Source organism: Neophocaena asiaeorientalis, unplaced genomic scaffold (assembly GCF_003031525.2).
Source record: "Neophocaena asiaeorientalis asiaeorientalis breed wild unplaced genomic scaffold, Neophocaena_asiaeorientalis_V1.1 scaffold698, whole genome shotgun sequence".
Classification (NCBI taxonomy): domain Eukaryota; kingdom Metazoa; phylum Chordata; class Mammalia; order Artiodactyla; family Phocoenidae; genus Neophocaena; species Neophocaena asiaeorientalis.
In genome coordinates, this window is record NW_020171993.1 from 1155271 (window position 1) to 1299449 (window position 144179).

At 39.2% G+C, this 144179-nt stretch overlaps 1 protein-coding gene across 1 annotated transcript; it reads right to left on the reverse strand.

The window, feature by feature from the left end:
• Positions 1 to 8885: 8885 nt before the first annotated feature.
• On the reverse strand, positions 8886 to 118960 carry SYT16 (synaptotagmin 16). The gene is made up of 6 exons (XM_024748413.1): positions 118441 to 118960; positions 42438 to 42650; positions 36949 to 37205; positions 30940 to 31380; positions 27855 to 28044; positions 8886 to 9199 (listed from the first exon to the last, which is right to left on the reverse strand). Exons 1-6 carry the CDS (start codon positions 118958 to 118960, stop codon positions 8886 to 8888), a joined length of 1935 nt encoding a protein of 644 aa, XP_024604181.1.
• Between the last annotated feature and the right edge of the window lie 25219 nt (positions 118961 to 144179).

The following is a 144179-nucleotide window of genomic DNA, read 5'->3' on the forward strand; positions in this document are numbered from 1 at the left end:
GCACGATCACAAAGCTTCCTTTCTCTTGGCAGCAGTGATAAATGTAAAGTCCTATAAACTAGTAACAGAGGTGGTTTTCGGTCATGAGCCAGTAATAATTAGTACTTTTTATCAATGTATATTTAAATCACCGCTCAACAACAAAAACGCCACAGAGTATCTAAATTTGGGGATCACGTCCTCAGAGCCTTCAAAACTTTCCCTGCCTAGATTCTAAAGGAAGGGGAAAGGGCTTAGATATGTTAACATAAATGATAAAATTATGTGATTATTTTCATGAATCTTCTCCTCAAATGTAAAATAAGCTCAATATCACATAGGTAAAATTGATTCCAGATTGGCGGTTGCTACGTTTTATTTGATGAACCATATGAATTAATCCATCTACTTCCCTTGAGATCAGGCACATTAACAAAATGTAACATAGTAATTAAAACTGCAAATAAAATTAAACAGAATAAACAAACCAGTACATCCAGACTGGTATATTATTACTCAGAGTTAAAAAGCAATGAGCTATCAAGACTTGAAAAGACACAGAGGAACCTATAATGCATGTTACTAATGAAAGAAGCCAGTCTGAAAAGACCACACACTGTATGATTCCAACCATATGACATTCTGGAAAAGGCAAAACTATGGAGACAGTAAAAAGATCACCAGTTGCCAAGAGTCAGCAGAGAGGGACGACTAAGCAAAACACAAAAGATTTTTAGGGTAGTGAAACACCTAGGAGTGAACCCTAATGTAAACTACGGACTTTGGATGGCAAGAATGTGTCATTGTAGGTTCATCAATAGTACCGAATGTACCTACCCTGGTGCGGGATGTTGATAGTGGGGCGGGATGGGGGCGGGGGGAGGTGTAAGTGTAGGGGAAGGGAGTTACTCGCACTTTCTGCTCAATTCAGCTGTGAACTTAAAATCGCTAAAAAAATTGTTTATAAATTTTTTTAAAAGTAAATAGATCACAAGGACCATCATGTTTTATTTCCCAAAAATAGAGGTCAAATCTTATTCCAACAGATATTTTTACAGAAATTTCTCAGTCACAATAAAATATGCAAATACTAACTTCTCATTCATAAACTTAAAATAATAGAATCTTCAATAAAATTAAATTAAAAATTCTGGGAAAGACTTTGCGTTTCATAACACTAAAGTTTAACTTGCGGCTGCATTAGTATGGTGGCATAATAAAAGACTGCATTATATTTGGGGATAGTTGTAAATTAATAAACATTATCATGGTCCACAAGGAAATGTGGCAAAATTAGTAAGCCTTGCTGAAGGTGCCAACTATAAAGAACTTGACAGACGCTTGAGAGACACACAGCCCTAGAAAGTGAATGTAGTATACGGAATAACTTACATGGAAATGTTCTTTTAGTGTACATGTTCTTCACCAATCAGAGTTTTCATTGGCAGCCTTCTGATATCTTTTCCCAAACACCAAGGTCTTTAGCAAATTAGAGATGTGAACTTTTTGTTATGGATTTTATTATGGACCATCAATTGGGCAACACTAAAAAACTGTCTTCAGTAAGAATTTTTAGGCCACCAAACTTTTTTTTTTTTTTAACATCTTTATAGGGGTATAATTGCTTTACAATGGTGTGTTAGTTTCTGCTGTATAACAAAGTGAATCAGCTATACATATACATACATCCTCATATCTCCTCCCTCTTGCATCAAGGCCACCAAACATTCTGACTTAACTTACGTGGATTGCGACATGTTTAGTATATATTTGAGATAAATTTTTATGACATTAAGAATTACAAGCAATAAATCCACTGGAAAAATTCCTAGTTTTGCCTTCTGTTATAAAATTGAAAGCATTAAGAGTTAGATTCACACTGATTTTAAATTCTTTGAGACTAGAAAATAATTATTGGTCCATCTGCCAAGATAGGGACACCCTCAATGTTGACATTTACCCATTTCATAGGATGCCCCAAATGTGCTTAGTATATAACGTCTAAGACAATTTTAATCAAAAGAAGCAGAGGAGCAAGCAGGTATCTTTGTTCACAGTGTCACCCCTTTATCTGGCAGCCTCTGTCCAGTTCACTTTTTCAAAAAGTACAAGGTAGCCGTGCCTTTCAACTATTAAATCACTGAGCTCATAAGAACTGTGTCACATTTGTTTGTATAGACCTAGTGTTCCAGGGTCTAACTTACTGCCTTGCAAAGAGCATTCAATATTCAATTCTAAAAATAAATATATTAAATAAATATTTAGAAACAAAAATGATTATTCGGCTCAAGCTGTTTTCCTCACCTGCTATTCTCCAGCCCCTAGCCCAGAGTCTGGGATATAATGTACTTAATATCTTTTGCATGAATAAATTTTATATAAACTAAAACAATAAAATAGAGCAAGTAGATACTTTAAGGGGAAAATGAAGTAAACAAAAATACTGCGTAAGTATGGTGATACCAATGGGAAGACAGTCTTCTCACCGTCTTCAAAGTACAATTGATAACACCGTCGTTTGAAGGCATAAAACCCCCATGGAGACACCCGAAGGCAGCCTTAGTGAGCTGTGGAGAGCAGGTAGCATTGTTTTATTCTATGAGTGTCCCTAGGCCTCCATGCCTGCCTCTGAATTTGTTCTGTTAAGGCTCAAGCTGTTTTACAGGTCTCACAGTGGCTATAAATATAGCTGATTATTGTCTGTGTGTCTAGGATACTGCTTTGTGACCTGAGGGAAACAAAAACATAGTATGGTAGGAAAGGAAACTCACCTGGAGCCTGCAGGCATCCCCAAAGTCACCTAAACAAAGCCTGAGCAGGCACTCCCTGGCAAAAGCCTTCTATGATGCAGAGAAAAATCAATGTGGAAAAATGTCCAAAGGGGAAGAGGGCAGGCCTGGAGTACTGTTATTGTGGATCCTGTTTGGAGGTTACATATAAAAATATTAGGCTCAGAAGGAACTTTAGAAAGGCTGTCTTCCTGGGTGCCCTGCTGTTCCCCTTTAGTCGGAACCCACAGCTCATGCAGATGTTTCTTTTCTTTGCTTTTTTTTTTTTTTTGATGTTTCTATTTTAAAAGACTTCCAAAGGGATGATTCTGTGCTCTCCCTTGGTGATCCCCCTGCAATGTGACCAAGGCCTACTCCAAGTCCTGGGTTTCCTAGAGGATTTTTCCAATACATTGAATTGATACATTTCACCTGTTTCCAATAACTCAAAACAAGAAACTTGACTTTTCATGGTACATGATTAGACTAATTGAACAATTGTAGGTTGGTAAGCATTGCTGTTTTTATTGTGACATTGCCTCAAAGTGTAGTCACGGCATTCCAAAAAGATTTTTAAGTCCCGTGCTATCTCAAAGAGACAAGGAAATCCAAAGAATACATTGTTCATTAGCGCAAAACCCTCTTCATATCATTCTCCTTATATCTCAGTTAAACTCTCTTGACTTGCTTTAGGTGGAAGCTCTGACTCTGTCCACATGTTAAGAAGACAGGGGGTGAGTCATCCTCTTGGTAAGAGCTCTTTACATTCTAGATAACTGTTCCTAGAAATCACTCCTCAGCTTTCTCAATACCTGTCCAACCCCTTTAACTTCCCTACGTGCTAAATTATTCCCAACTAAAATCCCTAAGCGATCCTTCTCCAATTTCTTCATGTTTCTCCTTAACTGAGAATCGTAGGACTTGAGTTAACACTTTGGCAATTTGGCAACTTTGGGAATGTGGCCTCACACTTCCCCATCCCAGAACCCTGCTCAGTTTAAAACCGCCGTATGCGTGACTGGTTCATGGCACCTGGTTATGCCCAACATGAGGAGGTTTGCTGCTGACCACTTCTTCAGATCAAATGTCCACAAAGGCTCTTCTAAGTTCTCAGGAAACTCTCCTCTTTACTTAAGGTTTGAACACCAGAGGACAACTGAACACATTCTCTATTACATCAACAAGCCACTCTTAAAAACCATTCTAAAAAAGAGTATCAACCCTGATAGAATTCCTTTGAATTATGACTTCTGAAGGGAAACAGATAAATAATTGGTCCTATTACTCGCCAGTTGAACAGTTAGGTAAGTTTGAATAGCTGCATTATTAGATCTTTAAAATTTTTTACCTATGCGTATATAATATGGATATGTAACATAAGCCCAAAAAAAGAATGTTGCCCATTTTGAAAAGAGTGTCAGTATAGTGCCACATTATTTATTTTACTTTTCGGATCGAAGTTGAAATAGGTACTCAAGTTGCCATCTTTACCAGCTCTTTTGATGGGAACAAGGTGCTCTGTCCACACATGAACAGTAGAGAAGAGCTGGGTGTGAGGAGACGCCATGAGTGTGATTTACCAAGATGTGCACAAAAGCACCAGGGTGGATAAAAGATTTGGTCATTATACCTCACTGGGGGTTTATTAAGACTCAGTTTCCTCCATACACCAGGCTTATCCCGGTTGAGGTTGCCCCAAATTCAGACTAGCTTCGTGTAGTGTCAGTGGTACAGTGGTGAGAAGAGCTACCTTCCAGACTAGCTTCATGTGTCTACCCTTTTTAAAGTATCTGAAAATTGTTATTAGTTTTTCTCTAGCATTACTATTACTTTCACTAGAAAGAGAAACAAATCTTAAATGCATTTTTTTAAAGCATGATTGTGAGAGGGCAACACTGAATGGTTACCATATGCCCGTCTCTATGCTGTTATTTCATTATTGAAAAAAAAAACCACAAGATCTTATGAGGTAGGAATTATCTCCATTTTCCAGTTGAATAAACAGGGTCACAGGCTGGCTAAGTAATTTTCTTAAGGCCACACAGTAGGCAAAGTTCATCCAAACCCAGGCTAAGACCACAGCCTGTGCCGACTTCTCTGAGTTGCGTTAGACCAATTTCATTCTCCCCATCTTAAAGTATTTTCCAGAATTCCACAAGTTGTGAAAAATGATACTTAATCTAAAATGGCTTTTGGTTTACATTTGTTTACTCTTCTTGCATATATGCAATAGACGCTGGCAGTACCTAGCATATTTATTTATTCTTTAATTCTTCCATACTCATGCTATATAATTTGTTTGTTTTATAGTTTTGCCTAACTTTTCTCTTTGGAACACACAAATGATTTTTAATACAGTAAAAAATACTTCTGCCATTTCAGGATTATCTATCATTTGCTTTCATTGTGGATCAAACAGAATGGAATGCTCTTTAGTCACAGTTTACTCAAAGGTAAGAGGAGGGACCACATGTAATTTCTAGCCCTGTTTCTTCACCATTAAAGGATATGCCTGCATTTGGTTTTAAGTCGTCTACGAATAATCTTTTCCTACTCACTTTTTTGATCTTCATGTACTAAGCCCTCTGCTGCAAAAGGACAGCCAGGCTTTTCAGAAACCCCCAGTTCCATGGTCCACACTGAACCATGAATTTGATCAATTCAGTGGCTATCAGAGAAGGATTTTCACGTAACCTGATGGGAGTTTCAACTTAAACAATGCATTACTTGAAAAGAAAAGAGTTTTGGTTGTCAGCTAAGACCATGTGGTACAGCCAGGATGTAAAACACAGCGACTGACCGAGACTTGTTAACAATTTATAAAATACTGTGGGTGCTACATGTTGCAAAGGCAGAGGCTGTGTTTCAGGCTTGCTGTAGCACCTAGCACTACGGAGAATACCAACATTTGAGGTCAATACGTCACTGTCATGGAAGGAGTTGCAGAGTGAACAGTGCCTAAAGTGAGCGACAATGCAGTACGATGCTCTCTTTTTCTCTTCCCATCATGGCGGGGATTCTTTCTCAAACTTTGCACAGGTGGAATGCCAGGTCTATTACTTCCAAAGGCATTACAAGCTCTTTTTCTGTTAAGAAAGGCAAGACCTCCCCCCTCATAGTTATGCAACAGGAGCAAAAAGAGGTTCCAAAACAACTGTACATCACACTGGGAGCCAGTGAAGGAGAGAAGTGAGAGCAGGTGCTCGGCTGCCTGGTGAATGGCCCATTTAAAAATTCAACAATAGTCAGAGGGGCGCAGAGAACGCAAGAGTCACCACCGTGTTTGGGGAAACGGGCACTTCTCGATTCGGTGTAAACTCATTCCCTGAAAGAAGGCACGCTGTAAACCAGCTTTCCATAAACCTAGTGCATCATTTACCCTCCACAATAGTATTTTAAAAGCATTCTCTTCGGGGAAAACTCATGGAAAGAACTACTCAAGCAACAAATATTAGTGCTTCTTCGATTTTGTATGTCCCTATGATATTAATTATTAGCTAGATGAAATAGGCAAAAGCAGCTTTAACACAGCAGAAGCAACTAATTATCTTTCATAACTCCTTTGAAAAGCAAATGCAGATATAAAAGCTCAAGTGAAAAACATGTTAAGTGCATTGTGTCTAGACTCTGCCAAGAAAATAAGGAAATTTAAGTGCACAAAAAGAAAAGATTTTACTAAACCAGAATTTCAAGTCTATGTAAAAAAATTCACCTCATATTCTGATGTATCTTGTCATTAGCATTTTATATTTATACAATCAGCTTTAGGGTGAACGTTGCTAGATATTCAAGATGTACATGCATCCTACATGGTAAATAGCACCAACATAGTAAAATTATACAAATGAAAAATGCTTTTCAGGCATTCTTCCCTTAAAATTTCTGTAAACTGTATCATAAGCAGACTATTAGAAAGCAGATCAAACACACAAGGATATTTTCACTACACCGGCAGAAAACCTTAGAAATGGTGAGGCAAGGCAGCAGTAAATGAAGTATAGGTGATTATTGGGCTCTATGAGACAAGGGATGCGGCAAAACATTGAGCAGGAAAATATGAGGAGAAAAAATCCAGGCCTGTCTGTACAATAGATGCAGATTTTTTCAAATGTAAATTTTAAAGTGAATGCTGCTTTTATGTCACTGCAGAAAGGAAAGCATAACAAGGCTGCTCTGCTTCCCTTTAAGCACAGGCGCATAAAGAGAGTAAGGGATGTGAAGAGCCAATTCTTTGTGCTGCTACTTAATCAATTGCATTCAGTTCTGCTCGATGACACAGCCGCACTGCAAAGACCACTCAGCAGTTAATGGATATGATGTTGGAAAAGCACTTTGAGGTCTTCCAAAGCAAAGTAGGGGAAAACCCCAAAGGAGCATGGTTTTACTACTTATTCCCAATAACTGAGCAGCATTATATCCGAAACTCCCATGCCCTGAAAAGAAATTAAGATATTCATTTATTTTTCTAATTCCGATTCTTCCATATGAAATCACTTCTTTCAAAAGCTTCAAATCAGAGTCGAGTTATCCTGTGTCTTAGTCTGGGCTTGTCAGGATAACCGTTACATGCTGTAAGGAATAAATATGTGCTTCAAGTGTTACAGCCTACGTTTACAATCTGTCAAAATGTAGAGCTGAGGAGGAGTTATGTGTTTTTAACTGTATACATCCATCACTAGCTATCACTCTTCCCACAGACAGCAAAAAGTCAACAATGAAACATAAAAGCTAAAAATAAGTGACAGCAATTGCTCAGAAGAGCTGCACATGGGGCTCAGTGTTACATGTACACACATTCCTTCCCTTTTCTTATTACTGCCAATTTAAAGTAATTGAAATTAAGGGCTCAGATCTAAGAAAATAAACATGCACCGCATAAAAATGTAAAAGTCAGTTAGAAGTAAAATTTCATGCTCATAACCATACATGATCAATGTTCTAAATGGCACGTGCCCAAAATGCAAGTAGTGACTAATATATGTTGCTGCAAATACCACGAAAAAAATGACAATTATAGGCACTTCAAATGCTCAAAGAATAATTAGGGTCGTTGCTTACAAACTGAAAATATTCTTCATTCACAGGTGTTATAGCATGTTCATTTCTAAGTCAATCAAATCAACATTTATTAAAGATCCATTGTATATAATTTACTATGCTCTGATGATGGAAAACATGGCACTAAAAAAGTATGGTTTACATGCAAACACAGAATCAAAATATATGTATGAGTGAGTATATTGTACTGAATATAGAAAAAGCATAATCTAGAAGGAGAACACTAGATTCAGAAAAATCAATACCTCCATGACTTAATAGGTTTTTCGGTTTTCTTCTCATTCTGTAAGAATTTATTAGGTGAGAAAAACAGCATAAAAACCTAGAAAGTTTTAATTTTGAAATCTTACACACGCAAAAGGAGACAGGTTGTCTTACAACAGTAGTTTTCAAATTCTTTTTTAGTTTCAAAATGGGTCACCTAACCAAATCTCATAGGAAACCACAATATATAAGTGAGATAAACAAAGAGTATTTAATTCATACAAATTTGCTTTATAAGTGTAAGTTTTTAACACTTATTTGTTAGGCAAATAAATGAAGGTTTTTTTAATAAAGAGAAAAACATGAAATAGGGGATTATGGATGACAGCTACATTCTTCTATGAACCTCGGCGTCAGGTTCATTTCTGTATTTTGGAGTATTTTGCCCCATACTAAGAAAATTCTGATTCCTACACACAAGTGGTTACAAACGGTAACTTTTAACATCTCCCTTGCAATCGAAGGGAGCAGAGACGGCCAGAGAAGCTTCATTCCATAGCCTGAACCAAAATTTAATAACCTATTAACAGAAATTAAATCAACATCATTCATCTCAACTACAATAACATTTCCAATAAAGTATACTCGACAGTGCATGTGGGCTTTTTAAAAAAATTACAGTATTTAAATCCAAATCAAACCTTTGAGAAACCCAAAGATCCCTCCACCCCCAGAATGTCCTAGGGTCTTATAGAATCCAATCCCTACTTAAAGCCTGTCTTTAAAAGAAGCCTGCCAGCAAGCACTGAGTTGGTATCAGTACTCAAAACACGGGTCACCAGGGTAGGTATGGCCCACAAACACCTCTTGGCAAACCTAGGATTCAAGTAAAGTGTGCCACCTGCAGACCTGCTGCCCTTTGGTTTCCTTCATTTCCTCCCAATGGTCTTGCTCCTCCCCTCCACTACTGTTTTGACCCAGAGCAATCCAACCAATCATCTCTTTACGCTTCATGGTACGCCTGTTATACACAGAAATCACCAACGTAACGTCAGAGAGCTGAAAGAGGGCCACCTGGAAAACAAAGGTCTCCTTATAGTCAGGATTGGGCTGACCACGTCGGATGGAGGTCTTGCAGCGGGACATCTCTTGACCCACAGAACTGAGAAGAAAGAGCTTTCCATATGTATCTGAGGAAACAATGGAAATGAGAAAACATCAGTGCCTTCCGTTTTGCTAGTTTAATTGCAATATCTACACGGGCTGTACATTTTTCCTTTTTAACATACTGAGCAGCATCTTTAGGCCTGGAACTTGCTGTAGGACTAACACATCTTACATGAGCTCTTCAGGAAAGGGATTATTACCTTTATGCTTAATGTTTCATGCGGCCCACCATGGGGCACCTTGCTGATGTTCATTAGAAGCTCTGTATGTGCAAGGGTATGTACATGCATGGGCACGTGTGCAACGGTATTTGTGGACATGCACAGTTCTTCATCCACATTTTATTTATGTAACTATAAATATACATTTTGCTCTATGTGTCTTTCTTTTCATTGTCAAAGGGCTGTTTATGCCTAAAGAGTCTCTTCTCTTCTCATTCTCTACATATTCTTTGGACCATGTTATCCACTCAGTGACAACTACCAGATCTGTATCTCTGGCCTAGACTTCCCTCCCAAGCTCAAGATCTAACTGAATATCATACTTCTTCTTGTGGAAATCCCATCTCACACTTGTCACGTCTCCAACCCTTAAAAACTTGCTGTTTTAGTATTCTCCAGCCCTGTGAATGGTAGCATCATCTGCTCAAGTACCCAAGTCAGAATTCAGGACGGCATTTTTGACTAGACTGGCTTCCTTACCCCTAGTCCAGTCAATCAACCACCAAGTTCTGTTGATTCTACCTCCTCAATAGCTCCCAAATCCACCCACTTCCTTGCATCTCAATGCCACTGAACTCTCAGTGTACACCATCAGCTCAGGTCACCAGCATTTCCCACTTGCATTACTGCAAGTTTCTTCACTGATCTCCACTCACTGAATTGTCAGAGGGGTCTTTGTAAAATGCAGATCTGGTTGTGTCACTCTCCCTAATAAACAAAGACTAAACCTTCAATACATCCCACTAGTCTCAGGATAAAAGCTAAATTTCTCGGTATAGACCACATACCCTGACACTTTTATCTTCCAGTTTCATTATGCACCACCGTTGCCTTTATACACTGCATCCCCACTACACTGAATACCTTATCCTTCCAACCCACTCTGCTGTCTTTCCCTTTCACTTCTGCATAAGCTATACATGCCCAGATATCCCGAATGATATCTACCTTCACGTGACTTCTATTCATTAGTTTAGTCTGGATGTCATCTTATTCTGGAATCTTTGCTGACCACTTCCCCCCATGCTGACCATCTGTGGGCTCCACCAAAATCTAGTTTAGCCTCTCTCAGCACTTATTACCCAGTATTTCCATTGCCTGCTTACTTGTCTGCAAAACTGTCAGTTCCCAGATGGGAGAAAGAGAGACTGCCCTGTTTACCACTGTACCCCCGTGCCTGGGGTAATGCCTAACATGTGGTAGACACTCAGTAAATATTAAATATTTTGTAATGAATGTCTATGACCAGCCAGGAGGCTCAACTTTCTTTTTTCTTTTGGACTTAAGTTTTCAAACTTGCAAAATGGAGCTAAACCCCTCATTTTATAACCCCTGCACTAGAATGCCATGAGATGATGACTAGTATCATAGGTTTAGTCATTTATAGAAAGTAAGTACTAACATAGTCTATTACTTTTACTAAAATTCCTGAATGGATAATTACAAAGAAAATTATATCCTAAGAAAATTCTATTTTTATTAAAATCATTTATCAATTTCTTGACTTACTCTTAACTACAGATGTTACCACTAATTTATGTGTCCTATCCTTTAAAAAAAAATCTACAAGTTCCGGTGTTTCCCGAATTTTATCATTCTGTACATTCTGTTCAATGCAGGCTAAATGCTGATTAGTGTTTACTGCTCACTTTCCCACCTAACAACCAGTCAAACTTTTTAAAGTGTAAACCCAGAGCTCTGTAATTTACTGTTCTCCACAAGGGCATTGTAAGATAGGAAACAAATTACAACCTGCAGTTTTCTTTCTTTGTTGATCTTTTTCTATTCTCGTTTGATATGTTATTTTATGCAGTTATCTGCTGAGAAACACAAGGTGTGAAATTACACTTCAGGTGTGAAAAACACTCCTCTGTCTCAAAAACAGGGCTCTCCACTCTTCAAACTACTCTATGGAAAAAGCTGTCAGAAAACCAACAATGGGGGAGTGAACTTGTGTTTCTGCAGCTGGACAGCTACACAATTCCTGTAGGAAAAGTTCAATCCAGTCACCAAACTGGTCTGGCAATTCTGCTACCAGTTATGGCAGTGAAAATTGAATCAATCTTTCAGACAAAGACCTGCTCATTTCACAAAGAGAGCAATTTCCAGCTTTATCCTGTCAGAAGATCATTTTCTAATTATGAGAAAGGCTACTTACTCCCAAACCACCATCAATGAAGCTGAATTGTACCTGTATGACAAAAGGGGGAAATAATAATTTTATAAACAATCCAGTCTGAGGACACCTGACCAGAAGAAGAGAAATGTTGCTGATCATTCCAGCTCAAAAGGGAACCTTTTATTGGCTGTAATAATGTGCTTAATTCTTAGTGACCCAGGGCTGTGCCCAGAAAATTCTACTTGTGAGGAATAGTGGGGAGTAAGGCTGGGGTCTTTGGGGGTTCAATGACTTAATCTGATGAGCACCAGTCAGAATGGAAGAGAAAGAGTCAAGTAAATATGCAACTTAAGTGAGCTCTGTTTTAATTCTTTGGAATTGATAATACTTGCTGCAGAGCACCACCGAGTAGTATTTTTTTTATTAAAACAGAAAGTCATAAAAATTATAATCATCCTCATCAGTTCACTCAGTCCCATGTAATTTATTTTTCATCTTGATCTTTTGTTAGCACTTTTATGAATTCATCAGTTTTCCATTAGAGTTCTGAAAATGCTTATTGATTCAGTTCAGCAGTATAGTCAGTTACCAGAAACCTGTACTTGTCAGAGTCTTTTCCATGAATTCGTTGAAGATGAAACCCTTTTATAGGAACATTTTTGCAAAAGCATCACAGTACACCCAGAACTGTCTGTAAACGACAAAAGACTTAAAAACGACCATGGTTAAAGATTTGATGAAAGTTCATAATAATGCAATTGACAAGGAAATATAGTTATTTCTGAATTATACATTTTAAAGTATTAACTAGAATTATGATTTATAACATTATACCAGAACATATAAGATTTTCAGAAATTTCATGTAATATCTGAAACATTTATATTAGCATATTTCCACAAATATCTCAAAGATAGCATTAGTTGTTTTTTGTTTGTTAGTTTTTTTATACTGCAGGTTCTTATTAGTCATCAATTTTATACACATCAGTGTATACATGTCAATCCCAATCGCCCAATTCAGCAAACGACCATCCCCACCCCACAAGTGTTTTCCCCCCTTGGTGTCCATATGTTTGTTCTCTACATCTGTGTCTCAACTTCTGCCCTGCAAACCGGTTCATCTGTACCATTTTTCTAGGTTCCACATATATGCGTTAATATACGATATTTGTTTTTCTCTTTCTGACTTACTTCATTCTGTATGACAGTCTCTACATCCATCCATGTCTCAACAAATGACTCAATTTCGTTCCTTTTTATGGTTAATATTTCATTGTATACATGTACAAATTCTTTATCCATTCATCTGTCGATGGGCATTTAGGTTGCTTCCATGACCTGGCTATTGTAAATAGTGCTGCAATGAACACTGGGGTGCATGTGTCTTTTTGAACTATGGTTTTCTCCGGGTATATGCCCGGTAGTGGGATTGCTGGATCATATGGTAATTCTATTTTTAGTTTTTTAAGGAACCTCCATACTGTTCTCCATAGTGGTTGTATCAATTTACATTCCCACCAACAGTGCAAGAGGGTTCCCTTTTCTCCACACCCTCTCCAGCATTTGTTGTTTATAGATTTTCTGTTGAAGCCCATTCTAACTGGTGTGAGGTGATACCTCATTGTAGTTTTGACTTGCATTTCTCTAGTAATTAGTGATGTTGAACAGCTTTTCATGTGCTTCACGGCTATCTGTATGTCTTCTTGGAGAAATGTCTATTTGGGTCTTCTGCCAGTCTTTGGATTGGGTTCTTTGTTTTTTTAATATTGAGCTGCATGAGCTGTTTATAGTTTCAGATTTTTCATCATTAAAGTATAGGAATGCAGGAGATTTCAGTGCATTAATTTTGTATCCTGCAACTTTACCAAATTCCTTGATTAGCTCTAGTAGTTTTCTGGTGGCATTTTTAGGATTCTCTATGTATAGTATCATGTCATCTGCAAACAGTGACAGTTTTACTTCTTCTTTTCCAATTTGTATTCCTTTCATTGCTTTTATTCTCTGATTGCCATGGCTAGGACTTCCAAAACTATGTTGAATAATAGTGGTGAGAGCAGACGTCCTTGTCTCGTTCCTGACCTTAGAGGAAACGCTATCAGTTTTTCACCATTGAGAATGATGTTTTCTGTGGGTTTGTTATATATGGCCTTTATTATGTTGAGGTAGGTTCCCTCTATGCCCACTTTCTGGAGAGTTTTTATCAAGAATGGGTGTCGAATTTTGTCAAAAGCTTTTTCTGCATCTATTGAGATGATCATATGGTTTTTATTCTTCAATTTGTTAATATGGTGTATCACATTGATTGATTTGCATATATTGAAGAATCCTTGCATCCCTGGGATAAATCCCACTTGATCATGGTGTATGATCCTTTTAATGTGTTGTTGGATTCTGTTTGCTAGTATTTTGTTGAGGATTTTTGCATCTATATTCATCAGTGATATTGGTCTGTAATTTTCTTTTTTTGTAGAATCTTTGTCTGGTCTTGGTATCAGGGTGATGGTGACCTCATAGAATGAGTTTGGGAGTGTTCCTTCCCCCGCAATTTTTTGGAAGAGTTTGAGAAGGATGGGTGTTAGCTCTTCTCTAAAGGTTTGACAGAATTCACCTGTGAGGCCATCTGGTCCCGGACTTTTGTTGTTGGAAGATTTTTATCCACAGTTTCATTACTTGTGATTGGTCTGTTCATATTTTCTGTTTCTTCATGGTTCAGTCTTGGAAGGTTATACCTTTCTAAGAATTTGTCCATTTCTTCCAGGTTGTCCATTTTATTGGCATAGAGTTCTGCGGTGTCTGTTTTAACCTCTCCTTTTGCATTTCTAATTTTATTGATTTGAGTCCTCTCCCTATTTTTCTTGATCAGTCTGGCTAATGGTTTATCAATTTTGTTGATCTTCTCAAAGAACCAGCTTTTAGTTTTATTGATCTTTGCTGTTGTTTACTTTGTTCCTATTTCATTTATTTCTGCTCTGACCTTTATGATTTCTTTCCTTCTGCTAATTTTGGGTTTTGTTTGTTCTTCTTTCTCTAGTTCCTTTAGGTGTAAGGTTAGATTGTTTATTTGAGATTTTTCTTGTTTCTTGAGGTAGGCTTGTATAGTTATAAACTTCCCTCTTAGAACTGCTTTTGCTGCATCCCATAGGTTTTGGATTGTCGTGTTTTCATTGTCATTTGTCTCTAGGTATTGATTTCCTCTTTGATTTCTTCAGTGATCTCTTGGTTATTTAGTAACGTATTGTTTAGCCTCCATGTGTTTACGTTGTTTTCCCTGTAATTCATTTCTAATCTCATAGCGTTGTGGTCAGAAAAGATGCTTGAAATGATTTCAATTTTCTTAAATTTACTGAGGCTTGATTTGTCACCCAAGATGACATCTATCCTGGAGAATGTTCCGTGCGCACTTGAGAAGAAAGTGTAATCTGTTTTTGGATGGAATGTCCTATAAATATTAATTAAATCTATCTGGTCTATTGTGTCATTTAAAGCTTGTTTCCTTATTTATTTTCACTTTGGATGATCTGTCCACTAGTGTAAGTGAGGTGTTAAAGTCCTCCACTATTATTGTATTGCTGTCAATTTCCTCTTTTATAGCCAGTAGCAGTTGCCTTATGTACTGAGATGCTCCTATGTTGGGTGCATATATATTTATAATTGTTATGTCTCCTTCTTGATTGATCCCTTTATCATTATGTAGTGTCCTTCCTTGTCTCTTACTGGGACCCCTATAATGCGGATGTTGTTGCATTTAATGTTGTCTCAGAAGTCTCTTAGGCTGTCTTCAGTTGTTTTCATTCTTTTTTCTTTAGTCTGTTACACAGCAGTGAACTCCACCATTCTGTCTTCCAGGTCACTTTTCTGTTCTTCTGACTCAGTTATTCTGCTATGGATTCCTTCTAGTGTAGTTTTCATTTCAGTTATTGTATTGTTCATTTCTGTTTGTTTGTTCTTTAATTCTTCTAGGGCTTCATTAAACATTTCTTGCATCTTCTCGATCTTTGCCTCCAGTCTTTTTCCGAGGTCCTGGATCATCTCCACTATCATCATTCTGAATTCTTTTTCTGGAAGGTTGCCCATCTCCACTTCATTTAGTTGTTTTTCTGGGGGTTTATCTTGTTCTTTCCTCTGGTACATAGCTGTCTGCCTTTTCATTTTGTCTATCTTTCTGTGAATGTGTTTTTTGTTCCACAGGCTGCAGGATTGTAGTTCTTGCTTCTGCTGTCTGCCCTCTGGTGGATGAGGCTATCTAAGAGGCTTGATGGGAGGGACTGGTGGTGGGTAGAGCTGACTGTTGCTTTGGTGGGCAGAGCTCAGTAAAACTCTAATCCACTTGACTGTTGATGGGCGGGTCTGGGTTCCCTCCCTGTTGCTTGTTTAGCCTGAGGCAACCCAACACTGGAGCCTACCTGGGCTCTTTGGTGGGGTTAATGACAGACTCTAGGAGGGCTCATGCCAAGGAATACTTCCCAGAACTTCTACTGCCAGTGTCCTTGTCCCTACGGTGAGCCACAGCCCACCCCCTGGCCTCTGCAGGAGACCCTCAAACACTAGCAGGTAGGTCTGGTTCAGTCTCCCCTGGGGTCACTGCTCCTTCCCCTGGGTCCCGATACACACACTACTTTGTGTGTGTCCTCGAAGAGTGGAGTCTCTGTTTCTCCCAGTCCTGTCGAAGTCCTGCAATCAATTCCCACTAGGCTTCCAAGTCTGATTCTCTAGGAATTCCTCCTCCCGTTGCCGGACCCCCAGGTTGCGAAGTCTGACATGGAGCTCAGAACTCTCACTCCAGTGGGTGGACTTCCGTGGTATGTGTTCTCCAGTCTGTGAGTCACCCACCCACCAGTTATGGGATTTGATTTTACTGTGATTGCTTCCCTCCTACCATCTCATTGTGGCTTCTCCTTTGTCTTTGGATGTGGGGTATCTTTTCCAGTGAGTTCCAGTGTCTTCCTGTCAATGATTGTCCAGCAGCTAGTTGTGATTCTGGTGTTCTCGCAAGAGGGAGTGAGAGCATGGCCTTCTACTCTGCCATCTTGGTTCCTCCTCCCACCGAGCAGTATTTATCTTCTGCTGATGATTCAGACACCTATTGGTGTCAAAACCATCAACAACAGGCTGAATGGGTCCCGATCCCTAGATCGTCCTGGATGCTGTTCTTCTGACCCAGCCTGCCAACTGCTCTATGGGTCACTTGTCTCTTTCTCCATAAAGGAAGATACCACATGCACCAAAAAAATTATGACAGTAAAATATCTCCAATATATCATGGCACAAAATTACATCATTTGGGACTCAGAAGTCATTTTTCCAAAGGAACAATATAATACCTAACTATTTAACTAACCACAATAGTTAGTTAAATAGCTCATACAAGACACCTGCCAGTGGGCAGCATGACGGTCTACCAATTGTAATAGACTCAGCCTCGGGGAGGGGGTGGGAGTGTGGCACCATGATTCTCTGGGTAAGGGAAAGAATTTGGTCATTTAACCTCCCCTTAGCTTCTAATGTATTCACAATTATAAAATATTTTCAACATACATAAGAGAGAATAATAGTACACATACCCAAGTATGCAGACTTGTGATATTTAGCATTTGTTGTATTTACTATGGACCTTTTTGCTTTTTGTTTGATTTTTAGGAAATAAAGTGTTATAATTGAAGATCCTTGAGTATCCCTCCTAGATCCTGTTTGGTTTGCTCTATCACTAGAGTAATTCCTCTCCTGGATTTGCAGCTCATCATCTTCATGTATGTTTTTAGCCTTTCACTATATAAATAGCTGTAAATAAAGATATCCAAAATACACTTAACAGTATTTTGCACATTTAAGAAGTATTTAATGTTTTACTGTATGTCCTCCCAAAACTTGCCTTTTTTGCATTCAGCATTAAATTTTTTATTACCTATATTATATATACACCTGTGATTCAAGTACTGTATAATGTTCCAGTATATTAATAAACCACAATTTATTCATAATCTTAATTAATGGACATTTTAATTGCTTATAATAACCAAGAAGTGAAAAGATTTCAGTGAACATTTTTCTATATTTTACATTGTACCAATATTTGAGAATTTCTCTAATACATACCTAGAAGTAGATTACTGGCTCTTTACAAATTCTAGAGACAAAATCTTGTTATTTTTATTGCTAATATCTTCTCCCTGCCTGTAACTTATCCTTTTCCTCTGTGTAGTAACTTCTGTAGTATAAATGCTTTAAGTTTTTGTGGAGTCATATTTATCAATGTTTTCTTTTTCAGTTGATATATTTTAAAAAATTGTTTAAGAAATCCTACCCAAACCCAACAGTCTTCCACATTTCTCCTATGAGTCTTAAGAGTGTGTTTTCCACATCTGATCTTTAATCCACCTTAAACTGATCTTTGTGTGTGGTATAAAGTAGGGATCTAATTATTTTTTCCTATATGGGAAGCATTATTCATTTAATAGCCCATTATCTCCCAGCTGATTTGTAATATAATGTCGATCAGATATCGTGTTCAGCTTTAGTGTCCTTCCCCTAACTTGATAATATTTATCATTTTAGAATATATTTTGATCTGCTCAGTAGAATCCTTCTATCATCTTTTTAAAAGCTATTTTAGTTATTTTAAGCTCTTACTTCATTTAATTGGCTCTTGCATATGAATTTGAGAATCAGTCTGTCAAACTCTTTTTTTAAAAAGAAAAAAAAAATACACCAAAAAAAATCTGTGGGGATTTTGATTGGGATCATACTGGGTATATAGATTAATTTGGGGAAAGCTGTTATTTTCACAATATAGATTATACTAAACAATGAACATGGTTTATCTATTTAGTTTTCTTTTGTGTCTTTCAAACAGTGTTGTGATTTTAAAAATAATTTTCTTACTCATCTTTTATTAATGTTATCCTTTGGTACTATAGGTACTGTTACTTTTGTAAATATCCATGTGTTAAAACTCCACTTTCTAACTGTCCTTGACGTATAAGAAAACAAGTTTGTATTTAAAAGAATGTTATTAGTTTAAAATTATAGGTTTTTTTGTATTTTTAATGTAGACAATCATATTTTCTACAAATAATGGCAGTTTTGTTTCCTCCTCTCAAGCTTTAATTTTTATTTCTTTTTCTTATTCTACTGAATTGCCTTGAGTTTCCAGTCTAATGCTGAGTGAGAGTGATGCCAGTGGGAACCCTTACTTCATTCTTGACTTTAAGGGGATTGCAGGATTAAGAATGATGGCTAGTGTCTATTTTCTTAAAACACCCACTGTCAAGGTTAAGCAAGTTCCCTTCCGTTACACAAACTAGTTGTTGATATTTAATACCATTTCTACCTTTCTAAGCTCTTTCCCTTATGAAACATAAAATTACATTCCCCTGAATCTCTTGCAGTACAATCCCAGTTAGAGTCCACTAATGAAAGCAACTTGTATGAGACTGGAAAGTAGAAGGAAAGCGTTGCCACAGCCCTCTAGTCCCAGTTGCAGGCATGTGTACAGGCATTAGCAAGCAGATGACAAATTAGGGTTTTCCCCCATGGTGTTCAAACATCCTTATGAGAATCATCCCTTTCATATGTACACAGCTCAGACTGTACTGGCATCTTTCCTGTGATACCTATACTTCTGGATTTCCTGGAGAGCTTTCTTGACATTTATCACAAGCCTTCCCATGCTTAAAACCTGTAAGAAACAACTTCTGACTCAAAATACCTATTTTGTATTTTCCTGACAAAATGTGACTGATATAGTAACTGGTAATCTGAACTGGAATGCTACCAAAATAAAAACACAAGAATGACCACTGGCCTAGAAGTTGGGTGCCAGGTGATGAAGAAACTAATTATCAGAGGCTAGAACAATGGAGATCCATAATCCATATTATGTGATAGTAAAACCACCATCTACTATAACTTGGAAGGAAGAGCACATGCCTAATGTTTATACAACTAAGGAAACAGACTGAAAAACAGAACGTTAGAAGTGTGTATTTGTACTACTAGCTTTATTTGGGGGGTGAGGGTGAAAAGTAAGCTTGGGAAAGAACTGACCAATGTGCAAGGAAAAAGAGAATCCTGAAATTCAGACCCTTCTGTGGTTGGAAAAGTTCCTTGCTTCCAGACCTCCAAACAGTAAGAGACGGATTTTAAAAGGCTTCAAACAACAAAGGCCCAGTAAACCTTCTTAGGGGAATAATGTGATAGTGACTCAGGTTAAGTATCAAATTAAGGATGTAGGCTTCACACCAGATTTTAGTTGACTGAGCCATGTGACTGAGGTTTGAATAACAGAATATGAGAAGTGGTAAATATCACCTTCAATCACAGCTATAGGCAACCACTCCCCCGTCTCTTCCCCTTCCATGACAACAAAGCAGGTCACATTTTGAATATAATATTATCACCTCATTAAATGGAAAGAACCTGTATGCCTTAGTCACAGCTTAGAGGAGAGGCACCTGCTTTACTTTGGACTGTGATGCAAGGGAGAAAGAAACCTTTGCTGTTAAGCCACGAACTCTGCAGAATTTGTCGTTGCATCATAGCCTAGTCTATATGAATACACCTTCTATTATTCCTCTGCTTTGAGTTATTTTTATCAATAATGGATAGTGCATTTTATCAAGAGCTTCTTTTGCAACTATTGACATGATCAGGTTTTCTCATAAATCAATTGGTATGTGAACTGCAGTAGATTTTCCTAATATTAAGTCATTCTTGCATTCCTGAACTAAACCCAATTTGTTGGTAATTAGTATTTCTTTTTCTTATACATTGTGAGGCTATGTGGGCGCAATATAAATTGCAGTATATGTGAGAGGATGTGAGGAGGGGGACAGGGAAAGATTGGGAGGAAGAGAAATATTAATCTAATGTTATATCTACCTTTTACATAGCAGTCTTAGTCCCTTTACATTTATTATGATCACTGATATATTTTGATTTATTTTTATTGTTTTGGTTTGTGCTATCTATTCTGTATTTTCTAGGCTTTTAAATATCTCTTTCTGCTTTCTATTGGATTAACTGAATTTTCTTTATTCTAATTTAGCCTCCCTACTGGTTTGAAAGTTGGAAATTTTAACATGTACACTTGACTTAATGTCTAAAATGAATCAATATGTCTACCCTCTTTTTAAGCAACATAAGTACCTTAGAATTCTTTGATTTCTATCTCCCCTTCGTATCCTTCATGTTATTCCTGCCCGGAATTTCATTTCCACGTTGTTGTTGTAGTTCCAACATTAGGCATGTTTCCTACTATTGCTGTTTCTGCTTTATGCAGTTTATACATGCTTACCTTTACCTACATGTTGATCTTTTTGTTCTTGTTGTTCATTTTCCTTTCTTGCACTTCACTACTTCCTTCTAAGTTCGATTTCTTTCTCCCTGAAATAACATCAGTTAGTAGCTCTTCCACTGATAAACCCTTTCAAACTTTGTGAAAAAGATCTTTATTCTTCCTTCACTCGAAAAGAATAGTAAGTTGAGAGTACTTTTTTCTCTTTGATGATATTCCCCCCCTTGTCCTCAGCTTTCTATCGTTGCTGTTAATAAGCCTGTCCTTAGTCTGTCATTCTTCTGCAGAAAGCTGTTTTTTTTTTTTTAAAAAGCAGCTTTATTGAGATATAACTCACATACCATGGTAACTGTATTTTCTCCCCTGTTGCTTTTCAGATTTTCTAACTTTGATATTGTTGTGAGAATTAAATGAGATGATGTAAGTATAGGAATATCCCATATGCAATCAATAAGTTATTGCCACATACAAATCTTCATATGAATTGGCCCTAATTCTAAGCACATAATGGCTATTAGTAAGTACTCGCTATACTTAGCTTTAAAAGAAGGTGGTATGTCCTATATCTGTTCATTTCCATGTAGTCCATTTTTCCCCTGCCTTCCATCTGTAGAGTGTACCCCCCTGCATCCCACTTGTTCTTCACACTAAACACGAGCCAGCTTGATTTGCTTTTTTGTTTTTCCTTCCTCTAGTCTCTGCTATTGTGAGTACCTAACAAGGTTAATGAGCTGCTGCTGTAAGTATTATCATTTAGGACGTAATTATCACATGTGGCTAATCATGCACATGCTGAGAGGCTGGGGAACTTGTTGTTTTTAACTGGAGGGGACATCTTAATGATAGTTTTTGACAAGGACCATTATATGGGTGTATATATACACAGTGCAGTAATGCATTGTAGAAGGACGAAGAAAGAGAACCTGCCAACAGAACAGCTAATACTTTTTTAAAAAAACGTAGACTTGTATCAGTAATATTATCTAGTTAACCTTATTTAATAGGGAAAGAAATTAAATTCAGAGACGTTAAATCAAATGTGGAGGCCATGCAGTAACTGGGTGGCAAGTCCAGGAAAAGAACAGAACAGAGCTGCTAAACTGTTAGTGAATTGCTTTCCCATGAAGCCAAATTCAGAAGATAACCAAATATTTCTAATTCTCAATGGTAACTTTTTCAAAAGCTTCTGTAAATGTGTATCAGCAATGGAATATTACTCAGTCATAAAAAGGAACTAAACTGAGTTATTTGTAGTGAGTTGGATGGACATAGAGACTGTCATACAGAGTGAAGTAAGTCAGAAAGAGAAAAACAAATACTGTATGCTAACACATATATATGGAATCTAAAAAAGGAAAAAAAAGAAAAAGAAAGTGGTCAGAAGAAGCTAGGGGCAAGACGGGAATAAAGATGCAGACCTACTAGAGAATGGATTTGAGGATACAGGGAAGGGGAAGGGTAAGCTGGGACAAAGTGAGAGAGTGGCATAGACATATATATACTACCAAATGTAAAACAGATAGCTAGTGGGAAGCAGCCACATAGCACAGGGAGATCAGCTCAGTGCTTTGTGACCACCTAGAGGGGTGAGATAGGGAGGGTGGGAGGGAGGGAGATGCAAGAGGGAAGAGATATGGGGACATATGTATATGTATAACTGATTCACTTTGTTATAAAGGAGAAATTGACACACCATTGTAAAGCAATTATACTCTAATAAAGATGTTAAAAACTAAGAAAATTTAAAAAAATAAAAAATACATCATAAAGATCAGAAATAAATGAAAAAAAGAAAGTCTATTAGGATTTCAGATGTCTAGAAGGCACAATAAGAGGCTTTTTCACCTGGACCATCTGCCATGTACAGATGTGGAAACTATCCCTTGCCATCGGATTTGTAGACTAGCCTGTACCACCTTAACAGCAAAAATGATAACACTGACCACACGTACTAAGTGAGATTTTACCTTGGAAGTGCCTGGAATGGTTCTTGGCACACTGTTACCTGACCTGAGCTAAGATTAGTTCATTTTGTTAACTTGCTTATATATTGTTTCTGAATAGGTTCTATGGAATAGTTTCAGTAATTTTCAAATAGCCTATTTTATCTTCCCTAGCCCACCTAGGATTTGAAATATATATATACATATTTAAAATTTTATAATACGAGCATTTTCACCAGAATGAAAGGAATGAAGGAAGGAAGAAAGGGAGGGAGGGAGGGAGGTATAAAAACCTGCCTACCTTTCTATCTATCTGTCTGATGAATAGAGAAAAGGTTAAAGTTAGAAATAAAGAAATGCCCAACCACATACTTTGTCTTGGGATGGATGTGGTTTATGGAGGATGCTACAGAAGAAGCCTGCAGGTTCATTTGCTTGGTACCCTGTCTATTCCATCCAAAACTGAGTCAAAGGAATAAGGTCGGAACTTGAGATGTCATCATAATTAAAAAAAAAAAATGTAATGCCCACCACAGTAGCCCCTATCAATGGCTAGACTCTTGTTTTATTTTTATCTACCTGGCCCAGCTGAACTATTCCAGACCAGACCAGATTTTCATGCACAATATTTTATAACAAATTTTCAAATATGCTGAAAATTCAAAATAATTATACAGTGGATACCCATATACCCATCACCTAGATTCTTCAATTGTTATATTTTTCTCCATTTATGCTATGGACTGAATGTATGTATCCCAAAATTCATATGTTGAAGTCCTAATCCCCGATGTGATGCTATTTGAATGTGGGATCTTTGGGAGATAATTAGGTCATGAGGGTGGAGCCCTCATGAATGGGATTAGTGCCCTTATAAGAACAGACATGAGAGAGATGTTGTCTCCACCATGTGAAGATACAGCAAGAAGATATCTGTCTACAAACCAGGAAGAGGGTTCTCATCAGGAACCAAATCACCTGATACCTTGATCTTGAACTTCCCAGCCTCCAGAACTGTGAGAAGTAAATTTCTGTTGTCTAAGCCACCCAACCTATGGTATTTCTGTTATGGTAGCCTGAGCTAACAGCATTTGCTTTTTCACATATCTATGCATCTATCTATCCATCAATCCATCACAGCTGTAGCCATCATTGTTCTTTACCCCTAAACATTTCAGCATATGTTTCATTAACTAGAGTTCAATAATTTATGGCTTTTTTCTATTATAAGGTAAAATTTACATGCAGTGAAATGCACAAAGCCTAGTACAATTCAGTAAGTTTTAACAAATGCAAACATCCATTTAACCCACACCCCTGTCAAAATGTAGAATATGTCCATCACCCCAGAATATTCCCTCATGTTCATGCCCAGTCCATCTTGATGCCAATACCAATCCCGAAGCAACCACTCCTCTTCTGCTTTTCTTCACTATATGTAAATAAGTTTTGCCTGTTTTAGAACCTCATATAAATGGAATCATACACTAGGTACTCAGTGTGATTTTGAGATTCCTCCATGTTGTTGAATGCCTCAGTTAATTTCACTCCTTTTATATTGCTGAATAGTATTCCACTATGGAAATATATCTTAATTTGTTTATTCATCCATGAGGACATAAGGGCTCTTTGCAATTTTTCCATACTATGAGTAAAGCTGCTACAAACATTCTTGTTCCTGTTTTTTTTTTTAAACTTATGGGTAAATGCCTAAGAATGGAACTGCTGGATTTTCAGTGCATGTTTACCTATATAAGAAACTACCAAGCCTCTTCACAAAGCTGTTATTCCATTTTACACAATCACTAAGAATGTATTCTCCACAGCCTCACCAATACTTGAGGGAATCTGTCTTTTAAGTTTTAACCATTCTGGGGTGGGGGGCGGGGTGGGGGCGGGGCAAGGTGTGGTAGAGACTCATCTCTAGGAATGCTCCCACCAGCTCCTGCCCATTGGAGCAAAACCTGCCTTTCACTGAGCCTTCTCCCCCAAGGATTTGCCTCAAAAATCTTGAGTGGGGAGCTTACATCTCATTGGTTTATTTCTTCTAAGACCCTAAAAGAGAAGAGGAACTCCATCTATTATTTGTTCACCTCTCCTCTATCTTGCTTAGAAAGAAAAGTTTAAAATACCAGAATAGTCATCTAGCTGGATCAAGTTGGCAAGTTCACAGTTATCTTTTGGTTCATGATATATTTTGATGCAAAAGATTCTCTCTTCTAAATCCTAGCCTTTGTCTCTTTCCATCAAGATTTAGCACCTTCAATATTCTAGAGAGGAGAAGTCCCCACTCCACAGGCTCAACCTCTTTTCCTTTGGGCTTCCCTAAGAACCATTCTTCACATTATAATAGCCAGCCTGCAAGGCAGGATTGATGTCCCCTTTCTGCAGAGGTCACCACCTCTGAGATGAGGGTCTCAAGCACAGGATTTGTGACCCTCACACACGTTTCTACCGGTGACTTTCCCCTGGCAGGCAGCTCCCTTGGGGTGCACTCTGACACAGGGCTCTGAGGCTAAGCCTGCCCTCCTTCCACCTTCACCAGGGAGATGAGTGCACTTCGCCGCCTCCCTCCTCCACTCCCCACTCCAGGCCTATTCATCTTCCAGCTTGCATCCTCTCCCCTTCACACCCTCTTTCTTCCAACGATGCTCAGTTACCTCATAAAACTATTGTTCCCTCATCCTCTCTCTCTCTTATTCTGTTCCATATGGGAACTAAAATTGTATCCTAAGCTTGCGTGATGACTGCCAAAGTCCTGTTAGTGGTGTAAGGAAGTGAGACATAATGAAGGACCAATGTCGTCAACATCTCAAGCCCTTGAAAGTACCAAGAGGTCCCTTTCAGAATCTCCACAAAAGAAACTTCTACTTTCTCAACCCCCCCTAATTAAACTGGCTTTTCCTCAAGTACCAGCATTCTATGTAAACAAAAAACTTTTGTCTTCACTATTGGGTTTCTGCTTTAATTAATAGCATCACAGCAACACTATCTTCTATTACTTTGGTCACAAAGATACAGCATGTCAGTTACATTTGTCAGTTAAACTGTAGCACTATTCTATGAAAAATCATGTAAATGCAAAACTGACTTAAACTTCTGGAATGAAATTAGTTTCAAAATGAGGACTTGCCTTTTTTCCTACTCAGTTTTAAATATTTGTTATAAGAGTTTCCTCTATGGCATATTTTCTTTTATATAGAAATGCATGAAGTTTCACGAGCACCATTCTCAACATCACAGCTTTATATGTAGTATCCCTACCTAGAAAGTATATATTATTATGATCCCATTTTACAGATGAGGAAACTGAGAGTCGAAAAAGTTTAGTAACTCACACCTAGTAAGTGACAAAGACCTTAGATTGGCACACTCCAGTTGATGCTTTCTTAGCCACCATGCTGTCCTTCTCCCCTGTATTGCCTGGGATGACCCAGCATGCAAATTAAAGCTTCCCAGCACGGACTGGAATAGGCCATGATTGTGTGATCCACCTCCACATCATTCTCTGCAGCTGCACCATGTTCTTCCCTGAAAATTTTTCAGATCTCACCAAATCTCAGGAAGACAGGGAAAGAGATCAGAAAAGGCTCTGCAGGGAAAGCAGTAAATCCAGATCTTTAGTAAATCCAGAGCTTTTTTTTTAAAAAAAAGCTGTATCTGGAAAAAAGAGTCTAGCCATGCAATTAATAATCAACACCTACTATGGATTTTAAATAGCTCTTACCTGGTTCTGAGAGTCGATACAGAATATGGCCTATGCCTCTGGTCTCTTCTGTTCTCCAGAGTGCTGGGCTTTCCTTACTAACTTGCTCTAATGCCTTTAACACAGACTGACTAACAAGATACTATTGAACAGAGACATTGTGGGTGGCAGCACAGTTAAAGACTAAAAGGAGTGAGAGCCCAGATTTGGTTGTAGGAGCTGACCTTTTTCTACCAGCTCAGCTGGCTCTTCATGGGATGCTGACATGTGAGGCCAGAGTCCATTGCCTCTTGCAGCCTATCAAGGCTGACTTCGTCCTTATTTCAGCAAGTTTTGGCTGCCTGGGGTGGACACCCTCACTTATGCTCCACTCTACCCAATTCTATTTTACTTTCTCGGACTCAAAAGGCTGGAATTTCAACAGCATTTTCCAGACTCTCTTGCAGCTAGAATTCTAGATATAAATTAGATTCCTCAAATTAGATATGGTTGCATGAGAGCCAGAAGGCAGAAGTGAGGCAGAAACCATCTTCCCACCCTTTCTTAAGCTGTTTTTGCTGATAAGCAAGATCATTAAAGATGAGCTGATTTTTTTAGCAGCAAAGGTTCAATCTCTAGCTTCTTGGGTATTGAGAGACAATTTGGCGGCAGCAGCCACAGCATCTTTATTCTGGCTTCCTGAGCCCTGGACGGCAGCTGCGCGAGTATGTCTTGAGCTGCTCTTTCCAGGTGTGATCTCAGAAGCTGCCCTGGTGAGTCAGGCCTGGATTGCCCCACATCTTCCTGTTCCACCTCCTCCACCATCAACCACATAACCACTCACATTTCTTGAATGCTCACTATGTGTCAGGCACTGAATGTTCTACATAAATCATTTTATTTAAACCCCAAAACCACCCATGAGAAAGGTACTATTAATATTCCTTTGTTCCAGATGAGTCTGCTGAGATTCAGAAAAGAGAGGTAAATTGTATAGGATCAGAGCAAAGCTAGCAGGTGAATGAGTAGAGCTGGAATTAGATCCCCAAACTGCCTGGCTCCAAAGACTGAGCTCTGTCTCTTTAAACGTATTTGAGGACCTGGGACCTAATAGCAGATTTGAATTGTTCATATGTGTTATGTTGCTGAAAAGACATCATTCTTTTTCCCCTTTAATGATCTACACGTAGAAGCCAGCCTATTTTGTATCAAGATGCATCCAGATATCGAAGGAGGCTTCAATCTAATTAAACAGAAAGGCATTTGAAAAATCCACAGGTATCACTTGGTAAAAACGTGTCTAAGTCACACCAAGATCATTTTTATTGTAAAAGTTAGAGAATTGAGATGAAGGCAGACACAGCCTTCTTCCTGCCTCTGGGAAGACCAGAGCTGGGGGTACAGGCATGAACTTACCAGGCACTCTGTTAACCGCGAGGTTTCGGAAATGGCTGCCTTTGATCATCTCCACGGATAATCGCCCCGTTGTGGCATTGTATGATAGCCCCACCAGCAGCTCTGGCGCCCCTCCATGTGACAGCGACTGCGTGGATGAAGCACTGTCACTGTGAGAAACTGCAGATGGGCTGAGCGGAGACTCTCCACTCTGGAGGAGAAGAACAACAAAGGATCCATTGGCCCCACTGCACTCCTCTCCCTTACAGAAAGCCAATATTATGTTTGGTGAAATTGTGGCCCAGTCTCCACTGCTGCCAAAGATTACTAATGGCGCACTCGGTGTGAATGATAATAGGGCCTGGGGAACGCAGCTTTGGATGGGATCCTCTGCATTATTAGCAGACATATTTGTTTCAAGAACTGTCTCCATTCACTCTTTCCTCTCTAAAGACAAAACGGACAAAGATGTTATTACTAGTGTAAATCAAACCCTGGAAGATACATGGAGAGCTAACAGGACACTTAATATAGACCCAAATTTCAATGAGTCTATATTAGACCCATATGGAACCCATCCACTCCAGGCATGAGTTCTATGGAACCTGTCCACTCCAGGCATGAGTTCTGCTTCTGTTCTCTGCAGCCTCTTCAGGAATGTAGCAATACAGGAGGCATTTTGTCTTCACCAGAAAAGAAATGACCACTGGCCATCTACCACCCCATAGAACATTTGGCCCCTGGTTCTGCTTTTTCATGTTGTCAGGAAGATGGCAGATGCTACATTTTTTCTTCCTAAGGAGATGCATTATATTGAATGTGAACACTTTTACAACTGTTTAGTGAGGAAGCTGACACATGGACTGTGCATCTTAGAGACCTTGCAGGTACCAGGGGACTCCACACTTTGTGTCATGTATTCATGCATGTGCTTCTCTAAAGCACCCACCTCTATACACCACACTGGGAGGAGGAAAGCAAAGTAGATCGGACACTGACTCTCACTCAAGGAGCATGAGTGGGAGTGGACCCTGAGGGGCAGGCCAGCCAGCCTCCCGGACCCACAACTGCTCCAACGTTTCTTCTCAACATCTGCAATCATTTCCTAAAACTTCTTATCAGGAACCCCAATAAATACATGCATTGAAAGAAATTAAATATTCTTCACATCCCTGTTTACCAAGCCATGGACATCCCTGTAGAGCCCATGGAGGCTTTCATGGAACACAGTTTGTAAACTACAGGGCTAGGTGGTTTTGATAGATGCCTTATAGCCCCTGCTGTCTGGATGATGATAACCCAACAATGAAATATTTGCCTAGTTTGGGGTGAGGGCCACCCCCTCCCCTGGGCTTGTGCAGATGTGTCCACTGTGGCACCTGTCACTGCACAGCTTGCCTCTCGCATCAAATTCTCAACCTTATAAATCCCCCAGTCCACAGGGCATGGCCCAGTGTGTAGCTTATAATCATGCTCAACAAATAACTGGTGAATGGGGGAATTTTTACCTTCAAGGTTCTTTCACACTGGCTCATTTCCCCACTCAACTCTGTGTCCCCAGCACAGGGCCCAGGGCCCGGCACAGAGAAACAGGGGTGTAATAATACCTATCCTTATGCTTTATGGTGCAGGATTCCTCTGACCTCCTGTGGCTTCTGTTTCCCAGGATTTCAGAAACACTCTACTCAGAGCTTAAGAAAACAGAGGGATTTGAACAGAGATGAGACATGATCTGGCTTATGTTTTAAAAGGCTCTTTCTGGCCCCAGTGTTGGGAATAGTCTATAGAGGGCAAAGGCGGAAGCAGGGAGATGACTAGGAGGCCATTTCAGTAATCCAGCCGAGAGTCAGGCTCTGGTTAGATTTTCAAGATAGAGCCAGTGGGATTTCAGGTGGAAAGGAGAGAAGTCACAAGTGACTTTTAAGATTTTTGACCTGAGCAATTAAATGAACGAGATTGCCTTTAACCAAGATGGAAAGACTGCAGGTAAAATAGATTTAGTGAGGCAAGAATCAGGATTTTGAGTCTGGAGATATGAATTTTGAGACATCTATTAAAAATGTAAGTGGCTGGATCTCCCATCAGCGCACGCTGGCCTTTCTGGCTCCTTTCCCCTTCCTCAGACAAGTCAAGCTCTTTCCCACCTCCTGATGTCTGCATATGCCAGCCCCTCTGTCTGGAATCCCCGTCCTCCACATGGCATCCAGTCTGGCTCCCTCGATTCCTCGAGTTCTCTCGTATCACCACCTGAAAGATACTTTCTCTGACCTTCTAAAGCAGCAGCAGCCTCTGCCTCTCTCTCTTTGCCTACCCCAGTTTGTCTTTTGTCACCTTCCTCCACCAGACTGTACGCTCTGTGAGGGCATCACCTGTTTTGTTCTTTCCTGCATCCCCTCTGCCTATACGGCACCTGACATATAATTGGTACTCAGCAAACATTTTGGAATGGATGACTGATTTGTCCAATAGCCTAAGATAGTTACCCGATCTTTTATGTGATTTTTAAAAGGAGATCCTCACACTGGATGACATATAACCCACGGGAAGAGAAGGTTACCCATCTTGTAGACATAAAAGCTGTGCTGTATTATTTTGCAATCTGAGGGACACAGAGGACGGGGCATGTGGGAGAAGCCCAGTCATATAAATGGAAGGTCTTAGAAGTGGCTGGAGTTCAGGGCTTCCTATGCAGCCTATGTAGGCATACCTGTTAAGGACCTCACCTTGAAAGTCCCATCATCTCTGAGATGCATCATGATGCATGCTGGGGTCAGGGCAGGGGGATGGGTGGTAGGACCACTTATCAACTAACGAGAAGGCCAAAAAACCTCTCGCAGTTTCCCCGTGCCCTCCTTCACAATGCTGCTGTCATTTCCTAAAATGGACAGGGAACACATCCATCAGGTTACAGTGACTATGGGCACACACAAAAAAAGAAAACCCATTGTACCGTGAAGTGCAGATCATGTCTCAGAAGGATGAGGAGAGCCAAATGGAAAATTAAATTAAGGTGTTTGAATTCACGGGCTGAATGTACTAAATCAAGGGCTGACAATTCCAGATCCTCACGTAGCGCATAATTAGCAGCACCATTTAACATACTCACAATGATATTACTTCTTGGCTCCAGAACCAGAGTCACTTTCATTTCCCCTTCTTGGTGCAGGTGGCTGAGATAGAAGAGCCTCTCGCCCATCATTCTCTCCCAGGTCATCTTGCGGGTGGCGTACAGGCGGAAGCGGACAGCACAAGCAGCCACATCTCTGGGCTCCAGCTTGGCGAAGGTGACTTTCTCCTTGAAGATGGGGTTGGGCCCTCTCTGTATGTTCGTCCTGCCCCTCTGTTTCTTACTGGGCAGCAGCACGACATGCACTTGCCAGGAGTTGATGCCACTTCGGTCCTTATCTGGGAGGCCCTGTGCTCTTATGATGGTCACTGTGAGCTTCTGGCTGGCAGCTCTATATTCAAAGATGACATCCAGGCCACCACATTTTGCGATGGGCTCCGGGACCCCAGATGGCACTTGAAAATTGGTTGCATCCTGTTCCTGTTGCAGACAGAGGGAAAGATTAGGAATGGAACAAGGCCTAATACATCGTGGAAAGATGGTGCCCCTCTGTGCTTCTTCAGAACCTCATTCTTTTGGACTGTTACCATATATCCCTAAACATTAGAAAGGTCTGTTTCCTGGTCTCTCTCTCCACTGGACTGTCAATTCTTTGAGGGTACAGCACTGGGCACATGGTAAGCCTTCATGAATGCTTTTGGAATGAATGAACAAAGCTTTTATATTTTGCAAAGTGCTTTCCTCTACACTGCCTCTCAAAAAAAGCACAATTGACCACTATCATTGAAACCAACTGAGATACTAAGTCTAAAACTAGTCAATTATGCAAGTGCCAAAAGGTAACTTCCTCAAGTGCCAGGAGAAATGGTTCAGCCTGGGCCTGTGCTCTCTGAGCCAGGACCTCCTGCCGATAAGGATCCTAACGGGGGTCACAGACAGGTGATCCTTCAGTAGATTTTCAATCTACGTGGCAGAAAATGTTCGGGGCAGAGCTTCTCAAACATCCGAGTGGACTTGAATCATCTGGGAATTCTGATTCAGTAGGACTGGGGTCAGGCCTGAGATTCTGCATTTCTCAGGCCACAAGGATGTCTCAGCTGGACTCAAATCACTCTTGGAGTAGCAAGTGTTTAAACCCTGGAGACAGAACACCTGGGTTGAAATCATAACTCTACTATTGACTAGCTTTTTGGCCATGGCCAAACAGTCCAGTCGCTCTGTACTCCAGCTGAAAAATGAGCATCAAGGTACCTGCTTGATAGAGTGTTGTTGTGAGGTTTTAATAGACGTGGGGAAATACCTGGCTCAGACCAGCCTCCACAGATATCTATTCCCATCGCTGGACTGATACTACTTATTTTCAAACACGGCCCCTCATTATGAAATACACTTTTAGACAGCAGTTCACCTCAGCCAGTCAGATCCGATGACCTCCCTGAGAAAACTGAGCTGAACTACATTTACTTTACTATAATGAACCACCCTCTAACAAACTATTACTAATGTCAACATAATTTGATTTTTTTCCTCTGAAGGCATGCCTCTTACTCATAACTAAACTTTGGTTTGATTCTTATTGTAAATCAGAAGCAGTTCTTCTTTATGCAATTGAACACCAACTTTGCTAATTCAAAGAACTCTTTATTTTTAAAAATATAATGATACACTTCAAAAATGCATGTTCATCAATGAAACTTTCCCATAGATCTAGGTGAAAGTGCATGGTTCTCTGGAATGAGACGTGCTTAGGAATCCCAGGTCCATCACTTACAACCTTTAGGACATTGGACAAATTATTTAATCCTTCTCACTTTCTGTTTTCCTCAACAGCAAAAGGGGGATGATACCTACTTTATAAGCTTGCTGTGAAAATTAAAGGACTTGACACATAGTAGACATCTAATAATTGCCCTCTCTTTTAAGATTCACATTAATCTACCAAGAAAATTTAGGCTTCTTGCAAAATAAGGGAAGCTTTTTACATCCTTTCCTCTGAGCATGCATTCATGTGTGAGTGTTTCTATTCAGAGGTACTTAGTTTCAAGTGATAAAAGTGGTTGCTATAGAGACTTCTGAATACAACTGACTAGTGTAGATATAATATTAGAAGCAAGTCTCCAAGGAGTTAGGCTAACTCAAAAACCAAGTCACAGTCTTCCGTTCAAACTCCCATCTATTTTAGCCTACCTTTGGTCATCTCCATATTGCTTGCTGGACCATAAGTAGCAACAGCTAACATCCACTAAGCCCTCCCTTATGCCAGGTACCACACTAAACCCTTTATGGACTGTAAAAGCCCACTCTTATGCACTTTGGAACTTCTTGGCCTCCCCCTCTGTTCCATTTTCCCCTACAGGCTGTCTGGGCTCTAAGTGGCTTCTCCCTGGCACAATCCAACAAAGTCTTGCCTCCCTCCCATGCAAGGTAACTCTCAGCTCCCACCACAGGCCTCTCCGTTGATGTCAAGGCTTGGAAATGTACAGAATCCTGCTTGGCACTCATGTATATAAAGTCCAGAGTCGGGGGGCGGGGTGGGTGGTGTTAATGCCCCATGCAATAAATTTTTCTCCCCTTGGACAGATGTCCTGAGACTAGTTTATACAGCTTCTTAGGGTATGGTTTCACAAGAGCAAGCCATGAGTCACAATTAGTGGTAGCCAACTCCATTAGACATTCTCATACCGGCTCTCCCTTCCCTGCCTCACTCTCCTCGTCCTTCACTCTTGTCGCCGGGAATTGCATGTCCTAACAAAGTAGGCTCTGCTTTTGGGAAATCCAGCTAAGAAACATCTTTTTTTTTTTTTTTGTGGTACGCAGGCTTCTCACTGCTGTGGCCTCTCCCGTTGTGGAGCACAGGCTCCGGACGCGCAGGCTCAGCAGCCATGGCTCACGGGCCCAGCCGCTCCGTGGCATGTGGGATCTTCCCGGACCGGGGCATGAACCCGTGTCCCCTGCATCGGCAGGCGGACTCTCAACCACTGCCCCACCAGGGAAGCCCCAGAAACATCTTTTTAGACATTCATATTAACCTAATGAGGTAGGTATTTCAATATCTTCATTTTATGGGAGAGGAAACTAAGGCTTAGAATGGCTAAATAACTTAAATCCTTGCCCCCAGTATCATATGCCCAGCCAGAATTATCCAAGATTTGCCAGTATTAATGCGCAAAGTCCCAAGCTTTACGGGGAACCATGATGTCTACCTTCTTCCCCCACAAACCTTTCACCCTAGCTATTTATAAGTATAGTAAGTGTGTGAGATGAAGAGGGGATAAGATGGACACATCTTATTGGAAGTTGGAAACTTCCAACTTATTGGAAGTTGGGAGCTGGAAACACACACTACTTTGAATTTCATATCCTTTTAGGCCCCTGCTCTTGATATTAACTAACAGTTCCTAGTTTTGTCATCAACTTCAATGCCAAGGTTAAAATATCCTAGTTAATGAGCATCTTCCCACTTATCTATCAGGCTCTCTGTTCAGATAAATGCTCACTCCATCTGCAGGTTTGTGGTGAAGTCCTGGGGAAAGGGTCTGAAATAACTGTCCTATGAAACTTGAATCTGACGCCACTCCAGGCAATGGCCAGGCTCTGGATGGGGACAATCCAAGCTGTGGTCCGTGAAAACTGGGCTTTGTGGCCCCTTCCTGGGCTGATCTGAGACCAAGATCTGTGAAGGCTGATATTTTTATAGCAATTAATTATTTCAACACACTCTACCTATCAGCAGGCAACTAAAGGCGCTCCTCTTGTGGGTACTGTTAATACCACTAATCCATCTGACCTTCCTGCGAGGCAAAAATCTCTTCATTTTTATCCCCATTTGGCAGATTTTAATTAACTTCTCAAGGCCAATCAGTTAATCAGTGGAAAGCGGAGATGAAAAGTGGGACAGCTGCCTCTCTGTGCACTCAAAATCACCAGCCACCCTCCCATCGTCTTCCCTGCCAAGCCTTAGGTCTGCAGGAAAAAGTCGACAGCCTTTTCCGGCAGAGAAGAGCAGTGATTGCAAACCCATCAGCCTAACAGGTAGTCACACTGCATGACCAGTTCCCTTCTGAGGCAAAATAAATGATTCCTTTAGCTCTCGTATCCTGGGTTTTTCTTTACGATGGGAATACTTGTGTCACATTGTCAAAATCCATGAAGATATAAAGATTTTCTATCAAACCGAAAGGCTTTCTGTTTTAGCAAGATAGTGTTAATGTCATCTGTGTGGCCCAAAGTAAACAGACCCACAGTGTGTTCCCGATGCCAGATACGCAGGGGAAGACAGGATTCTTAATACAGCTAAGAGGCAAATAAATCAATTCTTAAAAGGCGAGCTAAGCCTGCAACGCAGGCATTTACGGGAACTGCCTCCGAGCTGCATCTGAGGTTCTACTGTAGGAGCACCAAATTACAGTTTTTGCCTCAAAATAGATAGGAGGTTGAATGGAGCACACAGAGATGTCTGGGTATTTTTGAAGTCTGAGAACATTTAGTGCCCTCAACATCAAATCTACTAAAGCTCCATGAGGCAGGTAAATGGGGGGCTATCTGGAGAAAGCAATTCCAAGGCTAATGGTACAGTTATCAAGGGGAGAGACTGTCAATAGGCAGGTAAACAGTTCCGTTTTGTTGTTGTGGCGAGAGAGCCAAAAAGCATAGTATTTTTAAACATTAAATGTTACTGTGTGGGATGTGATATGACTCTTGGCAGTAAACTGGTAGGGAAGCACAATTTATTTTACAAAACGTATAAGGTTGATAGCTTTGAGGGTCTCTGTATGAAGGTTTGCTTTTAACCAGCCACAAGCCACCTATCTGTGTGGCCACTTCTGGTCCTCAGCAGTAACACAACACCCAGGCACACCTGCACCTGTGCCATCTCCTTATGCGCTCTCTACATGCCCCAGTGCCTTAGCAGTCTGGCTTTGAAACATAACTATCTGTGATTATTTTTCTTCTCCTTGATTTGGAGAAGCATTTGAGCATTTGGTGTTTATGACAAGTCCAGGTCCTAATAAGAGATGCGTCCTGTTTCTTTTCTCAGTCAGACTGATACTAACAAAATCCATCCACCCTTCTCCTTCCTCTATTCACACAAATTGAAAGTTTCATATAGTTACGTGACTTATTTCATCAAAATTAATTTCAAAGTAGGTACTAGACACCACTATTTAATATGTCTTAATGTCACAGAATCATAATCAGAGGGGTCTAGCTAATAAAGAATAACCATAAGTGCCTGTAAGGTAAAACAATGTTTGTAAATTCTTATCACGGTGCCTGACACATAGTAATTGCTCAAAAATGGTAGTCTCTATCATCGTCACCTCCAGTCATACTTCTGGGTGTTTAGGCATATTCGAGAGTAAGTTTCAATTGAAAAAGAAATTTAGACGACGCGTCTTTTATCAGAGATTCATCCAAAAAGCAAAGTCAATGGCCAGAGGATCATGATAGACTAATGCCATCGCCTAGATCTTCAATTCAGTTCGGAGCTAACAAATATGCTCATACTGTAAGATCTTCCTCATGATATCTTGTATAATCTCATTTGCAGGGGCATTGTATTTTAGTTTCATTTTCGAATAATTCTCACATGCAAAGAATCATAACTCAAGATTTGGTGTAAATAAAAATAAACTCCATTTAATTGAAACCACGAAGGAAATAATCCAGTCTCCCTAAAGAACTAAAAACCCGTTATAGATAAAAAAAAGAAGCCTGATGGTTGCTGGGTTCATTCTGCCACCATGCTTCTTTTTATTTTTCCGTTTTGCTAGATTCCACTTATATATGATTCTTTTATTGGTACACATCAGGGCTGGGCCTTGGTCATCTGAACAAAAAATATATTTCCATTAAAGGCTCTTAAGGTGTTTGTTCTTCAAAGCAATGTTTCCTTCTTTTGGAGAAATTTTTTCTTGAGGGATGGAGGAGGGGAGAAAGAAGTGGGGGGAAGGAAAAGGGGGAAGGGAGAGGGGAGGGGAAGGAGAACGACCAACCAGAGAGCACACAATACCCGAGCAAGAAAAAAATGGAAAACAAACAACTTGCCTCTGGACTCCACACGGAGGAGCTGTCAGTGGCATAGGAATCTTCAAATCTCCGGTTATTAAAAGCTGTCTCCATCTCCAAGCTGCCCTGTGTGGACTGCCGGCTGAGGCTGCGGACCACGCTGGTCTCTTGGGGAGATGTGCCATGGTGCCTGGTGTCCCCCACCTCACAAGGGGACTGTGTGTGGGCAGAGATGGGGTCATCTTCACCATAAGACAGATTCTCAGAATAAGTCAGTTGGCTGGCTCCATCCAAACCTAAATTTGCAAAAGGGAAACTCTCTCAAATATATTATCATGTTTCACCTTTTTATCTAGAGAAAATAAGCAGTAGCAACTACACCAATCAAGTCTGCAAAAACAAACTCACTAAACAACACCTGCAGAAACATACTTTCATCTATATGGTAGATAAATTTGGTCCATAAAATCGAAACCCATTAGTTCATTATGTAGGGTACAAGAAGGTTTAATGCTTTATAATAATATGAGTATAAAGGATGAGCATTATGTGGATAAAATAAACACATTAGCATTTGGTTGGAGCTAATGACCACAAGACCTTCGGGATGAATCTAGAAAGCAAGAATAGTGATCAGCTATAGAGATCATATGTTTTCCTGGCTTTACCATTCTTCCGTCTCTCTTCCACGTTCGCCATATCACCCTCTGCTCAAAAGGCTTCAGTGGTTCTCTCAAGCAAAAAGTTCTCTACTTAATCCACGGAAAGAACACTGGACCTGGATTCATATGATCTGAGTTTAAATCCTAGCTCTGCATTAAGAACCTGAACAACATTTGAACTGCCTTAACCTTTGTTTTCTTACCTATAAAATGATGATAAAAGCCATCAGAGAGTCATTGTGGACACATGAAATAATATCTGCCTGGCAACCACCAGCCCTCCCATAAATTTTAGCCTTGCTGACCTGTCTGGCCTCAACCAACCCAGCAAATCCCATTTGCTATACTACCTCCCAACTCACAGACACCTGTGGTCTCACAGGTCCATGAAAATGTTAGCTGTGTATTTTGGTTCACAGCGGTCCTCAAGCCCTCCCTCCTGTCCTTTCCTTCCTGTCCATCCAAAGCCCCGACAACTCCTGAATCTTCCCTGACTCCTTCAGGCTCAGTGTCTTTCTCAGGCCTCGTGTCATCCTATTCTCTTTCTCTTCATCCCCTTCCTCTTCCTCAGTGTCCAGGTTACCCTCAGATAATAAGGAAAAACTGACAGGGTCTCCCTAAGCAACAGCTTTCACCCTAACTTGCTTCCACATCCAGAAAGTAGACAACGATGTCGTATCTCTTGGGCCTCTACTCTTCTCCAGTGGGCCCCATCCCAGGATGATAGAAAATTAGAGATATAGACAGGATTAGTGAGGATGACAAAGTATATATGGTAAATTCAGCTCTTATTTACACACTGTATGATAGCAATTGCTCCCACAGTTGGTCTTAAAATCCGAGCTAAAACATAACGTCCTTGAAAGCGCTAAGCCACATCTGTATACTGCATAGTCTTTATCTACCACTGGGTTTTACTAAATCTCAAATAACTTTAAATGCTAGGCAGATAAAAAATATTTGAAACAGTCAGGTGTGTAGCAATATCGAGTGGTGGTGACAGTGGTTTAGCAGACAATATATGACCCACATACAATAAACACCCAAATTTTAAAATACGTTATCACCCTATGCAGACCATATAAAAACATCTTTGGGAAGACTTGGTTTTCAGGGCACAACTTCAGACTCCTGATTTGGGATTTTGCCAAACCATGGCAAGCCATTGAGATGTTCCCCATCTGCCCTGTTATTCTTAATAATTCACTTCAGGCCTCTTGGAAGCTCTGTCATAAGGCACCTAACATCTTTACATTCACATTTTCCGTTATTTGGCAAACGCCCTTAAAAATGGCCACAGAAAATGACAGAACGAGGGATATTCCATATGCAAAGACCCCATAACACAAAGCAGAATTTTCTTCTCAGGCTCTAATTAGCCCATCCATTCCTCACATACACGAACACTAAAATGTCCTATTAAACAGTGGGTCATCCATCAACGTGTGTAGCACCCAGCAGGATCTCAGCACAAAATCTAACTTTGCCAAGAAATTACCCCCATAAAATTGTCTCATGACTTCAACTCCTACGGTGATAATACTTAGATCAGTAATAATGGAATTTTCAAAAGCTACATTAAAGCCTTGAAAAGCTATTCATAACTGAAAAACATAAGAACTATATTAATGTAACAAACCATTTTCCTTGACAGACAAGCAAGGAATGAATTAGAAAGGCAAATCTGGGGGACAAGTCAAGTTGCAAGGAGGGGTAAGGGGAAAGGTGATTCCCTGTTACATAAAGCAGTCTTCCTGTGCTTTAAGTTAAAGAAGGTCATGTCACCTTAAATACATATGGAAAAGTAATTGCCTGTTGTCGAGAAATGTATCCTGGCTTCTTAGAAATTACAGGGCATAAGTATGTCACATCAACCATATTTATTTTAGTAGAGGAACATTTTTAGTTCATATCCCATTTTGATGGAGTGTAAACCTATTATCCAATTACTTTCTTTCTACTCCCAGACCCCTCCCTCCATCACCCATATACCAATACTTTTGCTAACCATCTGTGATGGTCAGTTTTACGTGTCAACTTGGCTATAGGCCTCAATTATTCAATCAAACAGTAATTTAGGAGTTACTGTGAAGGCATGTCGTAGGTGTAATTAAAGCCCTTAAGCAACTGACTTTCAGTAGAGGGGATTATACTACATAATCAGTCCATTGAAAGGCCTTAAGAGGAGAACTGAGGCATCCCTGGAGGAGAAGCAATTTCATCTATGGACTGAAGTTTCATCTCCTTCCTGAGAGTTTCAGCCTATCCTTCCCAGCAGCCTGTCCTGTGGATTTCAGAGCTGCGTATTCCAGTGGCCTACACAGCCCCTACAATCGCATAAGTCACTTCTTTGCAATAAATCTCTTGAAATATAATATATATATATATATATATCTCACCCTGAAATCCCCTTCATATCTGATTGATACAATCTTGCCTGATACACCATAAAATCTTGCTTGATACACCATCCTAAACAAAAGTGAGCACAGATTCTGGGGATGATTGACCTGTTTTAAATGACACCAGGAAGGTAATGACTAGCTTCTATGAAACACCCTAAGAACTAAATATTTCACAAGCAAAAATAAGGCTTTGCTCAAAACAAACAAACAAAAAGCCCAATAAGTGGGCTATCATTCTGCAGCCCACCTTTCGTGCGTAAAGACCTCATGCACAACTTCTGATTCAGATCACTTGGCTCAAACCCTCTTTGACATTATCAGGAATACAGGGACAATTAATGCACAATAACACTAAATCAGATATGTGAGACAGGAGAGAACTTGCCTGGAATATGAAGATTTTTTACGTGGGTTTGGGCCTTGAATTTCACTGGTCCAACATTTTGAATGCATTTTTTAAGTGAAACAATTGTCTACAATTAAATTTGATCTTAGAAAATTGTGTTTAAGGTAGAGGGAAAAATAGCTAAATAGATAGAGAACAGGCACCAAAAAACAGATCCTCTCTGGGGTTCATGCTTAATCTTTTCCTTATTCTTTACTGCGGATGCAAATTCATTGATCTAAAGATGAACCAAAAAAAAAGGAACACAGAAAAAAAAAAATCATGCAATAAAAATTACATTAACATTTCCATGGCATTTGATAACCTAAAATTTAGCACACAGTTAATCATTCCTATGAAAATCCTGATGATTTTCTTCCAAATCTACAGGTAATTCATTTAATGTAGTGGACATTTTCCTCCGTCCGACAGAGAAAAATTTAGCCTTTCTATCACCATCTGTCAAAAACTTCAGAATTGCACCAGTTATGACAAAAGTTGTTGCTAATTCCAGGAAGGGTGAGGGCTAGAGTGTTTGTGAGAACTCTCAGAACAGCAGCCATTTGTATAAATCAAAATCTAGACACTTGGGCTTCTGGGAAATGGGGCCATTAGCTTTAGAATTAAACAAGCTACTGTAGGGGATCAGCTGCTATTAACTTTCATTAGCTAACATTTGCCGTCTCAGTGGAGAGAGAGGAATGCTGTGATGTAACAGCAGAGAAAGAGAAAACAGGAGAGGGGGTGAGGAGATGACAGAGGGCCATTAGCTACTGCTACTATGCTTTGGTTACATCGGGAGTTTATCTCCTGGCTTACCTGGGGCTAAAAAGGAGAGCAGTAAAATGTTACGTAGGCCCATGCCAATAAGTAAAATTACATGATGGTCAGCAAATTATTATATTCCTGATGAAAAATAGGGTTCTTTTTATTAATTTTCCTTTTTTCCCCCTGCCTCATCCACATCACCAAATCAGAAATTTCTTCTCTGTTAACTTCTCTCAATTCTGTGCTCTCCTTTTTGTCTTTCTACTACTAAGTGTTGAAAAACAAGGAAGATCAACTATGCCCCCACTGGTTGGACGGACCACAGGCCCAATGGAAAGAAGAGATTAGAGAACCCAGGTCATTTAGACCAGGTCACTACAGTGGACAGTATGACATTTTCTCTGGCTTTTTACCAAATACACTCCACAGATCCTCCCCTGTTCCAATGTCCTGTGCCTATTCAGGGTTCTGGACATAAAGGAGTTGGAGAGATGCCTGACCTTCGCTGGGGAAAGCACTAAGAAATATCATACTGTTCTTTTCCTAGGTTCTTCTGTGTGCACGGTGGGGAGGGAGAAGGACCCTTGACAAGGCCCACCCGCAGTCACAGGCTGTGCTCACCCTACCTCTGAGTGTCCTCCTCTCCCTTTGTGAAAGGTAAACTTACGATGAAGATGGAGGCTGGCGTAAAACCTGCTCTGACCCATGAATTCTCACACGGGCTGGGGTCCAGAAACTACAGGGAATGAGGGAGGGTGTGCCGGGCATGTGTTGTTTGAAAAAGGTTATTTAATATTATTATAACACATATTTTAATTTGGAAGATAAAACACACCTACTGTTTAAATATTACAAACTATCGAAAGTAAGGCTTCAAAAATCTGAGGTTACATAGATATATGGAAAATAGACTCTACGTTTCCAAATGGGAGGAAAGGCACAGAAGTGCAATGTCAGCAGACAGCTATGTAAAATTTTTGTCCTCGTCAGAAGGCAACAAGATTTTACAAAGCTTGGTAAATACCGTTATAGTCGTTAGTGTTCAAAATGTACAAAGCAGTAACCTACAAGAAAGGAAGGGATCCCACAAGTGGGGGTCAAGACTTTGGCACGTCTGATCCTTTCTCTCTGCAACGAGGCTGCTTGTGAGGTTTGAAGCAGCCCTTTTGCCCTGTCCCAGCCTCTGGGTCCTGCCCTATTTTTCTTTTTCCTCTCTGGACTCTTAGATGCAAGTGCAGTGACTCAAAAACACTCTTACCATTAGACATCCCTGGTCTAGATAAAGGAAAGGTTTGATGCAAAGAATACCTTCGCAGGCAGACACTTCTGTGCTGGCCTCTTCGTGGGTGGAAAGCCAGCGGCTGGGTTTTGGTTTATGCTCCAGTCCTGTCTGCTTTCCTTTCTCAGATGCTCCCGAGCGGAAACCCTGGGACCGGGGCACAGAAATCTCAAATTGTTTGATAACCTCCTCTTCGCTGTCAGAAGATGTGGGCAGCTTCTCATCAACTCCAAAGGTGTTAACTGGAAGCAAACAAGAGCAATGAGTCTCCTGCGGGGCCCATGAGAAAACAGAGATAGATAATCCGGAGAGATAGAAGAACATGGCCAATCAGTCTGGATCAAAGCAGACTGAACCTGGGTAGAAAGAATTCAAAGCACTTTTTCTTTTTTGCGATACGCGGGCCTCTCACTGTTGTGGCCTCTCCCGTTGTGGAGCACAGGCTTTGGACGTGCAGGCTCAGCAGCCATGGCTCACGGGCCCAGCCGCTCCGCGGCATGTGGGATCTTCCCGGACCGGGGCACGAACCCATGTCCCCTGCATCGGCAGGCAGACTCTCAACCACTGCGCCACCAGGGAAGCCCTCAAAGCACTTTTGAAACACAAATTTGAGTCCACAGGAATGAAACAGGAAAAGAAAGCTCAGGAGGGTAATTAGAAGTACACGGCTAGAACCAAGAGAAACCTCTGGGACACCCCTGACTAACATAATGAGCCCTCTTGCTGAGCTGGGTATCCTGCTGATTTGTTATGTTGCTGGCATGTGCTCATGACTGTGAACAGGACAGCAATCTGCACCTGTGCCTTATGTGTAGTTCTCATCAATGATGACGGAAAATACTCTCTTCGCCTCACCTCAGTTATTAAAACATACAGAGCCAAGCCCCACTTCAGAGAAGAGATATCAGCAACTGAGATCTTCCCCAAACTTCCAGTTTTGACAAGTGACACCACATTGTATGGGTTTAAAAAGTTAATAAATAACTAGTTTATACTAGAAATGCCTTTCTCAGCACCAATGACTCAACCCAAACACCCTTTAAATTATTCGTACCACTTTTCCCACCCCAGCACCCTGCTCTGTCCTCTTTGTTTCTCCAGCAGGCCATGATCATGATCAGTTCTGCCCTCGCCTGTGCTGCTCCTTCCACCTGAAACTCCCCCTCCCGCAGGTGTTGACCTGGCTGGCTCCTCTTACCACGGAGGTCTCAGCTTGACTGCCACTTCAACCTAAACACTTCTCTGACCATCCTCCTACCTGAAGCAGCTCTGTTCCCGTACCTACCACCTTTCTTTCTTTCTTTCTTTCTTTCTTTCTTCTCCCCCATAACTTCCATGAAAATAAAGACATCACCTGTTTTGTTAACTGATGTCTCTGTAGTATGTAAAGCAATGCCTGCTGCATAGTAAGTACTTAATAAACACTTGTTAAATGTTGAATAGATTGGTGAATAGCCAGTATTTTCTCCCAAAACCCTGAGTGCTCCTTCCCGCTCCCCAACAACACTCACACATGCTTTCCTGTGCCTGGAATATGCTTTTCCAGCCCCGTCTAGACTCGTCCAGAATCTAGCTCACCATTCAGGTCCCAGCATAGACATCATTTCCTCCAGAGAGTCCTTCCTTGACCCCTTAAATCAAGTTTAGGGATTTAAGGCTCCTTCCACATGCTGTGAAATCACTCCCTGTCCTGTCCTGTCCTGTCAGTGCTCCCTCCAGCGCTGTGGCAGAATTACCTATTTAATTGCCGCCCATTCCACCTAACCTGTACACACCCTGAAGGTAAGGGGCACGTCAGACTGCCCACCTTTGCATCCCTCCAGGCATTATCTCTGTGCCAGGCGCGTGGCAGGCTACTCTGTAAACATTTGCTGAGTGAGATTTGGAAACGATAAATAATAGGGAATTATTTTTTAAAGATTTACTCTTTCCATCCAAAAGTCACACAGTGGCTCCTGGGAAGGATATGGGTGTTAATTCACAGATGGGTCCTGAAGATCACTTCTGAATCAGAGGCTAAGAAGAAATTAAAAAGCAATATTTTAAGTGACAGAAAATACTTTAAACACCAGCCTGGCCAAAACATTTATTCTCTGGCTTAAGAGTTGATTTTCCTGAGGCTCTTTGGAAATTAGTAATTATAACAGACTGAATGCTTTTCACGTGCCAGGGGCTGTCCTAAGTGCCTTACACATATCTCACACAAAACCCCTATTACTGTTCCCATTTTCCAAGTATGAAAATTGAGGCAGAGAAAAGTCTACAACTGGCTGAAGATCGTACTGCCAGGAAGGGGAAGAATCAAGATTTGAATCAAGTCAGCCTGTCTCTAGAGACCACGTTTCTAATCACTCTGCCAGAGAATGGGAGAGAGATGGCAGAAAGAACTCTTATTCTCTGTGCTCACATTAGCTAGCTGAGTCTATGTGGTCAAGTCTCTTAACCTCTAGGGCCCTGTTTCTTCATTTGTGGAAGAAATATCTTCACTTTTAAGGTCTGGATAATTTCCCAGGTCTTTTCTAGATCTAAATTCTCCGACTCCAAACATTCTACCTGACAGGCACCAACATTCAATCTGTTTCTCTCTTTTACGGAGCAGCTAATCCATGAACATAAGAGCATAATATTGTTTTCAGCTCACTCAATTCTACTGTTGGCTGTGACCAGCTCCATGGTAGGACCTGAAAAGCTAAGTGTTAGAAAAGATTCCATTGCTGTCTCAACAGAATGCCATTACAAAGGACAGTCTCCTCACGTCTCAACGTGCTGGGCATAGTGCTCTGGCATGGGATGGACCATCACATATGGAAGATTCCCAGAGACGAACGGGACCAAAACTAAACTCTTTCCACCTTTAGAGTATAGGACCGGCTAAGCACCTGGGAGATAGTCAGGGAGATACATGCATTGGTGAAGTGGCTGAATTAGACCTCCACTGGCACTTTTTCCAACTCTGATATTCCATTCCATTTGTATTACTAGGCCAGTTTTAAAAAATGTAAATAGTCAAAAGTCCTCAATTCTAAATTAAGTGAGTTAGTCCATGGGTATTTCCTCATGTATAAAATCAAGAACTAGGGCTTCCCTGGTGGCGCAGTGGTTGAGAGTCCGCCTGCCGATGCAGGGGACACGGGTTCGTGCCCCGGTCCGGGAAGATCCCACATGCCGTGGAGCGGCTGGGCCCGTGAGCCATGGCCGCTGAGCCTGCACATCCGGAGCCTGTGCTCCGCAGCGGGAGAGGCCACAACAGTGAGAGGCCCACGTACCGCAAAAAAAAAAACAAAAACAAAAATAAAATCAGGAACTCGAATTCATTAATTTACCAGTATGTAGTCCTTGATTTTTTTTCAGTGAGTCACTGATCATCCACAGATTCTCCTCACTCAATATAAGAATCATAACAGTAACTATAATGCTTCCCATTTACTAAATATATACTATATGCCAGGCACCTTCTGGGCGCTTTGCATATATTATCCCATTTAATCATCACAGCAACACCATGAAGTAGGGATGATTATTATTATTATTCCCATTTTAGAGACAGGAAACAGAGGTATAGAGAGGGTAAGTGACTTGCCCTAGGCAACAAAGTTAACAAAGTAACAAAGCTGGGACTTGAACATAGAACCTCTGTTCTTAGTCACTGCACATATCATCAAACATCATTGCATCAGGACACTAGAGCCATATCTAGCTCAGAATGAGGTGAGAGAGGGTTCTACCATTTCCACCCTGAAATCTGCCAGGAGGTTGCTTCCTTTGTGAGAAGAGAAGAGCAGTGGGAAGAAGAGTCAGTCCATGTGAGAGTGAACACACTCAGGCTGCAGTATAACTGGCCCATTGTTCCTCGTGGGATTATAAATGCAACTGCACATGCTATGCTAAGCCTGAGTCCCCAAGGATCTCAGGGAATTCTCTGTTTAAAAAGGAAACCTACCATCTCTCCTAAAAACCACTGAGCAGCAACAGAAATCAATAGTGGTGCTATTATAACAATAAAAGCAATCCCATATAAAGCATTTATCATGTTCCAGGCACTGTCTAGAATCTTACATATGATAACTTATTTACTCCTTACAATAACCCAGTGAAGTCAATACTTTATTGTCCCCACTCTGTGGATGGGGAAACTGAGGCACCATGAGGTTAGTAATTTGCCACAGTCATAACAGTTAATAAATAGTGGAACCAAGATTCAAACCCAGGTGGTCTTGCTCCAAAGTCAATATTATTAATGACTACATTATGCTCCCGCTACCATCTGCTTCTTCAAGGAAAAAAATCCAGGTTAAAATCTATACAACTGTGTTTGGTCACTAAGACGATAAAATCCCATAAGTTGGGCTAGAAAGGATTTTCATGAGCATCTATGTGTTCCCTCATTTTCACGAAAAGAAACCAAAGCCCAAAGAGGCAAACTGATTTGCCCATGGTTATACCAAGCCAGGACCAAACGGAGGTCTCCAGGTTTCCAGGTCAATGGTTTTGCCTCATTATTTTCCCAGCTCTCTCACTGGTCGGTTATTTTCTCAAATTAAAATTTTGACTCCTACCTTTTTGAAAGATCCCAGCTGCTACTTGCCTTGTAAGAGTCTGTGTCAACAACTAAATAGCTGATCTGGATTTCATTCAACATAAATCTTTGAAAATCACAAAGTCTCATCTAAGTTGTAGCACTTATTTCAGACATAAGATAGTACTTTCTGAAACACTGTATAAATACCAAGTTCAAACCCCTTTCAAGATATGCACTTGGGAAAGAGCATGATGGAAATTTGTAATAGAATCTTCACCTCTGGGCTTCCCTGGTGGCGCAGTGGTTGAGAGTCCGCCTGCTGATGCAGGGGACATGGGTTTGTGCCCCGGTCCGGGAAGATCCCACATGCCGCGGAACGGCTGGGCCCGTGAGCCATGGCCGCTGACCCTCCGCGTCCGGAGCCTGTGCTCCGCAACGGGAGAGGCCACAACAGTGAGAGGCCCGCGTACCCGAAAAAACAAAACACTTAATCTCTTTATCTAATTATCTTGCTAAAACAACAGAGAAAAAGTTGCACAAATGTCATGGATGTGAATACATCTTGAAGTTGAGATTGTCCATTTCACTCAATCACGGAATGCAGGAGATCTTAGACACCCCCTCAGTAGCTACCACCAAAGAGAAGTCAGACTCTCCTGCAATCTTTCTGATGCATAGCCATCCAGCTCCATCCCTCTGTTCACACACTGCTGAGTTGCCACTGTGGGCTTCTTGCACTGGCAGGAAGTTCATGACTTTGACAGAAAAAGAGAGTTATCTGTAGACGCAACAATATCAAGTCTCTACAGCAGTGCCATCGGAACATGCCTCCCTCTGATTTTTAGTGATTTTTTTTTTCTGGTAAAGAGGGGCAGAGGAAATGCCATCTTCATCTTCCACAATTAAGAGACAGGAAGGCGGGACCCCAGTGCCACAGAAACTGCCTGTCAGTCTAACATCAGTGAAGGCTAGGGTGGTTAAGAGTGCAGAATCTGGAGTCAAGCTACCTCAGTTTGAATCTGGGATCGTCTATTCGCTAGTCTGAGATCTAAGCAAGTTCCTTAATCTTTCTGAACTTCAGGGTCCTTATTTTGATATTCCTTATTTCTTAAAGTTGTTGAGAGGACTAAATGGGATAAACCATGTAAAGGTACTTAGTATATGCCTGACATATGATATGCTAAATATGTTAACGATTATCATTATGCCTCATCATGGCAGTGCCCTATGTGGAAACCCTTCTAGGAAGCCTCGCATTTACATGCAAAGGGAAGAATGCCTGTTCTCGCAGGGTCTGACTTGCAAACTCATCATTAGAGCTGCTGTAGGGAAAGGATGAAAGAAACAAGGGCTGGAATAGGAGAAAATTAAGCTGAAAATGTGGGTTGTATCACCTTCCTTCCCTCACTATACTTTTTTCCAAGCCTAGAGGTGGAGCACTCTGTGAGAGTTGGCAATGCTGTCTGGATGTGGGCAGTGCTCAACACCTGCTCATTTTGTTGCTTCTTTTAAGGCAACAAAACCACCAACTGGTGATGCAAAGAGAGGATTTCTTAAGCCTGACTGCTGCTATTTTACAGATGGAGAAAGACTTTATACACGATCAGTGAAGATCCAAGCTTATTAATTCCTTCCCACCCACACAGGAGCAATTAGGTGCAGGGAAGTACTGCTCATATCTTATAGATGGGTTGTAGAGACAGGCGGGGGTGGGTTGTGCTCCGTGGTACGGTACCTGGGTGCCACTTTTAGCTACAATTGCAGGAATCCCTAATATACCAGATTTCTCAAATACCCACGGCAAATGTCTGCCTAGGGTGGTTGGATAAGGATAGAAATAAGAACAAGAAGTTGGTTAGGGTGAGATAGGGAGGGTGGGAGGAAGAAGCAAGAGGGAGGAGATATGGGGAGATATGTATATGTATAGCTGATTCACTTTGTTATACAGCAGGAACTAACACACCATTGTAAAGCAATAAAGATGTTAAAAAAAAAAAGTTGGTTAAAAGTGAAAAAGCAGAAGGGAGGGTCAAAGGTTGACAACTGCCCCTGTCAGATCCTAAAAAAAATGGTCACATTTTTAGATGCATAATCCAACCATTCTTGGACTCAGGCAGGATAGGAAAAGATTTTTATAAATCATCAGCCTTGATTTTTTTCAGACTATGCTTTGTGGAGGTCTGGGTTTCCACAAAGGAGCTTCAATGCCACCCACAGTAAAAGTGGAGATGTGGGTAGTTGCACTGAGCAGGTTGAGCTATACACCCTGTACAATCAGGGCTGTTTTGCTTTAAAACAGCTTATATTTTTATAAGATTCTGTTGGGAAAAAAATAAGAGTCCTGACTTTTTTTTTTTAAGTTTGAAAAACATTGATCTAACCCAACTCTCTCATTCTACAGAATAGAAACTAAGGCTGAGACTACTTAAGGCACATAACTATATGCCAAGTAGCTAGTTAGTGGCAGAGGAAGGATTACAATCTGGTTCGCCGATGCACACTTGTTTTGTCATCCTACACCTTGTATGAGATGTTTTGACAACTTTATTTCATATATGAACAAAGAGACAGCACTTGTAATACTTAAATATGAGTTAGTCAGATAGAAAATATTTTACTAAAATTAGTAACATAAAGATCACTACACTAGGGAAAAGTAAGTTACAATATTGAGGATTCCAGTTATGATAACAGCAGAGTAAGAGACTTGAACTAACCTAATAACACTTATGAATTCATGAAAAAAAATTTAAACCAACTATTTGAAGGCATAGGGAGTGAGCAGGAGCAGGCAGAAACTGGAGGGGATCGATTTTTTTTTTTTTGCAGTATGCGGGCCTCTCACTGCCGTGGCCTCTCCGTTGCGGAGCACAGGCTCCAGACACGCAGGCTCAGCGGCCATGGCTCACGGGCTCAGCCGCTCCGCGGCATGTGGGATCTTCCCGGACCGGGCCACGAACCCGCGTCCCCTGCATCGGCAGGCGGACTCTCAACCACTGCGCCACCAGGGAAGCCCCGAGTATTTTTAAAGAAGGAAATTTCACTGGATGAGATCCATGGTTATACTACTTTTCTGCTGAAAGCATTCCTAAGTCTATGAGGCACAGGGCATCAAGGACTCAGGCAGAAATCACAAGCCTTATTGACTCGAGGTGTCAGAGGACAGAATTCAAGGCAATCCAGAGAAGCTGGAAATGGAGAAGGAAACCCCAGAAAAGAGGAAACCACAGAGAGGGAGCCCCAAAATCTGCATATGAACTTAGCTCAAACACTTGGCTAAAACCTGAACTATGAAAGCATGGGGGAAGAGTCCAAGAAACCTAGAAAAAGTAACAGCTAGTGGGCTAAAAATTTGATTAGACATTTTGGTTTAAGCCTACCTCAGTAGGGACTGAGTTACGAGACTGAATCTGGCCAAGGTAGAGGGGCTTGGAAGACACCCCAGGTTTTCCATTAAAACTTTAGAAGGGTCAACATTAGAAATAAGACTAAAACTGAAATAAGCCCAGCATAACAAACTATGAAACCAATATAGTCAAAGGAATCAACTAGTAATTTCACTGTGGGCTAAAACAAAAAGCAATATTCTTTATAGGAAGATGAAAGAATCTATTACCTTTACAACATTTCATCCATAATGTCCAGTGCACAGTCAAAAGTCACTAGACATACAAAGTAACAAGCAAAATGTGAATCATCAAGGAAAAAAAGCATTCAATTGAAACTAGCCCCATGATGACTCAGATGTTGGATGCAAAAGACAACATCTTTAAAGTACCTATTATAAATAAGTTCAAATAATCAAAGGAAAAGGTGATTGTAATGAATATAAATAAGGATAATTTCAGTAGAGAAATGAAAATAATATTTAAAAAACTAAATAAACTTAGAATTGAAAATAAAATCTTCGAAGTTAAAAAATTCAGCTAATTGGTTTTGTAGCAGATTGGAGATGGCCATGAACTTCGAAGGAGCTCAGTAAAAAGTAATCAATCTGAAGAACATAAAACCTTTGGAAAGAAAATAAACAAAACCTCAGTGAACAAGGATAACACATCAAGTTGTCTGAAATATGTGTAACTGGAGTCCAAGGAGGAAAGAACAAAAGGACTTCTCCCCCATGCTTTCATAGTTCAGGTTTTAGCCAAGTGTTTGAGCTAAGTTCATGTGGAAGAAAAATATTTGAAAAATAATGGCTGAGAATCTCCCAAATTTGGTGAAAAATCAGCATACAGATTCAAACAGTTTAGTAATCTAGTTCAAAAGTTCTACAACTAGGCACATCACCATCAGCTAGCTGGAAATCAAAGATTAAACAAAATACCTGAAAGTAAGAAGAGAAGGAAAAATGCATTGCATACAGGAAAATAATAATACAAAGAAAACTGTCTTCTCTCAGAGACATTGGAAGCCAGAACACAATAGAATGACATGTTTAAGTACTGAAAGAAAAAACAAAACTGTCAACGCTGAATTCTATATCCAGAGAAATCATCCTTCAGAAAGGAACATAAAATAACCACAATTTTATATAAATGCAAAGAGAACTCATCAGACCTGCATTTCAAGAAATGTTAAAGGAAGTTCTTCAAATGAAAGGGAACTGGCAACAAACTGAATCTCAGATCTAAGGGAAGGAATGAAAAGCAATAATAGCAAAGGTAAATATGTGAGTAAATACAAAAAATATTTGATGTTTTCTTCTTTTACTTCTTCTGAAAGATAACTGAAGAAAGTATCTATATACTATTGCATGGGGGCAGGAGATGGATAAAGTGTGGAAAAGTAGAACATGAGATATGAATAACACAAAAGAGAGGGGAAGTAAGTGATTTATACTGTTGCAAAGTGGTGTTACTGCTGTGACATAAAGCAAAGAGTAAATCTGAAGTGGTACAATACTAACTCAAAGCGGACTATGATAAACTAAGGATGTATATGTAATTCCTAGAACAGCTATGAAAAAAGAAAATCCAAATATGTATAGCTAAAAATTTAATAGAGGAATTTAAATTGAATAGTAAAATAATAGGTGATTAACACAAAAGTAAAGCAGTAAGAGCAACAGAAGATGAAAATCAGAGGCAACAAATATCAACAGAAAACAGCAAAATGACATACTTAAACCCAATAATTTCCATACATTAAATGCAAATGAAATATCACATTTGAAAGTAAAGACTGTCAAACTGAATAAACAAGCAAGACCCAATTATGTGGTGACCATAAGAGACGCACTTTAAATATAAATACACAGACAGGTTAAAAGTAAAAGGATTAAAAAGATAAGTTATGCAAACTGTAAGCACAAAGAAGCTGATGCAGTTGTATTAATACCAAAGTAGACTTCAAGACAAGAGTTTTACCAGAGATGGAGGATATTTTATAATGATAAAGTGATCAACTCATCAAGACATAAAAATTATAAGTGTGTATGAACCTATCAGCAGGGCTTCAAAATACGTGATGGAAAAACTAGTGGAACTTAAAGGAGAAACAGACAAATTCAAAGTAAAGCTGAAGATTTTAACACCCTCTTCTCTGCAGTTAGTGGATAGAGCAACTAAGAAAAAAATCAGTAAGTATATAGATTTATATTATAACTCAACATATAGTTCACTGTGATAATGTGAACTTGAAAAGAAAGAGCATTCTGCAGTTTTGGGGTACAGAGTTCTATGAATGTCAAATAATACCAATATCTACATAACTCTTACAGAAAGTAGAGGAAGAGAGAACATTTCTCAACTCATTTTATGAGGCCAGCATAATCCTAATAAAAACACCTGACAATGACATCACAAAAATAGAAAATTTTACACCTATATCCCATATATCATAGTTACAAAAAATCCTTAGCAAAACATTAACAAATGAAATCCAGTAATGTATTAAAAGGATCATACATTATGGCCACAAAAGGTTTATCCTAGAAATGCAAAGTCGGTTTAAAATACTAAAATCAACTGATATAATTCATCAAATTAACACAATAAAAAAACCCAATCATTTCAACAGGCACACAAAAAGTAACAATATCCAACATCAATTTCTGATTAAAATAAAACAAAAAAATCTCAGCTTACTAGGGATATTCAACAATCTGAAAAGAGGGGGAATCTACTAAAACTCTATAGCTAACATCAATGATGAGACTACTTAATGAATTTAGTAAAGTCATTATATAAAAATCAATTACACTTCTATATTCTGATGACAAATGGAAATTTTTTAAAATTTTAATTCTGTTCTCAAAAGATGAAAATACATTAATACTTAAGAGTTAGTTTAACAAGAGGCATTCAAACCTACCACACTAAAAGCAGTATTTCTGAGAAAAAATAGAAGTCTCAGTATTGTTAAGATATTAATTTCCCCATATTAGTCTATTGTTTTAATGCAATCTAAATCAATACCCAAGCAGATATTTTGTAAAATTTGACAATCAGACTCCAAAATGTATAAGGAAATAAAGGACTTATAGTATTCAAAACAGGGACTTCCCTGGTGGCGCAGCAGTTGGGAATCTGACTGCCAATGCAGGGGACGTGGGTTCAAGCCCTGTTCTGGGAGGATCCCACGTGCTGTGGAGCAGCTAAGCCTGCACACCAAAACTGCTGGGCCTGCGCTCCGGAGCCTGTGAGCCACAACTACTGAAGCCTGTGCACCTGGAGCCCATGCTCTGCAACAAGAGAAGCCACCACAATGAGAAGCCTGTGCACCGTGGCGAGGAGTGGCCCCCACTCATTGCAACTAGAAGGAGCCCACATGCAGCAATGAAGACCCAATGCAGCCAAAAATAAACAAATAAATAAATAAATTAATAAAAAAGAATGTTCAAAATAATTTTTAAAAAGAACAAAGTGGGAGTACCAACCTACCTGCTCTAAAGACTTATAATACAGGTATGCTAACCAGGACAATTTGCTATTGGCAAAAAGGTAAACTAATAAATCAGTAGAATAGAAGTGAGTCCAGAAATAGCACCACATAAATATGGTCCATTTTTTATACAAAAGTGGCAAAGCAATTCAACGGGGAAATTAAAATCTTTTAAAAAAGGATGCTTGAGCAAAATTGATATTAATATGGAACATCAACCATTACCTTTTGTGTGTGGGTGTAAAAATTAATCATAGATCAAATTGTAAAACTTTATAAAACTCCTGGGGAAAAAACATAGGAGAAATTTTTGCAACCTTAAGATATATAAGAGCATGAACCATAAAAGAAAAAAAGCTGCTGAATTAAACATCAAAATTTAAAACTTTCCTCATCGAAGATATTAAAAATGAAAAGGCAAGACACAGACTGAGGGCAAGTTTTTACACACATGTCAGATAAAAGACTTGTATCCAGGCACCAGGAACTCTGTTCTGAAGTGCCTGGTGCCAGGCCTCTGCACTCAGTACCCTTGAGCAAGTAACACTAGACTAAGCACAAAGGAAGAGAAAAAGGCCTCAGCAGGTGATGAGAAAGGCATGAGAATAGGCTGGAAGGAGAATGAGGCAGCAAGAGGCCCGAGCTGAAAGAAATAAAGACTTCCAGTACATCACCCTGACAGTAAAGAGTGAGGGAAAAGGGAAGTCTGAGAACTGCAATGTGTTCCACTTGAACAAAGGGAAGTTGGGTTGTGATAATATAATTCTGGATTCCACAGAATGTTGTGGCTCAGAGAGGCAAGAGATAAAAGACAGAGAAACAATATAATGCCATGTGGCTGATAAGGTCTTGGTGCTCCGGCCGGGTGTCAGGCCTGTGCCTCTGAGGTGGGAGAGCCAAGTTCAAGACATTGGTCCACCAGAGACCTCCCAGCTCCATGTAATATCAAATGGCAAAAGCTCTCCCAGAGATCTCCATCTCAATGCTAAGACCGAGCTCCCCTCAAAAACCAGCAAGCTACAGTGCTGGACACCCTATGCCAAACAACTAGCAAGACAGGAACACAACCCAACACATCAGCAGAGAGGCTGCCTAAAATCATAATAAGGTCACAGAACCCCAAAACACACCACCGGACATGGTCCTGCCCACCAGAAAGACAAGATCCAGCCTCAACCATCAGAACACAGGTACTAGTTCCCTCCACCAGGAAGCCTACGCAACCCACTGGACCAACCTTAGCCACTGGGAGCAGACACCAAAAACAATGGGAACTACGAACCTGCAGCCTGCAAAAAGGAGACCCAAAACACAGTAAGTTAAGCAAAATGAGAAGATAGAGAAACACACAGCAGATGAAAGAGCAACGTAAAAACCCACCAGACCAAACAAATGAAGAGGAAATAGGTAGTCTACCTGAAAAAGAATTCAGAGTAATAATAGGAAAGATGATCCAAAATCTTAGAAATACAATGGAGAAAATACTAGAAACGTTTAACAAGGACCTAGAAGAACTAAACAGCAAACAAACACTGATGAACAACACAATAAATGAAATAAAAAATTCTCTAGAAGGAATCAATAGCAGAATAACTGAGGCAGAAGAATGGATAAGTGACCTGGAAGATAAAATAGTGGAAATAACTACCGCAGAGCAGAAGAAAGAAAAAAGAATGAAAAGAATTGAGTACAGTCTTAGAGACCTTTGGGACAACATTAAATGTAACAACATTTGAATTATAGGGGTCCCAGAAGAAGAAGAGAAAAAGAAAGGGACTGAGAAGATATCTGAGATAATAGTTGAAAACTTCCCTAATATGGGAAAGGAAACAGTCAATCAAGTCCAGGAACTACAGAGAGTCCCATACAGGATAAGTCCAAGGAGACACATGCCAGGACACATATTAATCAAGCTATCAAAAATTAAATAAAAAGAAAAAATATTAAAAGCAGTAAGGGAAAAACAACAAATAACATACAAGGGAATCCCCATAAGGTTAAGAGCAGATCTTTCAGCAGAAACTCTGCAAGCCAGAAGGGAGTGGCAGGACATATTTAAACTGCTGAAGGGGAAAAACCTACAACCAAGATTACTCTACCCAGCAAGGATCTCATTCAGATTCGACGGAGAAATTAAAACCTTTACAGACAAGCAAAAGCTAAGAGAATTCAGCACCACCAAGCCAGCTTTACAACAAATGCTAAAGGAACTTCTCTAGACAGGAAGCACAAGAGAAGGAAAAGACCTATAATAACAAAACCAAAACAATTATGAAAACGGTAATAGGAACATACCTATCGATAATTACCTTATACATAAATGTATTAAATGCTCCAACCAAAAGACATAGACCGGCTGAATGGATACAAAAACAAGACCCGTATATATGCTGGCTACAAGAGACCCACTTCAGACCTAGGGACACACACACATTGAAAGTGAGGGGAGGGAAAAAGATATTCCATGCAAATGGAAATCAAAAGAAAGCTGGAGTAGCAATTCTCATATCAGACAAAATAGACTTTAAAATAAGGACTATTAAAAGGGACAAAGAAGGACACTACATAATGATCAAGGGATCAATCCAAGAAGAAGATATAACAATTGTAAATATTTATGCACCCAACATAGGAGCACCTCAATACATAAGGCAAATACTAACAGCCATAAAAGGGGAAATCGACAGTAACACATTCATAGTAGGGGACTTTAACACCCCACTTTCACCCATGGACAGATCATCCAAAATGAAAATAAATAAGGAAACACAAGCTTTAAATGATACATTAAACAAGATGGACTTAATTGATATTTATAGGACATTCTATCCAAAAACAAAGGCATACACTTTCTTCTCAAGTGCTCATGGAACATCCTCCATATCTTGGGCTGGTAAATTTAAGAAAACTGAAGTCATACCAAGTATCTTTTCCAACCACAATGCTCTGAGACTAGATATCAATTACAGGAAAAAATCTGTAAAAAATACAAACACATGGAGGCTAAACAATACACTACTTAATAATGAAGTGATCACTGAAGAAATCAAAGAGGAAATAAAAAAATACCTAGAAACAAATGACAATGGAGACACAACGACCCAAAACCTATGGGATGCAGCAAAAGCAGTTCTAAGGGGGAAGTTTATAGCAATACAAGCCCACCTTAAGAAGCAGGAAACATCTCGAATAAACAACCTAACCTTGCACCTCAAGCAATTAGAGAAAGAAGAACAAAAAAACCCCAAAGCTAGCAGAAGGAAAGAAATCATAAAAATCAGATCAGAAATAAATGAAAAAGAAATGAAGGAAAAAATAGTAAAGATAAATAAAACTAAAGCTGGTTCTTTGAGAAGATAAACAAAATTGATAAACCATTAGCCAGGCTCATCAAGAAAAAAAGGGAGAAGACTCATATCAATAGAATTAGAAATCAAAATGGAGAAGTAACAATTGACACTGCAGAAATACAAAGGGTCATGAGAGATTACTACAAGCAACTATATGCCAATAAAATGGACAACCTGGAAGAAATGGACAAATTCTTAGAAATGCACAACCTGCCAAGACTGAATCAGGAAGAAATAGAAAATATGAACAGACCAATCACAAGCACTGAAATTGAAACTGTGATTAAAAATCTTCCAACAAACAAAAGCCCAGGACCAGATGGCTTCACAGGGGAATTCTATCAAACATTTAGAGAAGAGTTAACACCTATTTTTCTCAAACTCTTCCAAATTATAGCAGAGGGAGGAACACTCCCAGACTCATTCTACAAGGCCACCATCACCCTGATACCAAAAACAGACAAAGATGCCACAAAGAAAGAAAATTACAGGCCAATATCACTGATGAACATAGATGCAAAAATCCTCAACAAAATACTAGCAAGCAGAATCCAACAGCACATTAAAAGGATCATAAACCATGATCAAGTGGGGTTTATCCCAGGAATGCAAGGATTCTACAATATGCACAAATCAATCATTGTGATAAACCATACTAACAAACTGAAGTTGAAAAACCATATGATCATCTCAATAGATGCAGAAAAAGCTTTCAACAAAATTCGACACCCATTTATGATAAAAACCCTCCAGAAAGTAGGCACAGAGGGAACTTACCTCAACATAATAAAGGCCATATATGACAAACCCACAACCAACATCATTCTCAATGGTGTAAAATTGAAACCATTTCCTCCAAGATCAGGACAAGACAAGGTTGCCCACTCTCACCACTATTATTCAACATAGTTTTGAAGTTTTAGCCCCAGCAATCAGAGAAGAAAAAGAAATAAAAGGAATCCAAACCATAAAAGAAGAAGTAAAGGTGTCACTGTTTGCAGATGACATGATACTATACATAGAGGATCCTAAAGATGCTACCAGAAAACTACTAGAGCTAATCAATGAATGTGGTAAAGTAGCAGGATACAAAATTAATGCACAGAAATCTCTTGCATTCCTATACACTAACGATGAAAAATGTGAAAGAGAAATTAAGGAAACACTCCCATTTACCACTGCAACAGAAAGAATAAAATACCCAGGAATAAACCCACCTATGGAGACAAAAGACCTGTATGCAGAAAACAATAAGACACTGATGCAAGAAATTAAAGATGATACAAACAGATAGAGAATTGGACCATCAAAAAATCTACAAACAATAAATGCTGGAGAGGGTGTGGAGAAAACAGAGCCCTCTTGCACTGCTGGTGGGAATGTGAATTGATACAGCCACTATGGAGAACAGTATGGAGGTTCCTTAAAAAACTAAAAATAGAACTACCATATGACCCAGCAATCCCACTACTGGGCATATACCCTGAGACAACCATAATTCAAAAAGCGTCATTTACCACAATGTTCACTGCAGCTCTATTTACAATAGCCAGGACATGGAAGCAACCTAAGCGTCCATTGACAGATGAATGGATAAAGAAGATGTGACATATATATACAATGGAATATTACTCAGCCATAAAGGAAATTAAATTGAGTTATTTGTAGTGAGGTGGATGGACCTAGAGTCTGTCATACAGAGTGAAGTAAGTCAGAAAGAGAAAAATAAATACTGTATGCTAACACATATATATGGAATCTAAAAAAGGTTCTGAAGAAGCTAGGGGCAGGTTAGGAATAAAGACACAGATGTAGAAAATGGACTTGAGGACATGGGGAGGGGGAAGGGTAAGCTGGGATGAAGTGGGAGAGTGGCATGGACTTCTATATAGTACCAAATGTAAAATAGATAGCTAGCGGGGAAATAGGTGCATAGCACAGGGAGACCAGCTTGGCGCTTTGTGACTATCTAGAGGGTGGGATAGGGATGGTGGGAGGGAGATGCAAGAGGGAGGAGATATGGGGATATATGTATAGCTGATTCACTTTGTTATAAAGCAATTATACTGCAATAAAGATGTTAAAAAAAAGACTTGCATCCAGAATACAGAAAGATCTTTTACAACTTGATAATAATATAAGTCAATACAAAGAACCCAATAAAAAATTTCAAGCACATGCTTCACAAACTAATATGTACAAACAAATTGCTTATAAGCAAATGAAAAGATACTCAACATCAGTAATCATCAGAGGAATACAAATTAAAACCAAAATATTATACCAATAAAATTTTTCAAAACTGACTGCAAGGAAGTAAAGCATCTGGAGCTCTTGTACACTCCTGGTAGGAATACAATGGTAAAACTGCTTTGCTGGTTTCTTAAAAATTTAAGCAGACATTTGATCATTTAACCCAGCCACTCCACTGCTAGATATTTTTCCCAAGAGGGGGAAAAAAAACACATGTCCACCCAAAGACTTTTACACAAGTGTTCCTATAGGCTTATATTTTAATAGCCAGAATCTGAAACCAAGCCAAAAGTGTGGCAACAGGTAAATGGATAAACAAATAATGGTATATCAATACGATAGAATACTAGTCAGCAGTCAAGAGGACTGAACTATTTATACCTCCAACAACATGGACGAATCTCAAAAGCATTAAGCTGAGTAGGGGGAAAAAGCAGTCAAAAAAGAGTACACATTATATAATTCCATTTATATAATATTCTAGAAAACTTAATATATTGCGACAGAAAATAGATCAGTGGTTGCCTGCAGGGGTGAGGGGAGGTTAGAGAGAAGGACGGATTACAAAGGGTCGTGAGGAAACTTTTAGAATGACGTAGATGTTTGTTTTCTTGCTTGTGATGATGGTTTCACAAGTATAATATGTCAAAGTCGCCAAACTGTATACTGCATGTGTGTGCGGTTTGCTGTATGCCACTCTGCCACAATAACGCTTTTAAAAAGTGGATTGAAGTAAAGCTGGTTCCCACGACAGCCTTCTCTCTCTCCCTCACTGCAACGCACTGAAGTTCTCTCCTCCCCTTATTGATTCAAATATTCCCAGCCTTGAGCCATTTCTGTGCAGTTGAGAAGACTGAAAACCAAGGAAGTCTAGAACTCGTCCTCCTGCTCTAGCCAGAGAAAAGAAGTCTGAGGACCAGAGTGCCCACCAAACGGAGTTGTCCCTCTGATCCCCACTGTGTGCACCTGGGAAGTTTCTCCTGGCTTTCTGATTTATATTCTGAGCTCCTAGATAAACCTTGAATGTCACCCACAATTTAGCTCTGGTCTGACACCTCTGTTCCTCTAGTTACTATACTCGGTTCCCAACAGCCACCAGCCACAAACTGAAGTTAAACCTAAATAGCCCTGAAGACAGACAGTACTGACACAGCCTGGACTCCCCTGCTGCCACACTCAGCCCACCATTTTTATCTCCATGAGCCAAGTGTTTGCTAAATCAGCCCCAAATTTTCCTGGCTTCTCTGGACAGAAATCTGTATAGCTAATCACCTAAGTGAACAGTCCTGTAACAAGGGCTACTTTAGCCACTTTGAAGCTTATTTCTCTTCTCTACCAGGCCAAACTCATCCAGGATACGAAAAGAGGCATCATGAAAGCATTGAGGGGTACAGTGATTAGGTCTGACTATGGAGATCACAAAAAGCCTTCACTACAGGTAGCATTCTGAGCAAGACCTGTATCTGTACTCATCGGGCCTTCATTTCTCACTATTTGGACTCTCTCAAATACAAATGTTTTCTGAACACTTGACTTTGACAATTACTCTAAGCTGTTTGATCACTCCAACAAGGCTTACCTGAACAAGAGCAGTACTAAACCATTTACTTACCTGACTATTTTAAGCTCTGTTCATTTGTATGCCTCCTACAAGGACATCTCCTTTTTTTTTTTTTTTAACATCTTTATTGAAGTATAATTGCTTTACAATGGTGTGTTAGTTTCTGCTTTATAACAAAGTGAATCAGCTATACATATACATATACCCCCATATCTCCTCCCTCTTGCGTCTCCCTCCCACCTTCCCTATCTCACCCCTCTATGTGGTCACAAAGCACCGAGCTGATCTCCCAGTGCTATGCAGTTGCTTCCCACTAGCTATTTTACATTTGGTAGTGTATATATGTCCATGCCACTCTCTCACTTCGTCCCAGCTTACCCTTCCCACTCCGTGTCTTCAAGTCCATTCTCTACATCTGCATCTTTATTCCTGTCCTGCCCCTAGGTTCTTCAGAACCATTTTTTTTTTTTAGATTCCATATATATGTTAGCATACAGTATCTGTTTTTCTCTTTCTGACTTACTTCACTCTGTATGACAGACTCTAGGTCCATCCAACTCACTACAAATAACTCAATTTCATTTCTTTTTATGGCTGACTAATATTCCATTGTACATATGTGCCACACCTTTATCCATTCATCTGTCAATGCACACTTAGGCTGCTTCCATGTCCTGGCTACTGTAAATAGAGCTGCAATGAACATTGTGGTACATGTCTCTTTTTGAATTATGGCTTTCTCAGGGTATATGTCCAGTAGTGGGATTGCTGGGTCATATGGTAGCTCTATTTTTAGTTTTTTAAGGAATCTCCATACTGTTCTCAATAGTGGCTGTATCAATTTACATTCCCACCAACATTGCAAGAGAGTTCCTTCAAGGGCATCTCTTGATAGGACTCAAGTGTTGTGTTGTTTTCCTACAACAGTGGCATTTACATACAAATTAATGACCAAGACTGTAATTTACTCTGCTGAGAATGAGGTGACCTGATAATTAAATTTCTGCACATGTACAGAAAACATAAAACCCGAATGCTTGTTCTTTCTTTCTTTTCTCCAACCTCCAATAGTTCTCTGTCACCCGCAATGAATCCTTACAAGCAAATGTGAATCAACATAATTTACAAATGTTCTGATTAGGCAGACAAAAGAAAAAAAATCCCATTGCCATGGATACTAAAATGAAGGGACTGGGATATGTAACCAAGGCTAAGAAAGACAGTGAACAGATCTTGTGATTTGCAGGTGTTGTGAGTTTCTGGATTTCTAGTTGTTCAGTCCATTCCCTCATCTTCCAACTCCACGCTGTAAATCATCCTCAAGGCAATTTCCAAAGTTGTTTTATCTTGAGATAAAACTCAACTGTAGCCCAGTCAAGCTACACAGATAATTTCCATACAACAGTTTCAAAGTTTCTTCAGCACCAAATTCACAGTAAATATATCCAAATGTATCATGACAACAGAAAAGAAATAGACTGAAAATATTCACTTAGCTAAGTAACAGCTTTTTCAGAAAAAAAATAATAAAAGCATAGAATCCATATTCCAAAAAAACTCACACAATTTGTACATCAGCTATTCAGTGGTGGTATGCATATATCAGAAAAGTAGATCCCAATAATGTCCCTGAAAATCAGGTAATAAATAACTTTTCTCCATTTGCAGAAAAATTAATGGGAAATTTGCTAAATGTTCCATTTTTCCCATACAGTTTCTATGCTTTGGATGCCTGTTATCACTGCAAGCACAAACAGGCAATAACACAAATGAATATTAACAAAGAAATATGGGCATTGCTAATCATGCTTCTTTCCTCAGCCTGTTTTGTCATGGACATGCATACTCATGGCTGTGACTATTATACGGCTTATACAATCTAGCTATATTTTCCACTGGTAAAATGATTCCTGATTCACGATGAAAATAAATACATTAAAATTTCATGGGGTGCCACAAAAAAACACCTCAATTTTAGGCATTGAACCAACTGAACAAGCCTGGCACCACTGAATAAGAAATATTGCCCTGGGTATAATAATGTCCCTTGTTCCATCCATATTCTTAACTGCCATGCAGTTTACCTTTTAATACTTTGCTTACTTACATTTTCTAAATGGGTTTATGCAGCTGTGACTTCTCTAACATCTTCAAAAAATGTGTAGTCTTAACTCATTCTTCTCTAGTCTGTCCCCTTAGTGTCTAACATACTATTAGAAATAAAACAAATGCTTCAATAATTAATAAAAATATAAATTTAAAATTAGTATAATAGTGTGTTAGTCAGAGTTCTCTAGAGTAACAGAACCAATAGGAGAAAAAAAAATAAAAAAAAAAAATATATAATTGGCTCCCATGAGATTAGGGAAGCTGAGAAGTCCAAAACTCTCCAGTTGGCAAGCTTGAGACCCAGGAGAGCCAGTGTGTTGTTCCAGCCTAACTGCAGGCCTGAGAACCAGGAGAGCCAATGGTGTAAGTTCCAGCCCAAGGGCAGGAGAAGATCAATGTTCCAGCTCAAGGAATCAAGCAGGCAGAGTTCCCTCTTGCTCAGCTTTTTTGTTCCTTTCAGGCCTTCAGTTGATTGGGTGAGGCCCACCCACATTAGGGAGGGCAATCTGCTTTACTCTGTTGAACTCAAATGTTAACCTAATCCACAAACATCTGCCCAGACACACCCAGAATATCTGACCAACTTTATCTTGGCACCTCCATGGCCCAGTCAAGTTGACACATAAAATTAACTATCACAAATACCATATAAAAGCCAAATGCAAGGGAGGAAGAACATCAATAAGAAGCAAATCAAGGGCTTCCCTGGTGGCACAGTGGTTAAGAATCTGCCTGCCAATGCAGGGAACATGGGTTTGAGCCCCGATCCACGAAGATCCCACATGCCGCGGAGCAGCTAAGCCTGTGCACCACAACTACTGAGCCTGTGCTCTAGAGCCCACGAGCCACAACTAGTGAGCCCATGAGCCACAACTACTGAAGCCCGCCCACCTAGAGCCCATGCTCCACAAAAAGAGAAGCCACCGCAATGAGAAGCCCGCACACTGCAACGAAGAGTAGCCCCCGCTCGCTGCAACTGGAGAAAGCTCACACGCAGCAACGAAGGCCTAATGCAGCCAAGAATAAATTAATTAATTAAATAAAATTTTTAAAAAAGAATCAAATCATATACAGGTTTTAATCCCAGCTCTTACACTTCCCAAGTGAGTACCCTTGGGTCATCAATAAACTTCAGTTTATTCATCTTTAAATATTAGACCAGCTTTTGGTTCCTGCTATACAGAAGCCTGAGGCCATATAGAACCCCTCCTACTACAAACTCACAAAAATGCTGATAAAATTAGAAAGACGCCTGGTATTAGCCCAGAGTGGTAGTTAACTTGTTTGCAGGTCCCATAGGCTAATATCTCAGATACGAATAGCCTTGGGTTCATACAAGGCTGGATTCAGTACCCTAGCATAAGACTACTACTCTTTTTGAAATCCTGTCCTTTCTTTGAAAAGGGGACTAGTAAAATTCCATCTAGTAGTTTGTACTTAGAGAAGTGGGAAGGAAGCTTGCTATTTTCTTGGGGCTGTGAATGGGAAAAAAATTATCCTGTGAGAAATAAAAACATCAAGTCTTCACAGAAATATAATATCAACACAGGGCAGACATCTGAAGGCAATAAATTAATAAGAAAAATGATCAAGCACCTATGAAATCCAGGAGACCTAACAGAAGTTAAGTACAAAATTGTTCTATAGGGACACTTCTATAACCCAAGGTATACGGGATTATACCCATCACCATGTACAAAAACACCCCTTCTGAAGATGAGCTCACCCACAAACACACAGAAGATAATACACAAGAGGGATTAAACTAGCACAAGGTGGGATGCAAAACAATCTAAGAATACACAGTAATTTTAAGCACATGTGGAAGAGTTATAAAAATCAGCCATGTATCAGGTCACAAAGGAAGCTTCAAAAATACAGTTAGACCACATTTTAATTTCAGTACAGTTAGAAATAAAACAAGACTTTTAACAAATTATAAAAATGCTTTTGGAAACCAGAAACCACAGTTTTAAATAATTGATGGGTCAGAAAAAGAAACCCTAATTGGAATAATAAAATATTAATAACTGAAAAATAATGAACACATTACATATCATACACTTGTAGGATATAAAGTGGTACTTAAAGAAAATTTATGGATTAATTTAGAGTATATATTAGGAATCAAGAAAAAGATGAAAAAATTAATATGATAGATGGTCAATTCAAGATGTTATCAATCAACTGTTTAAACCAAAGCAAAATAAAAGGAAGAAATGGAAAAGATAAAAGCAAATATTAATAAAAAATATCAATATAAAGAAAATATTAAAAATAGAGAAGATAAAAACTATCTTTTAAAGATAAACCATTGACGGGCTTCCCTGGTGGCGCAGTGGTTGGGAGTCTGCCTGCCGATGCGGGGGACGCGGGTTCGTGCCCCGGTCCGGGAAGATCCCACATGCCGCGGAACGGCTGGGCCCGTGAGCCATGGCCGCTGAGCCTGCGCGTCTGGAGCCTGTGCTCCTCAATCGGAGAGGCCACGACAGTGAGAGGCCCGCGTACCGCAAAGTAAATAAATAAATAAATAATTTTAAAAAAAGATAAACCATTGACAAGGTTGATTCATACAAATATAACTACAGAGTGGACATTTAAAACTCACAAGAGAAAAAAAAAGGTTTAAACAATTTTTTTAAAAGAGAAAATAGAAAACATATAGGCCAGTAACCAGTAAAAAAATAAAACGTAGAAAAATTTCAAAAGGGACATATCACATCCAGATGGTTTTATATGACTTTTTCTAACCTTCAAAGAACAGGTAACTTGCTCTTTTACATAAGTTGTTCTAGAAGAAAAAACTTCCCGTATCAGTTTATGAACTCAAAGAAGGTAATTTATAGAGTAGCTCAATCTCTGATGATCCTAGTTACAAATATCCTAAACAGCAGCAAACAAAATTTAAATGTATTAAAAACAAATACATCAAAAATAAAAATTCACAGCATACATGCAAAGATGTTTAAATACTAGGAAAGTATCTTAAGTGTAAATAACCACATTAATAGGTTACAGATGAAAAACATATAATCATCTCAATAGATGTATAAAATCATTAAATAAACTTCAGCACCCATTTATGATAAAATACTCTTAGAAAACTAGGAATAGAAGGAAACTTTCTCAACCTGAAAAAAGATAATCTACCATCCATCACACTTGAAGGTAAACTTTAACATTCCTTAGAGACTCTACAAGACTTGGAAAGCAAGAAATAAAATTCCAAAAGATCAAACTATGTTAAAAAAAAATCCAAGGTCAATTTTAAATTATTAAGAGTGCATTAAGGGGATTTCTGCCTCTGATCAAGGTGACAAAACAAATACTAAATCTGCTCTCACACATGAAACAACTAAAAACCTGGACATAACACATGGCTCTGAAGATATTAAACATTAGGCAACAAAAAACAGCAATTCCTAAGAGATGAGAAACAAGCAAGTCAGTCCTATGATTGTCTAAGCTGACTACCTGGAGAAAGTTTTGAAGCCATTGTACAGGGAAGGGGAACCCAGGCAAGGTTGGTGGTCTCCCTGATTTGAGGTGATAAAGCTAGGAGGCCAGGGAGGCCAAGGCTGTGAGAGCTCACTAAACAGTATTAAAGAGGAGAGCTAAAAACAGAGAGAACTCTATAAGTCTGCTGTATTTGAGTTTTCAGCTGAATACTGATAAGTGCATGCATGTGAGGAAAGTACCTGCAGCCATGGAAAGAACCTCTGAAAATGATGAAGTAACAGTTCCTTGAACTCACACAGAGCCAAGAACATTGTCTGGTCCAGCTACCTAGAGTAGAAAACCTCATAATTGATGTGGCATTGAGTAAACTACTATGAAGGGTTTTGCCTCAGTGGGGAAGAAAAATTAAACCTCGATAAAACATTATTTTGGTCCTACCTAAAAAGGCTTGAAACCAAGACCAGAAAGGATCAAACTGTTTCCGAATTATTTAACCACAACTCAGAGCAGAGCTCAAGAATATTTCTATATCCAACATGCAACAAGGTAAAATTCATGATGTATGACATCCAATCAAAAATGTCTAGGCATGCAGAGAAGCAGGAAAATATCATGCATGAGGGAAAACGTCCATCAATTGAAATGGAGTAAGAAATGACACAGATAACAGAGTTTGTAGACGAGAACATTAAAAATGTAAATATCACTGTATCCTATATATTCAAGAAGCTTGAAGAAACGCAGTAAGTAGAGAAAGAGTCAAAATTTTTAGAGCTGAAAGCTACACTAAGATAAAACAATAACACTGATTGGGATTAATCACACAATTGGACAATGCAAAAGAAAAGAGTAGAGAGCTTGAAAACAGCAGTAGAAACCAATTCAAAATGAAACACAGAGAAATATAATCACTGTAAAAACACGAACAAAGCACCAGTGAGCAGTGGGACCATTTGAGGCAGCACAAAATACATGTAATTGAAGACCCTGACGGAGGGAGGGGAGCAGAAAAGATATGTGAAGAAATCATGGCCAAACTCTTCCATATTTGATGCAAGTTACAAACCCACCAATTCAAGAAGCTCAAAACATCCTAAGTCCAAGAAATATGGTGAAACTACACCAAGGCACATCATAATCGAATTGCTGAAAACCAGTTAGAGACGGTCAGGAACAAAACAACAGAGTGAACCCTAATGTAAACTATGAACTAGTTAACAATAATGTATCAATATTGCTTCATCAATTAGAACAAATATACCACACCAATCTAAGATGAATAACAGAAAAAAGAGGGCAGGGGGAGATTATATGTGAACTCTCCACACTTTTTGCCCAATTTTTCTGTAAACCTAAAACTTCTCTGGCAAAGTAGTCTACTAAATTTTTTTTAAGTAGAGGGAAAAAAGACACTATGAAAAGAGGAATGTAGACAAGGATGGCAGGCGATTTCTCATTGTGAAATCTCACAGTGCAAAAATATTTTTAAAGTGCTGAAAGAAAAAAAAGCTGATATTATTCTATACCTAGAGAAAATATCTTTCAAAATCAAAAGCAAAATAAAGACTTTCAGAAAGAATTCATGACTGACAAAACAAAAAATGTTAAAAGTCCTTCAAACAGAAGAAAAATGATACCAGATATAAATCTGCATCTACACAAAGAAATGAAGAACCCCTGAAATCACTATGTGGGTAAATACATAAAGACTTAGGTCCTTATTAAATTTTTTTAAAAATGTCCCAGGTTTTACACATGTGTTGCAGTACACAGATGTTAATTTTGACCTTCCAGAATCTTTCTCTCTCTTTCGGTAATGACATCTGATTTTCTTTAAGGAAACCATGCCTCTCCAAATCTCAATCCATGAGGTTTGGGTGAAGCTGACTGACTCCACATGCCTTCATTTTAGGGTAGGCAAAAACCTCAGATATGGGCAACAACAGTCAGCCTCAGAACTTTGCTGGAAATACTGAAAAAGCACCCCTACGCCTGCAGCTGGGGCTGATAAGGTAGTAGGATATAAGCCTGTATCTGCTGTCACCTGGAGCCTGCCTGAGAAAAAAGCAGAACCAAGAATTATGGATTCCTGATACTAAGACCCACTGTGAAGTGGAGCCAATCATTGCTGTCTCAAAGCACAACCCACTGGGCTTTTCACTTCTGTGAGCTAAAAAACTCTAGTGTGTGTGTGTGTACATGTAAACACACACTTAAGCCCCTTTTGATTGAATTTCTGTCACTTGCACCCAGGATACTGACTGGTGTAGTAAAGTGCAGAGAGTAGTATAGGTGAGAGTAAAAAGATCTCCATTCTAGATCTGTCTCTGTCAACACATTATTATAAAATCTTGGGCAAGAAGCTTTATTTCGCTCTCTTCTCTAAATTCCTACAATAAATGCTGTCTGCATAATTCATTAATAAGTATGTACTGCGTCGTGATGTCTACTAGCTTGACTAGCTATTTTAATCTTTATTAACATTTTATTTCACTTATGTCTTATTTCCCCAACTGAATTATATCCTTGATTCCTCCCACACAGCTGGTGCATCCCCTGAACCCAAACACGTACACAGCACAACTAATATGAGAAAGCTGATCTCTTAGGGTCCTCTCAGTTTAAAACAAATTTATGATTCTATAAGAATACTGTGGCCCCAAATACCATGTCTGCTCTCTGATTCCACAGCATTTCATTCATATTGATGGAGCTGCCCCATGTCTTGTCCCTGAAATACCATTATTCCCTGGAAGCAGAGTCTGCCCTAGGCCTTTACAGTCCCAAGATGCAGCACAGTGCCCTTGCCACTGTCAGCATACTGAAAGCATTGGCTGAATTGAACTCAATTCTATCCAAATTTCCCTTTATGTTCAGAAATATTGTCCTTCACAGATGAAGAGAAGTAAAAGGCAAATAATTTAGAATCAAAAGACCCGAGTTTTAGCCTTGATTCTGCCCACCTGTTAGCTGTGTGACTTGCCATTTGTTAGTTGACTTTTCTGAGCCTTCAATTCTTCATATACATATGAAAATAATGATCCCTGCCTTCCCTTTTAAAGTTGTCATGAGGGACAAAAGCAATCATTCGTAGGCAAAGGACTCTAGGCAACACTTACTAAACATTACAATGTACCCATTATATTATGTATAATATCCCATTTAAAACTTATCCTCAGGGGTAGCTATCATATTTTCACGTGACAGGTGCAGTTACTGAGGCCCACAAAAATTAAGTAACATGTAGGCTCTGTCTGACTCCAAAGTCCATATTCCTTCCATCACACTATTCTACTAGGTAAACACAAATAACAGGTGTTTCATTCCCCAGGTGCCAGGGAACCATGAAAGACAACAGGCTGGGCCTCAAATGACAAAGGACAGCAAGATCAAAGTGGGACCCAAAGAGTTTCTGCTTCTCCACAGTAGCTGGTATTGCACACGTGCCACTACAACTTTTCCCTCCTATACCCAAAGCAGAGTTTACTAACTGGTAATGGCACTCTTTCCCGATAAGGCTCAGAACCTGTAAATGCACTTAAAAAAGCAAAATCCACTGATCAGAACTGCCTACAGGATGGAGCTGATGGCCAAACTTGTGCCCAGTAAAGACTCTCCTTACATCTTGTTTAGAGACTGCAGAGCAGAGCTATAGCCAAGCCTGGAATCAGGAGAGGAAAAGGGAAGACAATGTTAGGAAATTCACTTACTTAAAAGCCCATCTGCTTAATAAACAGCTTTGACCCTATCAGATGCCAGGTCCAAGGCCCGAAGCCAGGCACAATCGATGAGCAAAAATGGACCCAGCCTGGCAATTATAATGCCACCAACTCTCTCTTGCATTATACCAAAAGCCTGTGAAGGGCCATGAAGCAGGCAGGAAAAGTGGGCTCATTTAAGAAAGCAGAAATAGCCTAGATGGGTCAAGTAACTTCAAAGACTGCCAAGTCTGCTGCTGGAATGCTGGACGCTAGATATGTTTCAGAATTCAGGTTCTCTTGGATTTTAAAAAGGAAAAAATGGTGCACATACCATAATTTATTTAACACCTCAGTGGGGTCTGGGGCAACACGTTGTAATAAGACATACTAATAATTAAAACATGCAAATGTTTACTCTAAGAGAGATAAGTAAAGGCTCTAAATAACCTCATCTCAGTTCAAGTCATCCCTGACCTTTTGAAAAAATTCCAGTTTTCAATGTCTTGGATTTTGGAATTCCTGATAAGGGTCTGTACCTTTGTATCAAGAATGACATTGCAAATATCAATTTAAAAGTTAATTTTATGTGTCTGATTTCTAGAAGAGACATCCCAAACCATATGTTGGTGTTTAACCAAGGCATGCAAACCTTTTCCCCACAAGATTTATTAAGAAATATTTTTTAAGATGTAGGAATCTCGAATATTCTAAAAATTTTTGTTTGAAGATATTAAAGAAGTCCATTTGCAGAATAAAACTTAATTCTAGGGGTTGGAGTAGGTGAAGAAATTATAAAAATACAAGGTAAACACGAGAAAACTAAAAGGACCTTGTAAACAGGGCTCCTGCCATATTTAAGTTGAAGGGGCAAAAAGCCCACGTTCCTGAAAGTCACTTAATATGGGGAGCAGGCTTCTCAGGGCACCTGAGACTACTCTTGCAGCTCAGAGGCAAAGGCGTCTAAATGCAATGACTTGTCCCTTGATGCTGCACTCAGAGGATGCTGCTTTTGAGTGCTACGTACTGATCCGCTCATGAAATATGACACTGAGGACGTTCCTCCCCTGATCTTCCACAGCAAGGCAGCCTCATGTTTCCCTCTGTCCTCCCTGCTCATCTCTTGGCACCAGTGTTCCTTAGGGTTCTACCCTGAGCACTTTGCTCGGTCCATATGCTGCACTTGCTAAAATCTCAAACTACCCACAGCTTCAACTGCCAAGTCCAGAACAGCGACCAGCAAAGCAGCTCCTCCATCCTCTCCTGATCTCTTCACTCATGCATTCAACACCTGCCTCTAGCCTGGATCTCTCTACAGCCCCACCATGCCCATCCTGTGGCCATCTACTCCCAACCTACATGCTGCCACCTTTTTCCTTTACTCCCATCCTCATGTCTCTGTGCCCAGAATGACCTCTGCTCCTCTGAGTCCCATTCTCATACTTTTTTATTGAAGTACAGTTGATTTACAATGTTGTATTAGTTTCAGGTGTACAGCAAAGTGATTCAGTATATATATATATACATATATATATATACATATATATATACACATATATATAACTATATATATAGTTATAATTATAGTTATCTTTTTCATATTCTTTTCTCTTATAGGTTATTACAAAATATTGAGTAGAGTTCCCTGTCCTTGTTGGTTATCTATTTTATATATAGTAGTGTGTATATGTTAATCCCAAACTCCTAAGTTTAACCTCGTTCTTCACCTTTTTCCATCTTCAGCTTTTTCAGGATCTGTTCCCCCCTCCCCTTCCCAAAACACAAACCTGAGCTGGGGTTCCTTCCCCTTATTCTTGCTCCCCCTTCTGTCGGTGCTTACCCCTGTGGGAGCACTTACCAAAACAATTTAAAACTCTCCGTTTACTTGTATGTGCCCCCTCTAGACAGGCAGCTCCTTGAAAGTGGGAGCAGAGTCCCTCTGTCTGCAATCTCAGAGCCAAGCCAGAGAAGTGTCCAGCCCACAGCAGCTGCTCGATAAATATTTATTAAATGAAAGCAGTAATTAATTAGCCGCATCCAACTATAGTGGAAAGAGATGGACCCCTCAAAGCATCAAACACAGAAGAGCACCTATCACCATAATCAGGCACAGAGTGGGTGTTCAACACAAATGTGTTAAATGCATCAGTTAGATATTTCATTAGCATCTATACAACCCGTCATCTTGTATTTCTGATACACACAGATTAAATGGGCTTTTGTGGTCTGGACGTCAGCCCCAACTCTTAATAGGAAAAAGCCTTTCACGTTCCAAATAGCTTACGAAGAAACCCTTGGAAGAGAACCTGCTGGCAAACAGGGGCTGAGTGTACAACAGTGAAACACTGTTTATCAAATTTAGCTTCTGTTAGTCTACTTTAATTTCTTTTTGCTAAACCCGTAAGTGGATATCTACTTGTCTCTTTAATAAAATTACAAATATTTTCCCTCATTATTTTCTTCCTGTATTCTATCCTTCTTTTCTTTATTTTCATTTTTTTCTCTTAACTAAATGGATTCACTGTTTTAAGAGCTATTATAATACAATAAAGAGATGAACAGAATCATTGACCAAATAATTAGGACAACGTAAAAATCAAAACAGTATATAGCATAAATAGAAACAATTCATATTTTTAAAATAAGATCCTAAACAATTGGGCTCTGTGCCCTTGGAACTACTTCATGTTGAGTTCTAGAACATACACTAAAAGTGATCATGATGCAAGTTGGATTTAAGGGGGCTACCATTCCCAGCAACATGTTAAATAACCTGCATGTGAGAATCTGACCCTCACAGCACCCTAAGGGCAGCATTTGACTCTCCATACTCAAAAATTACCCACCTAAAGCACCAGGAATACAGACAGGCATATGCAAACACTTAAGGTCACTTCAGAGACACTGCATCTGTCATAGCCAAAAAAGCCAAAAGACAAACTAAGAAAACTGTGGTCTGCAGGTATAATGTTCAGTCAAGTCCATCCTCAACAGTAAAGCTTTTGGCACTTTCTGGAAGATGACTATGTAGGACAGTTTTTGTTTCAGCGGGGGAGAGTTTTGAGGGTTTTCTTAAACAGCTTTGTAAAGATATAGTTCACATGACATATAATTCACCAATTTTAAGGGTGCAATCCAATGGTTTACAGAGCTATACAGCCATCACCACAATTTTAGATCATCCCCCAATTTCTCCACATCCTCAGTAACACTTGTTATTACCCGTCTTTTTTTTTATTATAGCCATCCTAGTGGATGTGAGGTGCTATCTTATGGTTTTAATTTGCATTTCCCTGATGGCTAATGATGTTGAGCATCTTATCATGTGTTTATTGGCCATTTGTATATCTTCTTTGGAGAAATGTCTATTCGAGTCCTTTGCCAATTTTCTAATTGCCTTTTTATTATTGAGTTGGAAGAGTTCTTTATATATTCTAGATACAAGTCCCTTATTAGATACATTATTTGCAAGTACTGTTTCCTATTCTTTAGGTTGTCTCTTCACTTTGTTGGTGGTACCATTTGGAGCACAAAAGTCTTTTAATTTTTACAAAGGTCTAATTTATGTAGGTTTTTGTGGGGTTTTTAGTCACCTGTTAATAAGGCTTTGGCCAAACCAAGGTCATAAAGATGTACCCCTGGGTTTGTTTCTAAAAGCTTTATAGCTTTGGCTCTCACAGTTAACATCTAGGGCCCATTTTGCGTTAATCTTTGTGTATGCTGTAAGGAGGTTTTGTTTTTTAGTTGGATGTTAGCTATAATTCATAAATCAACATATCTCTACATCTTTCATTTTCCTGCAGGGCACTAACCTTTTCCTCTCCACCCTGCTCATGCTCTCATACCCTCTCCCTTTCTTCATGTTGGCCTGTGAACTTCTTCTTGTCAGATGATTCAGTTTATCTATGATTGTTAAGTTTCTTCCATAATATGTGTCCCTGTTTTGAAAATAAAAACTACTAGTTTCTATGCTTTATGCCTTCGGGTAGGAGAGGAGAGATATCCCTGGTTTGATAACCAGAGTTTATACTTAGTACGTTGATTTGTCATAAGGTGCATCGTTTTATTTCCACATTTGAGCTACAGGGGGAAAACATTAAGCTTATTTCATCACTAACAAAATCTAAAGATACATTTTTATCCTTGATTTTAAATGTCTATAGCACTCACTTTCAACTGTCCTATGGTTTTGGAGATGTAATTCTGCCTTAATATTTTAAAATCAAATAAAAAATTTAGCTTCCTCTGTGTTTTTTCTGAGATCTTATATTTTCCGAAATATTGACAGAGAAATATATTTTCCTTAAGTTTATTATGTTAACAGCAGAGATACTTTAAATTTCATGAAATGTCTTTTAAAGGTTGCTGACATTGTAATTTATTATCTGATAATTAGCTGTACATTCAATAGTTTGTATATTTCTAAAACCACAGAATTAAAAATAAACCAAACCTGACAGGTACACTAAAAATAATTAGGGGTAAAAATTTCTTTCATACATTGTAATGACACTTTCATTAGGTAAATGCGCTGGAAAAAAATTCTGTTTACCAAAATACTCTATTCCTGAAAAAAAAACACTAACCACTCCTACTTTAACCCCTCCTCAATTTGTTTCTAAAAATTTTGTTACATTTACCTTAATGATTTTTTTACTAAGTTTAGAAGCTCCCCAATCTACCAATGTTATGTTTAATCAGATTTTTGAGACTTTTGTTCGCAAAACTAACCAGGCATTTAGAGCTAAAAGATCATTGTCATTATTCAGTATCATTACCCTATGTGGATCCATTTTTATAAACTCAAATAAATAATATATTTATAAACTCACATAAGAATGTGTTGTGTATTAGGTAAACAAAAGTATCCTAAGCTAATGGATACTACAAAATAATAGAATTGAAATTGTCACTATTTGGAGAAATTTTTAAGTAAATGATCCTTCCTTCTAAATGTCATAAAGTAACAGACTTTTAGGCTAATATGCTATTTTAATTCTTATCGTACAGGGAAAGAAATTAAAACCCAGAAATATTAAGTGGTTTTTCCATAGTGAAGAAAATGATAAAAATTATCTTAATAGAATCTTGCATTTCCATGAAATTTTAAATTTTATATTCAGTTGCTGACAATAATGTCAACATTCACCTTCTTTATTTTTAGGCTTCTACCATCTTTCTTTTATAACTTGACTTTCCTTCCACTTCCCATGCTTACCTTTTCTTCAACTTACTGGGTCATCTATCTCATCATTCCCGTTTTGTTCATCTAAGCCAGTGAATTCCCTCCTAATCTCTCTAGCCACTGTCAAGGTAATTCACCTGCTATTCTGCACTCCATTAAATGCCCTTCCGATTTTATAGTCTGAAAACTGTGCTGCTGCATTTTTTAGTATCTTCAGTTTCTTGCTTTTAGGGTTCAGGTTATAAAGTCCATCTTTCCTGGTCAGGCCCTTTCTCATGTCCCAACAGCCTTTTCAGTACCAGATAAGCTAAAGCCTTCCTCTTTGGCCAAACTCTGACACAGACACCACCCACTCTTATCTTCAGTACAGGGCCTGGTTCCTTGGAGTCAAGGGTCACTGAGTTAGCGTCACCACTTGATCCAGATTTCCTAATTTACCCAGGGAGGTGAGTTAGAAATCAAGCCACTGCATGAGTCATGATGCATATCCCCCATCACCACCTATTCATGTGATTTAGAGCAAGTCCACCATATCCCCCAGGTCTCTGTTTCCTGGACTGTAACATAAGGGAACTCTTCTGATTTCTAAATTACTTTCAGCCCTAAAACACCATCATTTATCTCACTTCCAGGCTCACATTTGCCTTTCTTGTTTTCCCGATTAGTAGAACTGAAAAGATGTCCCACAGTTCAACTAGCTGCTCACGAAGATTAGTAACTATTTGCTTTTCAAATAAGGTTGAACTATTTTTTTCCACCTTTGAAATATACTGTGAACATCATCTCCATTTCTGAACAGCTTCACGGTGTTCTTCTAACTATAGTGTTTGTGCTAAATGGGAATAGACCTGCAAATTAATGCAGTTTAGCTCCCTAGAAACCCAGATTGTAAGTCTTCTCTGAACTCAACCAAACAGGAGTCAGTTTTGAGGACGTGGTTATATTTAATATCGACAGGTTTGTAGTTATTTGCACATTGTGACCTTTTATCTTTTAACATGTTGCATATATTTTCAAAGAAACTTTAAAGCCAACATTCAAAATATTAAACTAAGTAGATTTTAATAGTTCAAGAAAATGTATTCTGTGCAGCTTATGTGCTTTTCAGTATCTCACATAATCCTCACAACAATGCTATGAGACAGATACTACTATTTCTCCCCATTTTATAGATAAGGAAACTGAGGCATAGAGGATGTAAGTTAACATGCCCAAAGTCACCTAGGCTTTAATCGCAGAGAGTTTGGTTCCAAAGTACATGTTCTTCAACTTGAAATTAAATGATACATTTGTTTATTAATAAACATCTCTGATGTTTATTAATAAACAATTGCAACAGATAAGTCATGACCTTGATTTTCTTTCTTTGCAGCTTTTCATTTTATGAATACAAAAGGCCACTGTCTGGAAATCCATTTTATTTCATCTATGGTTGGCCTCAATCAATGATAACACACTCTTTTCACTAACTGAGAGAAAGGTTAAAACCACCTTTGAATCTGATTAACAAATAGCAAATGAAAACCTCTATAATCATGCTGCAAACTGATGAAAGCTACATTCCACTCCTGGCAAGGGAGTGAAACAGGTAGTTCAACTCTGTGTGAAAGAGAAAGTGAGAGTAATACACAAAATTTACAGCACAAAACTAGATGGGATTTGGACTGGTGTGGGGATGGCCTCCACGGATCTTGTATTTTTCAACCAATTAAGGTAGATCAAGGCCACACTTGTCTCAGCACAAGTGGTCATTCAGACGTTTCAAAATGATTTCTACACAAGGGATTCATCACTTTTTGGTTGAATTTTCAATATTCCATTCAGCAAGTTCTGTTTATAACACTTTTAAGACTAACTTTTCTCCCCCTAGCAGCACAATAAAAGTGGACAAAGGTACCATTCTACTGAAAAGGAACTGATGAAGAAAAGGAGTCAGAGAAAGACTTGCAAAAACGGCTTTCATCTAAGCAGAAAGACACATTTCAATTTGGTTTTGTATTGAATCTTTTCAATAATGGTCAGACTTCCCTACTATCCAAACCTCCCTCACAGAGCTAAGCATCCCCTAGTTTTTCGGCACTATCTGTTGATGCCCAGCCGAGGAAGAGGGTGGGAGGAACGGGTGGTGGAGGGTGGTCACCTACCAGCTGCTGTTAAAATCTGTCAACTGGCAAATGAAGCCTCCTGATTTGTGAGCAATTTCCAAAACAAACAAAAATAAAAATCAGAACTACCATCTGGGAAGTGGGAAGAAGATACCACTTGGCAAAAATGTTTCAGAAAACATAGGAAAACACAGAAACACACACAAATACTCCGATGTGTACACACACATACACGCACAGAAAGGCAAGGCCCTCAAACTGATAAAACCGGCAAACTCCCCCTACTACTGAGACTTTTTTTTCCCCAATTACCTAACATTAAAAGAGAGCTGGGAGACCTCCTCCAGAGAGTCAGCAGGTGACAGAAAAACTGGGTTCTGTTGGTAGTCCCACTGCTGACTCACTACCTGACTTCAAGCAAACCACCTGTTATGAATTTAGGGCATAGTTTATCAATTTGCAAAGCAGGTGTGGGCATTCTCACCTTCCACGAATCATGAGGTGTATTTAAATGAGGATTTCAAAGAACTATGCTATTCTGGGAATAGAATTCCCAAAAGGAAGTGTAACATTTCATTTTTAGAGTCCCACGTGATCTCCATACCAGAAGCAAGAAGTTTCACACTCAAGATCAAAGCACCGGTGGCCATCGCTTCTGGTCCACACAGGTGCAGCAGAAAAGCCTGACGTCTCTTCCCAGTGTGAAGTGTGGCCGCAGCCAATCTGGGGGAAGGTGATGGATGCTCTTTATATCTCCTTTTACCTCACATTCACCCAAGATGTTTCTCCAAAAGGGCCACTTCATTCCTAATTGTGATGTTTAGGCTGGACCTTCGGGAACCACTCGGATGAAAGGTAATTGTGTAAAGCATCACACACTGCATTAAAGGCTGGCCCCTGAATGAATTTTCCTCTGGGGAATAGACATAGCTACTTTTGCTTTAAAGAAATAGCTCCCAGAACACTGAAATGTTCTATATTTGTTTTTTATTTTACTTAATAAATTCCACTAAGTTTTTCCTACTTCTTTTTCTTGATTACACTTCATGGTACTTGTCTATATTCTTCGTACTTTCAAGTTTGCATTTATAAATTAATTTTCAAGTTCCCTTTTTATATTGTCTTCTAAGCCCATTCCAAAATTGTTGTGTACGTACTTTACTAAAATATATATCTATCCTGGTTATAATAATAAGACTTTAGCCTTTCAGATGTTTACATTTTGGTGACTTTTCCCATTCAACTATAAAACCTGTTCTCCTTAATCAGTCCTTTCATATAATTCTTTGTGTGTGTGTGTGTGTGTGTGTGTGTGTGTGTGTGTGTGTGTGTGTGTGCGCGGTACGCAGGCCTCTCACTGTTGTGGCCTCTCCCGTTGCGGAGCACAGGCTCCGGACGTGCAGGCTCAGCGGCCATGGCTCACAGGCCCAGCCGCTCCACGGCATGTGGGATCTTCCCGGAATGGGGCACAAACCCGTGTCCCCTGCATTGGCAGGCGGACCCTCAACCACTGCGCCACCAGGGAAGCCCTCATATAATTCTTAATTCTAGTTTGACAACTATAATTCACATGAAAATTCATATAAAATATTCTGCAACTTACCTAAAAGTTTAAGCAAACAGAGGGATGCTATGGGTTAATTATTTTTAAAGGCAGAATAACATTGTGGTCAAGAGCCAGACTGCCTGTGTTCAAATCCCGCTCTGCCACATACTAGTATGTCCTCTGTGCCTCAGTTTCCTCTTTTGTAAAATGGAGTCAATATAGTACTTCTAGGCTTGTACGTAGAAAGCACTTAGAATTGTGCATATAAAGCAGTTAGAACTGCTTGGCACCTAGTTAGCTTTCAAGAAATGACACCAGTTATAATAACCATCACCACCACTACCACTACACTTTTCAATATAACCCAGTAAGTGTACAACCCACTTATTTGAGGCTCAGATCAAACAGTTGCAAGAGAACCAACTGAAGGCAGCGGCCAAACATAAGTGACTATTGTGTGGTGACACAACCCAGTTGAGCAAATTCTGTCAGCCAAAGCCCAGCCAGGCCAGGAACAGCACGGTCATGGCCCCTGAACACAGAGCTGCTCAGGTGGGACATCAAAACCTTCAGGGACACAGAGGATAAGGATAACAACTCTTTTGGGTATATAAAACTCAGAGGCTTCTCTTTCCTAAGGAATCATATCCCACGTTTGACACAACGGCCAGCAGTCCAAAGCTCTGCAATAAAAATCAACAACTTGTCAGAGATGCACTGACTGCACAAGGCACAAAATTCCCTCTGAAATACAAAGGCTCTCCTCAAGCAGTTCAGGGAAGTCAACAGAAGGAACAGAAGACTCATATTAAACGTGGCTGTTTTGAGACTTCTCAGTTGGGTTTTCAATCAGGTACCCAAGCCTGATTTAGTGGGAAGGTTAAGGAGAGTGAGACTCCTAACATAACATCAAACATGCAATGTCAGGACACTGAGGGAACCAAAGGATAGTGATCAGTGAAATGTCACCTCTGAGTATTACTGCCATGCACATAAGGCTGGATTGAAATACAAGAGCTGGCAAACTCATACTTCAATCTAAAAATCAGAATAACGTAATGACAGGAGGATGATATTAAACATTTTTAACAGCCCATGAGACATTGGCACCAACCAATCACAACAGCCTCTGGATGTAAAAGCTCTTATATCCATTCCTGCCACACCCTTAGAGAAACCCAGGTCTAGGGCCACCAACCCATAAACAAGGTATCTCTCCAGTTCAGACCACAGCCCCCCTTTCCTGGGCTCTGCCTTTGAGGTGCTAGAGCCATTTCTCTTTCCTGGTCCCATATACCATTAAGTCTACATTCATTCTGGAAAGTACTGCTATCAGAGATGCAAAATGGCCAAGGCTGAACTGGGATATGAAACCAGATCCTGAATCTTATGGATAAAGTCACAGATGCCAGGGAAGGAAACAGAAAAAGTAAAACCCTCAACATGTTCTCAGGGAACTTCTCTCCATTTTTTCCACAGATTTTTTGATAAAACAACTTACAGGTTAATTTCAGGAAAAGATGAATTTAAGGCAAAGAGCATTAAGTAGACAGAGAAAGTTAGTTTTGAAAATGATAAAAGAGAAACTTCATCATGAAGACATCACTATCATGAACAATTCTGTGACGAACACAGCATCCAATTGTGTAAAAATATTTTAACATATACCTGAAGAAATATTTTTCAATCTCTGACAGATCAACTAAACAAAAAGTAGTTGAAAATATGAATATAATTAATACATTACAAGCATTGCCCCCCCTTAAAAGTAGAGAAGACATCTTATTTTCATCTGTCAATAAAGCACTTATAATAGGTCATATGCTCGGTCCTGAAGGAAAACCTAATAGATTATTAGAAGGAAAACATATTATTCATTTATTCAACAAGTTTCATCTGAGCACCTACTTACATCCAGGCTGTGTACTGGTTCTAGTACTACAGTAGTAAACAAGACTGATAGGATGCCTGCCTCCATAAAGCTTATAAGCTAGTGAAAGAAAAAAAAAGAATAGGTTATTACAGTTTGAAACATACTTTATTATGGGAAAAACGTAAGTCGGGGAGACTCCTCCTCTCGCACTATGTGAGATTAAAGAAGAGGGGAAGTTCTCTAATTAAACAAAAGGACAAGGACAAAGAGAAAATTTGGAAGTGTCTAACAAAACTAAACATACTATTACCATGTGATCCAGTAATCATCCTCCTTGGTATTTACCAAAAGTTTTTGAAAACTGAGGCTCACACAAAAAGCTGCACTGATTATTTATAGCAGCTTTATTCATAATTGCAACAACTTGGAAGCAAACATATGTCCTTTGGTAAGTGAATGGATAAATAACTTGTGTTACATCCAGATAATGGAACATTATACAGCACTAAAAATGAGCTATCAAGCCATGAAAAGACCTGGGGAAAACTTAAATGCATAGCATTAGCAAAAGAAGCCAATATGAAAAAGCTGCATGATGTATGATTCCAAGTTTATGGCAGTCTACAAAGGCAAAACGATGGGCAAAGTAAAATGACCAGTGGTTGCCAGGGTTTATAGGGGGAGAAAGGGATGAATAGGCAGAGCACAGAGGATTTTTAGGGCAGTGAAACTATTCTATAAGCTACTATAATGACAGATACACGTGGTTATGTACAGGTTTGTCAAAACCCATGGACTGTATTTACACCAGAAGTGAACCCTAATGTAAACCACGACTTTGGGTGATAATAACGTGTCAGTGTAGGTTCATCAATTATAACAAATGTACCATTCTGGGCGGGGGGCAGAGGAATGTTGATAGTGGAGCAGGCCATGCACGGCGGGGAGTGCAAGGGGTATAAGGGAACTCTGTACTCTGTGCTTAACTTTACTGTGAACTTAAAAGTGGCCTAAAAAATAAAGTCTAATAAATAACAAGCCACCTCATTTTATGTAAGTTTTACTCTAAGGATAATACATATGCAACACTTTTCTTAAATCAAATAGTAGTAATGGATAATAATGAAAAATAGCAGTCCTTGGTCCCACCTCTCTATTCTTCTCCTCAGAGACAAATACTTTAAACTCTTTGAATTCATTCTTCCGGAATTTACTTCCAATTTTAAAAGTATATTTACACTGCTATTTTTGACTTATCAAGTTTAGACTGTCTACAGAATTACTGTCATAGTAGATGAAGATTTGGCTATTTTATACTACTACTCCCATCTTCTTCCTCTTTTGTCCAAATATTATATACAATAGTTTTTGTTAAATCTTAAGTTGGTGTTTATATTATTATGACCATAAAATTACCGTTCATATTTCAGCTACTTCAGTGATATTTATTAAAGGGCATCAGGAAATAATGGGAAAACATTCCACAATCATAAATGGAAAGGCATGTTATAAAGATATCATAATCTGATTTATAATCTGATTTATATACAGAACTAACACAATAAGATTTTTATTAGAATTTGATAAAATTTTTCCCATATGAACTTTCGAATCAAACAGGCAAGATTAACACATTTGAAAATTCATACCAACATTTGGTTGAAAACAGGATAGTTGAAACGTGCTTTATGAGGTAGCAAAATAATACAGTTAAAAATCTAAGGACGGAGTACTATTCTGATAAAGAATAACCATCCGACAAAACCATTTATAAAAGCTGAACAAAAATAAATTTAAAACAACTGTTTGAACAAATGTTGAATCTATTCAGGAACAACCAACATAGGCAGTGCTTAGGGTCTATGATGTTGAGAAATAGGAAGCACTGAAGGTGAACTACACACTCACCTCCACTATCTCCCTGAGGGCAGTTTTCAAAATCCCAGGATGGGGAACTAGAAAAAACATCAGAGTTTAGAGCAGCCAAAAGCAGCTGAGGCTCTGAGGTAAAATCCCAGTGAGGAAGTAGCCTCAGAAAAATCTGAGTAAAAATTCCCCTCAAGGTGTTGGCCAATTCCTAAGCTGTACATGAACTTTAAAAAGCTAACAGCTCAGAGGCTAAAAACGTAAACATAGATTTTATCAATTTCATGTTTTGAGAGAGACAGAGGTTGGAGGTCAAATTCCATGAAGGTAGAAGAAACTTAATAAACACTCTTTCAGGGGAGACCTCAGAGGCACTACATGTTCGGAATAAGAGATATCTCAGGGAGTAAAGTTAAGAATAAAATAAGCCTGCCTCCAAAAGCCCAGAAATAAATCCTTAAAAGTATCCCAGTGATCCTGGTACTGCTACTCCAGCTGCCTGCCAGCAGAAAAATTAGGCTCTTTTGGAAGAAAACAAAATCATCCAGAGTCTCTACAATTTTTGATCCATAATGTCTGGAATTCAGTTGATGAGCTCAATAGCAGATTAGACAAAGCAAAGTGGAAGAAGAGTGATCTGAAAATACCCATGTTGAAGCACATGGAAAAATAGATTACAAATATGGAAAAAGAGCCCAAATAACTTATGAAATCACATGTATGTGTAACTGAAATTTTAGAAGAAAAAGAAAGTGGCAGAAGCAGTATGTGAAGAAATAATGGCCAAAATCCTCCCAAATGGATGGAAGACATCAAACCACATATTCAAGAAGTCCTATGAAAATAAATAAAAAGCAAACTACCACTAAACACATCATGGTAAACTGCAAATAAATAAGACAAACTCATAAAAGCAGTCAGAGCAAAGCACATTAGCTTCAAAGGAGCAACAATTGAAGTCTAAATACTCAACAGAAAAAAAAAAAGATGAAACTTGAAGAGAATGGAATAATATATTTAAAATACTGAAATAAAAATAACTACCAATTTAGAATTTTATATCCAGTAAAAATTAACTTCAAAAATAAAGAAAAATACGTTTCAAACATGTAAATACTGAGAAATTCATAAGCAGCAAACTGGCACTACAAGAATACTAAATGGAATTCTTAAAACTAAAGGGAAATTATCCAATGTGGAATTATGGAAATGTACAAGGGATGAAAAACAAAGGAATGCATCAATGTAATTTGAACTCTTTAACAATAACTATAGTATGCTTCCCACAATAGATTACCTTCCACCCCTACAAAAAAAAATTTGCAATACTACAACTTTTCTTGAACCCATTAGAGACAGCTTACCTTTCAGGGCAACCAAGTAACTGACAAATCTAAGGAAAGACAGGAGCCTCCAAAAAGATACAAGATACTAAAGCCTGCTTACCTGGACCCAAGTCAAGCCATTATGAATAATTTAGCTAAAACTTTTAATAAACTGCTGAAATCCAAGTATGAGCTAGCATGAACATAAAACCTCTAGGAGCTGCGGACACAGAAATTTATACCCACTCACAGACTCTCCTCAACCATCTTCATTGGGTACTAATAAGAAAAACTGGAGTGAAAGACAAGAGAAAGCCTCCCTCTTGGTTCAGTCTTGCTGAAAGGAAACAGCAGCCACTGTGGAAAATGGTCCACACAGATTCTTCTCCCCTCTCTCTCCTAAGGCATAGGAGACATAACCTGCTAAAGACAGAAAATTCTGTTGGCTTTAGGGCACAGTTGAACACCTCTGCAGCTAGAGAAAAGGAATGGAAAAAAGTCTCTTAATTCTACCAGCAGAGAGTGGCAGAAACACATCCTGGATCCAGATCATTAGTTGTCCTGTACCTCTGGCCAAGAGATAGGATTACCAAGAATGCCACAACCACAAGACTCAGGGACATACCCCTCCCCAGAGACCAATCTATATCAGATAACAGAGAACACCATCCCACTCTGCCCACCAGGCTAGCAAGTATCATAACGAGAAACAGCAATCTCCTGCTGGGGGTGTGTCAAGAACGTGGAGACAGACCTTCCGTGATGTGGAGGCCAAAGGGAACAATTAAACCTAAGGGTGGAGCAAACATTAAGAAAAAACTCTCTGGTAAATCTGCCCCTACCCTAAACACCAAGGTAACACTAGAAGAATTTGAAGTCTATGGTGCACAGAAGGTAACAATAACAATAACTAAACCTAAACCCAGTTCAAATCTTGGCTATTTTGACTCAACTCCTCATATTAAAGGTGTAGTAAAAGATAAGGTATGCGTATTTCCAATCATAAATGCTATTCACCTCAGTTCTCAATCTATATACCTTACACAAGATGTCTAGATTTCAGAAACAAATTATGAGACACACAAAAAAGCAAGGAAAAACAAGACACCATTGAGACGAAGCAATCCAGAGAACCAGACTCGGATGTGACACAGATGCTAGAACTATGAGAGAGAAAAATTAAAACAACAATGAGAAATATGTTAAAGACTAACAGAAAAGGTAGATAACATGCGCTATCAGAGGAAGCATTTCAGAGATGGAAACTGTTAAAAAAAAGAAAGTAAAAAAGATCCAGATGGAAATGTTAGAAAAGAAAAGCACTGTAAGAGATGAAGAATTCCTTTAATGGAATCACATTAGACTTAACATAGTAAAGGGAAAGAAATTATAAACTTAAAAATAAGTCAACAGTAATTATCCCAACTGAAACACAAATATAAAAAAGAACAGAACATCCAAAAACTGTGGTCAATATCTAAAGGTATAACATATGAGATATTGGAATCCTACTAGAAGAGAGAGAACAGAGAAAAAGAAGGTTTAAAGAGATAACAGACAAGAATCCCCCCCAAATTAATAAACATCAAACCATTGATTTAAGAAGATTAAAAAACATAAATCCAGATAAGTTAAACACACACACACCATATTCAAACTGTTGAAAAACAATGTTTAAAAAAAAAACCTTGAAGGAGTCAGGGGAAAGAAAGGACACATTACATGAGGGAACAGAGATAAGAATTATGGCAGATTCTTTATCATTTATTTGCAGCACACCTATACTACAAGACCTAGTTCTTCAGAGTGAAGAACCATAATACAGACAGAAACTTGAAACTACATAACAAAATAAAGAGTGCTAGAAATGACGTAAACGAAGGTAAAATTTTAAATTATTTTCTTATCTCTAATTTTTCTGAAAGATAATTGTCTAAAGCAAAAATAATAGCAATATACTGGGAATTTAGAGCATAAGTTAAAGTATATGTATGACAACAAAGGATCGAGGTAAGGATTAGGAATATATTGTTGTAAGGTCCTCACACTACCCAGGAAGTGGTAAAATATTTAAATTATACCTTAATAAAAAACAAAAATTAATTACAACTCCCTGGGGATTTAAGATACTTGTGTAAATAAAAGATATGACCACAGAAATACAAAAGTATAGAGGTAGGTATATAAAATTAGAATGTTATAAAGTTTTTGCATTGCTCAGGAAGTATCTGATAAAAATACTAATTTAGAGTAGACTTTAAAAAGTCAATAATGAATATTATAATCTCTAGAGTAACCACCTAAAGAATAAAAGAATACATAATTAAAAATTTAAGAAAAAAGTCAAATAATACAAATATCTGATTAATCCAAAAGGCAAGAGAGAAAATAATGGAACAAAGAACAGACAGGATGAGTATAGAAAATAAACAGTAAGATACCTTAAACCCAATTATGTCAGTAACTATATTAAATGTAAATTGATGGAAATAACCCACTTAAAATATAAATACTGTTACACTAGATAAAAGTAAAAAAAAAATCCAACTACAGTTGACCCTTGAACAACACGGGTTTGAACTGCATGGGTTCCCTTATACATGGATATTTTTCAAAAGTAAATACTATAGTGCTACACAATCCAAGGAAATCTTCTGGATGCAGAACTGCAGATATGGCTGAGTATAAAATATACACAGATACTAGACTACCCGGAGGGTTGGTGCCCCTAATACCCTGTTGTTCAAGGGTCAACTGCGTAACTATTTATGAGACCACTTTAAATTTGATACAACTGGAAAGGAAAAAGATCTAACATGCAAACAGTAACCAAAAGTAATATGGTACAGTTATATAATATCAGAATAAACTTTAAGGCAGGAAGTATTATTCAAAATAAGAAAGGATGCTTCATAATGATAAAATATCAGCTTAATAGGAAGACATAACAACACTAAATAATATAACTTCAAGTTATATAAAGAAAAAAAGAACAATTTGTCATATTTCAAGGTTTTAACACTCCTCTCTCCAAAACTGATGTAAAAAAAAAAGAAAAGAGGGGCTTCCCTGGTGGCGCAGTGGTTGAGAGTCCGCCTGCCGATGCAGAGGACACGGGTTCGTGCCCCGGTCCGGGAGGATCCCACATGCCGCAGAGCGGCTGGGCCTGTGAGCCATGGCCGCTGAGCCTGCACATCCGGAGCCTGTGCTCCGCAACGGGAGAGGCCACAGCAGTGAGAGGCCCGCGTACCGCAAAAAAAAAAAAAAAAGAAATCAGATTACATAAAAATTGAATATGATTAGCCAAATTACCATAATACAGAGAATGTATATAACACACACCTTCATGATATGCATTCTTTTCAAGTTTACATGGGCTATTTATCAAAAATGATCTATATGCTGTGCCATAATGAAACCATCACAAATTTCAAAATCCAAAGAATTGAAATCATGGTATATTCTCTGACTACAGGGCAGTTAAACTAGAAATCAATAAAAGAAAGATAACCAGAAAAACACCTGGAAAAATCTAGAAAATACGTTGAGCTTACTTACAATGAAAATATATTCAACTTGTGGGTGGCAGCTAAAGCAGTGTTTTTAAGGAAACATAACTTTACATGTATACTTTAGAAAAAAGTCATGTATTAGAAAAGACCCAACAGAAGAAGAAAATCTGAAAGGTCCACTATATATTAAATAAATTTAATCAATTATTTGATTTGTTTTCACCAAGAAAACGCCAATCCCAAATGGCTTCACTAGTGAAATCTGCTGACTTTAAAAGAAGAAAAAATATCAAACTTACATACTAAGAGAGCAGAAAAAGAAGTAAACATTGTTCATACATTGTGATGGGGCAACCATAGCCTTGGTACTAAAACCTGAAAGGGACATTAAACGAAAAGACAATGACAGGCCAATATCATTCATGAACAAGATATAAGAAACCATAACCAAGATATTTGAAATTCAAATCCGTTGATATATAAGAAGAATAACATGTCATAACCAGGTGGGATTTACTCTGAAAATGCAAAGTTGGTTTAACATTTGAAAATCAACCAATATAATCTACCCAGTAACAGAATAAAGAAGGGAAAAAATCTTGTGGTTACTCCAATAGATGCAGAATAAGTGTATAATAAAATGTATCTCCCCATTCTATTCCTAAACAAACTAGGAATAGAAAGAAATGTCCTTAATCTATGGTGATAGAAGTGAGAACAGTGGTTATCTTACAGAGCCGGCATGAGGGGGCGGTCTGAGATTTCTAACTTGATGTGGGTGGTAATTACAAGAGCAGAAAGATAAACATTCTTCAAGCCGCACAGTTAAGACTCTGCACTTCTTTGGATATAAGTAATACTTCAATGAAAGAGTAAATAAAAAGAAAAAAAAAACCCTAAGTACTAGAACAAGAATTGACCAACAGCTAATTGACTAGAGAAGGCATCCTGGAAGCAGATAACAGAAAGCGATAAATGATAAATGAAGCTTTACAGCTTTACAAAAATCAATGGGGAAGGAAGAAATTGTTCAAAAAAATGGTACTTTGAAAAATATGACCCATCAGGAAAACTCCAATTTAGAATTTCACCTTATATCATATCCAGAATGAGCTCCTAAAGGGTGAAAGTGTTCATCGTAAAACCACCCCCTTCCCACCCCTTCTGTCCCCAAGGGCAAAAAAGCTAAAAGAAAATGTAGCTGTATGTTCAACTGACAGAAATTCGCATGGTTAATGTTCATGAAGAATTTACTACAGGCCAGGCACTACCATACACACTTTGCATATAGCACACACTAAACATTCACAATTAAGAGATAACATAGATGGGAAAACTGAGGCCCAGGGACTCCAAGTAACTTGCCCAAGGCTCACACAGGAAATAAATGGTTAGACCAGAGCTCAAATCCAGATTTCTCTTGCTCATTCCACGGCATCTTGCGGCTTCATACTGATATCTCAGAAAATGGGACTTTATATAAAATTGATTTCAGGTTTTATTCTTGTCTCCTGGAGTGATTCTGAACCAAAAACAACAACAACGGATCAATCACCTCCCCCAAAATGACCAATTGACACTAGATCAAAGTGTATTTGGAAAAACATTTGCAAAACATGACAAAAGCTTACTAGCTATACAAGAAGAGTTCTTAAGTAGGGATGGATTAGGAAAAGAATCCACAACAATGAATAAAACCACGAGAAGGGCACCTACACTGAATGTCCATACACACGTTTTTAAAAATCACAAATAGTTCACACTCCAACGAAGAATAAAATGTCGCCTCTCACGAGTGTGAACCCTCACTTTTCTTTTTCTCAAACCACCTGCACCCTCAGAACTCAGGACTCAAGTTTCCAACGAAGACCCACGCTGGTCGCGGGCGTGTGAATTTCCTTGCTGGCGGTCACCGCCAAGGGGCGCAAGCGGCGCGCACCAGCGCTAGGGAGCTCGGGTTCCCAGATCAGCGCGCTGGCCGTGCTCACCGCTAAGCCTGTCAGGACCAAATTCCCAGCTCACTCAGTGATGTCCAGTTTGATCCTGCGAGGTTCCTGGTACCGAATGGGAATTTTAGCTAAGTTTCACTTGAACAAAGACGCGACCAGGGTGGACAGAACCCACCGAAGGTGAGGGCCGGGTCCACAGTTTCTGCTGAGAATCAGGAATGCTGGTTTGTGAAAACAATTGTGGAGCGGGGAGTGAAAACTTGGAGGCTTTTTGGGAGATGAAGGGAACTCTTCATTAGCTCCTGCCCACCTCTTCCCTAGGAAAATATGGAAAATTCGGAATTGAACCCTCCAAATTCAATTCAACATTTCCTTGGCAAATTTATAGGTAAACTTAGTGACTTTCCAAAGATCCGTAAAAGAATAAAGTTTTTTTTGTTGTTTGTTTATTTGTTTTAAGAGAGAGGTGCTAGGTTTGTAGCTACTCTCCTCAAAAAGAAATAAGGTGATAGGGATATAAAGAAAAAGATTATATAAACTTGTGGCAAACTTGAGTGAGATCATATGTTAATTTACTTTTACCTACCTACTATAGAGGGAGGAAAAAACTTCTTTAAAATGAAATTAGTGACAGTCTTAAAGGTTTTAAAATCTCTAAAGTTCTTTACAACCCACTAAAATAAAGAATCACAAAATAAACTTTCAGAATTCAACATAACCCCAAGATTGTCAGGCCAATTTCTTCATGAACTGTTAAATATGATATATGAAATAACCCAGATAAAAATCAACTGCCTTTCCTAATCCAGGTGTATCTCTAATAAGTTGGGGAGAGGGGGGTGGGAAGTGAAAGGATTTCTTTATTGAAAAAAGAATTCCCTTCACTAATTCTCACTGCGGCCCATTTCCGAGGTTTCAAACACTGCAATAATAGTCTCTGGTGGGATTGATCAGGTCACCATTTAGACTAGGGTGTTGGATCAGCATTTTTAAAGGATGCAGAGGGCAGCTCATCTTTATCAGGGGTCCTGGGAAAGAAGGCTGGTGCCCCATCCACTAGGCACTCTCCTCCCAGAAGGGAACTGGAGAACTTTCCCACAACTTCAGCTCTACCCCAGCTACTGCCTGATCACACAGCAAAAACAATTCCCTGTGTTTGCAAAGGTATCACATGAAGAAACACCTGGAAGCCTGGAGCATCTCCTCCAAATCTAAGCCAATCTTCAATTTGCAAAAGACCATAAAGACCAAAAAGAAGAGTAGGAATATCTAAGAAAAAAATAATACATCTGTTACATGCTTAACATGTTTTGTGTAGGTTCTCACATTTAACTAGATATTGTTATCCACATGCTATAGATGAGGAAAGAGAGGCCTCTTTAGGTTATGTAATTTGCCCATGCTTACATAAGTAGCAGTGTTGACATATGAACCCAGGTGGCTCTAAAGACCAGAGTCTTCACACGCATGGTTCACATGATAATTCAGAACATGGAACTAATTCGTTCCACAAGGAAAAAAAGGCATAAAATATCTTCATTTGTGTACTTTCTTCATTTGTGTGTTCTCTCCAAGTTCTTTTAAGAAATAAGCACATTCTAATTCTGTTTCATCATCTGTTGAAATCTAAGCCTCGAAAGTCTTTTGTATTACTACAGTGTTATTTCTTCTATTAAAGCCTTAGCCTTCTTCTTTCTAATATACTGTGAAGAGTGAAGAAAAGCTACAGTTCTTACATTTCAATAGCTTATTGTTCCTCTTATTACAAATCTAAAAGCATCGCATGGCAAATTCAGCCACTTAATTTGTGAATGCTGTCAGAATAAACTATTTGAAAACAGGATATACCAAATACAAAAAAAAAAGTATTCATTAATTTATTCAACAAATATTTATTTCTTACCACCATAAGGCAAGCACTTCTAGATGCGGGGGATACACCCATGAAAGAAGTGGATGGAAATGTCTCCTGCCCTCACGGAGACAGATAAATAAGTAAAACAGGCCAAATAGTGAAAAGTTCTCTAGAGTAAAAAATGGCATAGAAATAGATGGGTACAGCTTAAATTTGTGTGATCGGGGAGGCCTCTGATAAGGGCCATTTGAGTATAGACGTGAGGGAGCAACCCTGGAGATGTCTGGAGGATGGGCATTCCAGGCAGAGGAAACAGTTCATGCAAAAGCCCCGAAGCAGCAGCACAGCTGGTGTTTTAGAAGAAGAGCTAAGGGGGCCAGAGTTGCTAAAGCGAACAGGGGGAAAAGAGTGGAATGAGGTCAGAGCAACGGCATGGAGCTAGATTACTAAAGACCTTATAGCCACTGAAAGGGCTCTGGCTTTTACTCTAAATGTGATGGAAGCTACTGACAACAAAGGAATGACACGCTCTATCTTGAGTTTTAAAAGGAACACTGAGTGCTGTGTTGAAAACAGACCACCTGAGAGGAAAAGTGGATACAGAGAAATCAGGGGGTAAATTCAATAACACAGGGGCAAGATGATGATTGCTTAAAGCACGCTGGTAGCAGTGACGGTAGGAAGAAACAGCCTAATTCTAGATATATTTTTATAGTAGAGCCAACAGGATTTGCTGATGGATTATATGCAGGGAAAAAAAGAGAGAGGTGTGAATGACGACTCCAAGATTTTTGGCTGAGAAACTGGAAGGATGAAATTGCTATTTAGAGCTAGGCAAGACTGTGGGAAGTGCAAGATTTTGAGCGGAGATCAGAAATTCTGACTTGGACAGATTAGACATGAGGTTTCCATTAAACATCCAAGTAGAGTAGCAAGCAAGCACTTGGACACATCAAGAGTAGCCTGTAGACTCATTAGCATATGAATATTATCTAAAACCTTGAGATGTGATGAGATAAGGGAGAGAGGCAAGTCCAACCCTGAATCCTGACATTTGGAGCTCAGGGAGATGCTGAAGATCAAATAAAGGAAAACCAAGAGAAACTGGCCAATCAAGTAGGAGGAAGCATTTATATTCCGACACCAACAATTTGATCTTTCAAAAATTATTAATAAAACAAGTATTTGATAAATATTAGTTTTCCACAAATTTCCATCTTAAAAATCCCCACATTTCAAAAATTCCTGAATAACAAGGCAGGCCGAAAGAGTAAGCCACCAAGAATTCTTCTGACATGTCCCCTAGGGTCTTCGATTTTGCCTGACAGAGCTGTGTCAGATCCTGAGCAAAGTTTAAGGTTCCCACTAACTTAATTTATGAAATATTGATTATGAATCCAGCATATGCTAGTCACAGTGCTATAGATAGTGGTGAAGGGATACAGGGATGATTAATATGTGGTACCTGTCCTAAGAAGTTGATAGTCTAGCAGGGAAGATCAAACACGTACATCAGAAATAATGATACAAAGTTAATGTAGATAAAATCATAATAGTTTCAAAAACATATTTGGGGGGCACTTCCCTGGTGGTGCAGTGGTTAAGAATCTGCCTGCCAATGCAGGGGACACGGGTTCGAGCCCTGGTCCGGGAAGATCCCACATGCCACTGAGCAACTAAGCCCATGCGCCACAACTACAGAGTCTGCGCTCTAGGGCCCGCAAGCCACAAATACTGAAGCCCACATGCCTAGAGACCGTGCTCCGCAACAAGAGAAGCCACCGCAATGAGAAGCCCGCGCACCGCAACGAAGAGTAGTCCCCGTTCACCGCAACTAGAGAAAGCCCGCAAGCAGCAACAAAGACCCAATACAACCAAAAAAAACCACATATTTTGGGGTCAAATTCTTATAGTTTAACAAGCATTCCATTATAATCAATGCTGTAACTCTAAACCAAAAATACAATTGAAATATTTCAAAGACTCCGTTGATCACCAGCAAAATAAATATTCTTCTGCACTAACACTGAACGGTAGTACCTCTCTAGTACCTAGAACATCTTGCCCATCTTAGCTAAGCATCTTCTGACAAGGAGACACCTCTTATGAGAATGACTTGGAGCTGTGCCACTGAGAACTGAAATATCATGACTTCATTCCTAAAGCTGGAGTGCCAAAGAAGAGTTATTGCTCCCTTGATCTTTTGTCCCCGGTGCATACTCAGGAGATGTTGCCAGAGCATATCAATTGGCTCTACACTGTAAAGGTTTTACCCCTGCCAAGTTGTCTGAGACGGTCCCATCCACAGCTGCTCTGCATGGTGATGTCACAGTAGCCTCACCTGTGCACCTGGAGCTCCCTACATCAATTGCAGAGGCAGGACTCACAGGTCTTGCCTTATATCTCAGAGAAAGAACAAACTACAAGTGAAGGCTGACAGTAACATTCACAGCTCATTTTCACTTGTAAGTCCTCATTAATGCTGGATGGAGAAGGTCGAAGCAAGTCTTAACACACTTTTTGCCTATGTCTTCCAACACAGTGTCAAAAGTGTTAAGAAACCTGGAGAGTGTCATTGACTAGATTCTTCCAACAGTCTGTAATCTACAGTTACTTGTAGGATATTTACAGGCTGTTCATTTTCTTGAAAGTAATGAGATATGATGGTGCCAGCTGAGATAAGGTTTATATTCATTCATTAAGTCATTTTTTTCATTCATGTTACTGATGTTGTACTAAATCCTAGGACTGTAAAGAAAAAAGCACAAACCCCTGCCACCAAGGAGCCTACAGACTTGGGTGGGTACAATTTTTTTAAAGTTATATACAATACAAAACCTATATTACTGAGAAATGTAATATGCTATTAGAACACAGAAGAGGAAGCAGCTAACTGCCAGAAGAAGGCCAGGGGCATGGGGGTGGGGGTAGGGAGGGCCAGTGTGGGGAATATGACAGGATATTATGAACTGTTATGAACTAAATTCTTGTGTCTCCCCAGAATTGCTATGGTGAAATCCCAACCCCTCAATGTGATGGTATTAGGTGGTAGGGCCTTTGGGAGGTGATTAGTTCATGGGGTAGAGAGCTCAGAATAAGATTCCTGCCTTTATAAAAGAGACTCCCAAAAGCTCTCTTCTCCTTTTCCACCATGTGAGGACAAAACAAGAAGACAGCTGTCTATGAATCAGGAGATGATTTCATGGAGATAGAGAATCTGCTGGTGCTGGAAACTTGGATTCCCCATTATCTAGAACTGTGAGAAATCAGTAATTCTTTTTGTTTTTTTTAATAAACAATAATTTATGAGATTACAAAACAATGTGTGTTTCTTTTGGGGGTGTTTTTTTTTAATTTTGGAATTTTATTTTACTTTTTTGTACAGCAGGTTCTTATTAGTCATCTATTTTATACACATCAGTGTATACATGTCAATCCCGATTGCCCAATTCATCACATCACCACCACCACCCACCATGGCTTTCCCGCCTTGGTGTCCATACGTTTGTTCTCTACATCTGTGTTTCAATTTCTGCCCTGCAAACCGGTTCATCTGTACAATTCTGCAAGTGTTCCACATATATGCGTTAATATACGATAATGGTTTTTCTCTTTCAGACTTACTTCACTCTGTATGACAGTCGCTAGATGCATCCACGTCTCAACAAATGACCCAATTTCGTTCCTTTTTAAGGCTGAGTAATATTCCATTGTATATATGTACCACATCTTCTTTATCCATTCGTCTGTCAATGGGCATTTAGGTTGCTTCCATGACCTGGCTATTGTAAACAGTGCTGCAATGAACACTGGGGTGCATGTGTCTTTCTGAATTGTGGTTTTCTCTGGGTATATGCCCAGTAGTGGGATTGCTAGATCATATCGTAATTCTATTTTTAGTTTTTTAAGGAACCTCCATACTGTTCTCCATAGTGGCTGTATCAAGTTACATTCCTACCAGCAGTGCAAGAGGGTTCCCTTTTCTCCACACCCTCTCCAGCATTTGTTCTTTATAGATTTTCTGATGAAGCCCATTCTAACTGGTGTGAGGTGATACCTCATTGTAGTTTTGAGTTGCATTTCTCTAATAATTAGTGATGTTGAGCAGTTTTTCATGTGCTTCTTGGCCATCTGTATGTCTTCTTTGGAAAATGTCTACTTAGGTCTTCTGCGCATTTTTGGATTCGGTTGTTTGTTTTTTTAATATTGAGCTGCATGAGCTGTTTATATATTTTGGAGATTAATCCTTTGTCCATTGATTCCTTTGTAAATATTTTCTCCCATTCTGAAGGTTGTCTTTTCGTCTTGTTTATGGTTTCCTTTGCTGTGCAAAAGCTTTGAAGTTTCATTAGGTCTCATTTGTTTATTTTTGTTTTTATTTCCATTACTCCAGGAGGTCGATCAAAAAACATCTTGCTGTGAATTATGTCAAAGAGTGTTTTTCCTATGTTTTCCTCTAAGAGTTTTACAGTGTCCAGTAATTTAGGTCTCTAATCCAGTTTGAGTTTATTTTTGTGTATGGTGTTAGGGAGTGTTCTAATTTCATTCTTTTACATGTAGCTGTCCAGTTTTCCCAGCACCACTTATTGAAGAGACTGCCTTTTCTCCATTGTATATCCTTGCCTCCCTTGTCATAGATCAGCTGACCATAGGTGCGTGGGTTTAGCTCTGGGCTTTCTATCTTGTTCCATTGATCTATATTTCTGTTTTTGTGTCAGTACCATACTGTCTTGATTACTGCAGCTTTGTAGTAGAGTCTGAAGACAGGGAGACTGATTCCTCTAGCTCTGTTTTTTTCCCTCAAGACTGTTTTGGCTATTCGGGGTCTTTTGTGTCTCCACACAAATTTTAAGATTTTTTGTTCTAGTTCCATAAAAAATGCCATTGGTAATTTGATAGGGATTGCATTGAACCTGTAGATTGCTTTGGGTAATATAGTCATTTTCACAATGTTGATTCTTCCAATCCAAGAACGTGGTATATCTCTCCATCTGTTGGTATCATCTTTAATTTCTTTCATCAGTGTCTTATAGTTTTCTGCATACAGGTCTTTTGCCTCCCCAGGTAGGTTTATTCCTAGGTATTTTATTCTTTTTGTTCCAATGGTAAATGGGAGTGTTTCCTTAATTCCTCTTTCAGATTTTTCATCATTAGTGTATAGGAATGCAGGAGATTTCTGTGCATTAATTTTGTATCCTGCAACTTTACCAAATTCATTGATTAGCTCTAGTAGTTTTCTGGTAGCATCTTTAGGATTCTCTATGTATAGTATGATGTCATCTGCAAACAGTGACAGTTTTACTTCTTCTTTTCCAATTTGTATTCCTTTTATTTCTTTTTCATCTCTGATTGTCATGGCTAGGACTTCCAAAACTATGTTGAATAATAGTGGTGAGAGTGGACATCCTTGTCTTGTTCCTGATCTTAGAGGAAATGCTTTCAGTTTTTCACCATTGGGAATGATGTTTTCTGTGGGTTTGTCATATAATGGCCTTTATCACGTTGAGGTAGGTTCCCTCTACGCCGAGTTTCTGGAGAGTTTTTATCAAGAATGGGTGTTGAATTTTGTCAAAAGCTTTATGTAACTTCTCCTTTGGCATTTCTAATTTTATTGATTTGAGTCCTCTCCCTCTTTTTCTTCGTAAGTCTTGCAATGGTTTATCAATTTAGTTTTTCTTCTCAAAGAACCTGCTTTTAGTTTTATTGATCTTTGCTATTGTTTTCTTTGTTTATATCTCATTTATTTCTGCTCTGATCTTTATAATTTGTTTCCTTCTGCTAACTTTGGGTTTTGTTTGTTCTTATTTCTCTAGTTCCTTTAGGTGTAAGGTTAGATTGTTTATTTGAGATTTTTCTTGTTTCATTACTATGTGTCTCGGTGTGTTTCTCCTTGGGTTTGTCCTGTATGGGACTCGCTGCACTTCCTGGACGTGAGTGGCTATATCCTTTCCCATGTTAGAGAAGTTTTCGACTATAATCTCTGCAAATATTTTCTCTGGTCCTTTCTCTCTTCTCCTTCTGGGACCCCTATAACATGAATGTTGTTGCATTTAATTTTGTCCCAGAGGTCTCTTAGGCTGTCTTCATTTCTTTTCATTCTTTTTTCTTTATTCTGTTCTGTGGCAGTGAATTCCACCATTCTGTCTTCCAGGTCACTTATCCGTTCCTCTGCCTCAGTTATTGTGCTATTGATTCCTTCTGGTGTAGTTTTCTTTTCAATTATTGTATTGTTCATCTCTGTTTGTTTGTTCTTTAATTCTTCTAGGGCTTTCTTAAACATTTCTTGCATCTTCTTAATCTTTTCCTCCAGTCTTTTTCCGAGGTCCTGGATCATCTCCACTATCATCATTCTGAATTCTTTTTCTGGAAGGTTGCCTATCTCCACTTCATTTAGTTGTTTTTCTGGGGTTTTATCTTGTTCCTTCCTCTGGTACATAGCCCTCTGCCTTTTCATCTTCTCTATCTTTCTGTGAATGTGGTCTTTGTTCCACAGGCTGCAGGATTGTAGTTCTTCTTGCTTCTGCTGTCTGCCCTCTGGTGGATGAGGCTATCTAAGAGGCTTGTGCAGGTTTCCTGATGGGAGGGACTGTTGGTGGGTAGAGCTGACTGTTGCTCTGGTGGGCAGAGCTCAGTAAAACTTTAATCCACCTGACTGCTGATGGGTGGGGCTGGTTTCCCTCCCTGTTGGTTGTTTGGCCTGAGGCAACCCAACACTGGAGCCTACCTGGGCTCTTTGGTGGGGCTAATGGTGGACTCTGGGAGCGTTCACGCCAAGGAGTACTTCCCAGAACTTCTGCTGCCAGTGTCCTTGTCCCCACGGTGAGCCACAGCCACCCCCCACCTCTGCAGGAGACCCTCCAACACTAGCAGGTAGGTCTGGTTCAGTCTCCCCTGGGGTCACTGCTCCTTCCCCTGGGTCCCGATGCGCACACTACTTTGTGTGTGCCCTCCAAGAGTGGAGTCTCTGTTTCCCCCAGTCCTGTCGAAGTCCTGCAATCAAATCCCGCTGGCCTTCAAAGTCTGGTTCTCTAGGAATTCCTCCTCCCATTGCCGGACCCCCAGGTTGGGAAGCCTGATGTGGGGCTCAGAACCTTCACTCCAGTGGGTGGACTTCTGTGGTATAAGTGTTTTCCAGTCTGTGAGTCACCCACCCACCAGTTATGGGATTTGATTTTACTGTGATTGCTCCCCTCCTACTGTCTCATTGTGGCTTCTCCTTTGTCTTTGGATGTGGGGTATCTCTTCTTTGGCGAGTTCCAGTGTCTTCCTGTCAATGATTTTCCAGCAGCTAGTTGTGTTTCTGGTGTTCTCACAAGAGGGAGTGAGAGCACGTCCTTCTACTCTGCCATCTTGGTTCAGGCTCCTCGAAATCAGCAGAAGATTTTATATATATATATATATGAGTTAAGGTAGAGGGGACAGAGAGAAGTTGTACTGATACAAGAGAAATTGCAGAGACAGAATCAATATAATTTGGTACATACTGAAAAAACAGAGGCAGGTTAGGATTGCTGTGAGGGATAAGGAACTGAGAAAGATTAATCTCTTACTTTGATGACTAGCTTTCCATAAATAAGAATAAAAGATGATTTTGTTTTTAAACATGTTGAATTTGAGATGTGTGATACCACCCAAGTGAAGGCAACTCGGATATATGAGCCCAGAGCTCAGGAGAGAGGTCCAAACTAGAGATGCAGATATTTAGCGGAAGTCACGGAAGAGTGTGTAACAGGGAAACCAATGTTTAAGGAATTGGCAGAGGAAGGTGAATGAAAAAGACGTGGCAAGGAGAAAACCAGGAACAAGTGGAGTCCAGAACCCAGGGGAGGAATGAGTTTCAAAGGAGGAATATTCAACACTGTCACTCTCAAATAAGTAAAATGGGCGAGGGGGAACTAGGCATATAATTCAGTGCATGTTCATTAGAGTAGAAGACTAGAGGTCAAACAATAGTGAGGAAAGAAGTAGGGGCTAGGGAAATGGAGACTGCAAATGCAGCCTATCTTCCCATTAATCCCTTAAACTAGACTTACGAAGGTTTAAATCCACCAGTCAGAAGCTGTAATGCCCAGTAATTTGTTGCCAGTAACTGCTGTTGAACTGGACTTCTTGTAGCAGAGGTACAGAGGTGTGGGATGGAAGTGGGAGCACTTGAATCCACTTTGGGACAGCGGCTACATGGAGGAGCACCTTGATGTGTTTTTTAAAAACTAAATCTATTTATATTATTTATTTATTTTTGGCTGCATTGGGTCTTTGTCGTTGTGCACGGGCTTTCTCTAGTTGTGGTGAGCAGGGGTTACTCTTCCTTGAGGTGCATGGGCTTCTCACTGCAGTGGCTTCTCTTGTTGCAAAGCATGGGCTCTAGGCACGTGGGCTTCAGTAGTTGTGGCTTGCGGGCTCTAGAGCGCAGGCTCAGTAGTTGTGGCGCATGGGCTTAGTTCCTCCGCGACATGTGGGATCTTCCCGGACCAGGGCTCGAACCCGTGTTCCCTGCACTGGCAGGAGGTTTCTTAACCACTGCGCCACCAGGGAAGCCCCCCACCCCTGGATGTTTTGAGTCAGACGCATGTGGTTTGGAGTCCCAGCTACTTTACCAGCTAGAGACATGGAAAGAGTTACTGAACCTCCCCAGAACATTTGTCTTTTCTTTAAAAATAGGAATAATAATCCACCCACCTACTGGTGGACACACCTCACAAAATTATGGTTATTAAATAATACAATTTAATTAAAATATTTAACACAAAGGTAAGGTTACACTTTGTTGATTGCCTATGGGTGTTATATTTATTATTACTGATATTAACAATCAAGAAGTTCTTCACCTGGAGTGTTCTACAAAATCAGTAAGGACTCTTGGCAAAGTTTCTTGGGCACTTGCAGTGAGATAGCACATGCCAGTGGTGAGTTTTCCTGTGAAGTCTGCATTCCCTTGATACTCTACCATCTGCAAACTGATTCAGGTCTATAGATTTAGCTTCTAACCAAAATCTTTTTATGAACAATTCCTGCATGAATCATTCGCAGAGCAGCCAAGAGAAAGGAGTAGTTGCCTTTTAAGACAGAAATAAAATTTTCTCATTTAAAAAAATCTGTAGGAATAAATAACTCACATGAAGGTATTTAAGTAGCTTCTACCTTTTGTGCAATTTCTCTACTTTATTTAAATAGCCAGTCTAGGATCCCATGGTAGGCAAACTCTAAGGTGGTCATCCTTACCCCCATCCCTCCCGCCTAGTGTCCATACCTTTGTGTGATCTCCTCCCCTTCAATGTGGGCGGGACTTGTGATGTTCTTCTAAGTAGCAGAGTATGACAGAAGTGATGGAATGTCATGCCCATGATTTCATTATGTAATTTAAGATTCCTTTTGCCAGTAGCCTCCCCTCGCTAGCTTGATGTAGTAAGCAACCACGCTGCCCATGTGACAAGGAACTGTGGGCAGCCTCTAGGGACTGCAGGCAGCCTCCAGGAGTGAAGGGCAGCCTCCAATCAACAGCCAGCATGAATCTGGGGCCCTTAGGCCTACTTCTGCAAGGAAATCCATTCTGCCCATGACCTGAGAAGGCTTGGAATGTCCACATGAGAAGGCAGCCCAGCTGATCCTTTCACTGCAGCTTTGTGAGACCCTGAGCAGAGGACCCAGCTAACTCATTTCTGGATTCCTAACCCAAGTAAACTGAATAATAAATACATATCATTTTAAGCCACTAAGTTTGTGGTAATTTGTTATGTGGCAATAGATAACTAATTCAGACACCATTCAGTTAATTGTGCAGTTAAACCAATCTAAAAGGGTGAGTTAGGGAGATTTTCTAATATCCAGGGGAGTAGCCATGATCTAAATCAAAATAATCAAGTGAAATATTGCTTTTCCTGACTTGTAAGAGATGTGCATTCATAAGCACTGAGAAGCAGGTGTTCGTGGCACCTCTGATGACAATATGCCATATGTGGTGACACAAGGGGTCCAGGTCCATCCTTGGAACAGGCTTCTGATCAGTGCACGATGTAAAGGCAGTGGGGACACCCACGAAAGGCACTGGCTCCTCTAACAGAGCTTTTGTTTCTTTGCCACCGGATTATCTATTCTTTCAACTTCTGGAATCCTGATTTTTTTCTGGTAAGCCACCTGTTCTCTATGCTCACACCATGTTTCTGGTAAAGGTCTCTCTCCACCAACCCCAGGAATGACATGTGACTTAGGCCTGGCCAATCAGTGCTCCACATTTCCCTGATCTCCGGGATTGCTAAGGTTTGCCACATAATTCAAGCAAAGCAGAGAGAATCAAGCCAATGAGTGCTAACCCCAGAATTGTTCTTTAAGTTGCCAGAAAGTGGCATTTCTTTCTCCACTAGATTATAACCTAAGAGGATATAAATCTGGAGCTTCTGACAACCATCTCACTACACATGGAGCCAGAGAATGGAACCAGCTCAGATGGATGCAGAAATAAGAGATTGAGGGAGAGAGAGAAACCAAATTCCAAACACAACATTTGAACTCCTCCTGGATATACCTTCTCATGGAACGAGATTTACCCCCCCCATTTGTCAATTACTTGAGCTCAACCACTCTTCTCCTTTGCTTATAAGGAATTGAGAAATTCCCTATATAATTTGAGTTTAGTTCAATTGTATAAATAGCATGGTTTTTGGTACATAAACAATATTTGGTACATAAAAAAATATTGCCTCAATGCCATTTTACAGCTAAGAAGTCCAACCTTGCAAAGGGAAGTATCACGAGTAAAACTGATCTAGCACAGACTCAAATGAAAGTAACTGCTTGTCATTATAGGTCTAAATGCAGGAGAGCAATTTTCAAACTTTCCATACAAGCAGTGGCTGCTTTTTGCAGGATCAAAACAGGATAAAAACTAGGCAGTCCCAGAAAAACTCTTATTTTGGTTTTGAAATAGACTTTGATATCACAGCTTAAGAAGATAATGCTTGAAGTTCCAACTTCATACTGGTTTCTCTTCCCCCAAAGGAACTGATTTTTGAAATGATATAAAAGTTCTTGAAGTCCTTCTGTGTCATGAACAAGAAAGTCTCCTGTGATAATCCTGTACCTGGCATCCATAAGCAAAAGATTTATGAAACATCAGAAAAATCTCAAGAACAACAGAAACTCCAGAGTAATAACTGGACAGTATTACTGATGACCAGATGCTGATAAGCTTCAGCAAAGCCACATTTTACAATCATTCCACCAAACACAGTCCTCATCCTACCCCATGGCTTGTCCGTTTACTGTTCGCTCTACTAGGAATGCTCTTTCCTTCAGATCGCTGCTGTCAGATAACTGTTGTCTTCCCAGACAGGTTATTCTGTAAAAAGTATAGGAGGAAGGACAACCCTATATAAAATAGCACTCATCCAATTAATTTTTATCCCCTTATCCTGTTTTATTTTTCTACATGGCATCTATAACCTATGTCATATTAATTTGTTTACCTGGTGAACATCAGAATGGGTAAGACTTAGATGTCCATTGTGCCAGTTACCTATCATCTCCAGAAAGTCCCAGTTCACCTGCAAATTGTAGCTCTTGCACAATTAACATAGACTATTTCAAAATCTACACAACTGCTTGAACAACACTTTAATTACTACACTGGTCAAGGTCCAGTCAGAAAACAAAACCCACAATAGGTATTTCAACAGAGGGAAGTTAATATAGGGAACTGGTTCCACAGGTATTGGGTATTGGATAAATAGAAGGAGGAACAGAAATAGCCCAGAGATTGTAACTGCAGGAAGCAGCTACCACCCCTCTGGCTGGGAAAGCAAAGGGAAGAGGTCAAGGTTATTATAAACTAGGAGTTCAGAGGTGAGGTGCTATGGATATGCAGCTCAGACGTCTAAGGAGGGGAAACTGCCTGGTCAGTGCTGTCACCTCTGAGTGGAGTACAACGAGCCTGGATCTGGAATGCTCAAAGAAGCTGGAGACTAGAACCCACACTGCTGACAGCACTGTGAAGGGCAGTGCTGAGATGCCGACAACAGGAACAGTGAGCAAAGACAGGAAAAAGTAAGCTCTTTCTCCTTACCTCCCATCTTCCGATATCCCTCTACTGCTCCTCTTGCATAGATCAGAGAATACCCCCAAGCAAAGGCAAACAGGAGTTTGCAAAATTCCAGCCCCAACATCCGAAGCAGTATATGGAAGAATGGATTTGAGCTGAGAGACAATAGTTTAAAAACCAGCACATATCCTAATGCATTTCTCCAATTTTATTTTCATAAGAAAAAAGCCAAACTTCAAATGAAATGGTACAATGCTTGACTTCTGACTGTATTATCACTAGCTCTTTCTTGTAAACCTTGTCAATTTTAATCCAGAGTACCATAGATGAACTTTGGGTGGTGCAGAAACCCATGAAATTTCATTGCTAAAAACGTTTGATATGTTATGTATGTATCTTCCTGCATAAGTAGGTTCATAACTTTCATTAAAGTTTCAAAGAAGCCTATAACACCCCTTAAAATTTGGTATCACTGTCCCATGTTCTCACTCATTATTTAAACTTGTTGTGGAAAACACAGACAACTTGTAGATTCCTTTAATGCCTTAACACACACTGTTGGTTATGACTGTTCGTTATAGGGAAAAGGAACCAATTTGAACCATCACAAGAAAAAGTGGGGCTAGAGCAAGAGTATCAATTCGAGGGACCTCAACGAGGGAAGAAACTACCATGTTTACAAAAGGGGCTCAAAATAGGACTGTCTCTTTCATATATCCCATCTAAATACACTAGTATATGTGCTCAGAGATATACTTACATTGCAGAATTATCTGTTACGGTAGTGAAAATTGGGAAATAAATTAGATGCTCATATGAATGGATAAATTAGATCAACAGAAGAATGAATCAATTAAATGGAATGTTAATACAGTGGATTACTATATAGCAGTTAATATAAACCATATGGACATGTATCTGAACAATGTAAAAGTGTAACATTGAGTGGAAGCAAAAACAAGTTGCAGAATAAAATACGTTCAATATTATATCGTTTGTATAAAGCTTTAAAACATGCAAAATTATGTTGCACAAAATTTACAAATACCTGCAGCGAAAGAATAAAAACACAATAGGAATCATAATGCCCAAATTTAGGTTTGTTTTACTCCTAGTAGGGAGAGAAGGGGAAGAAACAAAGAGGGGTCCTCAGGGGACTCCAATGACCTCCATCCTGGATGGCTTCTTTAAAATCAATCTGAATTAAATATGGGAAAATGTTAAGACTTGGCAAAGTTAAGTGGTGGGTGTTTGCTGTATGATGCTATATTTTTCTATGTTTTTGAAATGTCTCATAAATTTAAAAACTAGGAAGTGTGAAGGGCACTAAAAGCTCCATTAGCAATGGCCTAGACCACCCCTTAGCATAATTATCAAGAGCTCAAAGAGAAGAGGAACTTATAATCACACCTCAGCAACTCTTTCCATTGCAAGGCTCCTTTTCAGAAACACTCTTCACAAGGGTGGACACTGGAAAAGAGTACCAGGGAAGGAGAAAGGGGACTTACCAAACAAAGGAAAAGATAAGTGGGGAAGAAGAGAAGAGGATAAACACTCCATGTTATTTTAAAAGATAAGCAACACACCGAACAATACAGGTAAGAATCTCCCTCAGCAAGAAGAAACAGGCACATAAGTGAAAAAAGTTCTTATTAAGCTGTAGTTCCTACCTGGCTCTGGATTCTTCCCTGTTGAGCTAGATAATTGCAAAAAATAATACACCTGCCTCAATTACGGTGTGTGCCTCTGGGCAAGGAAGACCCCTGAGCTTTTACTATCAAGTAATTCCATTATTAAGGAAAAATTTCTGATGCCTTGGGAATTGTGAACATGGAATTTAAGCTTATTTGTAGCACAATTTACCTCTAATCCATTCCTAAAATCCATTTCCTCTTTCCTTTTAAGAAGAGGAAAATAGAAAACGGGCTTTCTCATTTTAAACCTGTCCTTAAAAATGTCCTACTGTGTATTATAGTATCCAGAAAGTAAGGCAAAAATTGAATCTCTATTTGACCATTTATATAAGTTACGTGTTCTAACTTCTGTCCATATCAAATTGTGTTACATGTCTGAAGTTTCCTTTTAAAATGACACAAAGTTGCAAAACAAGTAACAATGGCAATAACAACCTCCTTGCCTTAAATATCAAAGCTCCGAAAGCTGGACATCAGCTCCTGACATGTTCATTAATACCCAGCTTTTCTAAAACATGCAAGTCAACATAGCAAGAAAATTAACTTCATAAAGCTTTTAGAAAACAAATTCTGAAGCTTTTCAGAATACTCAAAACTTTTTCATGGACAATTCTGGATAACCAATGACATGGTGGCAAATGTTATCAAATGAAGTACTAACAAATGAAGATAAGTTTAACTAGGGATGGGTTTACTTTCAAGAAATCACTTGGGCAATGAAAAAGCAAAGTTCCAGTATTGCAGTTAAAGGAAAGGCAGGATGCAGCATTTCACGTTCAGTAATACATCCTATAGAGAAGAAATGAAGCCTGTGTAGTTTATAAATCAACTGCATGCTCTTGCCTGATACCACTTACTCTCAATTGCCACAAGCAATCCCCAAAACATCGACAGAAAAAAATACCTTCAACCCATAAAAGCTTGAGACCAACCAGTAACTAAGAACTGGTTGGGACAGGATTTTCCCATGTTACATTAGCCTTGTCGAATAATCTGATTGAAAAGTCAAATTATATCACCATGATTTCAAAGCCTGCTGTTCTGTTTTTTAAATACACTCCATCTAGTCAAAGAGTGTTTCTGAAGTTCTACATGCCAATGTACTCGGAACACATTAATTCTATTAGCAGGCTATTTCAGGAAACAGTGAGCATATTTCTTGGAAACAAATATATGTGGTTGAAAAACAGCCTTAAAAAAGTATGAGGTGAAAAACTGAAAACAAAGATGATTTTAAAATGCAATAGAACTCCTTCCCATCACATATTAAAGGTGTCATAATTGTTTCTCGACTGAGAAGTTGCTGTTTGGGATTTGGGTCTTTAAACCAAAAAGCCTATCTTGAGATGGCACTATAAGGACTCTATCTGCCTCTTAATCATAGGCAACTGCTAAATGAAGTGTATCTATTTTCTCTGTTACATTACTATTGGCAACCAGGTCCCCAGTAACTGCCCAGAAATGTTTCCATGGTTACAAAAAGCATTCAGCATCCCTCTTGTTTTGGGCCAATTTATCTTAAAATCTATTGTGGAGAAAAATATGGCACATTAAGGAGCATAAAATCAAGATACAACGTTATGAAAAGAATTCAAGGTTAAATGGGAAAAGCAGGCTTGACAAGGCTTTTTAAAAAGTGCATATAAATCACTGATTAAAATGCTGCCTTTTCTTAGCGTATCTCCAAATACATCTCTCTAATAGACTGCAAAGCAGCCCATGCACTGAGGCTGATGTGATCTCCAGTATAAAGGGAAAAATGAGCAAGTGAGGATAATTTAAGAGTGTTAACCAGCAGGTAACCCACCCCCCCCCCACAAAAAAAACAAGGGTTTTAATATTCTTGCAGCTGAGAGTCCAGTCCCATATTCTAGTTTCAGAGGGTCCTTAGGGCATTTAAATATTTTGACGAAAGAGAGGAATAAGAGCTTTTGTTCATTGTCTATAAGGCATCTGAAGTAAATCAGTGGACTCCATCTCCTCAGGGCGAGGGAGAAAGAGGGAAGTTCTCTAGAGACAACTCAGTAAAGCTCCTCCATCTATAAAATCATGAGTGATTTGGGCTAACGGGGCTGTCTCATTCTAGGTCTCTGCTGCATTCCCAACTCCCACTGCCACCAAAGAGCCAGGGCATTAAAAACATTTTTGCATCTTCTGGAACATGTTAAACAAACCGTACAAGTATTTCAATCATCTGAAGGAGAGGTCCACGGCTTATGCTTGTGTAGATTTGTCCATTCCCTCCAATGCTTTGTACGTGGTAGGCATTCAATAAATACTTGGTTAACTGAGGAAGGACATCATACAAGACATCTCTTTACAGAGGAATGTTTCTCCCCATACTACCTATACATACATGCCACCCTGTATCATTTCTCTATTCCTCTTATTTTCACTGTGAAATGGAGAGAAGTGGGTGGGATTTAAAGTCATAATGCTATTAAGGACTAATTTGAAGAATTTCACTTCCAAGGAAGACAGAACAGAAATACTTTTCCCTATTCTTCCCCCCAAGTACAACTCAAAACTCTAGACATTGTATATAAAACAAAGATGAGAAGACTGAAAGATGCCAAGAAGAAGGCAGACCAGCTAGTGACCATGAGACTCAAGGAACAACATGGAGGTGAGTTTTCTGGGTTCTTTTGCCTTATATATCTCAGACTTGAAGCTGAGGAAGCTGGCAACCCAGAAATGCCAATGAGCACAGACCAAAAAACTCAAGAGATGCCAGTTCTCTCTGTGCAAAGGGCCAGGAAATGGACAGACTACCCAAAGAGAAAAGTCTTAGACAGTAAGTGTCTAAATCCAGCCAAATAGCACAAAAAAAACGGTGTCCCCCACTCTCACTCATGCCAGCAAAGGCTAGAGAGACAGCCTAGACTTCCATACTCACCAAGCTTTAACGAGGGACCCCAATATCCCCACTAGGGAGTGCCAGAGAAGGCTGAGTAGGAATCCAGAACTTTCATCCTTGATGGCCAGTAATGAGCATCCTGTACCCCCACAGTATCAGTGAAGGGCACATGGGGAGCCTGCACCCCACCTGAAGTAACAAGGCACCCCTGCCCCACTCTACTTGGGTGGTGTCAGAGGAAGTCTAGTGGAAACTCAGGATTTTCACCATCAGTGCGGCTACCTTCACCTCCATGTCAATGGAGACCACATGGAGAGATGGACCTGCCATCCAACCCAGCATTAGTGAGGAGCACTCCTTCAAGGGTTAAGGAGGCCAAGAGGGAAACCTGGACTTCTGCTTCCACCTAGCAATAATAAGGTGGTACCCCACTGCCCCGCCAGAGCCCTGTCAAAGACTCCCTTTAGTTGAGAGGCCTTTTAGGGGGAGTAATGTCAAAATAAGGACAACTATTTCTCTTTACGTGTTCGTATCGGCTTACACACTGTTTCTTCTTGCCAGTTACTACAATAGCTCCCTAACATATATCCTTTCCTCCAGCGTAGCCTGCAAACTGATGCCACAGTTATCCTTCTAAAATGGAGTTCTGTCGGTATCACACTTGATTAAGAGCTCTTTGAGATTCCCAGCTGCTTACGAGACAAAACCTAATCCTTAACACCAAAAACAAAGACCTTCCCAATTGCAGCCTATGCTGCTAGCCCCATCCCTGAAAATGTCAGTCTTGTCCACGTGTCTGTGTTCATGCCATTCCTTCAAATGGTATGCCTTTCTCTCTCCACTCGCCTCTTAAATTATAATTCATTCTTAGGGTTTGTAGTCCTATATCGTCTGCTCTGTGGAATCTTCTCTGATCACCACTGGCAAAACCACCTCAAAAGTTACCACATAGATAACTGTTCTAATTTTCCACAAACTTTTAAAAATGGGACTACTTACATGTAACTATCTCTTAGGCATTAGAAAATTCCTTAAGACCAATATTTTATTTGTACATTTATCTCCAAGCCCAAACATGCCACCCAAATTAATGAGAATGTCCAACTTAATTTTAGAGTTTAGTGTTAAGTGTGCAAAGCTCTATGTTCTAGCTTCCACTTAGGATGTAGAAAAACTGGAAATAATGCTCTTGCTCTTTAAATAAAAATTAAATCTGCATAATATGTCAAATTACACATTTTAAAACCCATCAGAGAGCTGAGATCGTAAAGCAACCAACTAATCCAAAAGTTACAAAAAGAAAACTTCTTTCCATGGGAGAAAGGACAGAAGCGTTTGCTTGCCAGGGGCAGATGCTGGATTCATACAAGCTGGCAAGAAAAATTAAGCTAATATTTTCAAAGAACTTCTAAAGACTAAGTGTGTACTAGCACAAGAGTAGAGAACCCATGGGAGCCACAAACCCCAGGGAAACTGAAACCCACTTAGAAGCCTGGCCCCACAGAACTCACCTGGTACTCATAAGAAAGACAGAGCAGAGCGGGGCAGGGCAGGAGTGGAGAAAGGTCCTCTCATGGTACAGTCCTGGAGTAGGGGAAAGAGCAGCTGCTATAGACAAAATCAGAAGTCTCACCAGGATTCCTCTCTCATCTTTCCACTAGGGAATAAAAGCCACAAGCCACTTGGGAAAGGGCAGCAAATCCCATCACCCTCAGACCATAGGCAGAGACACATTAAGGTGAGTGAAAAGAACAGAATAAAAACTACCACCACTGGGGAAGAGGTAGAAAGAAGTCCTAGAGTCATACCAGTAGAAATCCCCTAACTCTGAGGGAGGGGCAAGATTACCAAGAAGGCCCTAACCCAAGACACAGGAACATATCACCTGCCTAAGACAGAGGCCGTTCCAGAACAGCAGAAAACAGAAACTTCCAACACAACAACACCATATGAGCAAACACCAAGTAATGAATAACATCAGGCTCCTTCTGGGAAAGGGCCAACAGCCTGAAAACAGAGACCCTCTCTGAGGTACGGGCAACGAGAAGAGACTTGAAGCTGAAGATGGAGCAGATTTTGACAAAGCTCTGTAGCAAACAAGCCCCTACCCTAAACACAATGTAATAATAGAGGGTTTTGAAGGCTATACTACAAGGAGATAACAATAACAACAACAAAACCGAAACCCAGCTCATATTCTGACTAAATTGACTCAACCCCTTCACACTAAAGGCCCAGCACTAGAAAAGGCTCACCTACTTCCAGGCAGACATACTATTTACTTCCCCTACATATGATGTTCAATTTTCAGTCTAAAATACAAGAAAAGCAAAAAAGCAGAAAGGAAAAATACACTGTCAAGACACAAAGCAATCAAGAAAGCCAAACTCAGATATGACTCAAGTGTTAGAACTATCACACAAGGAATTTTAAAATACTATGATTAATATGCTAAAAACATATTACTAGTGGAAAAAGGGAGAAACATGCATGAATTGATGAAGAATTTCAGCAGAGAAACTGAAATAAATTTTTAACCAAATTAAAATGCTAGAAATGAAAAACAACGTAACCAAGATGAAGAATACTTTTGATGGCCTAATCACCAGACTTCACACAACCAAAGAAAATATTAGTCAACTTGAAGACTATGTCATTAGATACGACTACCCAAACTGAAATACAAAGAGAAAAAAAATAAAGAATGAAGGGAAGAAAAAGAACATTCAAGAGCTGTGGGATGATATCAAATGGGCTAGTATTTGTACAATTGGAATACCAGAAGAAGGAGCAAGAGAAAATGGATTAGAAGAAATATTTGAAAAGATGATGGCACAGAATTTTCCAAAAGTAATGAAACTTACTAACTCACAGACACAAGAAGGACAGAGAACACCAATAAAAACGAATACCAGAACACACACGTACACATATGCAGTACAAATATAAACATGCACACACACACACACACACACACACACACACCTAGATATATGCTGCTGAAAACCAAAGATAAAGACAAAATCTTTAAGGCATCCACTGGGAAAAAAAGACACATTATATGCAGAGGAACAAAAGTAAGAAAGACAACATGCTTCTCATAGGAAAACTATACAAACCACAAGACAGTGAAATGGAAACCTTAAAGTGCTAAAAGAAAAATAACTGTCAACTCAGAACTCTATACGTATCTAAAATATATTTCAACACTAAATAAATATTTTTCAGACAAACAATAACTAAGATAATTCATTAGCTGCATATATGCACAAGAAAAGTTAAAGAGTGCTTCAAATGACATAAATGATGTAAATATAGAATTCTTTTTTTCTTATTTTAATCACTCTAGGAGATAACCAACCAACTAAAGCAAATATCAAATATCAGCATATTGAGTATTTATTAAATATGTAGCAACAGAAAAATAAAGGATGGGAAGGAAGAATTGGGAGTACATTGTTGTAACGTTATCTAACTATACCTGAAGCAGTACAATATTATTTCAAGATAGACTGCGATTAACTAAAGATATATGTTGTAAAATCTCAGGATGATCATTAAACTTTTTTTAAAAGAGATAAAAATAATGAGCCCATAGTGGAGATGAAATGGAATCACAAAAAGATTCAATTCAAAAGAATGCAGAAAAAAATAGGATAAAAGAAACAAAGAATAGATGAAACAAATAGGAAAAAATCTAACAAAATGGCAGATTTTAATCCATTATCAATAATTACATTAAATACAAACAGTTTAAACATACCAATTAAAAGTAAAAGGTTGTCAATTTGGATAAAAAAGCAGGACCCAATTATATGCCACGTACAAGAATCCCACTATAAAGATAAAGATAGATTTAAAGTTAAAGAGTAGAAAAGAACATGTCATGCCAACAGTAATCAAAAGAAAGCTGGAGTAGCCATATTAATATCAAAGTAGACTTTAGGTCAAGAAATACTACCAGGGATACATAAAGGTACATTATATAATGACCAAGAGGTCAATTCATCAAGAAGACGTATATTTCTAAAATGTGTATGTATTTAACAACAGAGCTTCAAACTACATGAAGCAAAAACTGAAAGAACAGAAAAGAGGAAAATAGCCAAATCCACAAATAGAGTAACCAACAGAACAAAATAAGTAAACAAAATCAGTATAAAAATAAGTATACAGGAAAACAGCCTCAAACAACTTGAAGTAATTTATAGAACACTGTATCCAATAACAGCAAAATACACAGTCTTTTTAAGTACACATGAAACATTCAACAAGTTAGAACATGTTCAGGATCATAAAATAAACTTTAATATTTTTAAACTAAAGTAATACAGAGTATGTCCTCAGACCACAACTGAATGAAACCAGAAATTGGTAACAGAAAGTTATCCAGAATATTCCCAACATTTGGAACCTAACCTATACACTTTTAAATAAACAATGCATCAAAAAGGAAGTCAAAGGGAAATTAGGAAATATTTTAATATAATGAAAATAAAAACAACATATTAATATTTTTGGATGTAGACAAAGCAGCGTTTAGAAAAATGCATCCATTAAATGATTATATTAGAAAAAAAGAACAAATTATATCCAAAGCAAGCAGAAGGAAGAAAATAATAAATAACAGAATTCAATAAAATTAGGAACAGAAAAACAATAGGGAAAAATTAATGAAACCAAAAACTAGTTCTTCGAAAAACATATAGACATATAGATAGTCCTCTACTCAGACCCCACACCCCTGGAAAAAATAAGATAAAAATTACCAATATCAGGAAACAATGGAGACTACTATATATCCTACAAACACTAAAAGGATAAAAAGAAAATACTATGTCCATAAACTTAACAACATAGATGAAATGAAAAAAAACAATCCTTGAGAAACACAAACCACCAAAAGTCACTCAAGAAAGACAGACATCTTGAATAATCCTATACACACTAAAGAAACTGAATTTTTATTTCAAAATCTTCCAACAACAACAAAATTCCAAACTCAGCTGACTTCAATGGAAAATTCCTGCAAACATTTAAGAAATAAATACTGATTTAACACAAATTTGTCCAGACTATAGAAAAGGAGAAACATTACACAACTCATGTTATGAGTCCAGCATTACCCAGATACCAAAACTAGACAAAGATATTGCGAGAAAACAAAACTATAGACTAATATCCCTAATGTAAATTGATAAAAATTCCTCAACAAAATATTAGCAAGTCAAATCCAGCAATATATGAAAAGAATAGTACATCACGACCAAGCAGATTTTACCCAGGTATGCAAGACAGGTTCGACACTCAAAACTTAATCAGTATAATTCATTTCAACAGATTAAAAAAAAATCATATGATCAGCTCAACAGATGCAAAACTGCACTTGACAGAATTCAACATCCGTTTTGATTAAAAACTCTCAACAAATTGGAATAGAAAGAAATTTCTTCTATTTAATAAAGAGCATCTACAGAAAGCTACATCTAACTACTAAGTAACAGTGAAAGACAAAGATTTTCCACTAAGCCCAGGATCAAGGCAAATATACCCACTTTCACCATTCTTATTCAACATGATAATATAGTGTAATCAGTCTGGAAAAAGAAATAATAGACATGGGTATTGAAACGGAATAAATAAAACTGTCATTTGTGTGATTATATTATTATCTACGCAGAAAATCCCAAAATAGCTATAAAAAAGCAATTAGAGGTGGGGCTTCCCTGGTGGCGCAGTGGTTGAGAGTCCTCCTGCCAATGTAAGGGGACATGGGTTCAAGATCTAGTCCGGGAAGATCCCATGTGCTGTGGAGCAACTAAGCCTGTGCGCCACAACTACTGAGGCTGTATTCTAGAGCCCGCGAGCCACAACTACTGAAGCCCACGCCCTGAAACGGGAGAGGCCACCGCAATGAGAGTCCCGCGCACCACAACGAAGAGTAGCCCCCACTCACTGCAACTAGAGAAAGCCGGCGCACAGCAACAAAGACCAAGTGCAGCCAAAAATAAATAAATACATAAATAAAATTTTTTTAAAAAAAGCAATTAGAACTCATCACTGAGTTTAGGGAGGTTGCAAAATACAAGATTATATACAAACATCAATGGCATTTCTATATACTAGCAAGTAGCAGTTGGAAATTTAAAGTTATAGATATACTATTTATAATTAAATCCAAGAAAAGGGAAATACTTAGGTATAAATCTAACAAAATATGTATGAGACCTGTATGCTGGAAACTACAAAACAGGTGAAAAAAATTAAGAACTAAATAAATGACGTGGTATACCATGTTCGTAGATTTAAAGACACATTATTATTTTTTAACATCTTTATTGGAGTATAATTGCTTTACAATGGTGTGTTAGTTTCTGCTTTATAACAAAGTGAATCAATTATACATAAACATATGTCCCCATATCTCTTCCCTCTTGCATAAAGACACACTATTACTAGCATGTCATTCTCTCCAAACTGATCTATGGATTCAACAAAATTCCAATAAAATTCTCAACAAATTTTTTTGTAAAAATCAGTAAGCCTAATCTAAAAACTATATGGAAACAACTAGAATGGTCAAAACAATTTTTAAAATATAAAATTGAGGGCTCACCTGATTTCAAGACCATAACGCTATAGTCATCAAGACAGTGTGTTGTTAGAGAAAGAATACAAATGGGAAAATATAGAGTCCAGAAATAGACCCACACGTACATAGATAATAGATTTCTGACAAAGATATCAAAGCAAACAACGGAGAAAGTACAGTCATTTCAACAAATGGTATAGGAATTATTAGTCACCTACATGGTGGGGGGAGGGCTTAATCCACACCTTGCATCATATAAAAAATACCTCAAAATAGATCATAGCTCTAAATGCAAAATCCATAACTTTAAAATTTCTAGAATAAAACACAGGAGAAAAAATCTTTCTGACCCTAGGTTATAGAAAGATTTCCTAGATATGATACCAAAAGCACAATTCATAAAAGAAATACTTGATAAGGTGGATTTCATTTAATTAAGAATCTCTGTTCTTTGAGGGACATTGTTAAGAGAATGAAAATTCAAGCCACAAAACTGGGAGAAAATATTTTTAAAGTACATTCCTCATATTCAGAATATAAACATAGTTCCCAAATCTCAAAAATAAGAAAACAAACAATTCGATGAAAGTGCGCAAAAGATTTGAAGACCCTACAAAGAAGTCATACAGATTACAACTACATGAAAATATGCTCAGTGTCACTAGTTATTAGGGACATGCAAACTAAAGCCAAACGGGATGTTAAAACCTATGAAGGGTCTACGATTTTATCCTACTTGCATCTAACAAGTTTGCCTGCTACTGTTTTACAGATGGCAGAGATGCAAGACTTCTGGGTTAGAGACAAAGGACAATTTACTACTCACAGTACCTCCAAGTACCATGGGGGTAATGCAGAGGCTGACCCAGATAGATTCCGTGCGTGCAATGGGTTTATGTTGCCAGGGAACACCAAGCTTGGAAAACCTCTACCATTTGCAAGCAAATTTGCCTAAGCTTTGCCCTGAAGAGAGACATTAACTTTATTAGATTGGACAGCAAACAAATATCCCCTGTGCTCTGGAGGGACACTATCTTCCAAGGCTGTCATACAAACACCCTTGAAAAGATAATCCAAAACAAAAGGCTGTTTGTGGCTCTGCCCTGCTCATAGGACATGCAAGACACCGATGGAGAATTATCTCCCAACATGAGTTATCACCACACACCTATGAGAATGGCTAAAAAAAATAATAATAATACCACAAAGTGTTGGTGAGGATATGAGTGACTGGAAATCTCATACATAACTTTTGAGAATGCAAAATTGTACTCTGGAAAACAGTGGATTTTTTTTTTATAAAGTTAAACATATACTTTCCATATGACCCAGCAATCCCACTCATAGGTATTCACCTAATTGAAAACACATTCACACGAAAACCTGTTTTGCAAGTGTTTATAGTAGCTTTATTCATAATGCTAAAAACTGGAAACAACCCAAATATCCCTCAACTGCTGAATGGATCAACAAACTGGGTCCTTCCTGCAATGGAATACTATTTAGCAATAATAATAAAAAAAAAAAGCAAACCAGTGGAACACGTGACAACACAGATAAATCTCAAGGGTGTTACAATAAGGGCATTATGAAAATAGCCAGCCTCAAAAGGCTACAAACTGCATGATTCCATTTATATAACATGCTGGAAAAGGCAAACAAGAGAAAGAGAAAACATATCAGCAATTTCCAGGAGCTGGAGGTAGGGAAAAGGACTGGCCCCAGAGGGACTTGAGTGATAGAACTATTTCATACCTGGATGGTGGTGGTGGTTAGAAGACCACGTGTGTCTGTCAAAACTCACAGAACTGTGCACTACAGAAGGATGAATTTTACTATATGTAAATTATAACTTTAAAAAGGGTGGGGGTGGGAGAGTTATATGTGTAAACTCTAGAATCAGACTACCTGAGCTCTGCCTCTTTCTAAATGTCAGTCTTGGATAGAGTCCCAAATTCTAATCATCAATTTTCTCAACTGTGAAGTGAGAATAATAATGGTATTTACCTCGTAGAGCTGTTAGCTTTCCTTGTTGTTCCATCAGTAATTATTATTTGATGTCCTGTTATATACCTAACATTGTGTTTGATAGTAAGGATACAGAAATGAATCTGCGACACGGCTGCTGGCTTCCAGAAGGCTACAATCTAGTGAATCAACATTTCCCGAATGAACAAATGAACACAACTGTTTAATTGCCATTAGATTATTACAACAATTACAAAAATTAACAGAAGCCAGTGTTAAGCATCTATTGAGCCAAATTCATGTTAATAATTTTAAATATAGCTCAACTTTAGCAAGAATTTTCTAAAATAGGAATAGAAATTTCAAGTCAAATCTAAGAAATCCTATTAGTAGTCCAGACATTTCTAGGATTATCTCTATAGATAATTTTAAAAAGCTTGCAATTGCATTTATTTATAGTTTATCAGATTCAGAAAGAATATTAGGCTACCCTGGTTCACCAATTCATTCTAGCATTTAATACTTTAATTTGAGTAAGAGTATCAAGAAAGCATTATACATATATGTGGAATCTAGAAAAGCGGTACAGATAAACCGGTTTGCAAGGCAGAAATAGAGACACAGATGTAGAGAGCGGACATGTGGACACCAAGCGGGGGAAGGGGGAGTGGGATGAATTGGGAGATTGGGATTGACATGTAAACAACAGCATATATAAAATGGATAACTAATGAGGACCTGCTGTATAGCACAGGGAACTCCACTTCACTATACATTAGAAACTAACACAACATTGTAAAACAACTATGCCCCAATAAAAAAAAATTTTTTAAGAAAGCATTATAAAAAGAATATGAAATTATATTTCTTCATTTACTAAGACTGTATGTGCCTGGATAAAACATTCCTCTAAAAAGATAAAGCTAAGAGGAATCACTGAAAATGGATGAAGACACTAAGAAAGTATTCCAGAAAAGTCTGCTCCCTCCAACGAGAAGAGAATTAATGCGTTCACCTTTTACATTAAAAGATCTGAAAACCTGCATAAGCTATGTGTGCATTACAAACACACATCCTATATACACACCCAACACCTTTCTCTGCCTATCATGTATCTCTCTGTCTCTCAATAAAATGGAATGTCCTTACTTCAGGCTTAGAGTAACAGAAGCGTGAGAAATTTATGCCAGAACATACTACAGCTACTTTTATAGAGTTAATTACATTTTTACCATATTCATTATGCATTTATTGAAGGCCCATTATATGCTCAGTTCTGACAGGATGAAGCTCTATAGGCAGTTTGTTTTTAATGTGTCCTTTCCATTCAAGGCTAGAAGAAAAGCGAGCTATTCTTATTCCAAAGATTTCCTATCTACTGTCATCTCACATCACGTCTCAGTACAACACTGTGAGAAGTGTTCTTGGAGTGTTATCAACTAAAAATTTTGCAACAAGTATGGCTTTTTGCACAGGATTTCACACTGAATAATATAGTAACATCTAGAGATTCCTAACCTAGTTTAAAAAAGAGAGAATATTTTAAAAGATGTTTTAAACAGTATGACATATGCACTAGGGGCTTCTCAAACAGAACCCACAGACTCGTTTTCACCATTTCACTTGCTCAGAACTATTGTTTTGGAATATGGAGCCCACCAATGTGGATCTTCCAAAGTTTTATATATTGAAAATATTCCTAAGGATTACAACTCGCATTAAGAAGCCAGTATGTGGAAAGGTATAAGAGACAAAAATAAAATTCAAATGATAACTAAAATAAAATGAGTAGAAATATCCTTTGGACAAACCCATAGAAAATGATTACTGGCTAGCTTACCTTGCATTTTTCCATTAACGTTTTCTAAAATACCAGAAAGGTGGCTGTCAAAGCCCTGTTGAAGGCCACTCCTTTGCTTTTCAAGGTGATGTTCTTCCTCGGCAACAGAAGAAAGCACATGTGGTGGCTTTTGGTCATCAAGGGTCTGACTGGGCCACTGGGTCACTATGGAACAGGCGTCCTTTGCATGCTGGCTAAGTCTGGGGCTTGAACTTTGGGCAGAGTCCTGCAAATCACTGTTACAACAGGAGAAATGATCCACTTCAAGAAACAAGGAATTTATGTCCTCTTGACTCCAATTGCTTTGTTCTTCATCTTCAAAGTAAGTTTCCTGAATCTGAATATCATCTAAGTCCTGGTCTAGCTTGTCACTCAATTTAGAGTCTTGTTTGTTGAAGTTAACCAGCAAAGCAGATAACGTATCTCCTGCTTGCTGGAGAGCTTCATAAACCCGATATATCCAGGAAGAGAGAGGCTGGAAGAGGTTCTGAGCATCCTGAGACGCCATTGTCAACAGCATGGCCAACTATCTGATGTCTACAAGTCCACCTGTTCCGTTCCTTCAATACTCTGGACTTAATGTGAACTACAGAACAAGCATGATGAGAAATTAAATTGGAGGTCTCTCAATGGCTGTGAATATTTCACTCTCAAAACTTCTCAGCTGAAACAGAGGAAAGAAATACTTACACCTGTTAAAGTTACAACCTCAGGCCCATCACCAGATTCCTACAATCAACGTCAAACACTATATGGGGACAAAAAGGGGTCATCATTGAAATCCTTAAGGCAGCTAAATAAAAATGACTGTAAAAGTCTAAAGGTATCAATAAATTATTTCAATGCCTGTTCACTTCTGCAGACATGTGCAAAACTTCCATTAGCACTAATGGGCTCTATTCCTGTGGACTGAGAGAAGTCTATCCCCACAGACCGTACTTAACAGTGTAAAAAGGATAAATGAATCTTCATTAAGAGGCAGCCAGACATGACATTTCAAAATACAAGAAAGGTTGGATGCTTCATCTATGAATCTGCAGATCACAGAAAGCAGGCTAATAAGCATCTCTGCTTCATGACACGAAGATTTATCCTTTCAAAGGAAATGTGTGCCTGGAATTAAAAAGCTTTTAACAAATCTTAGAGCCGGATTTTACATTTTTATGCAATTTCTAGAAATTACACCTATTCTTGGGAAACAACCAACCTCTGAAAGACTGAGGGTGGCAAGTAGATTACACAGCTTATTGGAGACATGTTCAGAGCGTTTTGTTGCTTCTGTCTGTGTTCCAACTGCCCAAAGACAGCCCTCTACAACCTGTGAGACTCCTGGGAGACACCCTTTCCCACGAGATTCATAACCTGAAGGAGGCTCAGCTACAGATGTCGACAGAGCAACAGGGCACAATGAACACTCCAGGGCTAAAGATCTATACTTTCACGGATATGCATGAATACACACAGATATACAAACATGTACACATATACCTGTGTATACATAACCATATGTTATGTGCATTGTGTGTGTACACACTTATTGCCTGCCTTTACACTGCTCATCAACAGCTCAGGATGAATGTTATACATGACAGCAGAGCCTAAATTCCTGCTTGCACTTAATCACCCCATCTCTTTTATAGTAATAGCTTCCTTCTGACCAAATCTATCAGCAATCCTGTAAATTTCAGCCACCTTGACCTCAGGCTGCTACATGTGACATGACTGCCTACATCCTCCTAAAAACTTCTCTTTAGATTCTGTGCGAGCCACACATTGATTCATTCAATAAACAAATATTGATTAAATGCCTATTAAGTGCTGGGCACAATGCCAGGTATAAGGTAACCCTGAGGTTTCTATCCCCATGGAGCCCACATTCCAGTTAAAGGGAAACTGAGCTCTCTGCACTTTCCTGACGCTGAATAATTCATGTGTCTGTCTTTCAGGCTCTTCCTGGTCTAAACACCAACTACATATATGCAATCACTCATTGTCCTGCAGTTTCCCCTCTTCCCCCTTAATACTCATCAGCTGGGAAAGTTGACCCATCCATAAGTCTCAATTAACACTTTTTTAAAACTCTAAAATATACATCTCCAGCCCTTAACTCAATCCCTCTTTCCAGACTTGTGTCTGGTTATCTAAGCTAGTGGTTCTCAAACTCTGCTGTGTCAGAATCACCTGGCGAGCTAATAAAAACCACAGAGGCCCAGGCTAGTTGAAGGAAAAAGGCTCTGGACCTTTGCATTTTTGTCAGGTTCCCCAGGTGATTCTGACAACCACCAACGTTTGAGAAATGCTGATCTAAGGAAATAGCTACACTGGGACAACTCACCAAAATCTCAACTTCAGCTCATCAAAACCTAGCACATCACTTTTGCTACAACAAATGTTCGACACTCTAGACTCACACTTTAGTGGTTGTGAATTTCTCCCTTCAACCCTCCCCCTTTCCATTCCTTCCATCCCAAGTTCTGCTAATTTGAGGTCTATGAAGACTCACTTCCATTACACTTTGTATAGTTATCACCTTTCCCCACACTCGAATTTCCTCAGAAATTACACACCTAATTGGTTTCAGTCTCTAATCTTCCCTGGCCTCAATCCATCCGCTAGGTTTGCTCACCAAACCTGATATTGCATCGGGTTTATTGCCTGTCTCCTCCCCTAGAATGGAAATTCCATGAAGGCAGGGATTGTCTGTTTTGTTCTCTAGTTTGTTCCCAGTGCCTGCAAGTATGCTGAGCACATAGTAAATTCTCAATAAATGAATTAACAAATCCTATTTAAAATTGTGCAAAAACAGTGTCTAGCGTATAGTATGCACTCAAATGTGTTAAACTGATTAATAAAACCTACTCAGAACTGTTGAACACACCGTAATGTTACCATACAAATCCCCTGCTTGGTTACACTGAAGAGTCCTTTCAATATTTGTTCCACCACATTTCACCACCCACAGGGTTTTTTTGTTTGTTTGCTTTTCCTCCACAAATATTTTGCTTAAATTAATATGCTTTGGGGCATCCCAGACCTACAAAGTTCCCTGGAAAAAACACTGTATCACTGTGCCTTAGGTACAAGAAATTTTTTAAGATAGAAATGACATATTTTCCTTAATAATCCAATCATCTTTTTTATTGTTCTTTTATACAGAGAAAACTTTTTTTCATATACAACCCGAAATATTTGAATCTATGCCAGCATTTTTGTGTGTGTGTGTGTGTGTGTGTGTGTGGTACGCAGGCCTCTCACTGTTGTGGCCTCTCCCGTTGCGGAGTACAGGTTCCGGACGCACAGGCTCAGCGGCCATGGCTCACGGGACCAGCCGCTCCGCGGCATATGGGATCTTCCTGGACCCGGGCACGAACCTGTGTCCCCTGCATCGGCAGGCGGACTCTCAACCACTGCACCACCAGGGAAGCCCTACGCCAGCATTTTCTTATCCAATCTTGGAACTAGTAACAACCCATGCTTTCGGTCTTGTGTCTCCATGTCTTCTGAAATCTCTGTCTATCAAACCCTCATGGCAATATTTTTTAAAATAAATCTTGTATAACTCCCCTAGTTTAAAAACAAACCAACCACACACAAAAAAAAAAACCCTACTGTGGCTTCCTATTTCTTCTACTGCAAAATTTGAGCAATAGCAAACGTTAATTCATATTTGTTCACACAGAATTTTAAAAAAATTAATTTGAATGCCTCCAATTCACTACAGTCCTCACCTCTTCCTGCTGTTTATACCCATTTGCTTCACTCATTTCTGTGTAGCCTGCCTGACCCCTGGAGGCATTTAGTTTTCCAGTTCTACCCTGTAGGATAAAGTTTACATTCTTTACCATGGCAAACAAGAGGAGAGATGCTCAAAAAAATTAACAACCAGCATTGTCTTACTGCCCTTACTGCTGGTGGGAGGGGGGGGCAGGGGGGGGTGGTCCCTAAAGGCCCCCAGCTGGGTGTCAACTCTTTAGTACTAGCTGTGAGGAGGTCTGGGAGGTGAAACAGGACAGTGGGAGGGGTCTCAGATCAATGGCTATTTATCAACCAGCTTGGAACTATTTCAATATTTGAACAACTCACAGGGCCCTACCTTTTGTCCTCACTGAATGTCCAGCTGTGTGTGAGCTGTTCCCACTAATACCACCCCACAGTGGGAACTCAGCCGTTCCCCACCACTCCTCACTCTGAAGTCCTATTTACCCATAACACTAACACACTAAGCATTTTCCAAAGTGACTGTGCTCTTTCCTGACCTCTGTTTGCTCTGCCCAAGGTGCCTTCTCTTCCTACCCTGCCTGGTAAAGACTTACCTATTCTTTAAAATGAAACTATTATGTTAACTCTTTATCTATAATCAAAGGTGTGGCCTCCGAGTGCTTTGAATGTGCCTTTATAAGGTTTTACTTGTTGTGATAATTATTGGTCAATCTTTTTCTTCCAATGGACTCTGAGACCGTAAGTGCTGGGACTGTGTTTATACTTTATAGCTCCAGAACCCACACAGGGTAGGGACACTGTAAAAGTTTGCTGAATGAATGAATGAAAATTACTAATGAAAACTTTTAATGCTAAGTAGCCCTAATTCCTTTGTTTTTCTTCATCTGTAAAGTAGATGACCTCTTACAGTTCCTTTCCACTTTAAAACCCAAGAATTTACCAGTGTGGGGCAAAACGCATTTTAATACTGAGGCTGGATGTAGTATTCGGCAGTAAGTCACCTTTTCAGGGACTGGTTCTTTACTTTTGCCAATAACCATTGTCAGATGATCTCAGAGTGATTGGAAAGAGACCAAATCTCAGTCTATATATGAAAGGCTGTCCAGCTGTTATATTCCAAAATAGTAAGACAAAAGGGCACCTCAACTAGAATCTGAAAAATTACCAAGCTAGCAACTCTAGAGAACTTTCATTTTATATTAAAGCAGTCTGAAGCCAAAAGGGCTAAGAGCTGGCAGAGTAACCATGGAGATACCTTTGCTACATAGGTAAATTTCAACTTAATTGGTGGAACATGCCAAGTGTAATACCAGTTATATACCTGGTATCCTTGTTTTCTAAGTGGTAAGAAAGCCCCCCAAACTAAGTTGATTCTGGTGCTCTAATAAAATTTTTTTAATAAAAAATAAAATAAAACCACATGAGAAATAAAGAAGAAAAGATGGTCTAGGTCCCTGGATTAGAAGAGAAAATACATATACAGTCTGTGGTAGCTGAGAGGGCTCATTATTTGAATTAACATAGTTGATGAATTTTCATTAGTATGAGAAGTATAAAACAAAAAATGTGTATATGTGTGTTTAACATACAAGCTCCTACCACAAACATGACCAGGGCCTCTCAAAATACTTAGAATAAACTAGCAATCTAATAAAGAATTAGTAACAACTGATAAATAGATGAAAGGAAAGCCACTGATAAATTCCTAGGGGCTATATTTCTTTAAATTTCGTTTTAATTAGAATTACATTTTAATTATAAAAGTGTTCAATTAAGGTCATTTCAAACACAGGAAATGACTAAACAGTAAACATTAAAGAGTTTTGCTTATGCATGGGGAAAAACTATCAAATTCCTGAGCCATATGTTTTCTCACATATTTTGATCATCCTGAGCAAGGGTAATTGTGAACAGAGAAGAAGTGTGCCATGCCCAGAATAATAGTGCCCATGGTCTTTTAAAGGCTGTTAGGTAGTCTTTCTGAACTCACTTCCTATCTGATGACAGATGCTTGGCTGGAAGAAGAGAGTGTTGACCTAAGAAGGAAACCAGCTTCTAGGAGCTATGCCTTAAAAATCTATGCTATTTTGTGAAATCTCAAGTGGAAGCCTGTAAGCATGTGTGGTTTTTAAAGGATTATCAGCTCCTGGAGAGAGTCAGATACATTCTGAGAGAAAAGAAAATCTCTCCAATGATATGGCCCCCAGGTAACCAAACCCCAAATCAAAATCTTATACAAGTTCATCTACTGAAGTGTGTTAATGTTTAGCATTTTTCAAAGAAGAAATCACTTTGGAAAATCTACTCTTCTTATTCTCTACCAAGAACTGTAGGGCAATCATAAGTAAAAGTCAAGAATACCGGGCTTATGTAAAGTGCCTTCTCGCAGCCATTATTTAACTTCCTTGTGTCATCTATTAGATGTGGGTTATTTATTAGGGTTCCCTGGAGTAGTGATGGGGCTAATTAAGTCTATAATTTTTATGACAATTATCATGCCTTTAGGAGAAAGGCATTTTGCATTACCTAGCATGAACAAGAAGGCTTAGAAAGATGAATAATACATAGAGTCAAAATAAGAACTATAAAACGGGCTGCAAGCCATCTTTAACATGATTTCAAAGAGTCTACAGGTGTTTTCTGTTAAGAGCAAATTTGTTATGTGGGTAGGAAAATGTGCCATTGAGATGAAATATCTTTCGTAGCATTTGTCCAAAATGTGTTCTAAATGCTGGAATCTTAACAAATATAAAAATGGACTACTCAAGACTCTTGATGTTAGCAATATGGATATAATACAGCCATATTGTCAATGCTGAGGAATGGGCAATCCAATAGACCCTTCACCACTGGGTTTCAGAGGGATAATTAGCATAAAGCAAAATATGAAACTGCCCTCTAATTGAAATATACTTTGGTCAGTAGACACTGAGAAAAATGACTCAGTGTGAAAAAAATTAGCAATGGCTTTGGAATCACACAAAACAAGGCTTAGTGTTGGATCTTCCCTCAATGATGGCACAGCACGGGGCCAATCCCGTTACCTGGGTGCACCTAAATGTCTTGATCTGTAACATGGAGAACACTACCCCCTGCCTTGCAATTCACTATGGAACTTAGATTGCACAATGTTTCTAAAGCACTTGGAACAGAGCCCAGTGCATAACAGGCGCTCAAACTCATTTATTCATTACTAAACTCAAATTTGTGACATTTTAAAAGGTAAAAGTATATTAAACTTACAATCTTTTCCCTGATGCGGTAAGACCTCAGAAAAAAGATACTATAATTATAACTAACATTTGCCAAACACTTCGCAGTATGCAATGCTTTCTGACAACTTATATGAATTAAAAACTCTTTGTGAAGAATATTAGCCTTCCTATTTCGCAGTTGAAAAAACTGAGGCTCAGAAAGAGTAAGTGACTTGCCCCAAGGGGCATACCTATAATCAAGGGTGGGGCTGATATTCCAACTCTCCTTTGTTGAATTCCAAATTCTTGCTTTAACTGCTATTCCACATCTTCACAAAATGCCAACAAGACAGTGAAGACACTAGAAATAAAAAATGTGGCACCCCTAAGATCATAGAAGCACTATTTACAATAGCCAAGACATGGAAACAACCTAAATGTCCATAGAGACAACCTAAATGTCCATCTACAGATGAATGGATAAAGAAGATGTGGTACATATATAAAATGAATACTACTCAGCCATAAAGAAAAATGAAATAATGCCATTTGCAGCAACATGGATGGAGCTAGCGATTATCATACTAAGTGAAGTAAGTCAGAAGAGAAAGACAAATACCATATGATATCACTCATGTGTGGAATCTAAAATATGACACAAATGAACTTACCTATGAAACAGAAACAGACTCGCAGACAGAGACAGACTTGTGGTTGCCAAGGGGATGGAGGCTGGGGGAGGGAAGGATTGGAGTTTGGGGTTAGTAGATGCAAACTATTATATACAGAATGGATGAACAACAAGATCCTACTGTATAGCACAGGATATATTCAATATCCTGTAATAAACCATAATGTCAGCCACACAGCACAGGGAGATCAGCTCGGTGCTTTGTGTCCACCTAGAGGAGGGGGATAGGGAGGGTGGGAGGGAGATGCAAGAGGGAGGGGATATGGGGATATGTGTATATGTATAGCTGATTCACTTTGTTATACAGCAGAAACTAACACACCATTGTAAAGCAATTATACTCCAATAAAGATGTTAAAAAAACGAATATGAAAAAGAATGTATGCATATGTATGACTGACTGAATCACTTTGCTATACACCAGAAACTAACACAACGTTGTAAATCAACTATGCTTCAATAAAATAAAAATTTTTAAATGTAACGTATTTTCCTAATAAGTAGTCAATGTGGTGCTCAAATCCAGGTTTGCAGGACTCCAGGGTCTATTCTCATCCTGTTTCCACTCCACCTTGGCTACCTATTCCACTAATGAAACTCTCCTAAATATAAAAACTTTTGCAATATTCCAAAATAAGTATGACAAAATTTTTTAAAATTACACTTTTCCAAAGTAAGTGTAAAAGTAAAGTAAAAAAATATTCTAAACTACTACCTAAGTCAAGGAACACTTAATCTTTTTTTTTTTTATGGCTGTGTTGGGTCTTCGCTGCTGCACATGGGCTTTCTCTAGTTGCAGCGAATGGGGGCTACTTTTCGTTGCGGTGCACGGGCTTCTCATTGCGGTGACTTCCCCTGTTGGAGAGCACGGGCTCTAGGCACACAGGCTTCAGTAGTTGTGGCTCGTGGGCTCTAGAGCATAGGCTCAGTAGTTGTGGCACACACGCTTAGTTGCTCAGCAGCATGTGGAATCTTCCCCGACCAGGGCTCGAACCCATGTGCCCTGCATTGGCAGGCGGATTCTTAACCACTGCGCCACCAGGCAAGTCGCCGGAAGACATTTTAAAATCTATTTTTCAAACTCCATGCAACAGAAAGCTTTGTATATGAACATGATGATCTCAAAAAGATTTGAGTTGACCCAACAAGAATTTTTAATTGCTCAAGGTTTTTGCCACTGTAACAATAACATCCTTTAAATATTCTCCAGGGGCTTCCCTGGTGGCGCAGTGGATGGGAATCCGCCTGCCAATGCAGGGCACACAGGTTCAAGCCCTGGTCTGGGAAGATCCCACATGCCGCGGAGCAATTAAGCCCATGTGCCACAACTACTGAGCCTGTGCTCTAGAGCCCACGAGCCACAACTATTGAGCTCAGGTGCTGCAACTACTGAAGCCCGCGCATCTAGAGCCTGTGCTCCGCAACAAAAGAAGCCACCGCAACGAGAAGCCCATGCACCACAACGAAGAGCAGCCCCCGCTCCCCGCAACTAGAGAAAGCCTGCACGCAGCAACGAAGACCCAACACAGCCAAAAATAAATAAATAAAATAAAATTTTTAAAAAGAGAAATGCCTTTATTAAAAAAATAATAAATATTCTCCAAATTTCATAAGCCCATTGAGTATTTTGGAGTATCTATTATATCCAAGGCAGAGATGTAAATATGCTTCACAAATACTCAGTGGTTATATAAACACGTAAGTTCTTCAGCATTTCCAGAGGGACTATTTAATGTGGCTTTAATAATACAATTTTCTTAATAGATTGTCACTGCTCTTGCCCAGAAACCCATTTTCAGACACACATATAATATTTTTATTGAGAATTTAAGAATGAATTATATTTGATTAATATTTACCTTTCTAAAGACCCAACCATAATGAGGAAGAATCTCATTTTGCATTATCCTAGCTAACGTGATCACAATTTAACTCCCAACAAGAATGTACCTGCGTTCCAAAGCCACTGGCACAGATCAACTGGCCCCAAGTAAAGGAGATTCTGAAATCTCAAATAACATACACAGTACAAAGGAATGTAATTAGAAGGTAACGTAACGAAATTGAGGAAGGCAAAATGCAGGCACAACTAACAGAAATTACTCTCAGACTATGAGATTTATCAGATTGTTGATTTTTGTCCCAAGAGATAGAAACATCATTCGTATCTCTTGGAAACGCACTAGGCTCAAAGATAAGGGAAAATTATGGAACCGAGGTAATTGCAGCCCTCTAGAGATAAATTAAGCAATACTGTAAATGTCAGCAATCATTTAGCATTTGTTAAATTTTTTCATTAATTATAGAATATCAGCTTTATGAAAATTTGTTTTAAAAAAGAGGGGAAGATAATGTATAAACCCTCCACCTTAACCCAACTCTCATTATTTTTGCATATTTCTTCTGTAATTTTTCTTTGTAATTTACATAGAATGGTAATCATATTACATAGGAACCTAACAGTTCTCTTTTCTCCTATTTTTCATCTAGACCTCATCACCAAGGCCTACCCATTCTTTCATCTCTTGAATCTACCTGCCTTCTCCCACCTTCACAGGTAATACCCAAATCCAAGTCACCATTATTTCCCAGCTGAACCACTTCAACAGCCTCTTAAGTGACTCCTTGCATTCTCTCCTACCTGCCCCCCACCAAAGCCCCCACAGGACTTAGAAGGCTATATGCATGGTTTGACTTCTTGTCTGTAACCACTCTCTATTTGCTATTTTTAAGCATCTCACCACCTCCTTTCAGCATCTGACTTCACCAGGCTCCTCCCACTGGCTGAGAAAGCTCTCCTCCCTCTAGGCTTCCCTCCCCTCTCCCCTAAAGCCCATTCATCTCCTTTCAGGACTTAGCTTACACTTTGCTTTTCAGAATGCTTTGCTTGACAACCAACCCCCATAATCCAGACTCAATTTTATGTCTGGATTCTCTTCTAGTACTTCTTCTTCCTTCTTCTTATTAATACATTGTAATTGTAGCTAATTAATAACTTATGTAATTATTTCTTTTAACAGCTGCCTTCCTCATTAAACTAGAAGCTACATGAAATCAGGTAGTGTGTTCATTTTTTCTTTGCCCTGTTGTCTGCATCCAGCCAAGTGACTACCATAGAATAGGTAGTTTCGAATCAATAGTTTAGAATATCTAAATACACACACAAGACAGTATTACATCCTACTTCTTTCATTTAACATTTTAAGGCATTTTGCACCTTTTAACAGGGTTTGTGTTTGCCATTTTTAATGATTTAACATTTTTAAAACTAAATTTTCCATTAAAACCTGAATACCTTTTCCCAAATTCAAACCTATGAAAGTACTTATTTTTATAACAATATGCAATCTTTTACACCTCAAGAAAAAAATATCCAGTATTCTCCATTAGAATGAGAATACAGTTAAATTATATTAATTCAGACATCATAAATTTGACATTTATAAAAGCTCTGACAGGAGCTAGGGTAAAGCTTACTTCTGTATTTTCTATTAAAGTAAAAGTAAACTGGCTAAACAAAATCACCATCAAAGTCACCCTCATCATCAAAATATTTCAGGGGACTATTTACCTTACAGTTTGTCTTATTGTTTTCATTAAGGGGTTAGGAGAAGGGCCTAACGGTTTTCTTTTCTAATCACGTCCCAGGTAATCCTCATGCTGTTGGTCCGCTGACACACATCGAACAGCAAGGTTTTATTGAGGTATGATTTACAGGTCATAAAATTCACCTTTTCTGAACATAATTCTAATCAAACTGTGCAACCACCATTATAACCCAGTGTCAGAACATTTTCATTACCCCAGTAAGATCTCTAATGACTATATACAGTTAATCCCCATTCCCACCTCCAGCCCCAGGCAACCACAAATCCACTTTCTGTCTTTATAATTTGCCTTTCCTGGGCATTCCATATAAATGGAATCATACAAGAAAGAAAAAGATTATGAGAGACAGTGGAAGTGACACTAAAATAGATATGAGACACCATCAGCCAGTTCCACTTCTGCAACTATCTATGATCTTGGGAAAGAGGTTTAATTCCCTAGACTCCCATCTCCTCACATGCAAAATGATAGAATTGGACTTGGAAAGTTGTCAGTATTCCTTGCAGATAACATTCTAAATCAGCATCCTGGGGAACTCCCCTTTGCCACCCTCCTTTCGACTTCGTACTACTGATGTCATCCAACACACATGAAATTCATTTTGCTTCAAACATAACTATGACAGACATCACAAATTCAACCACATCAAGCATATATTACAGAAGGCACTCGAGAAGTATTCATTGAATTAAGCTGAACTGAATTTGGTTGGCCTCCACTAATTAAGTTTGCTTAATCCTATAAAATCTAGGAATGGTTTTTATAAGTTTCAAACTATTTGCAAAATGTTGGATGAATAAGCTTTTTCCTGGAGACGATGCTCCTATCTTTTTCAGAATCTCAAAAGGGCCCCTTTATCCCCACTGTCATTTCTATAAATAGCACAGACTGGTGAGATTAGTCTGTCTCTGAAAGATACCCCGCCACCAACAATTAGGGGGGTCGAAAGGAGGGTGGCAAAGGGGAGCTCGCCAGGATGATTTAGAATGTTATCTGCAAGTTTTCCTCTGGTTCCCACTATGTTTGTGATGCGGGAAATAGGAATCTTTCATCTAATGAGATTTTCATTTATAGCCAGAAAACCACTCCAGCACAAAGTATTAACCCATTGCACATGTTTCTGCTGGGTCCTGGGACACGGCCTCACGTTCTCACTTATATTGGCCCCCTTCTGTCTATGAATGAACACATCAATACTCTTAAGTTGGAACTCTCAACCTAGATCAACGCTAACAAAGGTTCAATATTTTTCCTTATGTTTTCATTTGTTTACACAAGCTACAAACTAAGCAGGCAGTAATACTGTTCATTACTAGAACGACAACTGCTGCACATTTTATCTCCTTCGTTAGTGGTTAGCAAAACAAGGTCTCCTGGGGTCCTTGATAACTGGGCTCTTAGAATAGTAATGCTGATAACATGAGAATGTCAGTACTTCTGTGTCTGGCAAACATTAATAATCAGACCCCCCTGGGAACCCATCAAAAGCAGCAGCCGTAATGGCATCTTTGTGGCTGCAAACATAAGTAGGTTAGGTGGGTGGTGCATGATGTCTCTCAGGTCTGCCCAGCCAAAGTGGCCCCAATCAAAGAACACTTGAAAACATTCCTTTTACATTTCCCTTACCACTGGCAGGGAATTTCACATAAGAAATGGGAACACTGTTTTCTAAGCATAATAATGGATTCAAACATTCTTAACTAATTCTACATACATCGTATGTGACCTATTTTATAACATTATATATAGTTATACAGACTGTATCTATTCAGTTAAACCAAAATACTAGTTATATTTCTATTTTAAGCCAAAAATGCCTGTCTTTTCCTTTTTCCTTCTCTTTCTTTTTTAATCCTTCCAATTTCTCACTAAAAGATGTGAAAGTTTGCTTGCTGAGGAATAACAAATACCTCTGCGGTCTTCTGTTAGCACAGCTCAGTTCAACTAGGATTTACTACCATCACCCATAATGAATGGGATGCTACTTTCTAGTAGCAAAGTACTAACATTTCATTCCAAAAAGCATACTAGTATAAATATGAGTCCTGCAATAGAGCAGTTAATGGAAAGGAAAACCCTCCAACTGATGGAGAAAATGATGTTTCACACTGGTGTCCCATTTCTAAATAGTCCCAAACAAAATACACATTTGGGGTTAGTTTCAGATTTGGGGGTGGGGGGATTCTAAATGGAACTCTTGCCCTAAAATGTTTTAAAACTAATACCAGTTAGGTCTTTGACTATAAAGCCTACCCATGGGAAAAACAAAAATTTGAAAGGACTCTGACATCTTTCCAACATAGAATGATGAGCTACGAAGTACATCTTTAATAAGCATTACTTGTTAAGGGACAGAAGAGTGATGGAGAGATTTGGGAAGATCAAAGACCAACTTAACAACAACAACAACAAAAGAAGCTTTCTGCTTAAGAGCCCCAGTAAGACACTGAGAGCTTCATCACACTTTCCATAATGTGCCTTATAATGCCATGATTTGTATTTTGCTTCAAGATAAGTTAAAAAGAAACATTCAAAGAGTTAATGCCCTAACGGTAAGGTTTTCTCCATCACTCTCTCTCTCATCAAGTGGCCCACATTTTTATAGAATGACAACTATAAATTACCACTCTGTGGTCAAGGCTCCCTAAAGAAAAGTGAAAAAGAAAATCAGTTTTTAAGCAGATGGCAATTTCATTCTATAAAACTGACATTAATTTGTCCTAAGTATTAAGAACTGTTTTGAGAATCCAGAGTATAGAAACTAAGAAAATAAGATTCAAAATGTTTTTGGAATTCCTAAGTTCACACATTTCAAATAGTACCTGTCACCTTATCATTAAACCTCAATCATAAAGCCTCAATAATATAAGCTTGCAATTATTATGAGAGATTTTGTGAATAAGGTATTTGCTCCTTTGAGTTTTAGAGGAATACATTTTAATGGAACTGTAGAACCACAGACATGCCCTTTCTTTTACCTTAATCTGACAGACTAAGAAAAATGAGATTTTTAAACCTGTTACTCCAGTAACTAGTTTAGAGCTGATTACTCAAATAGCTAGTTAAGCACGTACTCGTAGACACCCATTTCAATGCAGAAACAGTGACCTGTGTTACTACTGTACACAAACAACAATCCTTTTCCTTGCTGCCCACTCATCAGCTGATTTTTTTTTTTAAGTTAAGGCATGTGTCTCTTTAAAGTATAATGAACCTTGTTGACAAGAGAAGCACAAAAACCCAGTATCCTCTGATAAATCTAACTCATAGCACTATGTATCCCTGGAAGATATCACAGGGAGATCAACTGTTGTTACGATACCATTCTTTAGCATGTGCAGACCAACGTATGAGCTTTGAACTTACAAGTAATTTCCTCATCCGTGAGTGAAAATGACATGTTCATCTCTAATACATCAAAGTCCCTCAAAGCTACCCATAAAGTTGATGAGATAGTTTCACTAGCTCCAGCAAAAGGACGTGTGATTAACACCTCCTCAGATCATCCTGGGGACCCATGCTGAAGGAGTGAAGAAAGAATTTCAATCCACCAAGCAATCAACACTTAGTCGGTGCTTCTACATAGACTATTAAGGTTTACTGAGGTCTACCCAGAACTCAGTCATAAGATTCCATAATATGGTGATTCCAAATACAAAAGGCTCAGAGTTTCTGCCAAAAATTGACTCCATACTATATATGTTATATATATATATATATATTTATATATACACACACATACATACACACACAACACACACACGCACACACACACACACCCATATGTTATAGTGTCATTGGGAAGGTGAAAAATCATTAAGGGAATTCTTTGCAGCAATTTGTACTGTAGAGAGAGCTTCGGATTTGTTTTTATTAATATCCTAGCATCACAGAAGAAGCTCAAATGCTACAAGAAGAATCTGTTTCTAAGGTAACTCACTAGGCACCCTCATGTAAATAGCTCAGAAAATAAAGCTGCTCATATTCCGACTGTAAATGTGCCCAGATCCATCGAAGGACTTTTAGTATCTTCCCAACCTTCAATCTAATGTCTCCCATCTCCAGCAATCAGCTAGCTGTGTAACATGCTGGGTCGAACTCTTGAGCCGGGGAAGATAACCCATCATCTAAGTTGCAAGAAAACAAACATTAAAGGACGGTAAACTTAAAGGGACAGATCCATTCCCTCTTGAGCAAGGAAACGGAGACAACAGGGTATAATTTAGAAACAAATTGTCCTTGTTAATAATTGTTGAACCTGGGTGATGGGCACATGGGGTTCATTATACCATTCTCTCTCTGTTTTCCTGTAAGTTTGAAATTTTCCATAATAAAAAGGTGATTTTTTTTTTTTTTAAATGAAGATCCTTCCCAGCCTCCCTACCATAATACACTGAAGGAAACAAGAATTCAAACAAAGATGTTAAGTAAGCTCCTGTGATGGTTAATTTTACGTGGCAACTTGGCTGGGCCATGGTGCCCAAACATTACTCTGGATATCTCTGTGAGGGTGTTTTTTATGGATGAGCTTAACAATTAAAACAGTGGACTTTGTGTAAAGCAGATTTCCTTCCATAATGTGGATGGGCCAAATCCAATCAGTTGAAGACCTTAACAGAGAGTGACCTGCCCTGAGCCAAGAAGGAAACCTGCCAGTAGACAACCTTCAGACTTCAACTGCAACATTAGCTTTTTCCTGGGTCTCTAGCCTATCAGCCCACCCTGCAGATTTGGGACTTGCCAGCCTCCATAATATAATAAGCTAATTCCTACAAGACATAAAAAAAACAGAACCAGTACAATGCATTTGTGTGTGTATCTCTCTCTACCCAGCAATGAGCAAGATGTGTTCAACCCTATCTAAGGTCAATCTCTCCAACCTGGCAGTTAGTCTTCATTTTAGGCCCTTATAGCATTTGTAACAATCTATAATTTTTTTGCCACTTTACTTTCAGTTTTGTTTGTTTTTCTGTCATATCCAAAAGTGGAATTTCCGGGACAGTAGGGATTACATCTCTCTTTTTCATCATTTTATTTCCAGGACTTAGCACACTGGGTAGCATAACATAGATTCCTAATAAATAATACCGAATGGATGAATGAATATTCTCAAACCAGTCATTTTCAACTGTGTTCTTTGGAATTTGTACCCATCAAACAGGGTTCAATCAGTCATGCTTTGACAGGTTCGCTGAGAGTATTCTCAATTATTGGTGTCTTAATCAAGTCACCAAAACAAGTAACTAGACACCACAATGAGATATACCAAGGCTTATCCTGATCTTCAAACTCCTACAGCTCCTTACAGCTTTTCATCTCATGTATTAGGTTGAACCATATGAAACTTCCAACCTACAGAGACAGTAATTTCAAAGAGTTCAACCCAATATAACACATACTTAGAGAAATACATAATGCAAATGAGAGCATTAAAATCAGAAGAGAAGATACTTTCAATTTAAACTGTTAACAAGTAGATTTCCCACTCTAGGTATCACCCTCCAAGTTGGGTCTTGTTTTGCTTAAGCCTCATTGGGGAAGGGTGACAAGAAGTAAAGAGGGGCTATTCCATTTATCCCACTATTTCAGGACAAAAAAAGTACAATGAGGGGGGATGGTGGGAGGGGCTGAAGATTTCAACTTTCTAAAGATAGTTAATTCATAACTCTAAAACAAATTATTTTACAATCCAAAAGTTTACAAATCGTATCAAAAGCATTTCAGTGGCATTTACAGGTTTTAATTATCCTATCAGAAAAAAAAGGGGGCTAGGGGAATAACCTTTTTGTAATTCTAAAATATTTGATTCATTTAAAATTCATCTGAGCAGTCCAAGCACAAAACCACCACACAGACCTGCAGGTGAAGAAGACTAGACTCTAGGTTCAGAAAATACAACATTAAAGACAGCAACGAAAACCTCCCAGAAAAAATGAATTGTATTGCTTTCATATTATCCTTTGAGACACCTTTTTCAGCCTATATTTAATTCATCAATCATACTAAACATGAAGTATAAAGAAGGTGACACTGGTTATTTACAACTGTAGGATGGGTACATGGCTAAATGTCCTTCTCAATCTTAAGGAGCCAAAAAAAATAATAATAGTAATAATAAAAGCAACCATATCTGCTATCCAGTACTGTGTGTGTATATATATATATATATATATATATTTACATCTGTTTCAGATCCTGATTCATACCATTTTGTAAAATTTGTCATTGCTCTTTCTTATTTGGGCATAAGAGGAAAATGGAATATAGTCACAATCATTCAGAAAACCCTGGAAGTTACCAAGATGGGGCAGCCAAATTCTTCTGTTTTGGTCCAATTCACTAAAAATTTGTAAAACTCAGAATCTTGAATATAAATTAGAGATGGTTGTAATTTGACAACTTTGAATAATCTTATAAAGTAGACACTTTTCCTAAATAACCTTTCCTTATTTAAATCCCTGTGCAAAAGTAATCTGCTAATAGTGCCATGGTGTATATGGGGTGGTAGAGAGGGAAAGCACCATGAAGGAAAAAGCTTGCCTGCCGACCAAGGTAGAACTGAAACGAACCAGTCAGGGAGGGAAACAGGTGGGGAACCACTGGATGGATACTTTGTGGGCAGAAGCAAAGATGGATTGGGCCAGTGTTAACACTGTTCAAGGGGAAGTTAGCGATGAACCCACCCCTTCCATCAGTGGCACTCCACCCTGGCCACACCTTTAAATCACCTGGTATTCTTTTAAAAACTGTACAGTTTGCCTTACCACTGTCACTCCCTATCCTGACATAATTCGTTGCGGTGGGATTGAGCACTGGTATTTTTTCAAAGCTTCCCAAGATTGAGATCCAGTGTAGTTCAACGGGGCTCACGTTTGGAAAACACTCTGACTGCTGATTACAGTCTATACCATAAATATCTGACAAGCTTTTGTTACCTCTCTTTGAAAGAATCATTCTAACCCCAGATGGGGAGTGTAAAATATCACTCTTCAAGGAAAATGGAAAAAGAAGAATCTTGTATCCAATTCTTCATCAACTCTCCTAATTCGGAGTGACTGAACATCACTCCCAGGTGATGTTGCCACCTCCTCTTGCTCTATAATGGGCTGAATGGTGGTCCCCAAAAAGGTATGTCCATGTCCTCACCCCTGGAACCTGTGAATGGTGGAAGGGTATTTGCAGATGTGATTAAGGATCTTGAGATCTTCCTGGATTATCAGGGTGAGACCTAAATCCAATGACAAGTGGCAGAGAGAAGACACAGACAGGAGGGCAGCAATGGGAAGATGGAGACAGAGACTGAAGTGATTCAGCCACAAGCCCAAGAATGCCAAGGATGGTGGGCAGCCACCTGAAGCTGGGAGAGCGTGTGGACCCGCTGACATCTTGATTTCAGACTTCCGGTCTCCAGAACTGTGTGGAAAATCAATTTATGTTCTTTTAAGACAGGAAGATTGTGGTAGTTTGTACGGCAGCCACAGGAAACCGAACCATCCCCCAAACCCTCCTTTCACCTGATTTTCTCCCATCCCAGAAGTTCAAAAGAATGAAATAGTGACTTGAGTGGGGAAGATCAGGTGGGCAGAAAAGTAGTGCAATTAAGACCTTGGCCTCTGACATTAGGCAGTTTTGGGATACGAGTCCCAGCTTTGCCGCTTAATAGCTTGGAAAAAAAATTCCTCTCTCAAAGACTCAGTTGCCTCATCTATAACATGGAGATGATAATAGTACCTGCCTACTCACTTGTGTAGTAGGAAGGTTGTACTTGAACATATTCTGACCTAAATGCAGAACTGAAATAAAAAGTATCTGACAACAGCAGCCATCATGGCCCAAGCAGAAGGAACTGGGGCAGGTCAGAGCCCCAGCTGGACCAGAAGCTAAACATTCAGTTGTAGGTGAAGAGGTGGGAGTGGTCTTGAGGAGGAACCAGTCAGCTGGGCCTTTTATCCAACTGGTGGGGAGAAACTGTCACATGTGGACCACCTCACTCCCGAGCTCCAGCTGACACAGCTGACTGCTGAGCCCTGGCTGAGCACCAGCTCTTCCTAAATGTACAAAAGCTGTCGCCATGCTGTCTCACTGTGCTCTTGTCTCTCTCTGTCAACACACCCCCTCCCATGCTCTGTGTTGAGAAACTAAACTTCAGCTTGCCTCCTCAAAGTCATTTGGTCAGTTTCACTTGGGATAAGTAAGCAGTTTGGGGGCTTTGCTCTCCCACCCCACACTCCTGCTCATCAGAGAGCAATGGGCATAGCTGTAAGCATGCTTACCGTGGTGTGCCGTTCCTCCCTGCTGGCTCCCTGACCTCCAGAGGAGTCAGCCTCTGCCTCTACAGCCTTCCTTGGGAAGGGTCCAGACCTGCAGTACCTCTGGTGATTCCTCCAGGCAAGGCAAGTACATAATTTGAAGACCCAGTGCAAAATGAAAACGGAAGGACCCTTGTTCAAAACCCATTAAGAATTTCAAGAAGGCAACAGCAGAGCACTAAGCCAAGAGGCAGGCCTCGGGTGGCGTGCTCCCCAACCTCTGTTACAGGCCCACCCTACCCCAAGGTGTGACAACGCCCTGGCAGGAGTGCTCCCTGGCAGCGCTCTTACTCCTCTGCTGTCTTCTCCCCACAGGGTCATGCAGAAACTTCTAAACCCTTGTGTGACATGAGCTGCTCACCTGAAGAGCTGCTCAGGGAGTCTTTTCCAGATCTCTCTCCTCCCATTCCCACTAGCGTGTCCTACCCCTGCAGCCACGGTAGGCCCACAAGAGACATGTATGAGGCAGTCTCCTGCCACCCTTTGGAAGGGGATGCACACGGCGCTCTGTTTTTCACCTCTTCCTCAGGCCATGTTGGACTCAGATCTTCTCACCACAACCACTGTGACCCCACCCCACATCTGCCACCCTTCTCAGGGTCCAGGCAACTTTCTAGCCCTCCAAATCTCTTCCCCTGTGGTCCTTCCAAGCCATGGGCTGCCCTTTCCAGTGGTGGAAAGCCTTTCTTCTTCGCCTCCCTGCCTGGGAGGAAACACCCTCCTGTCACATCCTCCATCCTTTCTACCCTGTGCCTTTGAAAATGAAGCTCTTTGCTCCAACTTCTAAATGTTGCCTTTGATACATAAAGAAAGCTTTTGAGGGGCAAAAAAAAAAAACAAAAAACAAAATTCTGCTCCCTCTTTCAAAGCTAAGTTTCTTTAAAAACTATGATTTCACCATGGGATTTTTATTCTTAATCAATTTTTTATCTCAACGCTGAACAATGGCTTCTTTGTGGCAAGTCATATCCACCCTTCCCCCAAAGCAATCACTACCAACAAACAACACAAGTACCTTGCATTAAGAAGTTAAATAATCCATGTAACAGACTTAACAGCTGTATGGCCACAGTAAATCCTAAATAAATGATAGCCACTAATTATCATTATCTCATTATTATGATTGCCTATGTTATTAGGAAGAAACTGTTTCAGTTTCTTTCTCCCCTTACCTACATCCAGATAAAATGATATGTGTAAATCCTTTGAACTTTGAAAAAATAGCCGAAAAGGCAAGGTATTTTTGTGAAGTAAATTATTTTGCACAGTGGGTTCAGAAAATAAATTGTCACGCCTGCCTCTCTGATATTACCACGCAAAAGAAAAGAATTATTTTATTCCTCAGAACGTCACATGTGTATTAGATTATAATGATTAGGTTGTGGATATTCAGCCATTTTCGGATCTATTCAAATGGCAATTTCATACGGCTCAGTCTCAGAGTAGGATGGTCTAGCTGCTTTTAATCATTTTCATTAGGCCTCTTTCTTTTTTTTTTTTTTTTCATTAGGCCTCTTTCATTCATAGACTGAGACCCAGAGAAGAAATTGCTGCGGTAACCCAAAGGATCAAACAGGATTGGACGACAGCAGTTCGGAGAAGAACGTAGTCCAGACTTATCAGTTTGCCAGTGAGGACTTAAGACCCAGAGAGGTGAGGTGAGCTTCCCCAAATATCACAGCCAATTAGTGGCAAAACTAAGCTCTGGTTGTCTTCACTGTGCTTCTTTTTTTTTTTTTTTTTTTTTTTTTTTTTTTTTAGTACGCGGGCCTCGCACTGCCGTGGCCTCTCCTGTTGCAGAGCACAGGCTCCAGACACGCAGGCCCAGCGGCCATGGCTCACGGGCCCAGCCGCTCCGCGGCATGTGGGATCTTCCCAGACCGGGGCACGAACCCGTGTCCCCTGCATCAGCAGGCGGACTCTCAACCACTGCACCGCCAAGGAAGCCCTTCACTGTGCTTCTTTCCACCACACCAGGCTGCCCTCCTCCCTTCTCTACATTTGTCAAAGTATGTTAAGAACATCCCAACTTCACTGAGAAGTCAGGGCTCAGAGGATGATAATTAAGGCAAACATCAAAAGTTAGATAAAATCTGGGCTAGAAGCACATTTTTCAAAGACTCTTGATCAATAATAATTAAACTTCTAAAGGAGAAATGTCAAAATGAAGGTGTTTGCTTCTTAGACGTTATAATTTGTAGATTCTCCTGATTAAACTATTTTTCAAGCTCCTTCATAGGATCCCACTCTAAGTTTGAGACATGGATTTCAGTGTTTCTTGAGCTAACAGCTTCTGCTCCATGCTTTATTGTTACTGTTTCAACATTATCTTCAAACCTCAACTTATTTGCAAGTATAATTCATAACTGTCTCTCAATTACTCAGATAACATGTCAACCAAGACAAAAAGAAAAATATCTTAAATAGCTCTAACCTTAGTTCTTTGTACCCATTATAGTTTGAAAAGGAGAAAACCACCAACTTTAATCTCCCAATTTAAGTAATGAATACAATGCGTTCATGTGTGAGGTCATTCCTAAAGCCACTATTGTGACTGGAATTTTGTTAATACTACACAGCTATGGTTAAAGTTCTATCAGGACTTTTATCATAGGAACAATGCTGGTATCTTTACAAAATTAATTCATTTAATCTAGGTCAACCCTGTAAGGGATGTATCGATAACCCCAATGTACAGATAAGGAAACACATTTAGAACGGTTCCATAATTTGCCTGGTCACACAAGTGACAGTCAGCTGCTGAAAGGAGAAAAGTAGAATCACTATGAACCCTACCTTCGTATCACCCCGTGACCAAACAGAAGTCTATGCATCATGCCCACCTATGTCCCAGCTGAGACAGTAGTGGCTAAACCATTAGTAAGTCCCAGATTCCACATAACAAATTCCATTCTATTTTCAGAAGATGAGCCATATGTCCCAAGTGGAGTTCAAAAAATAAGGCCACTGCAACAGTAGCAATGCCAAATCAACTGCAATTTACACCCCTCCCATTATTCTCTCCTATGGTGATTTTAAAATACATCACACAGTCTTTGATCTGTTCCCTTAAGAAGTGGAACCTAATCCCCCTTCCCTAGAACACAGGCTGTACTTAGTAAATGACTAGAATGTGGTGAAAAGTGACACTGTATGTAGACTAGGTCATTAAAAAAAACAAAAAACTGTGGCTTCCTCCTGCTCTGCTCTCTTAGATCATTCATTCTGGGGGAAGCCAGCTGCCATGTGAGAAATACATTCAGGCAGCTCTGTACAGGGTTCACACAGGAACTAAAGCCTTCTGCCGTCCTGGAAGTGAGTCAATCAGCCCCAATCAAGCCTTCAGATGACTGCAGCTGACATTGCAGCCTCATGAAAAACCCTGATCTGTAACCACCCAACTAAGCTAGTCCCATATTCATGAACTTTGGAAACTGTGAGATAATAAATATTTGGTGTGGGGTAATTTGTTAAAGCAACAGATAATTAATACACATTTATTCCAAAATTGTGCCTTTCCTTATATCCAAGCAAAATAGTTAAAAGATGGCTACATAAGGTGCCATATCAATAAGCCAAATATTCTCCTTGGTCCAGGCTGGCTCACCCAGAATATGCCCAGGAGGTGGGATGACTAAGGGGTGTTTTCCTCAAGGCCTTGCACCTGCTCAGAAAAGTAATGTTAAGACTGTCCCTCCACCAGTTCCGTCATGCCCCACACATGGGGAATGGGAGAGGAGGGTAAGATTCAGACTGATTAGAAAAAAAAAAAAAAAGCAAAGTTGTTACCTGTAAGATAAGAGCTCCGTCTTTAAATGCCCAGCTTCTGTGTGATGATAATCATCACTCTGTGATAACATCCTGTATCACAAAGTTTTACCCTTTAGCAACTGAAAATAGAATATGTCCTTTAAGAGCGTGAAGCCAATTATCTCTTTTAGTATGTTATTTTCCCCCATCAAATTGAAAGAAGTTAGTAACTGATGTAGTAGATTCAGTGAACTTAGAGTAAAAACCTCCTGTTGGAAAAGTGACTGTTGCCATATAAGGTGGGCAGTGGCCCTGAGCACTGAAAATCTCAAAAACAGCTAACTGAAGTGAAATGTCAACACTGTTCCAGCATAATGAGACCAGAACACATCAAGGCTCTTGTCAATATAAATCCAGTTTTTTCCTTCAAGCATTAGTCAGAGGGAAACTCAACACAGACATCTAAAAAGCTAAGAAGATGGGAAGTGGCAGTCAGCCTTTTCCCATCTGCTCTTTGGACCCTGAAGAGAGCATTACTTTCCTAAAGCTAATGTATTCTTCAGTAATGCCCATTCATCGTGTCCACCACAGCAGCTGCTAAACAGCTCATGTGTGATTTCTTAATGGGCTCCATCCTGAAACAGTGACATTCTTTCCCTGACCCAAACCACAGCAAGATGTCAAGCTCAGGAGACTGTGAAGCATGACGCTTACCCAGCCCTTCATGGATCCCAGTCTTGTCTTTAGAGTGCTTTCTCTTCCCTTGTCGTTCCAGGCATGGAAGGCCTCCTGTGGTTTCGAAATACAGCTTCTTGTTGATGAAGAGGAAGAGGACAACCAGAAGAACCAGAAAGACCCCAACTGCAGACAAGAAGCTGATGGCTTCAGGAGGGACTGGCAAGAGAACACAAAGGAAAAGATATCATCAAGTGAACCAACTTTTCGTTCTAACGACTGATCAAAGTTATTTGGAATCTTTCCATTTATTAACTAGAGTGGCAGATACTCTACAAGTCCTGACCTGCTGGCATCCGCAGAACTGTGTACAGGGGAAAGGAAAAGGACTATTGCCAGGTACATCCTGCCAGGCTGGTTCCTAGATGACAGACCGCCATACCTTTGCACACGTGGCTTCTTTGACCTGGAATATAACTTCTCTGGCCCCTATCCTCAGCCTAATATTCAACTTCAAGCATGCAAGCTAACAGAGAGATATCAGTCAAATGCGTTGAGCTGGAAATGGTCAACCACTGTTATAAAAGCAAGTGTTTTAAAAATACAAAATGCCTAAAGCTTAGAAAATAATCACCTGAGACAAAGTTTCAGACATACATCTATCGATATGAGCAACTGGAGGAAAGTCATTTCCTGGATACAGTTTTGCAAACTCATCTAAGCAATACATGACGATGATGATTATCAGCGGTGATAGGAAAATTCCTAATTTGTGCCATCCGTATAATAAATTAAATTTTGACTGCTAAGTTTTTGGAATGTTGGAAGATGAATTTTCATCTTCCTCTGTTCCCCCCTCATCAAAAAATTCCTGAGTTTTAAAGGACCCTGGTTAAGTGTTACCCAGTATGCTTTACAGAGTCCCAGCCATTGCGTTCAGCTATGAGGTACGTATAACACATAGGCCAGAGCTCGTTCCGGGCTGAGGGAAGATTCCTCCAAGGAAATGACATTTGAGTTAAGAAAATATTCCATAAACAAATCAAAAAATCAAGTTGTGTAAAGGAATCAATCACAAAGCAAGTGTCAATAAGAGCTATTCAAGGCAGTTGGGTATATGCAAAAGCTTATGAAAATGAGTCTCCTAAGAGCACCTTTAACCCTTGGGCAGGTTTAATATGTGAATTAATAATACGAAGGGGTAATATTCACCTCATCCTACCATCCAGATAAACAGAGAAAGGATGAATCAAACCAGTCCCAACCCTATGAAAGGATAAAGAAAATAAATGGCATTGCCTCACTGAATTAATCTGGTGGCAGGCCAGGGAAAGAACAAACAAACAAAAAAATAGCAGGCAAGATAACAGCTTTGTAATCTGCAAAATGATAATAAGCGCCTGCTTATCAAAGTCAACATATATTGTGAAAAAAAAGTATGCACAGATTGATTATTCCCTCGGCCACCAGAGGCAGCACAGGTAGCACTGTTTACTGGTATGGACTCAACAGTCACACAGCCCGGGAGGAAATCACATTCTACCACTTATTATCTTTGTGGCCTTGGGCAAATTATTTAACCTCTCTGTGTTTCAGTTTCCTAAGCAATAAAAGGATATAATAAATATAACTACAGTAAAGACTAAATGAGTTAACACAGGGAAAATAAGCTGTGTGGTACCTAGCACATATAGCGTTCTCAAACAGGAATAACCATCTTCCTCAATATCACCATTATCATCTTTACAGAGCTTTTAAAATACCCCAGAGTAGTCAAACATGAGATGGATG

What these genes read in the sequence shown, in the direction of transcription:
- SYT16 (XM_024748413.1), bottom strand. Translation starts at nt 118,960, where the DNA reads ATGCTGTTGACAATGGCGTCTCAGGATGCTCAGAACCTCTTCCAGCCT. An exon ending in CCTCCGTGTGGAGTCCAGAG is followed by an intron (nt 31,381 to 36,948) that starts GCAAGTTGTTTG and finishes TGTCTGCAACAG; the next exon opens with GAACAGGATGCAACCAATTT. An exon ending in CGCGGTTAACAGAGTGCCTG is followed by an intron (nt 9,200 to 27,854) that starts GTAAGTTCATGC and finishes TTGTTTCCTCAG; the next exon opens with ATACATATGGAAAGCTCTTT.